The 144,179-nt window shown below is 43.6% G+C and overlaps 1 protein-coding gene across 1 annotated transcript; it reads left to right on the top strand.

Moving 5' to 3' along the window:
- The first annotated feature begins 5,107 nt into the window (after nucleotides 1-5,107).
- On the top strand, nucleotides 5,108-107,166 carry LOC137377761 (adapter SH3BGRL-like). Its single transcript, XM_068047775.1, has 4 exons — nucleotides 5,108-5,286; nucleotides 74,784-74,969; nucleotides 87,177-87,257; nucleotides 103,777-107,166. The coding sequence occupies exons 1-4, from the start codon at nucleotides 5,242-5,244 to the stop codon at nucleotides 103,807-103,809; spliced, it is 345 nt and encodes a 114-aa protein (XP_067903876.1). The 5' UTR covers nucleotides 5,108-5,241; the 3' UTR covers nucleotides 103,810-107,166.
- The last annotated feature ends 37,013 nt before the right edge of the window (nucleotides 107,167-144,179 follow it).

The following is a 144,179-nucleotide window of genomic DNA, read 5'->3' on the forward strand; positions in this document are numbered from 1 at the left end:
TCATTCTCTAAAACTCTAGAGAATACAGGCCCAGTTTCCCCAATCTCTCTTCATAGCACGGTCCCGCCATCCTGGGAACAAGTCTGGCGAAACTATGTTGCAGTCCCTTTATGGCAATAATATCCTTCCGAAGATAAGGGGATCAAAACTACACACAGTACTCCAGGTGCGGTCTAACCAAGGTTCTATACAATTGAAGCAAGACTTCACTACTCATAGTTTAACCTCACCCTCATGCACTTCACATGACTGCAAGCCTCACACCCACATCTTATAGCTTGCAAACGCTGACATGTTTAGCTATGACAGCCATGTCATCCAAAATCATTGCATCACACTCACTGACACACTTCCCACTCTCTTGTAGGACAAGGTGGTGCATAACCATAGGCAGCAGCACTTAATCAGCAGGCAATGGACACAGCTGCTTGTCCTTATACCGACGGAGGAGATGCTCGTTGCTGTTGCTGAGACCATGGCCAGCAGCAGGGCTGAAACCATCGAAGGTGATGATATGTTCATGCCTCATCCTTTTTCTCACATCCCACACTCTCTTCTGATTTACAAGCTGCAGATGGTGTAATCAATCACCTCTTACTTTCTCCCTCCCTCCCTCACCACAAGCCTACCCTTGTACCTTTTTTCTTTCCAATACCCAAGAACTACAACCTGGCCAGGCAGTAGTGAAAGAGAGAGGTGGAGACGCAGGAAAACAGAAGAAACATCATCACTCACTCTCACAGTTGCAGCCATCAACTCGGATACTGACACGCATTTACTTTTAGAGATGGGTTTAGAGGTGGAATCTGCACATGGCGGGACATTATTCATGAGTGGACTGCAGCCAGGGCTTGGGACAAGGGTAGTGCAGGTGTCAACTCCCCGGAGGGTGAAGATGCATCCAAATTCTGCTGCAGAGGACTCAGATGAGGACTTTGATGTGGCAGACAACAGAAGAATGCTGATGGGTATGCACATTGGTGCATTGACAGGCCTGCCAGAAAGCCTGCTGTCGATGTCACAAAGAAAGGAGGAATCCGGCACCAACTTGGCACAGGCTTCATGCAGAGCTTAGAGTCCATCCGTTCCAGCATGCAAGTGATGGCCAGCTCCATGAGAACACATGCACCCATCCATGATGGCAGTGCCTGATGGCTGATGTCTCAGCTTCCATCGCAGCACAAGCAAACATCACCCAACATTTGGGTGCTGCAGTGGAGGCTCAGACTGAAGTCATGCAAGTTCAGAATGGTGTCATTATAATTGTGGATACCATTGTTTAAAGAGGCATGCAGGATGTCACAGCAGTTCAGCAATCTGTCCTCCAACACATTTCGAGGACTGCCCTATGGAAGTGACTGTAGCACTGTGGACCATGAAGCTGCTGTCCTCTCTCAGGATGACAGCATTTGTCCTCCCAACACTGCCACTCCACTCCTTGCTGTTGCCTGTCAGTCAGCCCATGCCAAGCAGGTACATACAAAGCTGGGCTCTCAAGGCCCAGAGCTGCTCAAGATCATCCTGCAAGGGCATCTGCAGTCACTTCCAGTGAAAGTCAGTGGTCTTCCACCAGCCATGCTGCAGCCACTAGGGTAGCTGTGTGTATGAGCCAGGCAAAGATACACAGAGGACGGGCAAGAAGGAAACACACAAGGACGATGAGTTAACTTTTGTATGGAATATTGGATGGTTTGATTGATAAAGTTGGTTTGGAATGTTTGTTTCATGGTGGCTTTTACTTCAACATTGTGGCCAAGAGGCTGCCATGATGATCACTAACAATAGGGAAGGTGTGGGACTGTCAGTGAAATGGGAATTGTGGTTGTGTTCACTGGTACCACAGTCAGCTGGGTCAATCACAAACAGTCTGGTTAGAAAAGGGATGTGTTGGCTGCATCCGCCTCTTCCCCTGCTCCTGCTCTTCGTCTTCTTCCATCTGTTTGCCATACACCTGGTGGCAAGGGCTATGCCCTCAGGATGGAGAGGTTGTACAGGATGCAGCAGCCCACCACAAATCTTGATATGCGCTTCTGAGTACTGTCGGGCTCCTCCAGACCAGTCCAAGGCAGTGGAAGCATTGTTTAAGCACTCCAATGGTATGCGTGATCGTGGCAGTATGGCTTTGGTTATATGCAAGCTGTGTCAGTAGCACACTACAGTCATGAGCTATGTGGTTAGCAGATAGCCCTTGTTGCCCAGTAGCCACCCTCTGATTTGCTGTTGTGGCTCAAAATGCAGATGGTACAGTAGATTGGCAGAGAACAAGAACATCATGACTGTTTCCAGGATACTGGACATTGACCTGCATGATATCCTGCATATGGTCTCACACCAGCTGGATGTTAAGGGAGTGAAATCTCTTCCAGTTGTGGTCCATCTCAGCATTGACATATGGTGCCTGCAAAGTGACATGTATACAGTCAATGGCAAACTGCACCAGGAGGAAGACTGGAATCTCGCAAAGCCACGTGCTCACTCTGCCGAGCCTTAGTGACCTCCCTTTTGCAGTCAGTGGCCAGCGAACTGGGAGATGTTGCCTGCTTCTGTCTGGAAAGAGTCAGTTGTGTAAAAGTTTGTGGCCACTGTCACTTTCACAGCCACTGAAAATGCTCTTTTTGCTCTGTTCTGAGGCCACAATAGGTGGCAGATTTCAGTGAGGAACTCTTTAGTCAGGTGGAAACATCTGATGCACTTTTCCTTACTGAATTCGAGGAAGGAGAAGTGCTTCCTGAAGACCCTGGGTGGATATAGCCTCCTGCTGAGAGCCCTTCTCCTGTTCCCTCTTCCATCAGCCTTGTCCTGCTCTGTATCACCTCTGATCACTCTCCCTGTTATCCGAGAAGCCAAGGGGGAGGGAAACTACTGCACCTATGACTGAAGGGAGTGGACGAAGCAGAATTCTTGAAGTCAGGACCAAGGCCTTCAGCATTCCCTGTAGACTTCAGCAACTTTAAACAACAGTACAAACCTCCAAACATTTCTACAAATTCAGAAAGAGCCAGTAGAAATCATTCAGTAACTAACATGAAAGTAATTAACTGATATTTTTAGATAACACTGGTGGGGGTCTTTCCTGCATGTTTAGCTGTAGGTGTCAGATACAGGAGAAATGCCCCGAACAACAGATGCCCCTCTACATTGCTTTCATTGATCTCACCAAAGCCTTTGACCTCGTCAGCAGACGTGGTCTCTTCAGACTACTAGAAAAGATCGGATGTCCACCAAAGCTACAAAGTATCATCACCTCATTCCATGACAATATGAAAGGCACAATTCAGCATAGCGGCACCTCATCAGACCCCTTTCCTATCCTGAGTGGCGTGAAACAGGGCTGTGTTCTCGCACCCACACTGTTTGGGATTTTCTTCTCCCTGCTGCTCTCACATGCGTTCAAGTCTTCAGAAGAAGGAATTTTCCTCCACACAAGATTAGGTGGCAGGTTGTTCAACCTTGCCCATCTTAGAGCGAAGACCAAAGTACGGAAAGTCCTCATCAGGGAACTCCTCTTTGCTGATGATGCTGCATTAACATCTCACACTGAACAGTGTCTGCAGAGTCTCATCGACAGGTTTGCGGCTGCCTGCAACGAATTTGCCTAACCATCGGCCTCAAGAAAACGAACATCATAGGACAGGACGTCAGAAATGTTCCATCCATCAATATCGGCGACCACACTCTGGAAGTGGTTCAAGAGTTCACCTACCTAGGCTCAACTATCACCAGTAACCTGTCTCTAGATGCAGAAATCAACAAGCGCATGGGAAAGGCTTCCACTGCTATGTCCAGACTGGCCAAGAGAGTGTGGGAAAATGGCGCACTGACACGGAACACAAAAGTCCGAGTGTATCAAGCCTTTGTCCTCAGTACCTTGATCTACGGCAGCAAGGCCTGGACAACATATGTCAGCCAAGAGCAACGTCTCAATTCATTCCATCTTTGCTGCCTCCGGAGAATACTTGGCATCAGGTGGCAGGACCGTATTTCCAACACAGAAGTCCTCGAGGCGGCCAACATCCCCAGCTTGTACACACTACTGAGTCAGCGGCGCTTGAGATGGCTTGGCCATGTGAGCCGCATGGAAGATGGCAGGATCCCCAAAGACACATTGTACAGCGAGCTTGCCATTGGTATCAGACCCACTGGCCGTCCATGTCTCCGCTTTAAAGACGTCTGCAAACGCGACATGAAGTCCTGTGACATTGACCACAAGTTGTGGGAGTCAGTTGCCAGCGATCGCCAGAGCTGGCGGGCAGCCATAAAGGCGGGGCTAAAGTGTGGCCAGTCGAAGAGACTTAGCAGTTGGCAGGAAAAAAGACAGAAGCGCAAGGGGAGAGCCAACTGTGTAACAGCCCCGACAAACAAATTTTTCTGCAGCACCTGTGGAAGAGTCTGTCACTCTAAAATTGGCCTTTATAGCCACTCCAGGCGCTGCTCCACAAACCACTGACCCCCTCCAGGCATTTACCCATTGTCTCTCGAGATAAGGAGGCCAAAGAAGGAGAAGAGGTTAAGAGAGAGCATTAGTTGAAGCATGCTGATTGACCTCATGATCTGCTTACTATACATTGTCTGGCTCACACTACCTGTGCAAACACTAACACCCTCTCCAAGATGATGCTTGGCATGGCTTGCATCAGAAGTCTGCGTGCATTCCGCAGACACCGTTTTGGAATCTAAATGACACCAGAGCTCAGAAAGTATGGGTGCTACAAAACGTCTTGTGGCTTATATTTCTTCGTCCATGATTCTCAGATTCTATAATTCTAAGACTGATCCAAGATGCTCTAATTGTAAGACTATGATTTTAAGATCCTAGAATTATAAAACATTATGATTCTATAATGGCAGAAATAAGTTACTATAATTCTAAGCCTCTATGATTCTAAGGTTGTATAATTCTTGAGATTATGATTCTAAAATCCTTTTATGGCCAAGCGTCTATGATTCTGAAATCCTATGATTTTGAGGTTATGATTCTAATATTGTGTAGACAGTATAATTCAGATATTCTATAATTTTTACGACTATAATTCCATGATTTATCATTCTAAGAATCTATGATTCTATGATCTCGCGTTGCTGCTCGGGATTTGAGTATTTTATGTTTGAGAAATGTTGCTTGAAGCTTTGCTGTTTCCGCTCTGATCACCAGAGTTTTCTATTCTCTGTTCCTGCTCTCCTGCTGCCGGCTGCAACATTTCTGGCATTCCACCGCCACACGTAATCCATTCAGGTTCAACCATGGTGATTAAAGTTTTCATCGCATCCTCCTCTGGCTCGAAAGCGGTAAGAATATATAAATAATTTACAGACGATCCTTTATAAGGTGCAGGCAAGCAAAACGAAACACGTAAAAGAAAAACTTCGAAACGAATTTCATTCCCCCCCCCCCCCCCCCAATGGATTGATTGAAGTTTGCGTTAAGTATTTGCGAGTGAACTGATTTTTTTTTTCTTTTCAAGCACTGGTGCGGTAGTTTTAATTTTAAAAACATACATTTCGGAACTGGTGAGTGTTGTAACTTCCCCCCTTTAAACATTTTTTTGTGACTGAAGACGGTTACATGGCCAGCTCGTCTTTAAAGAGCATGGCTTCGATTGATTGCTGAACCGACGTTACATTTACAAGGCACAGAATTTAAAAAAAATGTAGTTCATTTTCATTTCATTCCAACCCCAGATTCCGCCAGTGTAACAGTTGCATCAGCTGTTCGAGACAATGGGGGATTTAAATAGCACTCATGGGGTGTGCGGTCTGCTGGTTTTTAGAGCAGGCTCGTATGCGCACGTTATGGATTCTGCAGGATTCCAAGTAAATGTCCAAAATCCACTACTTCTAGCCCTTTAAAAAGCAGGAAAACCCGAATCCAGGTCCAGTTGCCCGAGGCCCGGACATGCGGTTTTTAAACAGTGGCTTTACAATGAGCTGAGTTCACGAGATGCAACATTGGCAGTAAAAACAAGCTGGCCAAACCTACAGTGCCTGTGGAACAAGTGCGCTGATGGCTCCCATCATTTTGGGCATTCCTGCTTTGGGATACCTGTATAGGAATGGATCAAATAGAAAATCTAAGTTTTTCCAGAGTTATACAGTAATGGGCAGTGCTGTGTACTGTACTGTAATGCAAGTTAATTTAGTGGTATAAATATGTACTCATGCCCTGAGCAGCTCAAATAGCTTCCGTGCCCGAGTTTACCGAATCAATGTACTCGGCCAAAGCTTGTGTTGTTTTTCCACTATTTTGAGCTTCCAGTTCAGGCAGCTATAAATGCTTAACAGTAAATAAATTTCATCTCGATTCCCAGAAGCTTAAAACGATTAAAATCTCTGGTGAGATATTTTAGCTTGTAGAACTATGCAAAAACAAAGGCATAACTTTGAGGGATTAATTGTATGACTTTAATTTGGAATAGTTTATACAAAACGGAAGAACCAGTTGACAAAGCCTTGCCCTCAGAGAGCAGGACATGTGGATAGTATGTGTGCTGTGATAAAGTTACACACTGCCCCTGCAGCTTTTCAGACCTCTGGGTTTAGATTTTCATAGGTCAGACCTCAGCTCCAGATGGGACTCTCTTTGCACATTGGGATGGTGCAATTAAGATAATCTATTTATGAAGATTAAAAAAATGCCTCTATCGGGCCTTATATGTAATTGTTCAACATCTCATTTGACCAGCAAATATTCTAAAGTCAGCTTGTTCATGTATTTAATATTATCCTCATTTAAACCTCTCTGTTGCTGAAGATAAAGTAGCATTTTAATTTAAAATAAAAACAAGAAATGCTGGAAATACTTAGCAGGTCTGGCAGCATCTATGGAGAGAGAAGCCTCTCTCTCCACAAATTAGGCCAGACCTGCCGAGTATTTCCAGCATTTCTTGTTTTTATTTCAAATTTCCAGCATCTGCAGTATTTTGCTTTTATTTCAGCACTTTAGTTTTGTCACAGTGAAAGAAAGAACTTGCAATTATATACTGCCTTTCACAACCTCAAGAAGGGCTTTTTAGCCAATGAAGTACTTTTGAAGTCTAGTCACTGTTGTAGTGTAGGGAAACACAGCAGCCAATTTGATCACGGTCAGGTTCCACAAACAGCACGTACACAAGAAATAGGAGCAGAAGCAGACTATATGGCCCATCGAGCCTGCTCTGCCATTCAATATGATCATGGCTGATCTTGGGCTTCAATTCCACTTTCCCACCCACTCCCCATATCCCTTGATTCCGTGCGAGACCAAAGCTCTGTCTATCCCAGCCTTAAATGTATTCAATGATGGAGCATCCACAACCCTCTGGGGTAGAGAATTCCAAAGATTCACAACCCTCTGAGTGTGGTAATTTCTCCTCATCTCAGTCCTGAATGATTGACCCCTTATCCTGAGATTGTGTCCCCGTGTTCTCGATTCCCTGACCAGTGGGAACAATCTCGCAGCTTCTACCCCAGCAGAAGAATGAGCAGCTCTGTCTACATGAAAAACAAGCACATGGTTAATAAATAAAATAAAAAGATATAAAAATATAAAAAAGGGCCATCATGCTAAAAATGATTGAACTCAGTGTTCAGTCCGCAAGGCTGTAGCGTGTCTATTCGAAAGGTCAGGTGCTTTTCTGGCCTTGGCCTGCTCCAGTGTTCCAGTGAACATCAACACAAGCTCAAGGAGCAACACCTGATCTTTTGATTATTTTTTTAACCTTGTGCCTGTTTTTCATGTAGACAGAGCTGCTCATTATTCTGTTATTAACACTCTCTCTGGACTAATGGTTTGTTTTTCACCACAAGCATTAACACGTTCTTTGCCTTTGTCCCAGGACAGCTTTGTTATTTAATTTCCCTTGCCCTCTGCTCTATCACACACCTCCCCTTTTGTTCTCTTCCCCCCCACCCCACCCTCTTCACTTGCTTAAAAGCTAATTCTTTTTGAACCTTTGCCAGTTTTGATGAAAGGTCACAGACCTGAAACGTTAACTCTGCTTCTCTCTCACAGATGCTGCCTGACCTGCTGAGTATTTCCAGCACTTTCTGTTTTTGTTTCAGATGTCCAGCGTTTTCAGCTTTTATCTGCTTTGGTAATGTTGATTGAAGGATAAATAATGGTCAGGATATTGAGAGATCTCCCTTGCTCTTCTTCGAATAATGCTATAGAATCCTTTAACATCCAACTGAGAGGACAGACAGGTCTTCAGTTTAATGTCTCATTGAAAAGTTGGTATCTCCCAACAGTGTAGCACTCCCCCAGTACAGTATGTACTCAAGTCTCTGGAATGGGGCTTGAACCTGCAATTTCTGACTCAGAGGTGGAACCGCTATCAGTACTGATAAACAGCTGTACAAAGCAGCTTTCCTGGCCAGCAATGTTCCATTTACAATTAGCATAACATATAATGGTGTTGGGAAATAACATGAAGGATGAAAGAAGGACTTATTAAATTAGCTGGGACAGGAAGAAGATGTGTCTGAGCCGCTATTACAGTGTACTCCTGGAGGTGATTGTAATGGGAATAGCTGTGTCTCAAAGTTGATCATGGTAGTTGCTTGGTTCTCAAAGACTTGAAGCAAAACAGAATGAGATGCCACCAAAGCAGGTTGAACAAAATTGCAGTGCTGTCGTCAGCGTTTGGTTAATGTTCTAACCAGGTGAGAAGGAATCTAGGGGTTTAACTGTAACAGAGTTTAATTCTAAAAACACAGTCCCCTCAGTGAATCCTTGTTCACCACTTTCCAATAGTAAGGCAAATAAATCAATTCAGACAGGTTTTCTTAGATTTTAAACAAGAAAGGTAGAAGTTTATTAATCTTAAACTCTAATTCGGTTACTGACTACGACTATGTGACGCGACCTCGCTAGCAGACATATGCGATAAACACACAAGCAGAAAGTGACAGAAAAGTAAAAAAGAATAAAGGGGAAAAGTAGGAGGCAATAGATGAGTTTCCATTTTACTGTCCTTAGAGTTTGCTGTGAAGTCTTTGGTGGCCGGTCAGATTTGCAATTCGTTGGGGCCCAGTGCACGCTTCAACTTGTTTTGAGTTTGGAGTCTTTTCTCTCTTGAGGTTTATGTGTCTTCTGTGGGTCCACTAGCTTGGGAGAAAGCAAGAGAGAGAAAGAGGCTTCCTTGCTCCAGGTTCCAGTTCAAAACTCCTTCTGAATTCAAACTGTCCTGTGGCTAGTTCAAAAAAACCTGGACCACCCAGTTAGTCATGTGACCAGCTGGTATAACCAGTCCTGGCTCTGTGGATTGTATCATCTTAGCAGGGCCTGGAATGCGCTTCCTTACACCTTCAATGTCTGGTGATCAAAGTCCATTCTGGATTAAGTGGACCAGGGAATAATCCTTTGTCTCCACAAGCACTGTCTGTTAGTACGCAAATGTCCTTCCAGCCAAGTGTCTGGTGATTTTTATTACCAAGTCCTTTCTTCACTCCAGCAACAGTTTAAAATCAATGCTCATATGACAAAATTAATATGCTTCATTCTTGGCAGGTGGGGGTCTGCATGACATTAGTGTTAGCACTCTCACTTCTGAGTCAGGAAGTTGTGGGGTCAAACCCCACTCGAGATGTGAGCACATATAATTTAGATTGGCAGTTCAGTGAAAAATTAGGGAATGCTGCATTTCTGGAAGTACTGTCTTTCAGATTAGACATTAAACCCAGGCTCCATGATGTAAAAGATCCCATCTGTAATGGTGACTTCACCTTTAAGAAACCGTACCTTTAAGAGACCAGGCCACTGATGACATCATCAGACATATATAAGAAGAGACCATTTTGAGAGACACACTCAGCACATGGTTTATAGAGAGTATATGCACCCCAGCAAGGGAAAGACCTGGACCTAACATCATGCAATGTAGATAAGTAAGACAATATATTTGTGTTGAATTAAAATAGAAAGCCTGCGGCTATCTTTAATGAAGACTTAAGAACATAATGCTATAATTTCTGGTGACGAGAAAAAATGGGGAAAAAAAGAAAAGACGAGGTACAAAAGGATCCAAGGACAGAAAGCAAACACAGGCAAACATGTCAAGAGAAAACCAGGACTAGATGAGAGAGAAAACATGGACTAGAATAGAAAGAAAACCTGTACTGGAACAAAAAAAAATCCAGATTTAAGCAAAAGCAATCACCAAGTGTGTACAACAACAGCCAGTCTTTCCAGCCTTTACAGAGATGGACAGCAACCCAGGGCCACACTGGAGCAAATGATGAGCAATATTTGAACATATAATAGTGACACTCAATTTCAATATACCCTGAAGAAAGACAGCGTTACTCCTACACTGTGCTGGACCAAAAGTCGATATCTTCAATACACTGACAGACACAGGAACCGACGATGATTATGATGCCGCGAAGTATGCTATAACAAGATACTTTCAACCGAGGACAAATCCTCACAAAAACATTTTGCCTTCAGGCAAGCAAAACAAGACAATTATGAGACCCTTGACCATTACATGACGAGGCAGAATTGCAACTTCACAGACATGGACAAAGAAATCATCTCCCAGATTATTATGACCTGCCAATCAGCAGGATGAAGAAAGCAAGCTCTTAGAGAGGGCAAATCGTTAAACCTGCGAAGGCTCGTTGATATTGGCAGAATGTTGGAAGACAAGCCGAAGTCTCAGAAGAAAAAGAGGTGAACAGCATAAGATGGGGATCGCTGAGGCCAAGTTAGGATCATTAACAGAATCCGTGAATGCCACAAGAGGAAGGTTTCACCAGAGAAACACGCCAAGTACAAGAGCACAGAGGAAACCCAGAGAAAGATCAGAGGCATGTCAAGGAAGATTAAGACAGAGATTAAATCACCTCATGTTCGAACGTGCAGTCATTGCGGTGGTGCATGTCCTCACTACAAAACATGCCCTGCAAGAGGAAGGAAGTGTAAAGCCTGCGGAAAAAAGGGATATTTTGCAAGAGTATGCCGATTGAAGTCTGCACAAGAGGTCAATAGAGTTGAATGCTAGAAGGAAGATTATGTATTCGCAGCACAAGAGAAGATTTTTGTTTCTCACAACCACAGGTACCGACACCTGCCCATGTGTGATGTGTTTATAGGCAATTTGACAATCTCTGCAGTAATTGACTCAGGAGCTACAGTCAACATAATGGATGCCCCGACACTCCATGAGTTACTGAGAAAGCAGAAACTACAATTAAAATCTCCTCTTAGGGATCAGATACCCCTCGACCAGTCCTCGGTATCATCCAAGTTACTCTCAAATCCTCCCATGGGTCCACAGTCAAACTGAGTTCCATGTTGTAGACTGAAGGAAGGGAAATCTGTAAGTTTCGAAACTGCCAGTGAATTGAAGCTGATCACGATCAACATCGTTAGAGGACAGAACTCCCTGACAAAAGAAGACATCCTGAAGGAGTATCCACTGCCACAATTCATGCCTACACCAACCCTACACACGCTCAATGGAAAGCTGGAGGAATAGAGGCAAGAGTCAAAAACAGAGGATAAAGATGGATGAAGACGGACGGATGCACGCAAAAGATAGGGAGATAAAAGAAGGAGACAAAGTTCTGGTTCGGCAAGAGAAAACATTGAAGATTAGATCATCTTTTGACACAAGTGCTTATGGTAGTTCAGAGAAAAGGAAGCATAATCATAGCGGAGAGGAAACTACGCTGTGAATAGAAATGTAACCTTCAAAAGAGTCAACGCTAAAACAATTCTGGAAGAAAGGGCCAAAGACAACTTTAATGACCTCACATCTGTGACAATTCAAAAAACAGCTCGGTCAAATCAAGAACAGCTAAGATCGATACTGCAAGATCCACAGAGAAGATCATTGAGAGCTCATCAATTACCCGTTTGATTAAAGACTATGGCATGCATCGATGATGAAGGGAGCCAGACAGGAAAAAAAAGTCTGGTGTTGAGGGTGATGTGCATGAAATCTATCCCCTCCAAGTTTCAAATTTCAGTCCAACCGAGGTTTGTTCAATATAATTCTGCATGATTAAGTAGCTAGAAAGTATTTGATATTCTTTAAAGAAAAGGGGAAAACTTTAAATTTAAAAGAAGTGGGTAATGTAATGTAGTGTAACGATTACTTAAAAAACCATACCTTTAAGAGACCAGGCCATTGATGCAACTGATGACATCATCAGACGTATATAAGGAGTAGACACCATATTGAAAGACACATTCAGGGCTTACAGAGAGCACACACACCAGCGAGGAAAAAACCTGTACCTGAAATCATGCAATGTAGCTGAGTAAGACAATAAATAGTATTCGTATTGAATCCAAATATAAAGCCTGCATCTATCTTTAATGAAGACTTAAGAACACATCACAACACTCCATCATGGTACTAATTGAAGAAGGCATTGGTGTTCATTGTAGTGTTCAATGCTTTGATTGATCTGGCTTTGATTGCATTAGTCTGTTCACTGATCAGTGTTCACTGTGCTTGATTACTTAAGTCTAGTTTGAAACTGAAACTAAAAGAGAGGCTAGAAAGTTCTAGTAAACACAAGAGTGTTCTGAAAGACATTGTACTGAAATCTTGTAAGTGCTGAGATATTTTAAAGTACAGGAAATAAACCTGTTGTTGATTTAGGATTAGTATCATATCTGCATTGTTCTGAGATAGATCAGATGAATAAAATATCCAGCAAACCGGTGAAAACAAAACATTCCTCTAGGAGTCAAGCTCAATATTTATCCCTCAACTAACCCAATTAAGCAGATTTAATTTATGGCTCTGTGTGATACCTTACAGTGTGCAAATTGGCTGCTATGTTTGCTTGCATAACAGAAGTGACAACCTTTCATAGGAACATAGGAAATAGGAACAGGTGTAGGCCATCTGGCCCCTTGAGCCTGCTCCACCATTCAACCAGATCATGGCTGATCTTCTACGACAATGCCATTTTCCTGCACTATCCCCATATCCCTTTATATCTTTAATATTTAGAAATCTATCGATCTTTGTCTTGAACATACTAAATAACTGAGCTTCCACAGCCCTCTGCGGTAGAGAATTCCTAAGATTCACCACCCTCTGAGTGAAGAAATCCCTCCTCATCTAGTCCTAAATAGCCTAACTCTTATTCTGAGACTGTGTCCCCTGGTTCTAGAACCCAACCACCACCACCAACCGCCCCCCCCACCCCCCGCGCGCCCCCAGCCAGGGGAAACATCCTTCCTGCATCAACCCTGTCGAGCCCTGAATTTTGTATGCTTCAATGAGATCACCTCTCATTCTTCTAAACTCTAGAGAATACAGGCCCAAAATACTTCATTTGCTGTTCCCCATAACCCTTGACCCCCCTTGGGATGTGTTGAAGACATGAATGGCACCATATAAATCCATGTTCTTTCTCATTACATGCCAGTGATTTGTTACAGGAGCTGGAATGTTTGTGTGTGAATAGCTTAATAGGGCATTGTCTAAGGGAATGACATTATAAAGCATTATATCCAGATTATGCTTGCTGCTGAAAAAGGCAGTGGGAAGGAATAGGCCAACAAAGATGACAATTTATATAATGACTTGGATGAAGGAATTTGCTGATGATACAAAGGTAGGCAGGAAAGCAAGTCGTGAGGTGGACACAAGGAGTCTGAAAAGGCATATAGATAGGTTAAGTGAGCAGGAAAAAATTTGGTTGATGGAGTATAATGTGGGAAAATGTGAGGTTATCCATTTTGATAGGAAGAATAGAAAAGCTAAGTATTTAAATGGAGAGAGACTACAGAATGCTGCGACAGAGAGGGATCTGGGTGTCCTCATATATGAAACGCAGAAAGTTATCATGCAGCTACAGCAAGTAATTAGGAAGGCAAATGGAATGTTGACCTTTATTGCAAGGGAGATGAAGTATAAAAGTAGGGAAGTCTTACTACAACTGTACAGGACATGGGTAAGACCACACTTTGAATACTGCATACTGTTTGGTCCCCTTATTTAAGGAGAGATATATTTGCACTAGAGGTAGTACAGAGAAGGTTTACCAGGTTAATTCCTGAGATGAAGGGATTATCTTATGAGGAAAGGCTGAACAGGGTTGGGCTTATATTCATTGAAGTTTAGAAGAATGAGCGGTGATCTTATTAAAACAAATATGATTCTGAGGGGATGCTGGAAATCTGAAAAAGAAACAAGAAAAGCTGGAAATACTCAGCAGGTCTGGCAGCATCTGTGGAGAGAGAAGCAGAGCTAACGTTTCAGGTCAGTGACCCTTTCATCAAATCCCATTTAAGACAGATATGAGGAGGAATTTCCTCTCTCAAAGGGTTGTGAATCTTTGGAATTCTCTACTGCAGAGAACTGTGGAGGCTGGGTCATTGAATAGATTTAGGGCTGAGCTAGACAGATTCTTGAACTACAGGGGAGTCAAGGTTTATGGGGAACAGGCAGGAAAGTGGAGTTCATGCCAAAATCTGATTAACCATGATCATATTGAATGGCGGAGCAGGCTGGAGGCATCGGGTGGTTTACTCCAGCTACTATTTCTTATGTTTAAGATGTTGAGATATAAAGAAAGGATAAAGGATTTCAATGTGTTCTCATTACTTGGGAAAAAATGGAGGAATGAGTGGGGAAAGATGATAAGTGTATTAATTGGGTATTGCCATGCTTTCTGACAACTTGCTTAAAAATGCTTTCCCAGCAGATGAAAAACTTAGTGCAGGTTGTGGTGTTCTTGACAAATGCAATTTTTCTTTAGAGCAAACATGATTGTTAACGTGATGATATAATTGTGCCATTATGTGTCTGTTGTTTCCAAACATGGCACACATTGATGGACCTTTCATTCACCAAATTGACAAAGAACATTTCAAGGATGAATGGAGTTGACAGGGTGACTGTAGAGAGGTACTTTCTGAATATGAGGAGCAGAGAACTATGGATCATGATTATAAGTTAAGGGAACAATGAATTAATTGTAATTTAAGGAGTACCTTCACACTTAACATGTGGAACAGACTGTCATCAAGCACAGTGATTATTAAAACAGAACGGAATAGATTAGTGCACCATATCTGCATTCGCTTTTAAAATGCTTCAGAGGTGGGGAGTCAAATTAAAGCAGGAGCAAAGAAGGAGAATGAAAGGAGATGGTTGAAAATGTGGTTAAAGAGGTTGGCTTTAAGGAAGTTTTTGAAGGTGAGTGAGCTGAATCAAGAATGAGGGGTTTAGGATGAGAGTTCCAGAGTGTAGGGGCAAGGTGACTGTCCTATACAGTAATGTTACAATTCAACATCATGACCCCAGTGTCCCCACCCACCAGCAGCCATGTAATTGCCTGGGAAAGGCAAAAAAAAAGCTCAGACCCCAATTCAGGGAACAAAGGATTCTGGGAAATTTTGACCCCTGAAGTCGATTAAGATATGCATGAGATAACAATGACCACAAAATAAATGATGCAACATTCCACCTACCTATAGTACCATAATGGTGGAACAGGGGGAGGGAGGGAAAAACACAGAAGACAATAGAAATGTTGGAATATGAGTTTTGTTACGAGCTCACAGGACAACAGTCTTGCTTGTACTGTCTTTATTGACTGAGATTGTGATGGCTGCCTGCAGTGAGTGCCTCATGGTAGAGGTCACATGACTATGGCAAGCCAGGAGGCACATTTGTACAATATTGCATTTCTATCCCAAACATCCCCCTTTTCACACTAAACAAAAGCAAAAAGAATTTGCGTGCATTATCATTGACACTGTGAGTTGCCCAAGTTACCCAGTATGCACACAACTGTTCTCATACATTAGTAGTTTGTTATTCTCATCAGTCTCTGCACATGCATTACGCACATAGTCTTTAAATCGTGCCAGTCTCTTAAAGGTGGGCATTGTCGTTGGCTGTTCATCTGGGTGATTTTCCTTCTCCGGGGAGTGTCGTTTCTGTGTCACTTGTTGCCGCAGTAACTTGTTCCATTTCTGTTGTTGGGGTCCTGTGGACCTCTGGGACTGATGGTTTTCTGTGGACTGTGCAGATGGTGAGTTCACATCTTCCTGATCGGCCACCTGCAGTGACGGAACAGCTTCTGCAGTAGTACGTATGTGTCTGCGGTTTTAACGGTATATCTGGTCGTTCACTTCCACCACGTACGATCGAGGTGACAACTGCTTTATGCAGGTCCCAAGTTGCCACTTGGGCTGACTCTTGTTGAGAGCGTTGAAGGTTTATACCCTGACTGGCTCTCCAATGCTCAATTTAGGCAATGGTTTGGCAGTTTTGTCAAATTGAAATTTGGCTCTCTGCCGTTTCACGTTGATTTTGTCACTCACACCTGTTGCTACTCTGGCTTCAATAGCTTTTCTACTATTGGAAAAGTAGTTTGGGCGCAGCATGAAATTATTCCTTGTACCGGACTGCCTTCAGTAGTTGTGTTTCTCCACTCGAGGATTGCCTTGTGCCAAATCTGTGCCAGATTTGCTCGATTCCTTTATGATTCCTTTGCTGATTTTCACTGCTGCCTCAGCCTTTCCATTTGACTGGTGATAGTGTGGAGATGAAGTATGGTGCTGAATTTCCCAATCCTTTGTGAAGCGGCTGAATTCTTTACTCGTGAACTGAGCGCCATTGTCGCTCATCACAATGTCTGGGATGCCGTAACGATTGAAGTGTGCTTTCAGGCATTCTACAATCTCGCCGGTAGTTGTTGAGGTCAGCTGGTCTACCTCCCAGTAGTCTGAATAGTAGTCTACGGTGACAAGATAATCAGTTCCTGCGAGAGTGAAGAGATCTACTCCCAGCTTCATCCATGGACTGTCTGGGATGTCATGTGTCATCAGTAGCTCTTTAGCTTGCTTAGCTTGGTACTCGTTACATGCACTGCACTGGCTGATGCGGTCTTTGATTTCAGTGCTCATGTTTGGCCAGTAGAGCACTTCTCTTGCCTTCCTCCGACTCGATTCAATTCCTTGGTGGCTTGCATGGATGCACCTTAGCATCTCTCCTCTCAACTCCTCAGGATAATGACCCTACCTCCTTTGTACAAGATGCCATCTCGGGCTGTCAATTCATCTCCGTATGCCCAATATGCTCTTGTGACCACAGGAGTGCCCTTGATGCTTTCAGGCCATCCTTTCATCACTATTTCTTGCAACACTTGTAGAGGTGCATCTTGTTGGGCAAGGCACGTGTCTGTCAGATTCAATATCTGTGCTGGGTTGATGACTTCCAGAGCATGTCGAGCTGCAGCTTCACGTTGGATATGGAAGGTTTCACACTCTGTCGTAGCATCCTCTATTTTCTTCATAGGGAGTGCTGCTCTCAACAGCATGTTAGCGATGTACATCAGTTTTCCTTGCTTGTACGTCCAGCTGATATCTCTGTAACCGGAGAAACATTCTTTGCAGACGCTTTGGAGTAGACAGTAGTGGCTTGAGGAAAATGTTTTGAAGTGGCTTGTGGTGGGACTCGACTGTAACTTTGTCTCTTCCAAGTAGGTATTGATGAAAATGTTCACAAGCAAAGACCATGGCCAGGCACTGTTTCTCAATCTGAGCGTAGCATCGTTCCATTTGCGTTATCGCCCTGGTTGCAAATGCAACCAGTTGTTCTTGCTGCATTAGGGTTTCTCCAAGTCCTGTCTTACTGGCGTCACACTGCAGGATGACTTCATTATAGTATTTCAGCACTGGCATGATCCTTGCCAACGAATCTGCCACTGACCCAATCCAGGTGCAAACTGGGGTCAAGCAAGGCTGTGTCATCGTACCAAGGCTCTTTTCCATCTTCCTCGCCGCAATACTCCACCTCACCTCCTTGAAGTTCCCTGCTGGAGTAGATCTACTCTACAGGATGAGCGGCAAACTATTTAACATAAGTCGCCTCAGTCCAGAACCAAGGCCACTCCAACCTCTGTCATGGAGCTGCAGTATGCTGACGATGCTTGTGTATGTGCACACTCAGAGACAGAGCTTCAAACCCTCATCGATGCGTTCACGGCAGAATATAAAAGAATGGGCTTTAAGCTAAACATCTGGAAGACAAAGGTCCTCTACCAGCCTGCTCCCGCAACACAACACTGCCCCCTGACTATCAAGATCCACGGCGAACCACTGGACAATGTTGATCACTTGCCATACCGTGGGAGCCTCCGCTCAGCAAGGGCAGATATTGACGATGAAACGCAGCACCGCCTCCAGTGTGCCAGCCCAACCTTCAGTCATCTGAAGAAAAGAGTGTTTGATGACAAAGACCTCAAACCTGGCACCAAGCTCATGGTCTACAGGGCCGCAGTGTTACCTGCCCTCCTGTATGTGTTGGAAACATAGACACTGTGCAGCAGACATCTCAACGCCCTGGAGAGATATCTACAGCGGTGCCTCCGCAAGACCCTGCAAATTCAGTGGTAGGACAGGCACTCCAATATCAGTGTCCTCTCTCAGGCCAACACACCCAGTATCGAGACACTGTTCATGTCTAGTCAGGTATGCTGGGCGGGCCACATCGTCCACATGCCTGACACAAGACTCCCAAAACAAGCTTTCTTCTCTGAGCTCCCTCACGCCAAGAGGCTACCAGGATGGCAGAGGAAATGCTACAGGGATGTCCTTAAAGCCTCCCTGAAAAAATGTGACAGCTCCACCGATTCGTGGGAATCTCTTGCCCGTGACCGCCCAAAATGGAGAAGAAGCATCAGCGGAGGTGCCAGCCAGTTTGAACAATGTCAGCATGCTCATGCAGCGACCAAGTGCAAACAGCAAAAGGACCTAAGGACCCACAACCCTGGAGTAGTCCCGAGAGACTGCCTAAGAAGAAGAAGAAGAAGTAAGAAGAAGGTCGTCATTAGTTGCTTGATTTTAGTGAACGCTGCTTCTTGTTCTGTGCCCCAATACCACTGCACGTCCTTGGCAGTGAGTTGGCGTAATGGTTCACATTCCGATGACAAATTGGGCAAGAATTTTACTAAATAGTTGACGAATCCAACAAATTGTTGCACTGTTTTTACATCTCTTGGTCGCTGCATCGCTGCTACTGCTCTCACCTTTTCGGGATCCAGGCGAAGACCTTATGCTGTCAGTACATGACCTATGTACTTAATTTGGGCATCTTTAATTGCAATTTTTTCTTGTTCAGCTTCTGGTTCATCTGGTGAGCTCTGTCTAGCAGTCCCACAAGATTTTTTTTTATCATAGTCAGCAATGGCTTCTTCTATTGTGTTCCCAGATCATCCACTATAGCTTCCACTCCAGGAAGATCACTAACTATCTCATGCTGTCTGCGTTGATACTCCTCTGGAGACGTGGAAATGCAAAACGGCATGTGTAACCATCTGTATCTCCTGAAATGGAGTCCAGAATGGCGTTAGAAAGCTGCTGCTTTCATCCAGCTTCACTTGCCAGTAACCATCCTTCGCATCTAGTGTAGTGAAGATTTTTGCCTTTGCAAATTGTGGCAAAATTCCTTCGATGGTTGGCATGGGGTAGTGAGATCTCTTCAGAGCTTTATTAAGATCCTTTGGGTCGATGCATACTCTCAGCTTTCCAGGTTGTTTCACTGCTACCATGCTGCTAATCCATTCTGTAGGGGTTGTCACTTTCTTGATTACTCCCTTCTTTTCCAGCTCTTCTGTCTTGTCTTTCAGGCCTTGAGGGCAGCTGGAACTTTCCTCAGCAGATACTGAATTGGTCTTACCCTCTCATCTACTTCGAGATGATATTCTCCAGGAAGACATCCTAAACCTGTAAATATACCATTGTATTCCTCGACGGTCAATGGTTTGGTGTGCTGTGACATGTTGTAAATTTCTTTTTGCACGTTGAGGGTTACCAGTCCAAGCTTTAGACTTGCTTTGCCTGAGATGTTTTGCTTGCTGTCTATGATCTGGAACTCCAGATCTTGGTTCTTGTCATTGCATTGGGCTCTCAGAGTAAGTTGTCCTCTCGGAACTAGCATGGTGCCATCATATAGCCTCAGCGTTACTTTCAAGGGCTTCATTTTTGGATCACCATGTTGAGCTACTTTGCACAGGTCTGTGAAGGTCATGATGTTGCATGACACACCGGTGTCTATCTGACGCTTCACGTTGACTTGATAGTCTCCTTCTGCAGTCATCGTTCCAACAGTCACAAACCATTTATCACCTATTGACAAGACTAAACCAACCTGTTGGTATAGTGTATAGTGATTCGTCAGAATCTTCGGTTGATTTCTCCCCAGTGGCCATCTGTACCTGCTTGTTGTGCTTCCTTCTAGCCAAACACTTGTGTGCAAAATTATTCAGTTTCTTGCAGTGAGAACACTGCTCTCCCCATGCTAGACATGCCTTCTTTTTCTTTGTGTGATGCTGTCCGCAGTATTTGCATCCTGCCCTTTGTCCATGATCTTTCTGCCCTTTTGGCTGGGAATGTCGTTCAGCACAATGCAAGGCCTGGTCTGTTCTGCCATGAATATGCTCTAGCTGCTGATTTACAACCTCAGCACTTCCGCACATGTCTATCGCTTTCCTGAGTAAGTTTCTCTTAGTAGACATGTGCTCAGTGGAATCTCTTATGCTTCATACAAACCTGCCTTTAATTAGATCATCTTTGAGTTGTGAAAATTCACAGGATTCTACGAGCTGTGTTAATGCAGCCACATATTGACCAAAGGACTCTTTTTCACCTTGGGCACGAATATTGAACACATACTGTTCATAGGTTCCATTCACTTGGGGTTCAAAGTGTGCCTTCAGGGCTTTCAAAATTTCTACTGTCCATTTTTTTTTTGTTCTTCAGAGAAATTTATAGTGGTATACATTTTGTAACAGTCTCTCCCCAACAGTGATAACAGTGTAGCTATTCGTAGCTGCTCTGCTTTGTTAATTAAATCTGTCGCAATTTCATAATATTGTGAGTGGAAAAACTGCCAGTTCTGCTTCATATCACTTTTTATTTTGACCAGCACAGGGATAGGAAAATTTGCAGCAATTGTATCTTACACAGTGCTTTCATCTGTGGCCTGTTTCTTTGTTCCATTTCTGTGGCCTATGAGCAGCTTTTAGCAGCTCTGAACATTCCTGCATTCTTCTGTCAGTAGCTGTGCTTCTATGCAGCTCTTCAACACTCAATCTCAGCTGCACTGTAACTCCATGTTACGAGCTCACAGGACAACAGTCGTGCATGTACTATGACTTTATTGACTGAGACTGTGATGGCTGCCTGCAGTGAGTGCCTCATGGTAGAGGTCACATGACTATAGTATTGCATTTCTGTCCCAAACAAGCTTGACACTAAAGTAGAAGAGAGATGAAGGTGATTGTAGATCCTGAATTAAGGAATTAAAGGATGAGACACACAGTATGAGCTGAATATTGTTTTCTCATGCCTCCCTTTTTAAAAAAAAAGTAGTTGGATGTGTTGCTTTTTAACACCCACAGTCAGCATTGAATGGTTTCAGGTCACACAGATCAGATGTATAATATAGATAGTTGCAGTGACAACTATCTAGATATAGTTTCAAACTATCTCTAACAAGAGGAGCAAAAGTGCTTCCCCATGACTCTCCACCCCCTCCCAAAATAAAAACACTCAACTGTTGCTGGTCCTTGAACATCGCATCCTGCCTCCCTTCCTCACCAAGCCCCCCACCCCAACACTCCTTTCTTCCCATCCTGCTTCCCTCCAAACCTGTGTTGTCAGCCAGCTTGGTGTGAAAGCCAAATGATTTCCTGCTCTCTCTGAGCGGCGAGCTGGCCCTTTTGTCCCTTACAGCTTGCTGGCTCCATGTTGATGAGGGCCAATCAATAGGCTAGTTCGGACCTTTTCTGCTGTATTTGCGGAAGGTGTGATCACAAAAACTGACTGCCCGCTCCATTACTATAACCAATTGAAATGGCCACCAAAGATTTCAAACAGTGCCCTCTAGAAATTAGGGATTCATGGGATTTCCATATCTTTTGTACTTCTTAACTTACTACGATGCTTTTTTAGAAGTTAGAATGGGAGTAGGAGTCTTTGTTAATGTGAAAGAAAGAGTTGCATTTATATAGCACCTTTCACAACCTCAGGACATTCCAAAGCACTTCACAGACAATGACGTACTTTTGTAGTATAGACATTGTTCTAATAATACAAAACGCCATAGCCAATTTGCACACAGCAAGTTCCCACAAGCAGCAATGTGATAATGACCAGATAATCTGTTTTTTTATATTAGTTGAGCAATAAATATTGACCAGAGAACCAGGGGAGAGCTTCCTCGCTCCTCTTCAAAATATTGCCACGGGATCTTTTATGTTCACCTGTGAAGGCAGGCAGGTCACTGGTTTAATGTCTCATTCACCTTCAACAGTGCAGCACTGCCTCAGTAGTGCACTGGAGTGTCAGTGTTTACAGTGGGTTCCTCACTCAGGAAAGAATGAAAACTACTCGGCTAACTCAGATGCCCGATCTGTTTTCATAGAAAAACTAAAATTAGAATAAAACTGTATTTTTTTAAAAGTTGGAAGTATTCCGAATAGTAAATCCTTAACATTTAGTATGCTGCAGGACGTCAGTCATTTTCTTTAAACAGATTATAAAATAAATGTTTATGTGACTCCTCCATTCTGCACCGTGCCTCCTCTTTCATGAGGCAGGCCATGATATGGGTATGTTGGCATGAGCTAAACCAAAGGGTTGTCCTGGACCAAGCCTGCTTGTGCTCTTGGGCTGTTTGATTTGTTTATTTTGCAAGCAATTGTGAATGATCTAGTCCACCCCCGTCAACCTCAGAATGGAGTTTCTTGCAGTAAGATGGGAGTGCGGAGGTTACTTGTGGGACTGCCACCGTTTACTGTTCAGCTTCACTGATCCGCACACACATTTCAGGATGAATCTGAAGTTACTGAGCTATTTGCAGATCTGGCTTGAAACCTCCAACATGCTTGGAAAGGCAGTAACTTCCTAACTGCACTAACAAGTGGGAGGAGGGGACAGCAGCCTTGAGTTGAGAGAAAGCAGGGTTTTTATGGAAGAGGGGAGCGTAGCTGTTAATAATAAATGAGCTACTGTTCATAGGTGCCCTCGTCCCTTGTGATATATTTCATCACCATGGTTACCAGTTGACTGGAAACAATTGAACAACTTAAACTTTTGAAAAGATGTTAAAGAAAAGCAGTAAAGTAACTAGCTCCACAATGTGCAGAACATCTGTGGTGCAGAGGGGAAAATAGTTTTCATATTTTCAGACAACTTTAGGTTGCTTATTTTAATGTTACCAAGGTCTTATTGGGCTGTAAAAATAGCAGCTGAAGTTTGGCTTTTCTCATTTTGTGTTTAGGTTTAGTTGAAAGCCACTGAGCAATGTTGAAAGGCTGTGAAAGGAAAAGTTGGATGAATGTGTTTCTGAGGCTTTATATATACGTTGCATCTTATGGCCAAGCCTTATACATACAATGCATTCTGTAATGAAGCTTTGTAGATGGTGCAATTAAGTTTAAGATAAATAATGCATCTTATGACCAAGCTTTGAATATACCATGCACCCCATGTTGAAACTTTGTTTGCATATTCGATCTTTCATATGTGCAGTCCTTTTTGCTACAAAACTTTGTACATATCTACACGGCTTCCTCCAACAAAGCCTTCGGCTGCAAGACTGGAAAGATTGTGACACGGGATAAAGGTTCAAGTGTTAAAATGCATTGTGCCATTGTAGTAGTATTAGCTAGCAATGCTTTTTGATAACTGAAACTTGTGCATACAGACTAATCATTTTCAAGCAATTCCCTGGGGGCACAAGTTGACTCAACTTCTGCAGGACTCTTGTCCTGAAACCCTCTGGCAGCAGACAGTGCTGTCACTGCAGAAACGCTGTGCTATTGTTAAGATCACAGGTGCAGTGACAGAAGTCCAGATTTCACATTAGGACTTCACAGGCTTTTCAAAATGGTCTGAAGGCTCCAATTTGAAAACCACAGATGTGGACAGTGTTGTGAAAGTAGTTCCCTTGAATAGGCTAAAGGAATGTTCCAGGACAAGGATCTGGTCAATATTTATTCTTCAACCATCATCACGAAAACCCCCCCAGATTATTTGGTCATTATCACATTGCTGCCTGTGGGATGTTGCTGTGCAATAATTGGCTGTCACGTTTCCTACACTTACAACAGTGATAATACCTCAAAAGTACTTAATTGGCTGTAAAGTGCCTTACAGTATCCTGAGGTCATGAAAGGTTCCATATAAATGCAAGTCTTTCTTTATCTATTCACTCATGTTCTTTAGAAAAATTGCCTTGCAACTACAATTTGTTAAGTAATGATTTCTTGGCTGGCCATGCCTCTCGCACCTTTGACTGGCAATGCCGCAGCCACACCATATTTGAGACCCAGCTTCGAAACCCGTTTTTTTCCACTTAATCTGAACTCTGAGCACCTCTATTTCCTGCTGCTGTTTCATGTCCTTTTATTGCCATCATTAACCACCAGGAAAACGATGCCCTCCATTAGGAAGTCAGACACAGTACTGAGTTTTTCTTTAAAAGTTAATGTAGGAATTTATTTCTTTGATTTGGGGTTGCATTTGTCTAATAAATGCTGGAGCAACCATTATCTGGAAATGTCCTTTTAAATGGACTGTGTACTTTAAAATTGTTTTTATTGTAGAATCTGTGGATGCACTGTTATGGAGGCACTATGGCACACAAGTCCAGCTCTCAATGTGATCTATCTCCATACTGCACATTCAGGGCTGAATTTTATCAGCGGGATAATTTTATCAGCGGGAGGGTCTCGTGGGGTGGGGGTCGCAGAGGAGCGGGATAGGGGGCATCAAGCCCCACCCCCTTCCCAATGTTGGATCCCTCGTTCAGGCACTAAGTGCCTTTGAATGAGGGACACCCCTCCACCCCACAAGCCGGCAAGCAGCCCGCATGGTTTTTCCTGCCATGCTTCCTGTGCAGTGACAGGGCCGCCCGCCTCATGGGTAATTGCAGCAGCAAGATGAGGCTTTTAATTGTGCATTAATTGCATGAGGCTGGATGGCCATTCACAGGCCTTCTTGCCCCAGACTTAATTTTGGCAGAGGCGGGAAGGTGGCGGGGCTCCACCACCCCCAGCCACCATCCCACTTGTTTACATGCTCACCCCACTTCCAAACCTGCTGCGGGGGAGAGCATAACATTTCCCCCATTGTGTTCATATGTGTCCTCCACCACACGTCTGGAGATCCACATCATGAATGGTTGGCATGAGGATATCTGATCGATCTAACCCACAAATGTTGGTGTTCACTCATGCAGGTCATGGCACTTTGGAGGCAAGCTCAACTGCTAGGATAGGGAGCCTGCCGTTCAACTTCTGAGGAGGAAAAGGAGCAGTCAGAGGGTGCACCATCACATCATTTCCATGCACCCTCTACCAGCGCAGATGCTCTCACATGGGTGGGTATGCGCTCGGGCTTAGATTCAGTGTCACAAGCTGGTGAGAGCACCACATACATGCTCGAGCAGCTGAAGGCGGCTGTGACAGTCGTGACTACTGATAGTTGGAGGACTGTGGGTGGCCAGGCCCATGCTGAACCCAGGCTGATGACAAACCTCTGGCGTCAGTAGCACAGAACATGCTGGAGATGCAGAGAGAGAGGTCAGGGAACATCTGGCTATGCTGCCAAAGGCAATGTGTGGCCTTGAGCAGACGATGCCATGAGTGCTGCCATGCCTCAGAGATGTGAGCACATGGCTTCCTCCATTGAGAGGTTGGTAACCCTCATGGGTTGAGTTGGGATATCCTTCAATTCACCGCCAACAAAATCAAAAGAAAGGATGCACTAAAGTGCTTCACATCCAATGATTTTCTTTTTCTCGAGGAGTCATTATTATGTAGGAAAATGAGACAGCCAATCTGCACATGCTTAGGTCCCACAAGCCATAAATGGGATGAATAAATTAACGTGCTTTTTTAGTGATGTTGATTGAGGGAAGAATGGTAGACAGGAGAACACTACTTTTCTTTGAATACGCCATTACCTGAGCAGGACAATGGGGTTTTGATTTAGTACTTCATTTGAAAGATGGCAACTGTGCCAGTGCAGCAATCCCTCAAATCTGCTTTCCAGTGTCAGCCTGGATTGTGTGCTCAAGTATACAGTAGGGAGGCTTGACTATTCCAATGCTCTTCTGGTTTGCCTCCCATCTTCCACCCTCCATAAAGATGAGCTCATCCAAAACACTGCTGTCCATATCTTAACTCACCCCAAGTCCCGCTCACCCTGCTCTCCCTGACTTACATTGGCTGCAGGTCCATCAACATCTCAAAATTAAAATTCTCATCCTCGTGTTCAGATCACTCCATGGTCTCATGTCTCTGTATCTATGTAACCTCCTCCAGCCTGAAGAACTTCTGAATACTCTGTGCTCCTCCAATTCTGGCCTATTCTGTATCCCTGTCATCCTTTGCTCCACCATTGGCAGTAGTCCTTCAGCTGTCTAGGTCCTAAGCTCTGGAATTCCTTCCCTAAACCTCTCTGCCTTGCCAACTCTCCGTTTTTTAAGATACTCCTTTAAACCTGCCACTTTGACCAAGCTTTTGGTCACCTATCCTAACACCTTCTCCTTGAGCTTGGTGTCAGTTTTATATGTCTGATTACACTCTTGTGAAGTGCTATGTTAAAGGCGCTATATAAATGCAGGTTATTGCTGGAGAGTTCCCACTCAGGAGCAAGAATGTCATTGGCATACCCATCCTCTTTTTTGATTTCTGCCAGCACTTGCATGTCTCTGGCTCTGATTCCATCAGCCCCTATGTTTGTTCCATCACAGGGCGTCAGTCTTTTGCCCCTGGAACATTGCCCGCCTAATGTCCTTACCTCTCTTCCAGATCTGCTGAAATCTAAATGCAGGTCTGCAGATTGACTTCTCAAAACATTCTCCTCATTGACCTCACTGTCTTCAACCTTGAGAATTTTGTAAGGCATGTCCTCTCCCACACTCAAGAAGCTCGACACTATCCAGGACAAAGCAGTCCACTTGATTGGTTCCCCGAAACTTTCACTCCCTCCACCACTGGCACACAGTGGCTGCAGTGTGTACCATCTGCAAGATGCACTGCTGCAACGCTCCAAGACTCCTTCAACAGCACCTTCCAAACTCGTAAACTCTATCACCTAGAAAACGAAAGCAGAAGGCATATGGGAACACCAGCACCTGCAATTTCCCCTCTGGTCACAAAGCATCCTGACTTAGACATGTGTTAAGGTTCATTCATTGTCATTGGGTGAAAGTCCTGGAATTCCCTACCTAACAGCACTGTGAGAGTACCTTCACCACATGGAATGCAGTGGTTCAAGAATGGGGTGTAGCACCATCTTCTCAAGGGTAACTAGGGATGGGCAATAAATGCTGGTCTAGCCAGCAACACTCACGCACACTGTAAATGAATGAATAAAAATACCGGCACAAAATTTTTCTCAGCTATCTCTCCTGTTTTGCAAAGCCCCTCGTCACCTGTACTCCAGCAAATCAAGTTTAAGACCCTCATTTCAAATCTGCCCATATCCTTGTTCCACCCTGGGCAATCTTCTTCAGCTATATATCTCCCTTCCTGTGCTCCATCAACAGTGGATTACTTCTTGTTTCCTACTTGTCTCCCATTTGTACCATCTGTCATTCAGTCACTGAATCCTGCCTTTTGGAGTTCTCCCTCAAAACCATTTCACTGCATCTTCAATTGTAACGTTTTGTTTTTTATCCCACAAATTATTCCTTTCCTTGCTTGCTCTGCACCTTGTGAAGTGCTCTGAAACACTCTCTTGCTTAAGGTGTGCTATATAATCCAAATTGTAGTAATCCTTATGTTGGCACAAAAGTATTTAAGCTTATCCTCTAAGAGCTTCCTGTCTGTGTTTAAGCCTTTTGTTATGTCTGGATTCCTACCATTACACTGAACAACATTTATTCTTCTCTGTTGGTTAGCAATGATCATCTGCTTTTATCTGTGCACAAATGGATTTCACTCCCTACTATATATCTGGCTTTTATGAATCTCAATAATTTTCAGGTTCTGAGCTCACAGCAGCACTATCTGCCCCCCACCCCAAAAGGGTGTCAACAGACTCATATTTTCTTCGCGTTCTTTCCACTGATATGTTTAAATTCAGAATCCAGTCCCATGTGTATTATTTCTAAAAAAAGAAGGAACTTGCATTTATATAGCGCCTTTCACAACTTCAGAACATCCCAAAGTGTTTTACAACCAATTAAGTACATTTGAAGTGTAGTCACTGTTGTAATGGTGGCAGCCAGTTTGTGCAGAGTAAGGCCCCACAAATAGCAATGTGATAAATGACTAGATAGGTGGTTAGTTTTAGGTGTTGGTTGAGAAAGAAACATAGAAACATTGAAAGATTTACGACACAGAAGGAGGCTGTTTGGCCCATGTGTCTGCGCCAGCTGACAGAGGGCTGTCCAGCCTAAACCCACTTTCCAGCTCTTGGTAAGTATTCCTGTAGGTTACCTCATGTGAATATCCAAGTGTTCTTTAAATGCGATGAGGGTTTCTGCCTCCATCATCCTTTCAGGCAGTGAGTTCCAGACTCTCAGCACCCTCTGGGTGAAAAGATTTCTCCTCAACTTCCTTCTAATATTTCCACCAATTACCTTGAATCTATGTCCCGTGGTTATTAGAGTCATAGAGTTATACAGCACAGAAACAGGCCCTTTGGCCCATCGTGTCTGTGCCGGCCATCAAGCACCTATCTATTCTAATCCCATTTTCCAACACTTAGCCCATAGTCTTGTATGCTATGGCATTTTAAGTGCACATCGAAATACTTCTTAAAAGTTGTGAGGGTTCCTGCCTCTACCATCCCTTCAGGTGCTGTGTTCCATATTCCAAACACCTCTGGATGAAAACATTTTTCCTCAGATCCCCTCTAAACCTCCTGCCCCTTACCTTAAATCTATGCCCCCCGGTTATTGATCCCTCCATTAAGAGAAAAAGTTTCTTCCTATCTATCCTATCAATGCCCCTCATAATTTTGTACACTCAATCAGGTCCCTTTCAGCCTTCTCTGCTCTAAGGAAAACAACCCGAGCCTATCCAGTCTCTCTTCATAGCTGAAATGCTCCAGCCCAGGCAACATTCTAGTGAATCTCCTCTGCACCCTCTCCAATGCAATCACATCCTTCCTATAGTGCGGTGACCAGAACTGTACACAGTACTCCAGCTGTGGCCTAACTAGCGTTTTATACAGCTCCATCATAACCTCCCTGCTCTTATATTCTATGCCTCGGTTAATAAAGGCAAGTATCCCATCTGACTTCCTAACCACCTTATCTACCTGTGCTGCTGCCTTCAATGATCTATGGACAAGTACACCAACTCTGACCCTCTGCACTTCCTAGGGTCCTACCATCCATTCCCTTGCATTGTTAGTCCTCCCAAAATGCATCACCTCACACTTCTCAGAATTAAATTCCATTTGCCACTGCTCTCTCCATCTTACCAGCCCATCTATATCGTCCTGTATTATTGACCTCTCTGCTAAGAGAAATGGGTCATTCCAATCCTCTCTATTCAGACTCCTCATTAAATCTCCCCTCAACCTCCTCTGTTTCAGCCTATCCAATCTCACCCCATAGCTAAAATTCTCCATTCCTGGCAACATCCTTGTAAATCTCTTCTGTACTCTCTCTATTGTGACCACATTGTTCTTGTAATATGGTGATCAGAACTGGATACAGCGTTCTAGCTGTGGTCTAACTAGTGTTTTATACAGTTCTAGAATAACCTCCCTGCTCTTATCCTCTAAGACTCAGCCAATAAAGGAAAGCATCCTGTATGCTTTCTTGACCACCTTATTTACCTGTCCTGCTACCTTCAGGGATCTGCAGACATGAACTCCAAGGTCCCTCTGTTCCTCTGCAATTTTCAAAATCCTACCATTTATTGTGTATTCCCTTGCCTTGTCTGTCCTCCCCAAATGCTTTTCCTCACATTTCTCCAGATTGCATTCCATTTGCCACTTTTCTGCCCTCCTAACCAGTTCGTTGATATCGTCCTGCAATCTACAGCTTTCTTTCTCACTGTCAACTATAGAGACAATTTTCATATCATCTGAAAATGTCTTAATCATGCCGCCTACATTTCAGTCTAAATCATAGATATATACCATGAACAGCAAGGGACCCAGTACCTTGTGGAACCCCACTGAAAACAACCTTCCAGTCACAAAAGCACCCATCAAGCATAACCCTGCCACCGAGCCAGTTTTGGATCCAACTTGCCACTTTCCCTTGGATCCTATGACCTTTTAATTTCCTGACCAGTCTGCCACGTGGGCCCTTGTCAATAGCCTTGCTAAAATCCATGTAGACTATATCAAACATGCTACCCTCATTAACCCTCCTTTTTAGCACTACAAAAAATTCAATTAAGTTAGTCAGACATGACCTTCCCTAAACAAATCCATGATAAATGCTAGATTAATCCATTCCTCTCTAAATGAGGAATCCTGTCTCTCAAAGTTTTTCCCAATATTTTGCCCACCACCATGGTTAGGCTGACTGGCCTGAAATTACTTGGTCTATCCCTTCCTCCCCTTTCAAACAATGATTCAATGTTAGCAGGCCTCTAGTTCTCTGACACCACACCTGTAGCCAGAGAGGTTTGGAAAATGATGCTCAGAGCTTCTGTTATTTCTTCCCTTGTTTCTCTTAGCAGCCTAGAATACATTTCATCCAGACCTGAAGATTTATCCACTTTGAAGGATGCTAAATCTTTAATATTTCCTCCTTCACTATGTTTATCCCATCCAATATTTCTCATTCCTTCTCCTTAACGACAATGTCTACTTTATCCCTCTCTTTTGTGAAAACAGGTGCAAAGTATTCATTAAGAGCCATGCCCACGTCTTTCGCCTTCACACACAAGTTACCTTTTTGGTCTCGAATTGGCCCTCCTCTTTCTTTAGTTATCCTCTTCCTCTTTATGTATTTATAAAACATCTATAAATGTTGGCCAGGGCATTGGGAGAACTCCCCTGCATTTCTTCCATAGGATCTTTTACATCCATCTGAGAGAGCTCAGTGGGCCTCGTTTAACATATCCAAACTATGGCACCTCTGACAGTACAGCAATCGCCCAGAACAGCACAGGAGTGTCAGCCTGGATTATCTGCTCACGTCTCTGGATTAGAACTTGAACACCGACAACAATTTACATTTATATAGCACCTTTAATGTCGTAAAATGTTCCAAGGTATTTCACAAGAAAGACTATCAAACAAATTTGACACAGGCACATAAGAAAATATTAGGTAAGATGACCAAAACTTTGGTCAAAGAGGTAGGTTTTAAGGAGTGTCTTAGAGGAGGAGAGAGATGTAGAGAGGTGAAGATGTTTGTTGGGGTGGGAGTGGGGTGGGGTAGTTGAATTCTAGAGCTTAGGGCCTAGACTACTGATGGCTTGGCTGCCAATGGTGGAACAGAGAAAACTGGGTCTATGCAGGAGGCCAGAATTGGAGGAATGCAGTGTTCTTAGAGGTTTGGAGCTTTGGATGGCTGGAGAAGGTTACAGAGATAAGGAGGGGAGATGTTATGGAAGGATGAGAATTTTAAAATTGAGGTGGTGCTGGACTGAGAGTCAATGTCGATCAGTGAGCACAGGGGTGATTGGTGAAGAGGACCACAACCTTCTGACTCAGAAGGGAGAGTGCTACTCCTGAGCAAAGGCTGATACCTGGCACTTGGCTCTTGGTCAGTTGATTCTCATTTCATTACCCCTCCTTTCAAGGACGTAAGTTGCCTTTACAATTTGAGGCTGTTCTGTGAAATTTAGGTTTCATTATACAGAGCCATTTTGAATACAGTTCACTTTGTAATGGCCTGCACTACAGATGTGTAGAGCTGAGGAAGGCATAAATGTTGTGAGGACACGTCAAACTGTTTCTTGGCAGTTATACAAAAGCTTGCTTCTCTTTGGCCTGCTTTCCTCCTTATTAAGGGGTGGATAATTATTTTATGGATTTGGTTGGCCAGGACTTACAGCAACAAAATCTTGAACATTTCAAATATTTCACAAGAGCTTGAGTAATGCAGTGCAGTGGGTTTTGTTTTGAGCTCCCTCCCTTGGCAGTAAACAGGAAATACAGCTTTTCATTGTACTTTGCAGGTCCAATTGCTTTTACATGGGTAATTCCAAAAAGTGGCACAAGAACTTGGACTAAAATGTGACGTAATGTTAAAAAAAGTAGTGTGTAAGAACGAATTTGATATTTTATGTGGAGTGTGAGATAGCCATGAATATAATTATGGTCTCTTCTTTTAAATTCTTAAATATGCTGTCCTTATAGGAAACTGGGAGTTGCTAGAAAAAAAAAGTCCAAAGTCTGTCGAGTGCAGCTGCTTCCATCCTGATATTTACGTAATACAAACAGAAATGGAGTTGCTTATAAATCATAGCTATCAGTGTCTGTCAATTAGTTGACAACAGACTCAGACATGAGGTGAGGAAATCCCACCACTGGTGGAGAGCTTTGAGAAGCACAGGTCCAAGCTCACATATTCCTCCCAAGCAAGTTACATTTTTTTTACACATGTTTTTACCCCCATGACGGTCACTGGAGGTTGCTGGGAGTACAAGAGAGAAAAGGGCTCTGAATGTGGCAAGTAATAGACACTTACCAACTGGAAAAGTTACCTGCTTTCTGCTGCTGTGGGCAGACCCTGAAACAAATGGTTAGCTATATTGTGCTGTTTGAAATTAAAGCTCAATATCAGTGGAAAAACTAGAGGTGCAGGCAGTAATGTTGACTGTGTATACATCAAAAAGGGAAAACCCAGGGCCTTGTGTCTCGCAATGGCACTGTAAATAGTACCAGTTTCAAATGCTTGTTTTAATATATTTAAACAGTGAGGGAAAAGCAATTCCATTCCAAAGTGCGATGTGCTATGTATGGGAAAAAGGCAGACTTACATTTTATACCGCGCTTTCCACAACCTCAGGACATCCCAAAACACTTTGCAGGCAATGAAGTACTTTTTAATATGTAGTGTTACGACCAGGTGAGGAAGGGGTCTAGGGCTCCCCTCTCAGCGTTTCCAGGTTTGGTCGTAACAACGGTTTAACTTTTAAAATAGTGTTTTTAGTTTTCACACAGTGACTCCTTGCTCACTGTACTCGAATTGTAATTGCAAAGAAATCGATCAGATAGATTTTCTCAGATTTAAATAAGAAAGTTGTAAGTTTATTAAACTTAAAACTCTAATTCAGTTAAAACTGCTAAAAATGTGCAATGCGACCACGCGAGCATGCATACGCGATAAACACACACGTAAATAGAGACAGAGGAGAGGAAAGCATAAAAGGGGGGGAAGGTTTAAAGTGGTAGATGGAGTTTAGTTACTGGTTTTGGGTTGGATGTAAAGTCTTTGATTGAAACTAAAGGTGGTTAGCAACGCAGCCTCACAGCCCCAGCGACCCGGGTTCAGTTCTGGGTACTGCCTGTGTGGAATTTGTAAGTTCTCCCTGTGACCATGTGGGTTTCCACCAGGTGCTCTGGTTTCCTCCCACAGCCAAAGACTTGCTAATTGATAGGTAAATTGGCCATTGTAAATTGCCCCTAGTATAGGTAGCTGGTAAGAGAATTGTGGGGATGTGGTTGGGAACATGGGATTAATGGAGGATTAGTATAAATGGGTGGTTGTTGGTCGGCACAGACTCGGTGGGCCGAAGGGCCTGTTTCAGTGCTGTATCTCTCAATGACTCTAAGTCTTGCAGTTCTCGTTAGGGCCCAGTGCACACTTTCAAACTTTTTCCGCTGGTCTTCTGTCTTGAGGCTTAAGTTACTTCCATGGGTCCCTGGAACTTTGCGTGAGACAGACAGAGAGAGGGAGTGCTGTATTCTTGAAGTTCAATTGTAGTCTCTTCCAAAAACTGTTCTATGAGCACAATTCAATTAACTCCAGGTCGGCCAGCAGGTTAGTCATGTGACTAGCTCCTTGTTTGGAACAGCCTCTCCTACAAGGTTTGTGGATTTCTCCAAGCTTACCAGACATTCTCAGTGGGTGTCGGGGAGGGGAGGGGGTGGAATGCTGGCTCTTCCACAGTCAATGATTCTCAATATCTTTTGATAATCACTATTGACAAAACCCATCTGGCTAATTGGATCAGGGAGTACTCCTATTGTCTTTCCATGCCACTGCTTTTAGAATGCCAATGTGCAGTTTTCAGCGACTGTACTGCTCTTTTAAATCAAGTTTAAGGTCCAGTAAGCATTCAAATAATGTTCCATATGACGAAATTAATATATTTCCATCTGGCAGGTCTGGTTTCCTTCATACATCAACATCCGGCAGAATGAAATGTGACATTAGGGCAGCATTTCATGATAAAATAGAAAGAAGAGAAAGTACAGGAAAACACACAGACATTTCTCTTATTCATTCTCATTCATTCAGAAATCTTAAAAATTGTTGCGCTCTGACTTTCCTTCATAGCAGGTCTACTTTAAACTGCTCCTTTTCCTTCGGTGGGTCTGAAATAGTTATGTGTTGCCCAAGGGATTTAAAGTTTCTTCACGATCAGCCTGCAATGCATTCATGTGACTTTTGGGGAGGTTTGCAGTTTGCACATTTCCATGACTGCCTCGGGTGCCTTTGTTTCTGTTGAAGTCTGCAGGGTGAGGGTTAGATTTAAGGCTGCGTTTGTTGACAACGCAACCACTAGGTGGCTCAGTACTTGCATATGCGCAAATGCAGGCTCTTCAACTGGAACGTCAGTGTCTGCAATGTTCAGGCAGCTGTCAGGATTAAATATGGCGCTGCTGAATTTATCACAGGAAATGCTTATGCCTAGATCGTTCTAGCAAACTAACCTTACATTAAGTTGGATGGAAGCCCAGTAATATGCTGTTTAGTTATAGGATACCAACTGTAATCTTCAGATCCATTTAATATTCCAGTAATCCTATTAAGTACAAAAGGAATTTTATGATTGAATTTCCATTGGCACATGGTGACGTGTCACCCCGATCAAAAATCGGGCAGAGTATAAAATGTGCTGCCAATTCGTTATTGTGATTTGTTTATATGACTGACCAGGACTGATTTCACCCGAACGCAGCTACTAGCTTCCGGCCGCTTCCCCCACCACCACCACCAACCCCCCCCACCTGCCACTTTGCTGTTCGCTCCAGACCACACTGATTCGTCCCACTCCCCTGGCCCCGATTGTTCCCCGCTCGCGCCACCCTGTTCTCCGGTCGTTCACTACCCCCCGCCCCCCCCTCCTCCAGCCGCTAGCTCTAGGCCACGCCACTTCCCTCCTCTCAGCCACTCGCTGCCACGCTTGATCAGTCTCCACGCGCCGCTCTAAGAAGCAAGGCGGGCTGTAAGGAGTAACATAGGTCATGGCCTGATTTGCTACACATTCAGGGGAACTGCAGTGGTCCGGCTCCTGCCACTCCTGCAGTCTTTATTTCACTACTTGGGGAGGGGGGGGGGGGGGTTATCACCTTCACTCTCTCCAGATCATTACCTAGGAGCAGGTCAACCCCATCCACAGGCAAACGAGGGACAATCCCTATGGTCACCGGTCCCGAAACCAGGTCGCACTCCAAGTGCACCCGGTGTAAAGGTAGAGGTGTGCAGTGCCCTCCAGTAGCATTCACCACCATTCTGGTGTTCACTGCACTCTCTGGGGGAAAGGTCAGGCCTTTTCCCAGTAAAAGGGCTCTTGTGGTCCCTGTGAACCTGAGAATTACTATGGGCTTACTACCCCACTCGAGGGGTATGGGATTACTTTCCCTTGAGACAAAAAATCCTGATAACCTTCATGAATCCTATTAAATTTTCCTGCACCCACAGCAGTATGTTTTCTGGGCCTTATTACTGCTCCAGTTAAAGCCACAGCTTATCCAGCTGTGCTTTCCATCAGGGTCCTTTCTACTTCACTGAGCAGGTGTGCCCTGATTAACCCTATAGTTTCCAGCAGTTTTAGCTCTTAGATGACCTGCCTTATTACAATGGAAACACACAAGCCTCTGGGTCTCACTCCTGCTTACAGCACCTTCCTTTCTGGCTGAAAGAGGGCCCCCTGTGTCTCCTGTTTTTTCTGTCTCACTGGACTGCCTGGGCTCCTAACACCTTCCCACCCTTTGTCCTTTTCGGATTTGTGGGTGTGACTAGGAAAGGTTTTCCTTTGGATACCCGACTTGTCTATTAGAGAAAATTCATCAGCCAGAACTGAGGCTTGCCTCGCTCAATGTACTTTTTGTTCCTCCACATGGGTGTTTATGGAGAGAGGGAGAGAGTTTTTAAATTCCTCTAGCAAAATTACCTCTCTGAGGTTTTCACAGCTAGGCTGCACTTTACGAGCCCTCAGCCACTGGTCAAAAGCCAACTGCTTACTTCTCTCAAACTGCAAGTAAGTTTGATCAGCTTGTTTCCGGAGGGTTCAAAACTTCTGGTGGTAGGCTTCCAGTACTAGTTCATATGCCCCGAGGATAGCATTTTTTGTCAGTTCATAATTTGATGAACTCTCATCTGGCAACAGGGAATAAACCTCAAGGGCTTTTCTGGTTAGTTTACTTTGCAACAGAAGAGTCCAACTCTCAGCCGGCCGTTTTAACTGCCTTGCCAGTTTCTCAAAACATTCAAAAAATGCTTCCATGTCTCCCTCAGTGAATTTTGGAATCAATTGGGAAAATTTTAAAACGCCATGCACAGCTCTGCACCACTTGTATTTTCTGTGCTTTCACTGGTGTTACTCTGTTGCCGCCTAGTTAACTCAGGCCGCCTCAGCACTCTTTCCTCCCGTTCCTTTTAGAAATTTCTTTCTCTTTCTCGCTCCTCTCTCTTTCTTTCTCCGATCTCTCCCTTTCTTTCACTATTTCCCTGTCTTCTAATTCAAGTTTCCTCTGTTCCAATTGTATCTTTGTTAGCAATACCCTGTCGGAGTCTGTTTCTAACCCTATTTCTGATTCTTCAGATTCGAGGGAAAAATGGTTGTCTAAGAGTTCTGATTTCCTAGCCTTTGCACGGACAGTGATCTCACACTGCTCAGCCGTATTTCTCAACTCCTCCTTGGACTGTGCCTTTAACTTATCCCAAGTTACTTCACCCTGGCTTGGTGAGTTACTGGCTTCAGTCGCAGGCATGTTAGTATTCTAGCATACACAACCACAAGAAAACCTGTATTGAAATCTTTTCTCTTTTTGATTGGGATCAATTTGACTTCCCACCTCCAACTTCTCGTTTGTCTGTGGGTCCAATCCCAGACGAGCCCCCAAATTTCTGTTATGACCCAAGTGAGGAAGAGGTCTCAGGCTCCCCTATCAGCCTTTTCCTGGTTTGGCTGTAACAGAGGTTTAACTTTTAAAACAGTGTTTTTAGCTTCCCCACAGTGACTCCTTGCTCGCTGCTCTCTAATTGTAATTGCAAAGAAATCAACCAGCCAGGTTTTCTCAGATTTAAACAAGAAAGGTGTAAGTTTATTAACCTTAAAGCTCTAATTTGGTTAAAACTACTTAAAATACACAACACAACCATGCTAGCATGCATATGCGATAAACACACATGCAAATAGAGACAGAGGAGGAGAAAGCATAAAGGGGGGAAGGCTTAAAGTAATAGATGGAGTTTAGTTACTGATTTTGGGTTGGATGTAAAGTCTTTGATTGAAGTTAAGTCTTGCAGTTCTCGTTGGAGCCCAGTGTACACTTTCAAACTTGTTTCGCTGGTCTTCTGTCTTGAGGTTTAAGTTACTTCCGTGGGTCACTGGAGCTTTCCTTGCGAGAGAGAGAGAGAGAGAGAGAGAGACAGAGAGAGGGAGTGCTCTTTTCTTGATGTTCAATTGCAGTCTCTTCCAAAAGCATTTCTGTGAGCACAATTCAATTAACTCCAGGTTGGCTAGCAGGTTAGTCATGTGGCTGACTCCTTGTTTGGAACAGCCTCTCCTGCGAGGTTTGTGGATTCCTTCAAACTTACCAGACACTCTCAGTGGGGGTGGAGGTGGAATGCTGGCTCTTCCACAGTCAATGACTCTCAATATCTTTTGATAATCACTGTTGACAAAACCCATCTGGCTAATTGGATCAGGGAGTACTCCCATTGTCTCTCCATGCCACTGTCTTTTAGAACGTAAATGTATAGCCACGTTTTCAGGCACTGTTCTGTGGTCTTTTATGTTCAAGGTCCAGTAAGCATTCAAATAATGCTCCATATGACGAAATTAATATATTTCCATCTGGCAGGTGTGGTTTCCATCACAGTAGTCACTTTGGTAATTTATGTACAGCAAGCTTCCACAAACAGCGATGAGGTAATGACCAGATAATATATTTCAGTGATATTGGTTGAGGGATAAATGTTGGCCAGGAAAGAGTGCCATGGAATCTTTTACCTCCACCTGAGAGGGAAGATGGGGCCTCAGTTTAACATCTCATCCAAAAGACAGCATCTCTGACAGTGCAGCACTCCCTCAATACTGTACTGGAGTGTCAGTCTAGATTATGTGTCCAAGTCTGTGGAGTGGGCTTTGAACTCACAGCTCTCTAACTCAGAGATGAGAGTGCTACCACAGAGCCAAGACTGACATCAAAATGACCATACAGAGATGCCACTGAATCAATTGTAGGAAGTTTCAGTTTCATATGCACAGTCATTGTGCAGATTGGATTTCTTGCATTTGCAGGTCAAAAATCTGAAACTTCTGCATCTGCCATTAGTTCTTTAGAAATTACAAGTCAGCACATATTGGTAGTCACCGCGTAAGACATGGGAGGGAAACAGCTTTAAAGAAAGGAACCGAGGAAGGCTCAGCTTGCAGTGTGCAAGGACTAGTGTATAACAAATGCCTGAACCAGCTAAAATGCAGGTTTGGTACATTACAGATTGCAAGCAACATGGACCAGTGTACCACAAGTGTACCAACTAATTAAAGAAAATCTAACTTCCTATTGAATATATACGTTTAATGGTTTTCTTTTGTTTGCTTACTAGATTTAGCTGTTGGGGATAAGACTGCTTCAATCTCTCCAACTGCTCCACTCCTAGCTCTCCAAACATTTAATAAATTGCCATGGGCTGTTTTAGTTTCTGGCTTTGTAAGTCATTGTAATAGTAAATATTCCAAAGATCAATCGTTGGTAAAGATTGACCTTATCACTCAGTTTTGTTATTATTGTTATAAGGAAAACACTTGCACATAGGTTCCTCCCACGGTAGATCCAGTAATGTACCAGTAATGTACTGAGGCGGTGAGCGCGGCAACATGTTAGCACCTGGTTACTGTGACATCACGCTATGGGGTGTTTGGATTGTGGTTTTTGATGTACAAGGGCACAGCAGAATGGGGATGGGGTGGTGGCAGGGTCAGTGGTTGAGTGGGCCAGGGATCGAGGACAGTGAAGGGGGATCGAGCAGGAGGACAGGGAGTGGAGACGGGGTCAGGGATCGAGGACAGTGAAGGGGGATCGAGCAGGAGAACGGGGAGTGGGGACGAGGTCAGGGATCGAGGACAGTGAAGGGGGAATTGGGGTCGAGGACAGGGAGTGGAGACAGAGTCAAGGATCGAGAAGACGGGGTCAGGGATTGAGGACAGTGAAGCAGAACAGGGGTCAAGGACAGTAAGGAGGGGGTTGGGATGGAGAACAGGTGGAGGAGTCAGGATTGAAAGAAGTGAGGGGGTTCAGGGGTTGAGGACACGGAGTGAGAGGAGGTGGATTTAAAATTTAAAATTGCTCCAGCCTGGTCTTAAACCAGTTTCTCGTGGATGTAAACATACAATACAAAACTGTTCCTAATTCTGTAGTGCTATACAGACGGCTGCATTACACATTACAGAGCTAGAATCTGAAATTCAACCTATAACAGATCATTACGTACATGTTGTTAAGGATTCATCCATACATTAATTCCAAATTTTCCTTGCGACAGAAATGTTGAGATAATAAAGAATCTTTTTTACTTCACATTATAGAAAGCATCAAAACACCTTTGACACTTTATAGTAATTATGATTTGAAACCAAATTCAAATGAAATCCAATTGAATTGAGAGCTACATTTTATCATTACCTTTTTGCTCTATATGAAACAGATTGAATATTTGAACAGGAAGTGGCCTAAACTTGAAGGGGGTTTTCACAGTCTGTGTGACAGAAGTGAGACTTATTAAATAAAACTTTAACTCATCAACTGCATACAGGTGTACCAGTGATCAAAGAATGCTGATGTGCCAAATGCATTCTAATAGTTTACATATTCATTGCAGTTAACATTGTTCAGAAATATATTTGGGGAATGTAATCATCTTCGAATAAATACTGAGTTGGTTGTTCAACACCCTCTTTTTCTTTGGTCAGATGTGGCTCAGTGGTAGCTTTCTTGACTCTGAGTCAGAAAAGGTTCAAGTCACACTCAAAAGATTTGAGCACAACATCGAGGCTAACGTTCCAGTGCAGTACTAAGAGTGCTGCACTTTTGGAGATGCAATCTTTCAGATGAGGTTGAACCCAGACCCTATTTGATCTCTCAGGGGGACATAAAAGGTCCCATGGCATTATTTTGAAGAAGAGCAGGAGAGTTCTCCCTGGTGTCCTGACAAGTATTTGTCTCACAGCCAATATTGCTTAAAAAAAACCCAGATTATCTGGTCATTATCACATTGCTGATTGTGGGAGCTTGCTGTGTGCAAATTGGATGCTGCATTTCTTACATTACAACAGTGATTACATTTTAGCAGCACTTCATTCGCTGTAAAGCTTTGTGGAATAGCCCGAAGTCATAGAAGATGCTAGAGAAATGCAAGGTTTTTTTTGTCCTTTCTTGATAGCATAGATGTATTTATAGGAAAGGTAGATAAGAAAAGGAGGAAGAAAAGATTACAAGGTGATACTAATAGGATTAGATGAAATTGATAAAGTAAGATGGGAGGAAGCTTGTTTGGAGCATAAACAACAGCATGGACCATTTGGGTTGAATGCCCTGTTTCAGTACAGTAATTTCTATGTAATTCTAGGTAAAAATGTGGACACAGCTAATATTTTTGAAAGTGGAAACATGATGGAGCAAGCAAACCAGGGAGCTCATTATACCTGTCGGGCTGGGACAGGGAGGCAGCTACTGGCTTGTCAGATGTTGGCAGCTGCTCCTCCTCTTCACTGCAAATTAGAAGGAGGTTTTCCATGCCAAATATCATTAGGATATGGAATATTTTACTGCAAGTCATTATTGAGATCAAGTCAATCACATTTAAGAAGGAATTAGGTAAACAAAAACTCTTAGCAGTGTAGGCACAGGAGTAGGCCATTCAGCCAATCAAGACTATTCAGCCATTCTATTAGATCATGGCCGATCTGCACCTCAACTCCATTTTTCCACCTTTGCTCCACAATTGATACACATGCCTAACAAAAATCTATCAGACTCAGTCTTGAGAGCTCCAATTATTCCAGCATTCACAGTCTTCTGGGGGGGGGAAGAGATTCCAGATTCCCACTACCGTTAGTCTGAAAAAAAGCCTCTTGATTTCAAGTCTAAATGGCTGAGCTGTAATTTTAAGATTGTTCTTCATTTCCTCACAAGAGGAAATAGTTTCTCTGTATCTACCCTGCCAAATCTTTGAACATTTAAAATATATTGATTAGATCGCCCCTCAACCTTCTAAACTCAGGAGAATACAAGTGACATTTATACAATCTACCTTCATAATTTAACCATTTAAACTCCATATCATTTTTGTGAATCTTCGCTACACCCCTCCAAGGGCAATATATCCTTGTTGAGGTGTGGAGCCCAAAGCTGAACACAATACTCAAGATGAGGCCTGACCAAGACTCTACATAACTGGAGCATCACTTCCTTACCTTTGGATTTCAATACTATGTGGACAGGGGGATAAAGCAGGAAATATGATTGGAGTGCCAAGCTTGATCACTGGCACAGGCACGATGGCCTAATGGGCTCCTCTTGTAACACAACTTCCCTGATATTATGAAATCATACCATGTTAGGTATTGTTACGATCAGATGAGAAAGGGGTCTAGGGTTCCCTTTCAGCCTTCACCTGGCCTTACTGTAAGAGAGTTTTATTTTTAAACACACTGTTTTTAGCTCTCCCTTGGTGAATCCCTGTTCACCGCTTTCCAATTATAAGGCAAAGAGACCAGCACAAACAGGTTTTCTTCGGTTTAAAGAAGAAAAGTTGGAATTTATGAAACTTGAATTTAAACTCTAATTCGATTAATGCCTATGGATACACAATGCGCCCATGCTAACATGCATACGCAATCCACACATGCAAATAGAGGTCTTTGTTCCTGCTGAGGTAATTTTTTTCCCAGGAGAGTCCTGAACTCTCCTTCAGTGCTTTGCTGAGTCATGCAAAAGCTTTTGACTTGAGGGGGGTTGGTGGTTTTCTTACTTCTGACTGCAGGGGAGGATTCTTTGCTAATCGCCCCTTGTCCTCTGGGACACTCCTGCCCGCAGCTGTTTGTGCAGACTACTGCACTCCCCTCTGGCACTTCGATGAGGTGAGGCATCACCCTCACAATATCAATGTCCCCTAGAGGTCTGTCTTTGTCTCTGCAGGTTCCTGTAAATGCTGTTAGCAACTCTGTTAGGATACTTCTAGTGTCTGCATTTACATAGGAGGATGTGGGGTCTAACTTTCTTTTCATTCTTCGGGGTTGGCTGACTGGACAGTAGGTATTTCATCTGGAATTCCTCCCGGACTTACTTTAACCTGCCCTCTTGGTCACTCTTTACCCTTCCCTGTCTAACCTTTACCAGTCATGTGCCTGCCTGTCCCCTTTTGTTGGCGGCGGGGGTCCCTTACAGTTCACCAGCCCTCTGCTGGAGGGTCCTCCTAACACTGGTATAGGACTTAGGGGTGCAGGTTTCACTGTAGGTTGGTTTTTCCCCTCAACACGGCACATGTGGCAACTCCTGCCAGTCAAACTGCTGTCTGATGCGGGCTTTGGTCTTTCATATACCAGCATGTACAGCCACTGTAGTCTCATGGGCCCTTCTTAATATTTCTCTCCAGTACCTCTGCGGCACCACTAACTGGTGAACTACTGTCCACTCCTTGCTCTCAGGTCTGTGAGGAGAACTCCATTTCCTCATCAGTACCTCATTCTTTAAATAGTAGCAATCAAGGACTCCCTCTGCTTCACTTTCAGACTGTGCTAACTCTCCCAATACTGGGTCGGCTCGCTGAGCCTCAGCTAGGGAAAATCCATTTAATTCATTCCCTGGTTCTCCTAACTTTCCAAAGAAATTCTTGGCCAGGCAGACTTCATGGTCATCTGCCTGCAGTGGCAATGCAGTCTCCTCTGGGGGAGCTGGTTTGATCAAGGTCTGATCCACTACACATTCAGGGACACTGCCACTGCACTGTCTCTCTGACCATCTGAGGTCTTTCTTTCACTACTGGCGGGGGGTGGGGTGGGTGGGGGGGCGCTCCCACCTTCCCCACCAAATCATTGCCTAGGAGCAGGTCAACACCGTCCACAGGCAAACTAAGGACAATCCCTACGGTTACCGGTCCCGAAACTAGGTTGCACTCCAGATGCAGGTACAGTCATACACTGCCCTCCAATACCATTCACCACCATTCTAGTGTTCACTGCACTCTCTGGGGGAAAGGCCAGGCCTTTTCCCAGTAAAAAGGATCCCCCTGTTGTCCCTAAGAATCACTATGGGCTTGCTTGCCCCACTCAAGGGGTATGGGGTTACTTTCCCTTCAGATAGAAAACCCTGATAACCTTCAGGAATCCTATTAAATTTTCCTGCACTGGCCATAGTAAACTTCCTGGGTTGCACTCTTACTGCAGTTAAAGCCACAGCTTGTTCTGCTGTGCTTTCCATCAGGGTCACATCTTCACTGAGCGAATGTGACCTTATTAACCCGATTGGCTTTTCCATTGGTTTCCAGCACTCAGCTTTTAAATGCCCTGCTTTATTACAATGGAAGCACACAGGGTCTCACTCTTGCTCACAGCACCTTCCTTTTTGGCTGGAGTAAGGTCCCCTGTGTCTCCTGCTTTCCTTTCTCTCCCAGGACTGCCTAGGCAGATACCACCTTCCCACCCTTTGTCCTTTGCGGATTTGTGGTGGTGACTTAAGAAAGGTTCTCCCCTGGGAAACCGACTTATAAATTAAAGCAAACTCATCAGCCAGCACGGCCGCTTGCTGGGCTCCCTGAACCCGCTGCTCCTCTACATGGGTCTTTATGGAGAGTGGGAGAGTTTTTAAATTCCTCTAACAGAACTATTTCCCTGAGATTCTTAGAGCTGAGCTGTACTTTAAGAGCCCTCAGCCACTGGTCAAAAGCCAGCTGCTTACTTCTTTCAAACTCCAGATAAGTTTGATTAGCTTGCTTCTTGAGGGTTCTAAACTTTTTGTGATAGGCTTCGGGTACTAATTCATATGCCCTGAGGATAGCATTTTTGGTCAGTTCATAATTTGATGAACTCTCATCTGGCAACAGGGAATAAATCTCATGGGCTTTTCCAGTTAGCATGCTTTGTAGTAAAAGAGGCCAGGTTTCAGCTGGCCTTTTTAGCTGCCTTGCCAGTTTCTCAAAAGGCACAAAAAATGCCTCCACATCTTCCTCATTGAATTTTGGGATTAGATGTGCCAGTTTTAATAATTCTGTACCCAGCCCTGAATTATGCTCCTCCATATTGGCCATGCTTTCACTAGGGTTACTCTGTCACCCCCTAGTTAACTCAAGCCACTTCAACTCTGTTTCTTTGCATTCCTTCTGGAATATTCTTTCTCTCTCTCTCTTTTTCCTTCTCCTATCTTTCTCTTTCCCTCTCATGCCTTTCATTTTCTTCACGTTCCTTCTGGAAGGCTCTCTCTTTATCCGTCTCCTGTCTCTCTCTTTCTCTCTTTCCCTGTCTTCTAATTCAAGTTTCCTTTGTTCCAATTGTATCAATGCTAGCAGTACCCTGTCTGGGTCTGCTTCTAACACTGCTTCTGCTTCTTCAGATTCAAAGGAAAAATGGTTGGCCACTAGCCTTAAGATTTCAGACATCCTAGCCTTGCCACATACAGTGATCCCACACTGCTCAGCCATTTTTCCCAACTCCTCCACAGACAGTGCTTTTAACTTATCACAAGTTACTTCACCCTGGCTTGGAGAGCTATTGGCTTCAGTTGTAGACAGGTTAATATTCAATCACACACAACCACAAGAAAACCTGTATTAATCTCGCTTTTTTTTGATTGGGAACAATTTGCCTTCTGACTTCCAATTTCTCTTGTTCGTTTGTGGGTAAAATTCTGGATGCTAGCACCCAAATTTTTGTTATGACCAGGTGAGGAATGTGTCTAGGAGTCCCTATCAGCCTTCACCTGGTCTTACTGTAACGGGGTTTAATTTTAAACACACCATATTTTGAGATCCCCTTTGGTGAATCCTTGTTCACTTCTTTCCAATTATAAGGCAAAGAAATGAGCACAAATAGGCTTTCTTAGGTTTAAAGAAGAAAAGTGAAATTTATTAAAACTTAAACTTTAACTCTAATTTAGTTAACGTCTATGGATACATGACGTGCACACACTAACATGCATACGCAATATACAAATGCAGATAGGGACAGAAAAGAGCAGAAGAAAAATAAAGTGGAGAGGTTTGAGGTAATATCTGAAGCGTTTGTTATGGTTCTTCAAGCTCACTGTAGAGTACTTGCTTGTAGGTAATTCTTGCTTTTCATTGGGGCCCAGTATTCTTCTTAAACCTTGTTCACCATAGGAGCCTTTTCTCTATTGGGGTTCATGTGTCTTCAATAGATTCCGAAGCTGGTGAGAAATAGATGGGAGCAGACAGGAGGAGAGGAGGTCGGCTTTAGCCCAGGAGCACAGAGCTTTCTGTCTTCAAACACAGTTTCTCCAATTTAAAACTCTCAGTTCAACGATCTGCAATAGTCAGTGAGTCATGTGGCTAAACTGGTCTGACCACATCTGTTCTGGGTATTGGGAGCAGGGACTGGTCCTTTATTCCAATCAGTGTCTGCTACTATTCAAAAAATGTCCTTCTAGCCAGGCCTGGCAATTCCTTGTATCAGGCCTTCTCTTCATCCCAGCAACAATTTGAAGTTTAATGTCCATGTGGCGAAATTAATGTTCCTCATTCTTGGCATCTGGGCTTGCATGACAGTATGGATATTTGAAGTGGTAGGGTCTGTATTAGCATATTCCCAGGTAACAAGCACTCCTGCCTTCTGAAAGATAGTGCCAAGTACTCAAAGGCATCAATGCAGGAAGTTTTGTTTTGTTGTATAGGAATTTGTAAAAAAAAACAAATGCATTGGGAAGGCAACAGGAACAGAACAACTATTAGTGACTTTTTCCGTCACATGGCCCCCGTCACCATCAAATCAGACAAACTCCTACATACATCTGGAGCTCCTCACAGACCCCAGTTTGAAATTCTCTGCTCCAAGTCAAGATTGTACAGCTGGCCAAAGCTGTGCAAATTCTGGGGTACCCATCAAGTATCCAAATAGTGTCCTAGATACTGTAATATTTAGATTGGGCAACAGCCATTCTCCTCAGTCTTCAGAATCCAAGTTGAGAATCTTCAGCCAAGAATAAGATTAATAGTCAGTCTGAACTTGGAAGTACTGAAAATACCAGGATGACATTTGGACAGTTTTACTGGGAATTTTCTGTCAGCAAAAGAATGTTTTAAAATTAATTGAGGAAATGAGAAAATGGTGCTGACTGCTCTTTGTACATGACGAAGAATTTGGATTAGGGGTTTGATATGCAGACAGCAACTCAAAGACCAATTCCTTTCTCAGGACAGTCCACTGTCTCGTCAGTCAACACAGATTACCAGCGAGCTTCTTGCTGCATTATTCCCAATGTGAGCCATTAATTGCTGAACTCCAGAGCTCATCGCATTTAAAAGAAAAAAAAACTCACTCAGCAGAAGGCAATGCTTGATTTGTGCACAATTCTGTTTTTATTTTTTCAACACACAGATTATTGCAGCAAGGAGCAAGCTCCTTACCAAGGATTGAACTGTTTCTTTATTACTTCATTGATAAGTAGCACTACTGTTAAAAAAAAAGTCTTCTTAAAAAAGCCTAAATGCATTGGCACCAAAGTTTAAAGTTATCAGCCTGATGCTTACATTTAGCAAAAAAATGTAAACTGGGAAACATGCAAGAAAGAAGAAAATTGTGCATTTATATGGCACCTTTATGACCTCAGGCTGTCCCAAAGTGTTTTACAGCCGATGAAGTGCTTTTGAAGTATAGTCACTGTTGTCATGTAGGAAATATGGCAGTCAAATTGCGCACAGCAAGGTCCCACAAATTGCAATGTGATAATGACCAGATCATCTGTTTTAGCAATGTTGATTGACAGATAAATATTGTATGCATCATATACTTATTCACCCCCCCCCCCCCCCCCCCACCACCTTAAGAGCCAGTTGGGTGATGTATTGGGTTAGTCATTGATCTCTCAAGATCTGGGCACAAATCCAGCCCAGACTAGTGAGCTGCATTGTCCTTTTAGCCAGTAGGCATAGGTGAGCCTGAGTAGTTTAAAATCTGGTTCCTGATGGACATGAACTCACAATACTAAACTCTCAGGGTGGGGTTAAATAATTTGTTGAGAAGAGTAGAGGGAGCCACGAAAAACAATCAAAACACTTTCAGTGGAGGTCACTGAACAATGATCAAGAATGGGACGTACAATTGTGAACCTTCCCCTCTCTAGCCCAAAGGTGATAAGACCAAGTCTGTGACCTCCGACTGAGCTGGGGTTAGTTTTTATCTTGCATCAGATTCTTTGGTATTAATTCATCAGTAACACTACCATTGAAAGAAAAACAGAAAATGCTGGAATTATTCAGCAGGTCTGGCAGCATCTGTGGAGAGCAACAGAGTTAATGTTTCAGGCCAATAACCTTTCATCACCATTGAAAATTTCATCATATAAAGCCCTAAATGTGTAGGTGCCAAATATGAAAGTATTGGTCTGATGCATGCATGTTTATGGAAAAGACAATTCAATGGGGAAAATGTGAGGTATCAGAGGACAGGCTGCACCATGACCTCCAAGTCATCCACCCCCTGACTTGACCATTTATCATCATTCCTTGATTGTCGCTGGGTCAAAATCCTGGAACTCGCTACCTAACTGCACTGTGGGAGTTTCCTCACCACACGAACTGCAGCCATTCACCATCACCTTCTCAGAGGCAACTAAGGATGGGGAATTAATACAGGCCATGCTAGTGACGCCCATAGCCTGAAAAATAATTTTTATAAACTTTCCTGAAGAACACCGGGTTGAATTTGCTTCAGCAGCTGCCAGACAGGGTGTCCTCTGGAGAACAAAGTTTCTGAAATGATCCTTGCTGACGAGCTATTTGGTGTTCTTCAGTCCCCAGGCAGCGTCCTTTTGGAAATTAAAGCAGACCAATTGCTTTTACGGGAACAAAGAAGGCATTGTACCGATGCCAAAACCAAGAGAATTGATCAGTTACACTGATGTGATAGTCACAAAATGGCTGCCATGGTTTTACATTGCACAGAACACAGCAATAGGATAATTTCACTAATAGATTTACCATTAATAAGTCAGAGTGCAAACAGCCACAGTAAAAACCACTGCTGGTCTAATTCCTGCTGAAAACAAAAGGGGACAGGCAGGCACGCGGCTGGCAAAGATTAGACAGGGAAGGGGAAAGGGTGACCAAGAGAGCAGGTTAAAGGAAGTCTGGGAGGAATCCCGGATGAAAACCCCTACTGTCCAGCCAGCGAAACCTGAAGAATGTGAAAAGTTAGACCCTACATCCTCCTATGTAAATGCAGACACTAGAAGCACCCCACCAGAGTTGCTAACAGCATTTACAGGAACCTGCAAGGACAAAGGAAGACCTCTAGGGGGGCACAGAAACTGTGAGGGTGATGCCTCACCCAGTCAAAGTGTTACAGGGGATTGCAGTACAGTCTGCACCAATACCTGCAGGCAGCAGTGTCCCAGAGAGCAAAAGGGAAATTAACAAAGAATCCTCCCCACGCAGTCGGAGAAAAAGGGAACCACCCATCACCGGTCAAAAGCCTTTGCATGACTCAGCAAAGCACTGAAGGAGAGTTCAGGATAGACCCGCCCACTTCTAACTCTCCTGAAAAAAAGTGACCTCAACAGGAACAAAGACCCGAGGCAGTCATGGCAATGGGCAAACGGAAGAAAAACTTCCTCAAAGAACCACATGGTTCCTGGGATGCCAAAAAGGGGAAACTAAAGCAGCACTGGCACCAAGAAAAGACAGTTTTAGTAAGTTTTAGAATTCATGAATGAATGGAAATGAATGAGAGAAATACATGGTTTTCTGTATCATGTATATTTCTCAAACCTTTTAATGAAATGCACCTTTTTAATCAAATCGCATTTCATTCCCCTGGGTGTGGAGATGTCATGCAGGCCCCCACCTACCCAGAATGAGGCACATTAATTTCACCACATGGAGATTAAACTTCAAATTGTTGCTGGGAAGAAGAGAAGGCCTGATACAAGGAATTGCCAGGCCTGGCCGGAAGGACATTTTTTGCATAGTAGCAGACACTGCTTGGAACAAAGGACCAGTCCTGCTCCCAAAACACAGACCAGACATGGTCAGACCAGTTTAGCCTAATGACTCATGACTAATTGGCTGTTGCAGAGTTTTGAACTGAGAGTTTTAAATTGGAGAAACTGTGTTTGAAGACAGAAAGCTCTTGGCTTCAGGACTGAGGCAGACCTCCTCTCCTCCTGTCTGCTCCCATCTATTTCTCACCAGCTTCGGAATCCATTGAAGACACATGAACCCCAAGAGAGAAAAGTCTCCTACAGTGAACAAGGTTTAAGAGGAATACTGGGCCCCAACGAAAAGCAAGAATTACCTACAAGTAAGGACTCTACAGTGAGCTCGAAGAACCAGAACAAACTCTTCAGATATTACCTCAAACCTCTCCACTTTATTTATCTTTTGCTCTTTTCTGTTCCCTATCTGCATGTGTGTATCCCATATGCATGCTAGCATGGGCGCATCATGTATCCGTAGGCATTAACCGAATTAGAGTTTAAGTTTTAATAAATTTCACTTTTCTTCTTTAAACCTAAGAAAGCCTGTTTGTGCTCATTTCTTTGCCTTATAATTGGAAAGCGGTGAACAAGGAGTCACCAAGGGGGAGCTCAAAACATGGTGTGTTTAAAATTAAACCCTGTTATGGTAAGACCAGGTAAAGGCTGAGAAGGACCCTAGACATCTTTCTGACCTGATCGTAACAATACCTAAAATGGTCCGTCACTTGTATCGACCAAAAAGCGATAACCATTAACCTTTTGTAAATGGCAGTTTCAAAGTTGCCAGTTAGTGTCTTAAATGCTTTGTAGAGAGTGAACAGTTGTGTTTACTCACTAGTTCTCACCTTATTAAGGTGCACTGAATGTGTTTACAGGAGGTCACCTACGGACAAGGGTTTTGTAAGTCACTTTTTGTAAGGCACTTTATTAGAATTTGTATTTTCTAACTTGCACCATGCAAGATTACAATGTATAAATCTGGAGAATGAAATATTTTTGGTTTGCTGTAGAACAGTTTGTTTTCATTTGTAGTTAACTCAATGATATTTGTCAGTGTCAAGTTCTATAAAGGTTTCTTTCTTGCTATTTTTATTTTCCTCTTCCACCTTCCTCAGCTAGGTCATCAACCTGAAATGTTAACTCTGTTTCTCTTTCCACAGATCTGTCAGATCTGCTGAGTATTTCCAGCCTTTTCTGTTTTTGTTTCAAATTTCCAGCATACTCAGTATTTTGCTTTTCCTCAGCTAGTGTTGCTTCTCCCTAGGATTCTGCACATCATGTAGCATTTCCCCCATTTGAGAGACAGGAAACTGATGTGTTCCCAGTAGGTTTATGGAGCAAGTGGTTAAGGTCTGGAATGCACTGCCTGAGAGTGTGGTGCAGGCAGGTTCAATCGAGGCATTCAAAGGGAATGAGACTGTTTTCTGAAAAGGAAGAATGTGCAAGGTTACGGGGAGAAGGTGGTAGAATGGCACCAGGTGAATTGCTCATTCGGAGAGCTGTTGTAGAGTCGATGGGCTGAATGGCCTCCTTCTGTGCTGTAATAATTCTGTGATTCTGTGATAACTGGAATAATTTGCCCACCAGCTCTTTCTTATCATTTTCTTCCCCTTCCCACTTCCACTGATTGAATGTTCCACATTTATTCCCCTCCTCTCCTGGATGGGACATTTGAAGCAGAGTCTCTCCATGTAGGGGAGGAATCTTGAGGGCTTCGGAGGTAGCTTCAGCCAATCCATGTGCAGTGTATACACACTCCAGCATGTTCATGTTTCTCTTTGGAGCCTCACTGCAAACTGTCTTTCATCATTAGCCAAAATGATGTGTGTTGTGTCTCTTGAGCGTATTTTGGTCAAATCAGACACAAATACACATGCATATTTTAAAAAATTAATTTAATATTTATTTATGACTGATGTCAGGTAGCAGCAATATGGCTACAGCACAGTGCTACATTGTCCCAGGAGCTTCCTAGCTAAGTGTAAACTCTTTCCCTTCATACGTTTTCTGATCACTGCTATGTGACAGCTCTGTTGCAACTGTTCTTTGCTTTCTAACCTTTACATGACCTTTGTTACACTTCACAGAGCAGATGATCCTCCTATAGCTCATCTACAGTACTATCTGTTCAGATGTTCCAAATATTGATTAGTAGGTTAAAAATATGACATCCTAAAACTACATTATTGTATTTTTTGTATGAAAGGTTAACTTTTCACACATTTTACAGCATAACAGCACCAACATAACAGGTCTCTTTGGAGAATTAATCAGGCCTGCTGCATTACCCTGATTAACCCTTTCCAACCTACTCTCAAACATTCAACCAAAGCTGCTGTCCAACTCATGTTCCCTCATTCAGCTGGTACGTTGGACTGCCTGAGGCAACAACTTCTCCACTCCTGCCCTCCAAGCTGTTGGGAAGTGTGTGTTACAAATAGGTAGTAAGTAAATGAGAGTTTGGAAGAAAGCTACCATTTTATATATCCGACTGTTGGTTCCATTCCATAATGGTGAGGTTTGAGGGACTGATTTGTTATCCTTCAACAACAAACTTGATTATATTTATGCATAAATAAGGGGAGGCAGTGGCATTGTGGTAATGTCATTGGACTAGTAGTCCAGAGGCCCAGGCTAATGTTCTGGGGACATGGGTTTGAATCCCACCATGGTAGATGGTGAAATTTGAATTTAAGTAATAAATCTGAAATTAAAAGCTACTCTAATGGTGACCATGAAACCATTGTCGATTATTGTAAAAACCCATCTGGTTCACTAATGTCCTTTAGGGAAGGAAAGCTGTCATCCTTACCTGGACTACATGTGACTCCAAACCCACAGCAATGTGGTTGACTCTTAACTGCCCTTTGAAATGGCTGAGCAAGCCAATCAGTTGTATCAAACTGCTGCGAAGCGTAAGAAAAGGAATGAAACTGGACTGACCACCCGGCATTGACCTACGTACTGGAAATGATAATGGCAAGCCCAGCCTTGTCGACCCTACAAAGTCCTCCTTACTAACATCTGGGGGCTCATGCCAAAATTAGGAGAGCTGGCCCACAGAATAGTCAAGCAACAGCCTGACATAGTCATACTCACGGAATCATACCTTACAAACAATGTCCCAGACACCCCTATTACCATCCAAGAGGTGGCGGCAGTGGTCTACAGTTGGGAGGGAGTTGCGCTGGTAGTCGTCTTGACTCTGGACCCCATGAAGTCTCATGGCATCAGGTCAAACATAGGCAAGGAAACCTCCTGCTAATTACCACCTACTGCCGTCACCACCACCGCGCCCCCCCCATCCCCGCCCCCGTCCCCGTCCCCGGGCTGATGAATCCGTGCTTCTCCATGTTGAACACCAATTTGAAGAAGCGCTAAGGGTAGCAGGGCACAAAATGTAATCCGGGTGGGGGACTTCAATGTCTGTTACCAAGAGTGCCTTGGTAACACCACTACTGACCGAGTCCTAAAGCATACAGCTGCTAGACTGGGTCTGCGGCAGGTGGTGAGGGAACCAACAAGAGGGAAAAAACAACTTGACCTCGTGCTGACTAATCTACCTGTCGCAGATGCATCTTTCCGTGACAGTATTGTTAGGAATGACCACGGCACAGTCCTTGTGGAGATGAAGTCCCGCCTTCATATTAAGGGTACCTACCATCATGTTGTGTGGCACTATCACTATGCTAAATGGGATAGATTTAAAACAGATCTAGCAATGCAAAACTGAGCATCCATGAGGTGCTGTAGACAATCAGCAGCAGCAGAATGTATTCAATGACAATCTGCAACCTCATGTCCCAGCAGGTCCCCCACTCTACTTTTACCATCAAGTCAGGGGACCAACCCTGGTTCAATGAAGTGTGCAGGAGGGCAAGCCAGGAGCAGTACCAGGCATACCTAAAAATGAGGTGTTAGTATGGTGAAGCTACAACACTGGACTACTTACATGCCAAACTGCTTAAGCAGCATGCAATAGACAGGGCTAAGCAATCCCACAACCAATGCATCAAATCTAAGATCTGCAGTCCTGCCACATCCAGTCATGAATGGTGGTGGACAATTAAACAACTGACAGGAGGAGGAGACCTCACAAACATTCCCATCATCAACAATGGGGGAGCCCAGCACATCAGCATTTCCTTCCATCTTCAGCCAGAAGTGCCAAGTGGATGATCCATCTCGGCCTCCTTCTCAGGTCCCCAGCATCACAGAGGCCAGTCTTCAGCCAATCCAATTCACTCCATATGATATGAAGAAATGGCTGAAGGCACTGGACACTGAAAAGGCTATGGGGCCCTGAAAACATTCCAGCAATAGTACTGAAGACTTGTGCTCCAGAACTTTCCGCACCCCTAGCCAAGCTGTTGCAGTACAGCTACAACACTGGCATTTACCCGGCAATGTGGAAAGTTGCCTAAGTATGTCCTGTACACAAAAAGCAGGACAAATCCAACCCGGCCAATTACTGCCCTATCAGATCACTCTTGATCATCAGCAAAGTGATGGAAGGGGTCGTCAACAGTGCGATCAAGCAGCATTGCTCATCAATAACCTGCTCAGTGATGCTCAGTTTGGGTTCCACCAGGGCCACTCAGCTCCTCACCTCATTACAGCATTGAGCCAAACATGGACAAAAGAGCTGAACTCCAGAGGTGGGAGGTGAAAGTGACTGCCCTTGACATCAAGGCAGCATTTGACGGAGTATGGCATCAAGGAGCCCTAACAAAACTGGAGTCAATGGAAATCAGGAGGAAAACTCTCTGCTGGTTAGAATTTACCTAGCACAAAGGAAGATGGTTGCGGTTGTTGGAGGTCTATCATCTCAGTCCCAGGACATCATTGCAGGAGTTCCTCAGTGTAGTGTCCTAGGCCCAATCATCTTCAGATGCTTCACTAATGACCTTCCCTCCATCATAAGGTCAGAAGTGGGGATATTTGCTGATGATTTCACAATGTTCAGCACCATTTGTGACTCCTCCGATACTGAAGCAGCCCATGTCCAGATGCAGCAAGACCTGGACAACATCCAGGCTTGTGTTGATAAGTGACAAGTAACATTCGCACCACACAATTGTCAGGCAATGACTCAAACAAGAGAGATTCTAACCATCTCCCCTTGATGTTCAATGGCATTCCCATCGCTGAATCCCCCACTATCAACATCCGGGGGGGGGGGTGGTTACCATTGACCAGAAATTGAACTGGACCCACCACATAAATACTGTGGCTACAAGAGCAAGTCAGAGGCTGGGAATTCTGCGGCAAGTGACTCACCTCCTGACTCTCCAATGCCTGTCCAGCATCTACAAGATACAAGTCAGGAGTGTGATGGAATACTGTCTACTTGCCTGGTTGGGTGCAGCTCCAACAACACTCAGGAAGCTCGACACCATCCAGGACAAATCAGCCCACTTGATTGGCACCCCATCCGCCACCTTCAACATTCACTCCCTTCCTCACTGACGCACAGTGGCTGCAGTGTCTACCATATACAAGATGCACTGCTCACCAAGGCTCCTTCGACAGTACCTTCCAAACCCATGACCTCGACCACCCAGAAGGAGAAGGGCAGCAGATACATGGGAACACCATCACCTGCAAGTTCCCCTCCAAGCCACACACCACCCTGACTTGGAACTATATCGCCATTTCTTCAATGTCTTGGGTCAAAGTCCTGGAACTCCCTTCCTAACAGCATCGTTGGTGTACCTACACACCAAGGACTGCAGTGGTTCAAGAAGGCAGCTCACCACCACCTTCTCAAAGGTAATTAGGGATGGGCAATAAATGCTGTCCTAGCCAGTGATGCCCACATCCCATGAACAAATTAAAAAAATATATAACTTTTCAAAAGTACTTAACCCTGGCTGCTGAGTGAAGGTCACACATTACTGGTGATATTCATGGATATGGCTTGTCCTGGGTGGCTTCTGGGGCAGACGGTTATGTAGTGAGAGTGTTCGCTAACCTCTTAATGGTTGTACATTGGTCAGATCCCTGGCAGGGTTCTAGAGTGGTCAGTGCTTGTGGTGGTAACATCTCTGTCTGATCTCTGGTATTTTATGTGGAGGGTGGTAAGGGTCTTGTGGTGGTGTGACTAGTCCAGTCGTAAAAAGGGAGGCCTCATGACATTCATCCAATCCCCAATAGTCTGCTGGCAGTGAGGAGCAGATCACTTTATAGAGATGCCTATTTTTGATGTCTTTAATCAAATGGGGAGAAGAGAGGCTTTTTCATTGAAAGGATTTAATTTTTATGAAACACAATAACCTGCTTGTCACAATAATGTAGTTGTCTTATTCTTGGTAGTTTGATTAGGAGAGTAGAAATTGATTATATCTGTTCATGAATCTGTCTGATCCCCATCAGTTTACTTGTGAAGATGATAATTTGCATAATTCGGAATGGTAGTGAAATTTAGACAACAAAACCACCATTACCATTTTGAATGCTTTTAACAAATGCAAGTTCAAGTTTGTGAATATTCTAATTTCAGACATCCTGAAGCTAATCCAAGTTAACCAAGTTAACTCTGAATCCGAGATGAATAGATTAAGTGAATGTGCAAAACTGTGGCAAATGGATTTCAATGTAGGCAAATGTGGAGTTATCCACTTTGGACCTGAAAAGGAGAGAACAGGTACTTCCTGAATGGTGGAATGCTAGAAACAGTGAGGGTCTAAAGAGACTTGAGGTCCAGGTACATAGATCCTTAAAATGTTATGAATAGGTACAGAACAAAATCAAAAAGGATAATGAAATGCTGGCATTTATGTCTAGAGGATTAGAATGTAAGGGGCTAGAAGTTATGTTACAGCTTTACAAAGCCCTGGTTAGACAACACCTGGAGTATTGTGAGCAGTTCTGGACACCACACCTTAGGAAGGATATATTGACTTGGAGGGAGTGCAGAGTAGATTTACTAGAATGATACCTGGACTCCAAGGGTCAAATTACGAGGAGAGGTTTTACAAGTTAGGGTTGTATTCCCTGGAATTTTGAAGGCTCGGGGCGATTTGATTGAAGTTTTCAATATATTAAGGGGAACTGATCGGGTAGATAGAGAGAAAGTATTTCCGCTGGTTCAGGAGTCTAGGACTAGGGAGCATAGTCTAAAAATTAGAGCCAGATTTTTCAGGAGTGAAGTTAGGAAACACTTCTACACACAAAGATGTTAGAACTCTCTTCCACAAACAGCAATCAGTGCTAGATTAATTGTTAATTTTAAATCTGTGATTGATATATTTATGTTAACTAAAGGTATTAAAGGATAAGGTGCAAAAGTGGGTACATATACGGAGTTAGTTCACAGATCAGCCATGATCTCATTGAATGGCAGTACAGGCTCAAGGGACTGAACGGCTTTCTCTTGTTCCTATGTTTCTGTCTCCTTATTCTACTATGTATTTATAATGTTTATATGCAATGTGCCAGCCCTGGCTCAGTGGTAGCACTCTTGCCTTGCAGTCAAAAGGTTGTGGGGTTATGTCCCACTCCAAAGACTTGAGTGCCAAATATAGGCTGCTACTTCAGTGCAGTACTGAGGGAATGCTGTAGTAACAGAGGTGCTGCCTTTCAGGTAAGATGTTAAAGCAAGACTCTGCCCTCTCAGGTGGATGTAAAAGATCCCATGGCACTTTTCTTAGAAGTGCAGAGGAGTTCTCCCTGGTGTCCTGGACAATGTTTATCAGTTACATTGCTGTTTGTGGCATCTTGCTTTGAGCAATTTGCCTGCTGAATTTCTTACTATAACTACATTTCAAAAGTACTTCACTGGCTGTAAATGCAAGTCTTCCTTTCTTTTATTTTGTCCAATTACATGTTGGGTTATTCTGAAATTATATTCTCCTGAAGCTGAACCAGGTGCTGGGCAATGGGCCAATTCTCAATACTGTGATGGATTCATACAAAACCATGAAAAGCCACAGGCTGTCTCCCACAGCATAGCACTACTGTCATCGTCGAGAGAGCAACTGGACATAGAAACAATGAAATCTATCACATGAAAGATCCAACAGTGATCTGAGGAAAAAGTCTTTTACACAGCAGGTGGTTAGGATCTGGACTGCACTATCTGAGAGTGTGGTGGAGCCAGATTCAATTGTGGTTTTCAAAAGGGAATTGGATAATGGGACAAATTAAAATTGCAGAGCTATGGGGAAAGGGCGGGAAGTGGGACTAACTGAGTTGCTCTTGCAGAGAGACAGCACAGACACGATGGGCCGAATGGCAGCCTTCTGTGCTGTAACCATTCTATGAATTTATGATAAGACTCTTTAATAGACACTCAGAAGGGGTTTGGGAACTAACAGTGCACCTGAGGCTTTGTTCCTATTGTGCGTTTAGATGTTTAAAGTCCTATGGCCACACATCGGCAGGGATTTTACCCAGGCAACGGGGGGCAGTTCTCAACCTCCGGCAAAAATGCTGGTGAGCACCCTGCATCGTCCCTTCTGTGGGAGGCCTGTCAAATCAGGTGCCAACTAGGCACTTAAGTGGACAGTGGCAGGCCTTCTACGGGATCAAGATCCCTCGTGATAGAAGTCCCGCCCACTGAGAGCTGCTGGCCAATCAGAGGCTGGCAGCTCTTTAACTGAGCAGCATGATGATGCTGCCGGTGGAGCACCCACCCAAGGCCTAGGAGCAGCGCTGGACCCAGGCCACAGATAGGTCAGGGCGGGAGGGGTCTCCTAGTATGGGGGGGGGGGGTAGGGAGAGCGGGTGTAGCGGGATCGGCAGCAAGGGCAGGGGTGTGGCTCTCAGCAGAGCCCCCCTCCGCATCCTGATGCCGGGTTCATGCTTCAGGCACTAAGTCGCAATGCGACCACGCGAGCATGCATACGCGATAAACACACACGTAAATAGAGGCAGAGGAGGAGAAAACATAAAATGGGGGAAGGTCTAAAGTAGTAGATGGAGTTTAGTTACTGGTTTTGGGTTGTATATAAAGTCTTTGATTGAAACTAAGGGTGGTGCAATGGTTAGCACTGCAGCCTCACAGCTCCAGCGACCTGGGTTCAGTCCTGGGTACTGCCTGTGTGGAGTTTGCAAGTTCTCCCTGTGACCATGTGGGTTTCTGCTGGGTGTTCTGTTTCCTCCCACAGCCAAAGACTTGCTGATTGATAGGTAAATTGTCCATTGTAAATTGCCCCTAGTATAGGTAGCTGGTAGGAGAATTGTGGGGATGTGGTTGGGAATATAGGATTGATCTAGGATTAGTATAAATGGGTGGTTGTTGGTCGGCACAGACTTGCTGGGCCGAAAGGCCTGTTTCAGTGCTGTACCTCTCTATGACTCTAAGTGCCTTTAAACAAGGGACACCACCATCCCACCCCACAACACCACCCCGCCGGAGCTGGCAAACAACCCGCACAGTTTTACTTGCCGTGTTCCCTGTGCGGCAACAGGCCCCTCTGCCACTGGGTTAATTGTGGTGGTGGTGGGTTGAGACCCTTAACTGGGCACTTAAAGGGAGGCTGGAAGATGGCGGGGTCGTTCCCCCCCACGGCCACCATCCCACCCGATTACATGCTCTGCCCACCTCCAAACCCGTCGCAGGGGAGAGCATAAAACTCCCCCCATAAAGCATTTGAACTTTGTCGCTGGGCCAAAATCCTGGAACTTCCTACCTAACAGTGTGGGGAGCACCTTCACCACACGGACTGCAGTGATTCAAGACAGAGGCTCACTGCCACCATTCACAAGCCCAACTAGAGAAGGGCATTCATTGCCAACAAGACCCACATCCTGAGAATGACTAATAAAAAGGGATTGTGTACATCTCAATTTGTTCATACTAATTTTACAATGTAGGATTTGTCCACTAATAAGGATTGACACTAAGAACAATGTTACCTAAAAATCCAGGTCTACAAAGGACAAACAGGACAATCGAGTGAATAAGAAATATAAACACCAGTGGGACCATGTTACCAGGGCTTGGCACCCATGTGGCCCAAGTGTAATTGATAGACACCCCAAAAATAGAGCAGCAGGGCCTCGGAGGACTTAGCTTTGGGGTATCTCGTACACTTTAAAGTTATAACTTGAGATGGACCAGAGGAGCCAGCTCCAGCATGCTTTATGCCAAAGGTAGTGAATTGAAGACCTCTCGGCTCTGCTGATGGACACACTTTGAGGAGGTCCTACGAGTAGCAGTTACATGTGTTTGAACGCTAGTAACTTGGCTGCCTGCTTAGCTCTTGAGTTGTGCTTTAATGTGAAATCAGGCAGCCTCTGTTGCTACCAAATTTGGTCTCTGACTGCTTGGCAGTGGCTCAATTGAGAATCTGTGTGTTTTTACTTTCCCATAAATGGGAAGGTCATCACTGCTGTTTTGATCTGGATTAGATTAATATCCAAGCAACAGTTGCATTATACTCTGAGCATAATTTATTGATTAATGAAGTCGAGGTTGGTTGTAAGTCCCGAACAAAAATTCTCTGTTGCTACATAAACCATATTAGATTTTATTGTGCAGGCTTCACATAAAAACTCGAGGGGCTGTGTTTTATTAGCGTTGCACACGGTTCAATTAGATTAGTGGCATGGCTCGTGACATACTTACAGTTCAGTGCTGCATGAAGCATAAAGGTATTTTGATTCCTTTCCTGTTAGTGGTGTTTTTTTGTCATTATGTTATGGCATACTGAGACAGACTGGATGGGGATGGTGTTTGTACTGAGCTGGCAGGCACTGTTCTTGCAGTGGCACATTGGTCTTTATCTTGTGCTACTAATGTTATCAGCTCTTGTGAACATGGCACTGTTCCATTATTCTCAAAGGAAGTGACCCTTGAATTGCCTATTAGTACTGACGGCAACAGCAGAATGTATTTAACCTTTTATTTTCCTCCCTGCTCCCTTCTGTTTCACAAATGGTTTGATTCCACGAAGCAAACGAGTATTTCTCTTCCAGAAGGCTGTTGGTGCGTCAGGATAATTTGTTTGTTTTCTGTAGAAACAGAATACGAGCCAAATAAAGGGGACCTGAATGTGAACAGAGTGAAAGTTGCTGTTGCAATATTTCATATGTTCATAGCCCTTCAAGTAATTTTCCTCCATTTTAACTAAATATGTTCATTAACAGTGGAACATCATTATGACCTGATTTGAGTATTTAAAACGGATTTTATTGTTGCAAATTTTGTTCCAATGTTGGAGAGTTAATTATTTTACTCTCTTTCTTACACTACACCTAGATTAAGGTATTGGATGCTGGGATGCAGTAAAGCCTTGTCTATACTGCTTTAGTAATATACCCAACACCAGTTTAGAGCAGTCCTCCCTACTGCCTCACTGTGATATCACTCTGTTCTACTTCAACTATTTTGTGGCCCCTCTAAATTGTGGGAAGTGTTGTCATGGTCTTCAGTTCAATGTACATTATGCAATTGTTTGGTAGTTTCTGAGTATCCTTCCACCACCATTCCTTGAGGAAATGTCTATCGCCGTTGTTTGATGCATCTTCCTGACATGAGGCTTAGATTAGGCACTAAGTGCGTGTGACACTATGTGCTGCTACTTTGTGGCACAGCACACTACTGGAGCACTGTGCCACCTACTGTGCTGCTCTTTTCTACTGGCTTATTTATATTGAGCTGTTCTGGAAGATCTGCTTGATGTCTGTAGCTTTACACAAGGAGTAGCTGAGCCATACAAATCAGGAAAATCCCAGGTTAGATGCAGAGTTTTGACAATCTTAGCTAGGGTGCTGGTAGAATCACCACTGTTGCCATCAGCAACCTTGAATTAAGGAGGGGATATTCACCCAGGAATCCTGTGGCTGATCATTAGGCAGCAAATGTTATCAGAAAATGCAAGTGCATGCGGATACCTGCTGATACAGGATTGGGCTCCGTTGAGATGGCTCCGGGAGATCAATAGCCTGCCAACATAGAATTATGACATAGAATATGTAGAACAGAATCAGGCCATTTGGTCCAACAGGTCTGGTGTTTATGCTCCACTCGAGCCTCCCCCTATCCTTCCTCATCTAACTCTATCAACATAACCCTCTATTCCTTTCACTCTCATATGCTTATCTATCATCTCCTTCAATGCATCTATTCTATTCACCTCAGCTACTCCCTGCGGTAGCGAGTTCCATATTCTCATCACTCTCTGGATCAAGGTTTCTTTTGAATTCTCTATTGGATTTCTTGGTAACTATCTTATATTGATGGCCTCTGGTTTTGATCTTCTCCACAAGACACTCTGTCTACTTTATCAAAACCTTTCATAATTTTAAAGCCCTCTATTAGATCGCCCCTCAGAACAGAAAAGAGAACTACCCTGTTCATCCTTTCCTGTTAAGTATAACCTTTCAGTTCTGGTATCACTCCAGTAAATCTGATTTGTACCTTCTCCAGTGCCTCTATATTGTTGTTATAACATAGTGACCAGAGCTGTACACAGTACTCCAAGTGTGATCTAATAAAAGATTGATTCATGTTTAACAAAACTTCTTGACTTTCCAATTCTATCCCTCTAGAAATAAACCCCAGGGCCTGGTTACTTTCTTAAAGGCCTTGTCAACCTGTGTTGCTACTTTTAGTAGTTTGTGTATTTGCGCTCCCAGATTCATTTGCTCCTCTACCCCACTTAGATTCTTATTTTCCAAGTATTATGTGACCTCCTTATTTTTCTATCAAACTGTATTACTTTTCATTGCTGAAATTCATTTGCAAACTTTATGTCCGTTCTGCAAGTTTATTAATGCCTTTTTGTAATTGTTGCAGTCTCCTCAGTATTGACTAACCCTCCACCCCACCCCACCCCCAATTTAGTGACTTTCGCAAAATTAGAAATTGTACTTTTGATTCCAAAGTCTAAATCATTAATATAAATTGTCAACAACAGTGGTTCCAGCACCGATCCTTGTGGGACCCTACTTTCTAACTTCTGCTACTGTTAATAGCTACCCTTTACCCCTACTCTCTGTTTCCTATCTTGCAGCCAGCTAGCTATCCATTCTGCTACTTGCCTCCATGCTCCTATCATACTTATTTGTCTATTATGTGGCATCTTATCAGAGGCCTTTTGGAAATCTAGATAAATTACATTTACTGTATTTCCCTTGTCTACTCTCTCTATTAGCTCTTCAAAGAATTCAATGAGGTTAGCCAAGCAAGACTCTTTCCCTTTTGAAATCCATGCTGACTATTTTTATATTTTTGGTTTTTAAATGTTATCCTATTTTCTCCTTTAGTTGGGATTCCTACTACCAATATTAAGCTGACTGGTCTATAGTTCCGGAAACATGTTCTATCTCCCTTATCAAATATACTTTTTCCTAACGAATTATTAAATATGTGTAATAGTGCATCTGCTATCTCTAGATTCATTTAAAATGTGCTGATGCAATCCATCTGGACCAGAGATTTTATCCTCTTTGAGCTTGATTAGGTTATATTAATATTAAAATATTAATATTGTTATGACTGAGGTGGGAGGAGTGCACTATTCATTCTCGTCTCACTTCTCCACAGGTCACAACATATATTTACATTTTCCCACTTACCGATACAGTCAATCATATACTCTGTTTTTCCCAGAATAAAACAAAATAACTGGGTTTCTTGAATAAACAACAAAATTATCAGTTTATTATAAAACAAGTCTTAACCAGTAATGAAGTAAAGCATAAACACACAGATTGAAATATTACAGCTCCCTTTTTACCTGGGCCCCTCACACACACACACAGGTTAACTGGAAAAAATAAAAGGAATTCTTGTTTAGAGCTCTGTTACAGACAAAAAAACACTTGGGTTGAATACTTGCTCATTCTTGAAGAACGAGCAGATGAGATATGTTATATTTCACAACTCTCATATAGTCAGGCCTCCCAGTGCACATAGATGGGTCACTGGAATCTTTTAGAACAGTTCTTTTCAGGCGGAGTTGAGAATTAATTTAGCAGGCTTTTCTTCAAAGACAGAAGATGAAACGAGTTGACACAGTGGACTTCTCAGGGTCTTTTAGAGAGGTGCTGGAATGCTGAGCTGGGTTGTAGTCTTCCCACCTTTGGGAATTCTCTTCTCTCCTTGGAAGTTCTCTTATTCTGCAGGCTTTTTAAAGAGATGGAACAGGCTGGTCTGAGCGGGAGTTCTATCTTTCAGTGTTTTTTTTTAAAACTCCGACCCCTTTTAAACAGTTCATTCCCAACTCCAAACAATTCAAAAGTGAAGCCGTAAACAGAAAGTCCACCTTCTGACCTGTCATTTCTCTGCACACATCTTCCCCAGTTACCAGGGTTTCTGTCTGTTTTTAACTTGAGTCATGTAACAACCAGTAAATGTTATCAAACAAGTCCTTTCAGTGTCCTCTTGATGACCTTCATGGGGAAAAAAAACTGGTCCAATATTTCTTCAGTTTGACTATAAATCCTTAAAAAATATTTTTAACAAAAACAGAAGCACTTTCGTAACAATATTTCTCCTCTCTATTTTAAGTGTGGTTATATAATTTGTGATCTTACCTTCTAATGTCATGTCCACCTGATTTGTCTCCCTGGTGAATACTGAAACAAAGTAATTATTTAATATTCCTTGTCATTTTGCTATCACTACCTGTGATTTGTCTATGCCTTAGTGGCCCTATTCTCATCCCAACTTTCCTTTTTCTATTTATGTGCCTGTAAAATATTTTACTATTTTGTTCTATGTTCCTAGATAATTTAATTGTATAGTTCCTCTTTGTCTTCCCAAATGTTTCTTTGATTTTTGTCCTAATCTCTGTTGTTACGACCAGGTGAGAAGGGGTCTAGGGGTTCCCTCTCAGCCTTTTCCTGGTTTAACTGTAACAGGGTTTACTTTTAACAACACCATGTTTTTAGCTTTTCCTCAGTGAATCCTTATTCACTGCTCCAATTGTAAGGCAAAGAAATCAGACAGGTTTCCTTAGATTTAAACAAGAAAGATGGAAGCTTATTAATCAAAAACTCTAATCTGGTTAATGACTACGAATATGCGACGCGACCACGCTAGCATGCAAACGTGATAAACACACGCAGATAGAGACAGAAAAAGTAGAAAAGAGTAAAGGGGAAAAGTTTGAGGCAATATCGGGATTATTACAGTCCTTTAAGTTCAAGATGGAGTCTTTGATTGCCGGTAAGTCCTGCAATTCATTGGGGCCCAGTGCACGCTTCAGCTTGTGTCAATGTCATAGTCTTTTCTCTCTTGAGGTTTACGTATTTTCCGTGAGTCCGGTGGCTTGGAAGAAAGCGAGAGAGAGACAGCGAGGAGAGAGGCTTCCTTGTTTCAGCTTCAGTTACAAAAAGTCTCATCTCAGTTCAAACTGTCCTGTGTCTCATTCTAAAGCCTGGATCAGCCAGTCAGTCATGTGACCAGCTGGTTTAACCAGTCTTGCCTTTGTGGATTTCAAAGCTCTCGGTGGTGGTAGAGGGGTAGGCCACAGGGGGTGGGGGGGGAGGGTGGTGGGTTGTGGAGGGCTGTCTCTTTCCGACAAGATGTGGAACCATTGCCCAGACCGATCTCTGTTAATTGAATCGGTGAGCAATTCTTTCGTCTTTCCAAGCACTGTCTCTTAGTATGCAAATGTTCTTCCAGCCAAGTGTTTGGTGATTTTCAAACAAGTCATTTCTTCACTCCAGCAACAGTTTAAAATCAATGTTCTTATGGCAAAATTAATATGCCTCATTCTTGCAGGTGGGGGTCTGCATGACACTGTATTCTCCCTTATCATGCTTTCCCCTACTGTCCATGCACTGAGCATCTACCTCATTCCTCACCCTCAATTTTTCCATCATGTCTTTATTCATCCCTGGTGCCTCATTAGTGTTTAGTTTGTTATTTTTTTAGCATAATATATTATTCCTGGACTCTGTTGAATGCCATTTTAAATGTTTCCCATTGCTGTTCCATATCATTGTTTGCCAATATTGTTGTCCATTTTACTTTCCCAAGTTCTATCCTCAGCCCCTCAAAATTGACTTTTCTCCAATCTATTAGCTTCATCTTTATCATTCTTATGTCCTTCTTAATTATTATCTTAAAAGATATTACTTCATGGTCACTATTTCCCTACTTTTATTTCTCTTATCTGCTCTGGTTCATTCCACTTTATGTAGAAACAATGGACGGAATTTTACCGCTTAAGTTTTTAAAAAAAAAACAGGGCCCAATTCCGATGGTTTATGAGGTTCGCTTGCCTGTGTGATCTTCCAGGAGGGAGCTAATTAAGACGCTACCTCCAGGAGCCCTATCCAATTAAGGACAGCGGGTGGGCTGCACAAACAGGAAGGCCAATGGAAGTGCCTGAGGCTGTGGGCGGCCAGCAGCTCCACCAGGAGAAGGGGGCACTGCCAGTGGGGGGTCATGAGGGCACTTCAAGATGGAGGCGCCCTCTGAAGAATTTTGAATGTATAAAAATAAACTGTGGCCATGGCTGCCAGGCTATCACTGTGAAGGGGGAACCCCTCCACATGGTGGCCTGTGGCTGCAGCTATAACCCTTTGGCAGCTGGGGTTCCAGGGATGGAGAAGTAGGAATTAAAGGAGGGCTCACTGGCTACCGCTGGGAGGCCGCCCCCAGCCATCTGCTGAGCTTTGGCCTCAGTGGGGGAGCCCATCCACCATCAGGAAGATCCAGGCAGCGTGACCATTCTGCCTTCAATGGGCTCTTAATTGATGATAATTGGCTATCTGCCCCTGCCGGATGAGTAGCGCTTGCCATTCTGAACCCTCCTCTGGCAAGAGCACTTGGAGGCAGAATTACGTTGGGTATATGACCTGATGCACACCTTTTCAAAATTCCCCCCTTCCTGCCTCCAAAGCCGCCTCCATACGGCTGATGAGATTCCCACGGCCCAGTCTGTATTAATCTTTATCCTCCACATGAGCAGTAGTCCTAGTCCCATGTGCTTCCAGTGCCTCCATATCCCTTTATTTTTCTTTCTTTCGGCCAACTATTGAATCTATTCTTAAATGTTGACATGCTTCAATCATTAACTCAAACAGTACCTCAACTTTATATCCCTGTGTTCCAAAAAAATGTTTCTCCTGCTCTTTTTGTCCTGAATCTCTTACATTTAATCTTGTATCTGTGTCCCTTTTCCAGACCCCTCAATTACTGGAAAAGAGTGTTTCTTTCTAATCTGTCCCATTTCTTTGTAATTTTTATAATCTTTATCAAATCATCTCTTAATATCTCACTGATGAAAACTGGCCCAATTTTTGAAGTGTTTCTTGCTGTTGAAATTCCCTCATGAAAAGCAGGCACTTGAGAAAGATAATAGCAAGCAAGAAGTCAGCACAGAGACAGATGGAGAAAGTCAGTGTGGAGAGGAGAATAATGGAGGTGTTCACTGATATTGACCCCAGACTCTGGGTGCTGTTCATGTTCCACTGCCTCATTCATCTGACAGGACAACAGAGATTGTGTCATCAGCGAAAGTGGTCTCCTTATTGCAGTGCTTTCCGAGGATGGTAGAGAATCGGGGAAATGGGTCAATGCATTGAGTTAAAACAAAAAAAAGTGCTTTGCTTTCATTGTGACTGGGTGATTTACATCAAAATCTGCTTCTATTTCAAACCACTGCATGTTTGATGAAGTGAATTGGGAAAGACTATGAGGGTGAAATCAATGTTTGGTGAAAGCCGGAAATAGGCGAGAACAAATCATCATTCTGTTTTAAACCGAGCTCCAATTTCTTTCTCATGCACGGTGTAAAGTTTGCTACTGATCCACTCTCAACCATTTTGTGCTTTTGTTGAAGACCAGTTTCAACCCTTATTTGCTCTCTTTGGTGATTCGTAACTGGAGGTTGTAATTTTTTGAATAAGGCATAAAACGGCGCCTAAGAATCCAATATGGCAGGCAGTTTATGCTCGCTCAATTCATGTCGGAATTGTGCCACCCATCATATTAGATAGAATGCTCAGCAGGTGTCCAGGCCATATGCCTGAAACTGGGGTTAGGCCAATTGCATATGCAAGTCAGTGGCCTATTACCTGTTTCAGATCCCTTTGCCAAATTGGACCATGATTGGCTGCAGGCTGTGCTATGTTTACTGTGGTCAAGTTCTTCAGGTGCTCACCAGCCAAACCAATGGTGCTTGATGCTAGAGACTGGCACTCAAAAGTAACTTTAATGCTTCTCCCAATTCCACATTGAAATTACAGGCTGTTGTTCGCAGCACTTGTCCCCCCTCCCAATTGCCTCCTCCCTCTCCCACTCCCCCACCCCCCCAACAAGCCTTTCATAAGGATCTGGGACGACCTTGTTGCCTGCGCCGCAGATGGTGAATTGTCTCAGACTGAAAATGGCATCTGCAGCTCAGTGGTATTATCCAAATGAGGTCGGCGGAATATTTGCTATGGTCCTACCACCGGCCTCAGTAGGTACATGTAGTGCTCACTACACTGGGATTGTGCCCAGATTCAATCACAGTCTAGTTTCTATTTCCAGTTCATATTTCTGTTGCTGTACATTAATAAAAAGAAATGTTTCATGCACCAAGAGAACTGTTTTCCATTTGGGTAGCTGATACGGTCGTTAGGAAATTAGGACGAAGTGTCCTGCGGACTGTAAATATTTGCAAGGGAGTATCCCACACAGTGGAAAAACACTGATCTATTATATACTTTTCTTTGGCCAGGATGGAGGGTTGTCTACATCAGGCATCCATGTCCTCGGCTGTCTCAGAGATCCTTTCCATTCTGTTGATTGAACTGTTGGCATTAATCTGAAGGGTGAGAGGAAAGGCTTTCTGAACACAGGATTATCTGAATTTTCTGGAGTTTAATCTGGATTCAGTGTCTCTATTGATCGGAAAACTCATCCCTGTGCCTTGCTTTTGAGTTTTGAGCGATGCGTAGACGTACATTACTATGCTCTGCGGTCTTGTGCTTATTTGATTCCGGTTGAAAGGCTGTAGAAAGATGTTCCCTCATGGAAAAGTGTTTAATTTAAAAAATAAAATAAAATTGCAATTTGTGCCAAGAGTCAAGCCACAGGAATATAAAAGGGGGACAGCACTTCGCCCAGGCATTGAACAGCACACAATGTGAACCAAATGCTGAAATGATTTACGATTGCACTGCATTGCTTTCCTAAAAGACCAAAAAAGTTCCAAATTCATAAAAGAGTAACCCAACAGCAACATTTATTGAGGAAGATTTAATTGTACTGTTTAATTTTTTAAAACAAATCAAATTAATAACAAAATAGTCCCACTAAATATATCTAAAGCAGAGGCTTCTAAACTGGGGGACCGTTGAGCCAAGGGGGACCTTGGAGGTTCTGGGGGGGATATTGATGGAGGAACAGGAGAAGGGCTTTGCAGTTGTCATCAGATTCCTGTATAACTCTGTGGCATGTCCTTTCTGTTGTTTAATGATAAAGACACTTGCCTGCAATGATGGTGGGACAGTCTCTGGAAATGTCTGTCTCAGGTTCCCAGAAGCAGGTCAATACTTACAAGGGGCTATCTTGGAATGTCTAATATCTGGAATAGTTCATTGAGTTAGAGTAGTGGTGGCAAAAACCTCTGGAGTCATTTGAGACTGTTCGAGAATATGATTGGGCTTCTATGGTCGGATGAGCTTGAGGGTTAAAATGACATTCTTCATCAGTGTTTCTTTTTGTGAATTTTCTATTCATTTTTTAAAAATTAGGCTCAGCTTTTATATATATATTTCTAGCATGCCTTACATCAATTCTCATGCTTTTGGAGGGAAACTTATTGTGGTTTACAAAGGAAATTTCAATTGATAGTATGCCATTCCTTTTAATGGTTTTCTCTAACTAGGTTTGCAATCTGGTTTATTCTTTCTGATCCTGAATCTCACTCCTCAAACAGTTGTAACCTTTAGGTCTTGCACCCTGGCAACAGCCCCACAGTGCCTAATGCTATTCTGCATGCAAGCCAGTGCAAAGGCAAACTAATCTCAGGCCTTTGGTGGCACAATCCCTCCTTTAGGAATAGAGCAGTGGTGACATGGACCAGATTTAGTGTTTATGGGGAGATGATGGCGTAGTGGTAATATCACTGAACTAGTAATCCAGAGGTCCAGACTTATGCCCTGGGGACATGGGTTCAAATCCCACCATGGTAACTGGTAGAATTTAAATTCACTTAATTTTTTAAAAATCTGGAATTGAAAGCTAGTTTCAATTGTATCATGAAATTATCATCGATTGTCATAAAAACCCATCTGGTTCATTAATGTCCTTTTCGGGGAGGAAATCTGCTGTTCTTACTTGGCCTGGCCTACATGTGACTCCAGACCCGTAGCAATGTGGTTGACTCTTAACTGCCCTCTGAAATGGCCTAGCAAGCCACTCAATAGTCAAAGGCAATTAGAGTTGGGCAACAAATGCTGGCTTTGCCAGTGACGCCCACATCCCATGAAAGAATAGGAAAAAAAAGTGTTTATTCAGTGAGGAATCTCCTGGCCTCGACTCAATGCTTCCAGTGATAGGAACATAGGAACAGATGCAGGCCAATCAGCTGTTCGAGCCTGTTCCGCCATTCACTGAAATCACAGCTGGTCTGTATTCTAACTCCATTTGCCCACCTTGGTTCCATGTCCCTTTATATCTTTGGCTAGCAAAGAGTTATGTGTCTTCTATTTAAAATCATTAATTGAGCTAGCAACTGCTGCTTTGTGTGCAATTGAGTTCCACACTTCTACCATCCGCTGTGTGTAGAAGTGTTTCCTAATTTATCTCCTTGAATTGCCTGGCTCTGATTTTGAGGTTATGTCCCACTATCCCACCATAAAGCCTGGCTCGGGTATAAAATTAAAACCCGACTCAGGCCCGACCTGACAACAGCCAATCCAAACCCAAACCGGGCCCGAGTCCTTTAATTTCTTTTCATGCCCAACCCGAAAATATCAAACATATTATTGAAACAGAAAAAAATTGTAAATTAAGAAGAAAACAATACCACCAGCAAATGGGAATGGCAATTAGTAGTGCAATTTGGAAATCTACATCAGTAATACAGTGTCAGAGAGTTCCCAAACTCTGCTCGGGTGCCTAACGTAGACAAGATAACTCAACAAGTGTGAGGATGAGCCACCCACATTACTGTTGCATTAGCAGACAGTTCAGGAACCCAGACAAGGTGCTGTCAGAGAGCATAACCAACTTTTGTCTGTTTTAGATCCTCTGCTACTTACTTCTTCATGTACAATATTGAAGAACGAGGTACTTGGAGAATTTGTTGCATTCAGGTCCTTGTACAATTTGAGTAGACGTAGAGGGGAATTTCTAGCTTACAAGCTTATGGAAATGACGGGGGAAGACTAGCTGGCTCATCAAGACTGTCCCACACCAAGATAGCTGGACCATCATGGATAAACACTTCTTCCCTCTCCCTAACTCACATCTAAATCTACTAGGAGTGGTAAAAAAACATAAAACCCTGGGCCAATGTGGGGAAACAACTCAGCAAATTTCCTCTCCAATGCCCTGCTGCCCTAGCAGTCGAAAACCTGTCCAGGAGATTACATGGACCACGTGTTACCTATAAAGCAACTTACCTTCTATATGACGCACTCTTTCTCACAGTCAGCAACTGACCGAGCTCCCTCTTGAAGCCGCTGAGAAAGTTAGCACCTATCACACCAGCTGACAATGTATTCCAGAGGTTTTCCATTCGCTAGGAAAAGAACCACCTAACATCCTGTCTATTCCTACACGTATGTGGTTTGATATACTTTTTTTTAGTTAAGCTCATAGATGGTTTTCTCTCTGCAATGTTACTTGTCTGTTACTGGTGAAACAATCAGTTGGCAATGTAATGGGGAAAAGGCTTGCTTTTGAAAATCAATCAACATTACTTCTACAGCCATTATAGCTTGTTTGAAATTATCTACATTTGATGGGAAAATATTGCATTAATAATGCTACACTGTTTAATGTCTTCAAAATGGTTTTGACATGAACTGAAGTTTCAAGAGACAGCCAACTCTCTATTCACTCCCATGGAACAGAACACCAGACCTTTGGGATCAGAGAAAAACTTCATTCAAGGAACACAAGCTGTTAGGTTGACTAATATAGACTATAATGGCAGATTAATATGCCAGTTTTAATTAATTACTGTGGAAGATTTAGAATTTATACTTGGATGGCCAGTGGTGATTATTCAACCACCACCCCCCTCCCCCAATATATATGAAAAAACAGTGTGCACAATGCCAATTAATGTCTAGATGAGATACAATAAATATTGGTTCTATGCATTTTCATTTTTAATATTTGCATTTGAAACACTGAATTATCAAAACTAAGATAACTTGAGTATAATTTAGTCTCTCACCCACTCAGGAATGAGAATTAAGTAAATTGGATCCTGTGTTTTGGCTTATCTCATAATTCCTAGTGCATCTCATCCACAAGGTCCATTGATGTGATCAATGGCACTTGCTTTCAATCATAATGTGGCAGCTTTCCAGATGTACATCACACAACAGCTACAACATGACTTTCTACATAAACAATCCCATCATGGAATTTTGTGGCAGACTAATTTTTTTGCCCTCTTTCAATAACTGGGTAGATCTAATGAATTTTTTTTTTAAGAAGATCATCAACATGCTTACAACCAGGGTGGTCTGGGCAAGGCACGACAGCTATTTTCCCAAGTCTGTACTTGCAATGTTAAAACAAAAAAGTTCATAAATTATATTTTAAGCATGTGTTATGTATAAAATGAGATATTAGTATTCCTTTAAAGGCTAATTTTAACTCACATGACTGTTACTCAAATTATCCAGTAAATTTCATACCATTTTGGCAGCCACTATAACTGAAATATGAATGGACCTTACAATCTACTCCTGGGTTTCCTTTGGGCAGAGAAGGCAGCCTCTAATTTGTGTTATTGAATTTCATACTCTAAATAAGTACAATTGCCTTAGAAATGCAATTCACAAAAATTTCCAGACTTAAAACCAGCCTGGAAAAATAAAACATGTGTTCCCACATTTTGCATTTTTTTTTAAATCACAGCAGTGAAAAGTTTGGTTTAAAAATGTCACACTTAACTTTTAATACATAGTATGTATTTATATTGGGGTTTTCACATAAGCGGATGTGACAAGTGGCACAAAGACTGCCAAAGCTAAACAGTACAGTCCAGCCCAACCCGACCCGAGCCTGAATGCTGGACACAGAATGTAGACCCAGCCCGACCCGAACCCGACACACGTAGTCAGGTTTGGTCGGGTAGCCAGGCTTTATCCCACCAGTGGAAAAAGTTTCTCTCTATCTCCCCTATCAATTCTTTAAAAAGACTAAAAGCCTCAATCAGATCATTCCTTAACCTTCTATATTCCAGGGAATAAAAGCACTGTTAGTGTCACTAAATCACCTTACACCAACAGTGCTTGTGTCAATTTCCTCAGATTGCCATGTTGCACAATAGGTGCAAGGTTTATTTTCAGTCTAGCCCTTCATTCCATCCAATTGCTTATCAGTGTGGATCCTACGAGCAAGTCCATTCTCTCCTGGCGGGGAGGTTAGTTACCAGGGGACACAGATTTAAGGTGATTGGTAGAAGGATTAGAGGGGACATGAGGGGAAACTTTTTCACCCAGAGGGTGGTGGGTGGCTGAAATTTCGCTGTCAGGAATGGTGGTGGAGGCAGAGACCCTCAATTCTTTTAAAAGGTACCTGGACATGTACCTGAAGTGCTAAAAGACTATGGACCAGGTGCTGGAGGGTGGGTTAGTTTGGGCGGCTAGTTTTTTCGGCTGACGTAGACACAATGGGCTGAATGGCCTCCTGTGCTGTACTTTTTCTATGGTTCGATCTCAATACTAATTTGACAATCTTCAGTCCACTGTAATACAAGGTATTGATGCAAGATGCATTTAGTCACCATTCTGCTGGGTGTTTTTTGCAATGATAAAGTATTTTTGTTTTGTAAATCAAGTCACAGTACACAAGCAATTTTTTTAAATGGCTAGCAAACTTATTTTGATACAACGCTGCATATTTTGTTGGTTACACATTGCCACAATGGGGGAATTTTATGCTCTCCCCCAATATGACTTTGGAGGCGAGAAGAGCATATAATCAGTGGAAAGATAGTGGAGAGACCGCGACACCTTCCCACCTCCACTCAAATTAATTCCAAGGTCGGAAGGCCCGTGGATGGCCTTCCCACCTCACCACCAATTGAGGCCCTTAAGTAGGGAATTAACGCCCAATTAAAGACCTCATCCTGCTGCCACAAGTATTAGCCCAGCAGTGGGAGGGCCTGTCGCTGCATGGGGAGTATGCCAAGTTCACCCCGTGTGGGTTGCTTGCCAGCTCCAGGGTGGCAGGGGGGCTCCCTTGTTAAAATTCACTCAGTGCCTGATTGAGGGACCTGGCATCGGGAAGTGGAGGGGACCCGCTGAGATCCATCTCCCACCCTGGCTGCCGACTCCCCCAAAGCCCCCCTCCACATGATCCCCACCCTGTGAAACCCCCCTCGCCCTGACTCACCTGTGGTCTGGTCCAGCGCCTCTGATGAGTCCAGTACTGGCAGCAGCCACCGTCACCTCTGATTGGCCAACAGCTCTGAGTAGGCGGGGCTTTCGTTGCCGGGGTCCTTAATCCCGGGGATGGTCTGCCACTGTCCACTTAAGTGCCTAATTGGCACATAATGCGGCAGACCTTCCCCAGAGGAGGTGGCGCGGGGTTGTCGCCGAGGCTTCAGCCAATTGCAGAGACCCCCATCGCCCAGATATAATCCTGGCCATTGTATATGTTATTGATGTATCTTTGATTCAAACAACATCCTAGATGATGTGCTTAGGTGCATTGCTTAGAAAGAGGAATTGATGATTGTTTAAAAAGGGAACCAAGGAGTGGAGTTGGGAAGGTAGAAAAACATGCTGATAATATGTAATTTGATGGCAGATTATCAATATGGTCCTATAATTTGTATTTTGGGGAGAATATTAATATGATGGGTAGGTAAAAAGGGCAGTGTATTGGTATGATGATGGTGCCTTCATTAGTTTTAAGGCTTGCCTGTGAATGTAAAGCACGGTGCTCACTATTTTAGGTTCACAGCAATCTTGTTAATGTACTTGTTTGTCTAAGGTACAATAGCACCAATAATAACAGGCATAGAACTTACAATGCACTTAAGATGACCACCAAACGGTGAGTGCATTATACACTTAATTTACAATTTTAGAATGAGTAATGGGCCAGGCTGTACACAAGCTCCTCGAGCACTAAGGATTCCTTTCACATGTTCTTGATTCCTACATTGAGTAATCGGAATACTGGTTTAATTTCTAGATTAAGAAGCAGCAGCAGGAGGTATTGGACTACCTGCAGGCCAACAAAATTGAGTTTGAAAGATGTGATATTGCAGTCAATGACGAAAACAAAATGTTTATGAGGGAGAATGTTCCAGAGAACTGCCGACCTGTAACTGGAAACCCACTTCCACCTCAGATCTTCAATAATGACCATTATTGTGGGGTAAGGTGAACTCTAACAAACAAAATCTTTCTCTGTTAGTAACGTGAGCTTTTTCTTGAAAATTAAAGAATTTTACTTGACTGACTGAAAATATTTTTGAGAATTTTAATTGGACTAGAAATGATTGTTGGTGATATCAGTGGATGAATATCAGCAGCAAGTAACTCACCTCCTAACTCCCCAAAGCCTGTCCACCATCTACAAGGCATAAGTCAGGAGTGTGATGGAATACTCTCCACTTGCCTGGATTTGTGCAGCTCCAACAACACTCAAAAAACTCAACGCCATCCAGGACAAAGCAGCCTGCTTGATCTGCATCCCATCCCCACCTTAAACATTCAGTCCCTCCATCACTGGTGCACAGTAGCAGCTGTGTGTACCATCTACAAGATGCACTGCAGCAATTCGTCAAGCCTCCTTTGACAGCACCTTCCGAACCCACGACCTCTACCATCGAGAAGGACAAGGGCAGCAAACGTATGGGAATATTACCATCTAGAGGTTCCCTCAAAGCCACACACCATCCTGACTTGGAACTATATCGCTATCCCTTCTCTGTCACTGGGTCAAAAACCTGAAGCTGCTGTTCCCTCTGCCTGCTCTTTGAGCGGCAAAACCTTAACAACCTACATGTGTCTGCACCACATGAGTCTCAGCACTTCAAGAAGGTAGCTCACCACCACCTTCTCAAGGGCAATTAGGGAAGGGCAATAAATGCTGGACTTGTTGGTGATGCTCACATCCCATGAATGAAAAAAAAAGCTCAATTGTATCACCTCACCCTATGCTAGTGATCTCCTGCCTTCCTTCTATTCCATTTGCATCCTCCACTGCTCTAATACTGGCCTTCTGCCTGTCCCTCAGCTCAACCACTGGTGGCCACTTAATCAGCCACTTCACTCCTGCCATCTGGAGCTTCCACCTCAATCTCTCCAATTTACAACCTCCCTGTACACTTCCAAAACTCTTCGCAAAACTCTTCTCTTGGTCCAAGAACCCAACCCTCTTCTTTTGCACTCTCCTCCTGTACAATGTCCAATTGCCATTCTTCTCAAACTGAAGTGCTTTGACACATCTTCCTGTACATGAGGAGTACTGTAGATCTGCAGGTTGTTGTACACCATTCCCTCTGCCTGCTCTTTGAGCAGCAACGTTAACCCTTTAGCATCCATGATGACAGCAGAGAAATGTATGAACACACTTAGTTTTCAGCCACTAATAGTGCTAAGAATAATTTCTAGGCTATAATCTCCGTCTTCACCATCTACTATGATCTATAAAGTCACCTTATTGGTTAAAACGACTCCAATGATTCAAAACTTAAACACTTATTATGTTTATTTCTTTTAGCATTACCTTTAAACCAGAAACCACCTCTTTTGAGTTGAATGTTTTTCTGATTAATCATCATCACCAGCATTGCCAAGATAAAACCTATAGAACTGACATTGTTGATGATAGTTTGGTACTGGTGAGCAGAGGCTGGTGATTCTAACCCTGGCAGGTTCCGATGTTTATAATGCAAAGTTGTTTGTTCTATAAATGCATGATAGAGAATATTTTATTATGCTTTCCCCCTGCAACTGTACATCTGAAGTTGCCTCAGAGGCTGAATGAATCTGAATGAAATAGATGCTGAAATAAAACAGCTCTAATTAGTTACTAAGAGATGGGAGCATTGTATGATATAATAATATATATACTATATACTATTAATATATTAGATATGCATTAGTTAAAGGAGCTGAGCAGAGACAATGTGTATTAATTTATGGGATTTTCACTATTGCCTATAATGAGGACTGGTGTCTTTAAAATAAACCTTTGCCTAATTTCTGTTTAAACTGAAGCATTGATGATGACATTTGTAGGTTATAGACAATGTGTTTGAATTCATTAGGGCAGGCAATAATCATTTTATCAAAAGACAGTTCAGTTGAGTAACAGAGTTTAATATGGTTGGGAACTAATTCCTGATACATTATGATGATTTTTCTTTTCTGGAGACAAGAAGTTTTCAAACTTTGTGCAGGGCCACCTGTAACTGTCATTACACTCCCGGGGAATTCCCTGGAATTATTGATACACTCTGGGTATCCCCAGGGAACTATTGATCTACTCCCAGGGATACCACTTGAACTATTGACACACTCCTGGGATCCCCTGGAACTATTGATATTCTCCCAGGGGATTCCCTGGCACTATCGATACACTCCCGGGAACTCCTAGAACTATTGATACATTCCTGGGGAATGCCAAGAACTATTGATACACTCCCAGTATTTTATTCCAGAAAGCCAGGTAATGAAGGATAGAACTGGAGCCAAATTTTACACACTTTTATAAGATTTTTACTTAGAGATATACATAACAAACACACATCTCCGAACCCAACTGCCATGGTTTTAGTCTATTCCTATTTATTGGAGCAGAACTGAATCCGCAGTTAATACCCACCACCTGCATACAATTAAACACAATTAATATAGAATTACTAGATTTGTTTCTCCCTCTAAATAAAAATTAGAGTTTAAATGTACAATCAAAATTTCAAAACAAATCAAATCAAAGACCTCCATATTCTGTATAAAGCATTACATTGCAAGACGCTCCTCCCTCTAAGATCCCTAACAGTTTCTTCGTACAAGCACTTCTTTTTGTAAAACAATCAGACAGTTGATAACTTGCATCCAACCATTTACTTTTAGAGATCTTCTTTCTCTCTATCATTTGTTTCCAGCCAGCACAGTCAATCTGTAACCTTTTCTCATTCACACGTTTCGTAGGGGAAACCCCAAGAGTGTATCAATAGTTCGAGCGGTATCCCTGGGAGTATATCAGTAGCTCCCAGGGGATACCCAGAGTGCATCAATAGTTCCAGGGAATTCCCTGGGTGTGTAATGATAGTTACAGTTGGTCCCACACAAAGTTTGAAAACTTCTTGTTTCCAGAAAAGAAAAATCCACATAATATCAGGAATTACATTATCCCACAATGAACAACTATCTACATAATATTCAGTGGGTATACTATCTTCAGTATGTCCATTGAGCAGCATGTCACTTAAAATTTTTGACAAATAGAGTCCTATATCCACTGTCTCCACAAATGGCAGTGTTTCAACAGCCAGAGTACTTTTAATAAATGTTTTTATTTTCTTAGCTTCCCAAGCTAAAGGACAATATTTCCCATTTTCACCCATCAAAAATATTATGAAACCAGCTGCACTGGAATACCCATCAGGAAGATTAGCATGTGAAGCATCGCTAAACATGTCTACCTTCATGTTCTTTGGGTCACATAAGGATGGGAACTTAAGAACATATTTCTCCAGATTTATTTTTTCATGTTTTATTTGCCCTTAAAACATTCTTTACTCTAGGGTGTTTTCATCATAATACTTAACTCCAACACATCAATACGAGCATCTGGTCGAATTTGAGTGCACAACCAGTTCAACTGGCCAATCGAGCTTTGCCAGTTCTCTGTCTCTTCTTAGATATGACACCATCTTTCTGTGATTACCCAGTACTATTCGTCAGGATGGGAGTAGCACTCTCAAAATAGGACATACTATTCCAGACATACTTTACTTAATATCTAAACCAATATATTTAAAAACTCCACAAGCCTGATTCCCAATTTTAAATTTACACTAATCATATTAATAACACATTTCTCAAATTCTGCAGTATCACCCCTTAAGGAATCACGAACGTGCATCGGGTAGATGCACGAAAGTTTCCCTTTATGACATCAATAAAACATTGTGGGATCTGCTTTTAGTTGAACACAACCAATATTCAGCAAAACAGATCTCAAGAAATACCATACCCTAGAAGCATTGTTCAGGCCATAGACAAATTTACTTAGTTTCCATAGTTTTCTTTCTGTTGTCTCTTTGGGCAGTTTCAGAAACACTTCTCTCTGCAAAGTTTCACCCGACAGATACTTGGCTTTTATGCCAATTAGCCTACACTTCCGTGAATATGTAACTAAAAGAGCTAAAGGATTTCTAAGATTACTTTTCCAGCTGTGGAAGAATCCACTCTATCATTTGTATTACCAAGTCAGTCTTCAAAACCTCGCTAAAGCCTTATAAGTCCTATCTGTAAGGATATTTTGGATACAAATCCACCCATGTGACAAAGCTGGTTACCCCTTATCTGGTACCTCAGAATAAACTCCAAACCCTTTCCAACTATCTAATTCCCTTTGTTTTTCCCATCTTATTAGTTTATCCTCAAGTCTATTGGCAGCCACCAAAACTGTACAATCATGGGCCTTCTACTTCTAGTTCTGTTCCAAGACTGTTCTATGGCCTTTATTTCATTGTCTAATCTATTCAAGCTACGGTGTCTACCTCCACTTGTGTGTGTGCCGGACTACTACTGCAAGATCTCCCTCTTGCACCATCAGAGGCTCCTTCTCCTGGATGTGATCATTTTCTGATGCAAGACTCATTTCTACGATCAGTATGTGCACTGCGCCTTACTCTCTAATGTCACCCCCATTCTGCCAGTCCCTGGACCTCACTTCTTCGCCATGATCCAAAACATTCAAACAATATTTGAACTTGCCAATAGCTTTTCCTGCACTTCCCACAATTGTTGCATCCCTCCATTCACTAGACTTCTTTAGAAATGTTACCAGAATACCCACTCTGGGAAATTAGCCTTTGGATGCGATAGTTCTGTCATGCATGTCATGATCACTCACATTAACACTATTCAGCCCTTGATCTACCATATTCTTTTCCTCAGGAACTTCATCATAAAACACATGAGAATTTGAGGTACACGGTGCCTGGTTCAATTTTACCAGTCGCTCAGAGGCCAAGGTTTTGTAATTAATCCCAATTAATCATGAGGAATGAACCTTAACAGTTCGAGTTCCATGTTTGACTTACCATCACAACCTATTATCTTAAAGGACCTTTCCTTTCGCTATGACTCTCTCTTTTATGGTGTACTAAATCTCCTGGATGGAACTCTGTCTTGGAGTTCAGTGCTCTCTGAATTTTCTCCAAGACCTCAGCCTTGATGAAAGCCCATCTCCCTGCATGTAGAGCATTCAAATGTGCAGAAAAAATTGAACTACTTCTAGTACCTTTCTAGAGCAGGGGGACTATCATACAGAACAAATGGCAATTTGGAATTTCGCCCATTGAATAATTGATAGGGACTATATCCTCCTACTAGCTGGAGTGAATTCTTTGCATGAACTACCCATACCAGCACAGTTGTTAACTTGCATTCAGGTTAATCAGCTAAAATGTTATGCAGCATTTCATCGATCACCACATGATTCCTTTCACAAAGTCCATGGCCAGCAAGACATTCTGCTGCGGCATTCATGACAATGATGTTCATATTTTCACACATGTCTCTGAATTCGCCATTGGCAAATTCTCCTCCATTATCAATCAGAAACTTTGCTGGTGTCCTAAGTCCTAACCCTATCCTTCTCTCCATTATTTTATCTATAATAACCCTCTTGTCCTTGCTATGTATTATTGTAGAACGACTAAATGTGGTTGCCAGGTCTATAAAATGTAAAATGAAATTATTACTCTCTTTGTCCCATATCTTTAGATCCTTGGCAACTACCTCGTTAAAGTCACCTGCCAATGGAAAGCTTACAATAGGACGTGGCAGTGTCCTCTGATACTTTTTTACATATTTCACACTTTTCACTAATCTCTTTATTAGTTTTGTATATTCTTCATCAAGCCCACCTGCATCCTTTAGCAGGATGTTTAACCTTTCAAAGTAAGATGAGCAAATTGTCCATTTAACTTGGTGTTTTTTTTTTCTCTTGCTCTGGTTCTTATCACCTGAGGCTATTAATACTTGTATAACACTATAATCAGGCTTTGTTAAGAGGATACAATAATGTCCTGAATGGGTAAACTGCAGATCCACCAACTTTCCAAAAATAATTGCCTTATCATACTCCATGTCAAGTTTCATTTGTGTCTTTTTCATAAAAAGTTTACTCAACAGCATTTCAGTAGACATTACATCAGTACTTATACAGTGGCTTACTGCAGCTGTTTTACATGGAGTTACAACTCTCTTTAGTCACCAATGTGCTGTCATTATCAAAACTAAAAGAGGTTGTACTTTTATATTCCTTAATCATATGTTGATCCTCACTACTTAGGGAATCAAGATAACATTTTAACCAAACTGTCCCACATACTGTTGAAGTATAAGCACTATCTAGTACTGCACAGTTAAAGCAGTACACAACTAACACATTCACCACATGACTAACTCCTGGTGACCAGTATAATTTGTTTGGATTCATTATAATCTTCATCCTCTTGCTCAGAATTCTCTTTGTCCTGTGTCATTTTGAGGACCCTGCCTCTCTGCTTTGGGCAGTTCACTGCATAATGATACTTCAAGTCACACCTGAAGCACCATGTAACTGTTCCCTGGGCTTTCCTGAGATTCATTTGCCCATTATCCTTGTTCCAATTTTGACTTCTGCTGTAATAGCCAGATCTGATAAGGGTGCTTTCATTCTCATTCTGCCTGTTTTTAATCCTTCCATTGTATTGATGCCTGTGTCTGGTATCTGGACTATTTCAAAATCTGGCAATCATTGAGTCTTCTATTCTTTGTATCACCTTGGAATGTCTCATTTGTTGCATGAAGGAAGAAGGAAGTGACTGTTTCCGCAGAATTTTTTTTAATGCAGCAGACATCTGATCAAACAGAGCCTCCTTCTTGAAGAACTGAACATCAGTTAGAACCAGTTTCCTATCCATATGAGACGGCTTAGCATAATCCAGTAATTGAAATGCAGGTACCTATCCAGTGATCCCCAAATTGAATTTTGTTAATCTGTTATACAATCTCTTAAAGTCCATGATATATTCTAGCATGGAATGACCATCTGCTTTCTGAAATCTATCAAAGTCTGACCATGCCTCGTAAGCACTTAACAGATCATCTTTCTTGTAGATTTCATTCAAGAAGGTCCAAATCTTCATCACTATCCAACTGACCAGCATCCATCTCCCAAATAGTTACTTTTGATATACTTCGGGTAGGAAGTGACAATGCCAAGGCCATACCTTGTTCTCTCTTTGGTAGGGAGGTAACCCGTTTCTACTTATCCATATCAATCTTCCACTGGTCATATGGTTCAGACTTTGAGAACATCAGACGGTAATCATACCCTGACAATAGAAACTTGCTTTCTGCCATTTTCCACAATGGCCACTAGGGTTTTAGTTTTATGTCAGATTTTTTTTCTTTTGTTTCCAACCTTCACCTTTAGGCAACCATCCTCTGCGACTAGATAGCCAGGCAGTGAAGGATAGAACTGGAGCCAATCATTACAAACCTTTATAAGCTTTTTATTTACAGAGATTCACATTACAAACATGCACCTGCAAACCCAACAATCACAGTTTTACTCTGTTCCTAAATAGGAGTATAAGTGAATCCCCCGTTAATGCCCACCACAGCAATTAATATACAATTAACACCCGAGAGTCCCTGGAATCTATGATACACTCCCGGGGAACCTCTGGAACTATTGAGATGCTCCTGGGGATTACCTGGAACAATTAATGCACACCCGGAAATCCCCTGAAACTGTTGATACCCTGCTGGGGATTCCCCTGCAATTATTGATACACTCGCTAGGATACCCCTGGAAATATTGATACACTCGAGGGAATCCCCTGGAATAGTTGAAACACTCCCGGGTTTTCCTCTCAAACTGTTAATACACACCTGGGAATTCCCCTAGAAATGTTGGCACACTCCCGGGGATTCCCGTGAAACTATTGATACACTCCCAGGGATTCCTCGGAAATATTGGTACATAAAGTCGTAGAGTTATACAGCACAGTAACAGGCCCTTCGTCCCACTGTGTCCGTGCCGGCCATCAAGCCTATCTATTCTAATCCCATTTTCCAGCACTTGGCCCTAGCCTTGTATACAATGGCATTTCAAGTGCTCATCTGGATACTTCTTAAATGTTGGGAGGGTTCCTGCCTCCACCACCCCTTCAGGCAGTGTGTTCCAGATTCCAGCCACCGTCTGGGTGAAAATTCTTTTCTTCAAATCCCCTCTAAACCTTCTACCCTGACCTTAAATCTATGCCCCCTGGTTATTGTTACCTCTGCTAAGGGAAAAAAGTTTCTTCCCACCAACACTATCTATGCCCCTCATAATTTTTTGTATACCTCTATCAGGTCTCCCCTCAGCCTTCTCTGCTCTAAGGAAAACAACCCTAGCCTATCCAGTCTTGCTTCACAGCTGAAATGCTCCAGCCCAGGCAACATCCTGGTGAATCTCCTCTGCACCCTCTCCAGTGCAATCACATCCTTCCTTTAGTGCGATGACCAGAACTGTACACAGTACTCCAGCTGTGGTGTAACTAGTGTTTTATACAGCTCCATCATAACCTCCCTGCTCTTATATTCTATGCCTCAGCTAATAAAGGCAAGCATCCCATATGCCTTCCTAACTACCTTATTTACCGGTGCTGCTGCCTTCAGTGATCTATGGACAAGTACACTAAGGTCCCTCTGACCCTCTGTACTTCCTAGGGTCCTACCACTAATTGTATATTCCTTTGCCTTGATAGTCCTCCCAAAATGCATCACCTCACACTTCTCAGGATTAAATTCATTTGCCACTGCTCTGCCCATTTTACCAGCCCATCTATATCGTCCTTTAATCTAAGACTTGCCTCCTCACTATTTACGACACCGCCAATTTTCATGTCATCTGCGAACTTACTGATCATACCTCCTATATTCACGTCTGAATCATTAATGTACACTACAAACAGCAAGGGTCCCAGCACCGATCTCTGCGTTACATCACTGGTTACAGGCTTCCAATCGCAAAAACAACACTCGTCCATCACCATCTGCCTCCTGCCACTAAGCCAATTTTGCATCCAATTTGCCAAATTGATCCCATGGGCTCTTACCTTCTTAACCAATCTCCCATGCAGGACCTTATCAAAAGCCTTACTGAAGTCCACATAGACTACATCAACTGCTTTACCCTCATCTACACATCTAGTCACCTTGTCGAAAAATTCAATCAAGTTTGTCAAACATGATCTCCCCCTGACAAAGCCGTGCTGACTATCCTTGATTAATCCCTGCCTTTCCAAGTGGAGATTAATCCTGTCCTTCAGAATTTTTTCCAAAAGTTTAGACTCAGCGGCCTGTAATTACCTGGTTTATCCCTGCTACCCTTCTTGAATAGTGGTACCTCATTCACTGTCCTCCAATCCTCTGGCACCTCTCTTCTAGCCAGAGAGGATTTGAAAATTTGTGTCAGAGCCCCTGTTATCTCCTCCCTTGCCTCACATAACAGCCTGGAAAACATCTCATCTGGGCCTGGGGATTTATCCACTTTTAAGCCCACTAAATCCACTAATACCTCCTCCCTTTCAATGCGAATTTGTTCAAGTATATCACAATCCCCCTCCCTAATCTCTACACCTACATCGTCCTTCTCCATAGTGAACACAGATGAGAAGTAATCATTTAAAACCTCACCTACATCCTCCGGCTCCACACACACATTACCACTTTGGTCCCTATTGGCCCTACTCTTTCCCTGCTTATCCACTTGCCCTTAAAATACTTATAAAAATGCCTTGGGATTTTCCTTCATCTTGCCTACCAGTGTTTTTTCATGCCCCCTCTTCGCTGTCCTAATTATTTTTTTTATTACTCCCCTGCACTTTCTATACTCTTCTAGGGCATCTGCTGTTTTCAGCCCCCTGAATCTGCCATAATCCTTTTTTTCCCTTATCCAATCCTCTATATCCCTTGACATCCAGGGTTCGCTGGACTTGTTAAATTCCTAGGGATTCCCCTGGAACTATTGATACACTCCCGGAGATTCTCCTGGCTCAATTGATACACTCCCGGGGATTCCCTTGAAACTTTAGATACACTCCTGAGTTTTCCTCTCAAACTATTATTATAATCTTGGGGTTTCCCCTTGAACTGTTAATACACTCCTGGGGATTCCCCTGGATACGTTGATACACTCCCAGGGATTCTCCTGGAAACATCAATACATTCCCAGAGATTCCCCTGGAACTATTCATACACTCCCAGGAACCCTTTACCTATTGATACACTCCCAGGGATTCTCCTGGAAATATTGATACATTCCCAGGGGTTCCCCTAGAACTGTTGATACACTCCCAGGGATTTCCTAGAACTATTGGTGCTCTTCCTGGAATTATTAACCCATTCCTGGGGATCCCCTACAAATACTGATACAGTCTTGGGGTGTGGGCAATGCTTTTCACTGTGTCTGCACAGATGGGAATGGAGAATTTGGTTCAGTGCCCTCACACGATTGGAATGGGAAATGTGCTTCAATGTGTCCGCACTGACAATGAGTACAATAGTACTCCCTAAGGGTCGGTATTAGGACATTTGCTCTTTTTGATATGTATTAATGACTTGAATTTGGGGATACAGTGCCTAATTTCAAAGTTTTCAGGGGACACAAAACTCAGAAATATAGTAAACAGTGGGAAAGATGGTACTGGAAGGATATAGATAGGCTGGTGAAATGAGCGGGCATATGCCAGAGCAAATTTTACACAGAGAAGTTGGGAACGTTGTTAAAAAATCATACGGATCCTTGGCTCGATAAACCGAGACATAGTTGTACAAAAGAAAAGAAATTACGCTAAACCTTTATAAATCACTGGTAACCTCCATCTGGGGTATTGTGTCCAATTCTGGGCACCACATTTTAGGAAGGATGTCAAATCCTTGTACCAGGGATGAGGGTCTTCAGTTATGAGGAGAGACTGGAGAAGCCGGGATTGTTCTTCTTGGAATGGAGAAGGTTAGGGGGAGATTTACTAGAAATGTCCAAAATCATGAGCAGTTTTGATAGAGTATAAGAAGAAACTGGTTCCATTGGCACAAGGTGCCAGATTTTAAGAGATTCGAACTTGATACCAATTGGTCACAGTTACTGATACACATAAGATTAACATGTTACAGTGTCTAGGCAGTAATTTACAGTTCTAAACAGACCATATATCACCTGCGAGATTACTGGACAGTGTAGCATGCGTTGTCTTGTTCAGCGTCTTTAGTGAGAGGGTGTTAGGCAGCATTACCCTCTACCCTCACAAGCTAAGGTGTCTTGTCCTTGTCTTCTACTCCTGTGCTTGACTATCAATATCCCTCTTTTATGCTTCAAAGTGGTAACCATCTCACTCAATAAGACCAATCATTTTTGTCCAGACCAGCTCAAACGCTGGTTTTCCTGGTTACTCAGCAAGGGTAAACATCTTGATTTGATTTTTGTATAGCTATTTCCTAACATTTTGCAAAGACATCCTGTTTTCTCCTGCCCATCTCTGGACTGAACCAAGAACCACCATTGTTACATTTATTATCGATCTTTTACAAACAATAGCAATTGCTGATGTCTCGCACAAGCTTTAGTTATCAATCCTCGACATTGCCCTGAGACCCCATTCTATTTTGACAGCAAGGTCTGCTCAAATATGCAGCTTACATTTTAGAATTATTCAAACCACTGAATCAAAAATGATTTAGACACCTCTGATTACTGCATTATGAAAAACAAAATCCTATCTTTACTACATATCATCAGCAAATGAAATCAGTAAAACAATTATTAGTAAATGAATCCATGATAATCTCATTCAAATTTTAAGGAAAACACAATCCTGATCACATTACATGACATTGATTTCACACTGACCAATACCAGAAAACATCTATTCTCCAGCACGACTTTCTTAGCATGCAGTTTAGTTTACATTTGACACTTCCTTTTCCATTCATGTGACAATTCGCAAACCACTGTTCATATTTTTATTAAAAAATAATAGAGATAAGAAAGCTAATTCCATTCCCTCACAAACGGCTGGTAACCAAAGGACCCAAGTTTAAAGTAGTTGACTAAAATTTGTGCAGTGAGGTGTTACGATCTGGACTGCAAAGCCTGAAAGGGTGGAGGATGATTTAATAGTGACTTTCAAAAGGGAATTGGATAAATATTTGAAGTGGTAATATTTGAGCTCTCTGAGGAACGAGCAAGGGAATGGAACTAATTAGACAGCTCTTTCAGAAGTGCCAGCAGAGACATGATGAGCCAAATGGCCTTCATGTGTGTTGTATCTTTCTATGATTTTATCTTTTCTCTTTCTAGAACTTTGAAGCATTTTTCGATGCCAGAGAGAATAATGCCGTGTATGCATTTCTAGGACTGACAGCTCCACCTGGATCAAAGGTTAGATTCAAAATAAGCTGAGACTTTCTATTATTTCTATTTCCACAAATGCATAAACCAGATTTTTCTATGGATTTACATATGAACATACGAATTAGGAGCAGAAGTAGGCTATTCGGCCCTACTAACCTGCTCTGACATTCAATAAGATCATGGCTGATCTGTTTGTGATTTGAATTCCACACTCCCATTTACCCCCGATAACCCTTGCCTAACAAGAATCTATCTACCTCCGCCTTAAAAATATTCAATGATCCTGCCTCCACCACCCTCTGAGGCAGAGTGTTCCAAAGTCGCACAACCCGCTGAGAGAAAAAAATTCTCCTCGCCTATGTCCTAAAAGGGCGACCCCTAATTTTAAAACAGTGCCCCCTAGTTCTGGACTCACCCACAAGAGGAAACATCCTTTCCCCATCCACCTTGTCAAGACCGTTCAGGATCTTCTACACTTCAAGGACTTTGAAGGACTGTCTGTGGGTTCGAATTAAGCGACATAGAAACTAGAAACAGGTTAGAAACAGGAGAGGAGAGGGCACCCTGTTGGGAGTTTTCTATAGACCTCCGAATAGTTCCAGAGATGTAGAGGAAAGGATAGCGAAGATGATTCTCGACAGGAGCGAGAGTAACAGGGTAGTTGTTATGGGGGACTTTAACTTTCGAAATATTGACTGGAAATACTATAGTTCGAGTACTTTAGATGGGTCAGTTTTTGTCCAGTGTGTGCAGGAGGGTTTTCTGACACAGTATGTAGACAGGCCAACCAGGGGCGATACCACATTGGATTTGGTACTGGGTAATGAACCCGGCCAGGTGTTAGATTTAGATGTAGGTGAGCACTTTGGTGATAGTGATCACAATTCAGTTAGGTTTACCTTAGCGATGGGCAGGGACAGGTATATACCGCAGGGCAAGAATTATAGCTGGGGGAAAGGAAATTACGATGCGATTAGGCAAGATCTAGGATGCGTAGGATGGGGAAGGAAACTGCAGGGGATGGGCACAGTCGAAATGTGGAGCTTATTCAAGGAGCCGCTACTGCGTGTCCTTGATAAGTATGTACCTGTCAGGCAGGGAGGAAGTTGTCGCGCGAGGGAGCCGTGGTTTACTAAAGAAGTTGAAGCGCTTGTCAAGAGGAAGAAGAAGGCTTATGTTAGGATGAGACGTGAAGGCTCAGTTAGGGCGCTTGAGAGTTACAAGCTAGCCAGGAAGGATCTAAAGGGAGAGCTAAGGAGAGCAAGGAGAGGACACGAGAAGTCATTGGCGGATAGGATCAAGGAAAACCCTAAGGCTTTCTATAGGTATATCAGGAATAAAAGAATGACGAGAGTTAGATTAGGGCCAATCAAGGATAGTAGTGGGAAGTTGTGTGTGGAATCAGAGGAGATAGGGGAAGCGTTAAATGAATATTTTTCGTCAGTATTTACAGTAGAGAAAGAAAATGTTGTCGAGGAGAATACTGAGATTCAGACTACTAGGCTAGATGGGATTGAGGTTCACAAGGAGGAGGTGTTAGCAATTTTGGAAAGTGTGAAAATAGATAAGTCCCCTGGGCCAGATGGGATTTATCCTAGGATTCTCTGGGAAGCTAGGGAGGAGATTGCAGAGCCTTTGTCCTTGATCTTTATGTCGTCATTGTCGACAGGAATAGTGCCGGAAGACTGGAGGATAGCAAATGTTGTCCCCTTGTTCAAGAAGGGGAGTAGAGACAGCCCTGGTAATTATAGACCTGTGAGCCTTACTTCAGTTGTGGGTAAAATGTTGGAAAAGGTTATAAGAGATAGGATTTATAATCATCTTGAAAAGAATAAGTTCATTAGCGATAGTCAGCACGGTTTTGTGAAGGGTAGGTCGTGCCTCACAAACCTTATTGAGTTTTTCGAGAAGGTGACCAAACAGGTGGATGAGGGTAAAGCAGTGGATGTGGTGTATATGGATTTCAGTAAGGCGTTTGATAAGGTTCCCCACAGTAGGCTATTGCAGAAAATACGGAAGTATGGGGTTGAAGGTGATTTAGAGCTTTGGATCAGAAATTGGCTAGCTGAAAGAAGACAGAGGGTGGTGGTTGATGGCAAATGTTCATCCTGGAGTTTAGTTACTAGTGGTGTACCGCAAGGATCTGTTTTGGGGTCACTGCTGTTTGTCATTTTTATAAATGACCTGGATAAGGGTGTAGAAGGGTGGGTTAGTAAATTTGCGGATGACACGGAGGTCGGTGGAGTTGTGGATAGTGACGAAGGATGTTGTAGGGTACAGAGGGACATAGATAGGCTGCAGAGTTGGGCTGAGAGATGGCAAATGGAGTTTAATGCGGAAAAGTGTGAGGTGATTCACTTTGCAAGGAGTAACAGGAACGCAGAGTACTGGGCTAATGGGAAGATTCTTGGTAGTGTAGATGAGCAGAGAGATCTTGGTGTCCAGGTACATAAATCCCTGAAAGTTGCTACCCAGGTTAATAGGGCTGTTAAGAAGGCATATGGTGTGTTAGCTTTTATTAGTAGGGGGATCGAGTTTCGGAGCCACGAGGTCATGCTGCAGCTGTACAAAATTCTGGTGAGGCCGCACCTGGAGTATTGCGTGCAGTTCTGGTCACCGCATTATAGGAAGGATGTGGAAGCTTTGGAAAGGGTGCAGAGGAGATTTACTAGGATGTTGCCTGGTATGGAGGGAAGGTCTTACGAGGAAAGGCTGAGGGACTTGAGGTTGTTTTCATTGGAGAGAAGGAGGAGGAGAGGTGACTTAATAGAGACATATAAGATAATCAGAGGGTTAGATAGGGTGGATAGTGAGAGTCTTTTTCCACGGATGGTGATGGCAAACACGAGGGGACATAGCTTTAAGTTGAGGGGTGATAGATATAGGACAGATGTCAGAGGTAGTTTCTTTACACAGAGAGTAGTAGGGGCGTGGAACGCCCTGCCTGCAACAGTAGTGGACTCGCCAACTTTAAGGGCATTTAAGTGGTCATTGGATAGACATATGGATGAAAATGGAATAGTGTCGGTCAGATGGTTTCACAGGTCGGCGCAACATCGAGGGCCGAAGGGCCTGTACTGCGCTGTAATGTTCCAAGTTCTAAGTTCTAAGTACCGTCAGCAATGTTTTCATACAAACACTTTAATATTCCCTTATCAAATTTTTTAGCAGAAACATTAACCGAAAATAGCAGAGAGAGGAATTTGATATGAATGTATCTACTCACATACGTCAACATCACGAACAATACTTCTAGCCTCGAATTTTGAAATGCACCTCTTTATTATATATTTACTGTCACTTGCAATTATGTCTCTTCCAGCCATCAGACTTTCCTGGCCTGTACAGCTCACTGGCCATGATGCATGTGTATGCACTTAAGCTTGGGAGACCTCTGTTCCTCTAGAGTGTTGATCGATCTTTATTTAAAGATGGGCTTCACAAATCAAATGACTGTGACTGGGCTAAATTCTGGACATTGACATCACATCATGGGAAATCAGCACGTGATGTGCTTCTCCAAAATACCATTTTCTGTTATTTTACTTGTGGCGTTAACCTTTTTAAATGACAGAAACTTTCCAATGTAACACTGTGTAACACACCCATGTGCATACTCTTGTGCAACTACAAATCTTCACTCTTCCTCTTCCTAGCACTTCTATATAGTGTAGCCCTGTGGATTCAGCAGAAGTAGATACAGGCTGCTCAGATTCCTGCTCTGATGGCTGAGATACTCTTGGCTGATGTCCTCTGGGTTTTGGAGCCTGTGGGGGCTGTGGCAAAGACTGTTCCACCTGCATCTGTGCAGGGATAGACTTGGCCATTGGGAGAGCAGGCAGCATGTGGGGTATTGACTGAATGGGAGACAACAAGTGAGAAGTGCAAGTTCTTTGAGCTGAGTCCCTACTTCTATGTCCCCTTTCACCATTATCCCTCTCATGGCCCACCTGCACAACCCTGCTAGCAAAGAGTAGGAGAGCACTTTGCTGTAGATCAGAAGGGCAATGAAAGGCCAAGGCAAGGGTATCGTGAATCCTATTTAAGGTGGCATTCATAGGGCTGAATTTTGTACAGCTTGAGGGAGCAATAGTTAAAGGGAGAGGGCGGAGCGGATGCCATTGTCGGCCTGCAGTGCTGGGCACTCTGCACAGGTGAGCAATCTCTCGGGTGTGAGGTTCCAGTGGACAATCAGTGGGGGGTGCTGGACTATCTGCAGAGGTGGTCACTAAGTGGCATTAGTGCATAATCCAAAGGGATTAGCAAAGGGAAAGGTGCCAAGGTAAGTTCATCTCTGTAGGGACTCTGCAGGGCTATTGATCAGCTGGCAGGTGTCTCATATACCCTGTCTTTGTGGACCCCTGTGCTGAGCAGCAGTGGCTCAGAGAGAGGGATGGCCAGGATGTAGCAACGGCCACCCATCAAGCTCTAATAGGAGAGCGGCAGCAGCCAGCCACACCAACAAGGGCCTATCCACGCCAGAGAGTGTACCGGACTCATCTCAGCTACCTCCAAATGTCCGAATGGCAGTGTCAGCGAAGACTGCAACTCTCCAGGGAGGCCATCACTGACTTTTGCGTCATGCTGCAAGACAAGTTGTGACTCATAAGCTTTGGTGGACACCCTATGCCCATGGCCTTGAAGATCACTATAGCACTCAACTTCTATGCTTCTGGCTCTTTCCAGGGGTCCACTGGGGATGTGTGTGGAGTCTCCCAGGCAGCAGCTCATTGCTGCATCAAGGAGGTGACCTATGCTTTGTTCAAGATGGCCAACGACTATGTGCAGTACCGGACTGACCCTGGCAGTCAGGCGGAGAGGGCCATTGGCTTTGGAGCCATCACTGGCTTTCACCAGGTGCAAGGTGTGGTAGATTACACACATGTGGCCATTGAAACTTTCACAGAGCAGCCAGCCACCTTCATCAACAGGAAGGGCTTCCATTCAATCAATATTCAACTGGTCTGTGACCATCGAAAGCGTTTCCTGCAGGTGTCTGCCCGCTTTCCGGGAAGCAGCTGTGATGCCCACATTCTTCGACAGTCCCAGGTGCCACAGTTTTTCAGGCCTCCTGCTCGCCTTCAGGGATGGATTCTTGGGGACAAGGGCTACCCGTTGAAGGCATAGCTATTAACACCTGTGAGGAACCCTCGCACAACACCAGAGGAGAGGTACAACACTTGCCACGGCTCCACCCGAGCGACCATCGAGCCTTTCAATACGCCCAGCAAGGGTCTCGCGTATCATGGTGGTCTGCTGTGTTCTGCACAATTTTGCATTGCAGAGTGTGGGGGGAGGCCTTGCATCAAGAGGACATGATTGATTGCCAGTTCTTATCCATTGAGGAGGATGTGGAGGAGGCTAATGAGCAGGCGCCACTGGGTATTAATTCCCTTGCACCCGGAAAGGCTACTGACACGCACTGTTCTTACTTCTGGGTTTTCCGCTCGCTACTGCACCACGCCCCCCCATCCCCGCAACATCGCTACTGGCAGTTCAGCAATTTAAAATCCAGCCTCTGAAGTATGATTGCAGATACTAGTAAAACATCCAGAGCACTGTGAAATAACGAGACAATTTGACTTGATTCAGTTACTGTGACCTTGACAATACATTGCATGTTACATTGGATATTGTACCACATCGTGACATATTATATTTGTAATATTGCGTACCCATTTGTATTCGGTCCACCTGAACTTATGACGCAAGTTCATTTGTCCCCTGACGGTCCTCAGTTCTGAACATAGCTCTTCCAGTGAGAATTTCAGTCCTGTTACCAGGTCTCCTTGTACCCTGCAGTTCCCTGCTTGCAGAGGAATTGCAAGTCCGTAACAGAGAACCTTTATTAAAAACTAAGGGCCCGGATGCTAGACTCCGATACTTGCATGGAAGGACTGATACATTAAGTGTTAAATCTTTTCATTTTTTTCTGACAAACCATAGAACCATAAAAACATTAAGCTTTTGTAGTCCTCACATAACTTCAGAGCCAAGGTACATCCATTTTTACTTTTTTTTCTATATCACCTTCCTCTTTCTAAATTAGTCACCTAACTTATGGCTTTTCCATCTTACATTCATGTTGTGGACCTTGTAAGTAATAACTCCTTAGCAACTGATACTGTACTGTCTGCCTGTTATATAACTGTTCTAAAGCCTTTATAAGAATAGCATTGCAATAGCATGGACTCGAATCCACTCCCAACAAATCCGCAGTATGGGACTTGCCTCAAGGGAAACAGAGACACCACAGCTTCTGAATTGCTGTGCTGAATGTGTGTGGTGATTCACATGGTCGAGCACAACAGCAATGCCTACCATACGATTTGAATGGCTCGGGAAGTTATTGCCGTGCCTGTTTTGTTCCTTGTTACTCACCCTGAATGCCGTTCCAATTTATAACCTCAAGGAATTGATATAGATTTTGCACTGCATATTTCTGAACTGTATCCTTCCCTGTCCTCTTCAAAATTTCCTGAAAATCCACTTAAATTCCTATCTATTTACCAGCGTGAATCAAATCAGCTGGAGGTATAGAATGTCATCACTGCACAAAGGCAGTCATTAAGCAAAATCTGGCCTTATTTCTTCTGCTTTGAGTTAGCAAAACTTTTCAGAGGACTTTTAGCTGTACAGTATCATCTTAACTGATGCTAACTCCTGTTCAGTGATTCTGGATAGGATATCAACCATGTATTTGCTTATTTAAGCCAAATTTGCATTGATAGTAACAGCTACATAGCAGGATTGCTGTTATACTGAGTAATGGGAACAGGTTCCCCAGTGGTCAGACAATTTTTCTTTTATTCGTTCATGGGATGTGGGCATCACTGGCTAGGCCAGTATTTATTGCTCATCCCTCATTGCCCTTGAGAAGGTGGTGGTGAGCTGCCTTTGACCTGCTGCAGTCCTTGGGGTGTAGGTGCACCAACAGTGCTGTTAGGAAGGGAGCTCCAGGATTTTGACCCAGGGACTCTGAAAGAAAGGCAATATGGTTCCAACTCAGGATGGTGTGTGGCTTGCAGGGGAACTTGCAGGTGGTGGTGTTCCCATGCATCTGTTGCCCTTGTCCATCTAGGTGGTAGAGGTCGGGGGTTTGGAAGGTGCTATCTAAGGAGTATTGGTGCGTTGCTGCAGTGCAGCTTGCAGATGGTACACACTGCTGTCACTGTGCGTCGGAGGTGGAGGGAGTGAACGTTTGTGGATGGGGTGCCAATCAAGCGAGCTGCTTTGTCCTGGATGTTATCATGCTTCTTGAGTGTTGGAGCCTGGACCCATCCAGGCAAGTGGAGAGTATTCCTGACTTGTCGATGGTGGACAGGCTTTGGGGAGACAGGAGGTGAGTTACTTGCCACAGGATTGCTAGCCTCTGACCTGCTGTTGTAGCCATGGTATTTTTATGGCTACTCTAGTTGAGTTTCTGGTCAATGGTAGCCCCTAGGATGTTGATTGTGGGGGATTCAGTGATCGTAATGCCATTGAATATCAAGGGGAGATGGTTAGATTCTCTCTTGTTGGAGATAGTCATTGCCTGGCACTTGTGTTACTTGTCACTTATCAGCCCCAGCCTGGATTGTCCAGGTCTTGTTGCATTTCTACACAGATTGCTTCAAATCTGAGGAGTCGCGAATGGTGCTGAACATTGTGCAATCATTAGCGAACATCCCCACTTCTGACCTTTTGATTGAAGGAAGGTCATTGATGAAGCAGCTGAAGATGGTTGGGCCTAGGACACTACCCTGAGGAACTCCTGCAGTGATGTCCTGGACTCAGATGATTACCTCCAACAACCACAGCCATCTTCCTTTGCGCTAGGTACAACTCCAACCAGTGGAGAGTTTTCCCCCTGATTGCCATTAACTTCAGTTTTGCTAGGGCTCCTTGATGCCATACTCGGTCAAATGCTGCCTTGACATCAAGGGCAGTCACTCTCACCTCACATCTTGAGTTCAGCTCTTTTGTCCATGGTTGAACCAAGGCTGTAATGAGGTCAGGGCTGAGTGGTCCTGGCGGAACCCAGACTGAGCGCCAGTGAGAAGGTTATTGCTGAGCAATTGCTGCCTGATAGCACTGTCGACGACACCTTCCATCACTTTACTGATGATCAAGAGTAGACTGATGGGGCAGTAATTGACCGGATTGGACTTGTCCTGCTTTTTGTGTACAGGATATACTTGGGCAATTTTCCACATTGCTGGGTAGTTACCACTGTTGTACAAATGGTCACATGGAACTGATTCCTATTTGTTATTTGGGAGTATTGGTGAGGCAAAAACTGCAGTCAAAAATTATCAAAATTTTGACCGCTGTATGAAATGCCTGGAGAAATTGTACTAAATTTATAGTGGAAAGGATCCTTTAGGCTATCCAGCTTGTGCTAAAAATGTCTGCTATATTACAGCAAAGTCATCTGGCATGTTTCAAGAAATCTGCTTGCCTTCAGTAAGGGGAGAGACAAGTTCATTTTTATGTAATGGTAAATGTCAGTGCGTTACTGATAATTATTACAACACTGCCCTTGTTCAGTCACCAAAGCCATTTCCAGTTGCATCTCGAAAGTTCTCTTTTCATTTGTTCATGGGATGTGGGCATGGAAAGGCCGGTATTTATTGCCATGGAAAAGGTGGTTGTGAGCCATCTTCTTAAATTGCTTCAGTATGTCAGTACTCCTACTGTTAGAGAAGAAGTTCCAGGATTTTAACCAGCGACAGTGCAGGAAGAGTGATATATTTCCAATAATAATATTTCCAAGATGTTCAACATTTAGCCAATGTTAGCAGGATATGCAAAATATGCCACACCATTTCTGATAGAATTACAGAATGAGTCAGGGCTCAGTAGTAGCACTGTCACCTCTGCCCTAGCTTGGACTGCCGTATTCACTCTAGCATTGGCTTGCATCAGTTACTGGATCCTAGTAGGAAGAATCGTAACCCCTAGTGACAGGTCCAAGAACCACTGGTGAAGCAGGCTGGGTAATTGCTCATCAACTGATTTAGCAATAAACCCCATTTCCAAATCGTTAACAAATGGCTCCATCTTATTGGGATCTCCAGTCCAAAGTGTAAGTGGGAATCACTTCTGTACACACTGAAAAAAAAAGTAAAACTTGGATTTATGTACCGCCTTTACAGCCAATTTTACTTTTGAAGTGTCTTCACTGTTGGAATGTATGAAATGTGGCAGTCAATTTGCACACAGCAAACTCCCACAAACAGCAATGTGATAATGACCAGAAAATCTGTTTTAGCGAAGTTGGTTGAAGGTAAATATTAGCCAGGACACCAGGAAGAACTTCCCTACGCTTCTTCAAATAGTGTCACGGAATCTTTTATGTTCACTTGAGAATACAGATGGGGTATTGGTTTAATGTCTCATCTGAAAGATGACACCTCTGACAGTGGAGCACTCACTCAGTATTGCACTGATGTATCAGCTTCGGTTATGTGCTCAAATCTCAGGAGTGATGCTTCAACATACCACTGAAGCAAAGGCTAATACTACAATTTTTCCGTTAAGAACATAAGCAATAGGAGCAGAAGTAGGCCAGTCGGCCCTTCAAGCATGTTCTGCCATTTGATAAGATCACAGCTGATCTTCTACATCAGCTACACCTTCCTGCATTATCACTACTTCCTTTAGTATCTAAAAAAACTACTGATCTCTGACTTGAATATACTCAATGATCGAGCATCCACAGGCCTTTGGGGTAGAGAGTTCCAAAGGTTCACAACCCTTTGAGCAAAGACATTTTTCTCATCTCAGTCCTAAATGACCAGCCCCTTATTCTATGACAATATGGACTATGAGTCCTAGTTTCTTACTCCCCAGTCACGGAAAACATCCTCCCAGCATCTACCCTATCAAGCCCTTTAAGAATTTTATATGTTTCGATGAGATCATCTCTCATTCTTCTAAACTTTTGGGAATATAGGCCTAGTGTACTCAATCTCTCCTCATAGGAGCATCCCCTCATCCCAGTTATCATCTAGTGAACCTTTATTGCATTCGCTCTAGGGCAGGTAAGACTTCCTTACTCTTGCACTCCAATCCTTTTGTAATAAAGGTGAGCATACCATTTGCTTTCCTAAATGCTTGCTGTACCTTCATGTTAACTTTCTGTGATTCAAGTACAAGAACACCCAGGTCAACATTTCCTAGTCATTTACCTTTTAAAAATATTCTGCTTTCCCATTTTTATTGCTAAAGTGGATAACTTCACATGTCTCCATATTATATTCCATATGCCACAATTTTGCTCACTCACTTAACATGTCTGAATCTTTTTGCTGCTCTTTGCATTCTCCCCACGGCTTACTTTCCCATCGAACTTTATATTGTCAGCAAATTTGGATATATTACACTCAGTCCCCTCATCGAAGTCATTGATGTAGATTTTTAATAGCTGAGGCCCAAACACTGTTCCTTGCAGTAACCTACTGCTTACAGGCTGACAACCTGAAAATGATCCATTTTTTCCTACTCTCTTGTTCTCTAATAGAACATCAGTTCTGGTACGAAGGCAGTTTATGGCAAATAGCTATAAATATTAAATGTTTCATTGGCTCACCTGCTCAAAGAAAGAAGAGATGATTTTCATATTTATTCATGAGTTTATTCTTTGCATCTTTGAAAAGTTTCAGCAGTCAGTTTGGTTTAAGTTCTCTATCGATTTTGAAACCACCTGAAATTATCTCCGAATTTGTTCCAAAAACAAAGCTCAGTCAAGTTTAATATAGCAAAGTCTTCTTTGGCCTCCTTGTCTCGAGAGACAATGGGTAAGCACCTGGAGGTGGTCAGTGGTTTGTGAAGCAGCGCTATAAAGCATTGGCTACAAAGGCCAATTCTAGAGTGACAGACTCTTCCACAGGTGCTGCAGATAAAATTGGTTGTCGGGGCTGTTACACAGTTGGCTCTCTCCTTGCGCTTCTGTCTTTTTTTCTGCCAACTGCTAAATCTCTTCGACTCACCACGCTTTAGCCCCGCCTTTATGGTTGCCCGCCAGCTCTGGCGATCACTGGCAACTGACTCCCACGACTTGTGATCAATGTCACAGGACTTCATGTCGCGTTTGCAGACGTCTTTAAAGCGGAGACAAGGACAGCCGGTGGGTCTGATACCAGTGGCTAGCTCGCTGTACAATGTGCCCTTGGGGATCCTGCCATCTTCCATGCGGCTCACATGGCCAAGCCATCTCAGGTGCCGCTGGCTTAGTAGGGTGTATATGCTGGGGATATTGGCTGCCTCGAGGACTTCTGTGTTGGAGATACGGTCCTGCCACCTGATGCCAAGGATTCTCCAGAGGCAGCGAAGATGGAATGAATTGAGACGTGACCCTTGGCTGACGTACATTGTCCAGGCCTCGCTGCCGTAGAGCAAGGTACTGAGGACACAGGCTTGATACACTGGGACTTTTGTGTTCTGTGTCAGTGCGCCATTTTCCCACACTCTCTTGGCCAGTCTGGACATAGCAGAGGAAGCCTTCCCCATGCGCTTGTTTAATTCTGCGTCGAGAGACAGGTTACTGGTGATAGTTGAGCCTAGGTAGGTGAACTCTTGAACCACTTCCAGAGTGTGGTCACCGATATTTATCGATGGGGCATTTCTGACATCCTGTCCCATGATGTTCGTTTTCTTGAGGCTGATGGTTAGGCCAAATTCGGTGCAGGCAGCTGCAATCCTGTCGATGAGACTCTGCAGACACTCTTCAGTGTGAGATGTTAATGCAGCATCGTCAGCAAAGAGGAGTTTCCTGATGAGGACTTTCCGAACTTTGGTCTTCGCTCTTAGACGGGCAAGGTTGAACAACCTGCCACCTGATCTTGTGTGGAGGAAAATTCCTTCTTCTGAAGACTTGAACGCATGTGAGAGAAGCAGGGAGAAGAAAATCCCAAACAGTGTAGGTGCAAGAACACAGCCCTGTTTCACGCCACTCAGGATAGGAAAGGGGTCTGATGAGGCGCCGCTATGCTGAATTGTGCCTTTCATATTGTCATGGAATGAGGTGATGATACTCAGTAGCTTTGGTGGCATCCAATCTTTTCTAGTAGTCTGAAGAGACTACATCTGCTGACGAGGTCAAAGGCTTTGGTGAGATCAATGAAAGCAGCGTAGAGGGGCATCTGTTGTTCATGATATTTCTCCTGTAGCTGGCGAAGGGAGAACAGCACGTCAATGGTGGATCTCTCTGCTTGAAAGCCACACTGTGCCTCAGGGTAGACATGCTCAGCCAGCTTCTGGAGCCTGCTTAAAGTGACTCGAGCGAAGACTTTCCCCACTATGCTGAGCAGTGAGATTCCACGGTAGTTGCAGTCACCACGGTCACCCTTGTTCTTATAGAGGGTGATGATATTGGCATCGCGCATGTCCTGTGGTACTGCTCCCTCATCCCAGCACAGGCAAAGCAGTTCATTCGGTGCTGAACGTATAGCAGGCTTGGCATTCTTGATGATTTCAGGGGTAATGCCGTCCTTCCCAGGGGCTTTTCCGCTGGCAAGAGAATCAATGGCATCACTGAGTTCCAATTTTGTTGGCTGTACGTCCAGCTCATCCATGACTGGCAGAGACTGGCCTGCATTGAGGGTGGTCTCAGTGACAACATTCTCCCTGGAGTACAGTTCTAGGTAGTGCTCCACCCAGCAGTCCATTTGCTTACGTTGGTCAGTAATTGTGTCCCCTGATTTAGATTTGAGGGGGGCGATCTTCTTGATGGTTGGCCCAAAAGCTCTCTTAATGCCATCATACATTCCTCTGATATTTCTGGTGTCAGAGGCCAGCTGAATATGACTGCATAGGTGTTGCCAGTAGTCATTTGCGCAGCGCCTGGCTGTTCTTTGTGCAGCGCTTCTGGCTGCTTTAAGAGCTACGGATGTTAACACGCTGGGGGCTTTCTTGTAGTTCAGTAGTTATCACAGAATACTGTATTTCACTGGGGAATGGTTTCTAGTGTTTAACATGCTAACCAGTATAATTTATTACAAATACAATATAAATCTCTGAAATGTTTTCATCTCTATTATTGTAAATTGTGACAGCAATGAACACAAAGTATGTTTGCAAATACTGCAGAAAGAGAAAGAATGTTATTTTATGCTTTTTTTCTGTTGTTCTCAGAAGGATTAATGTATGTTGCAGACGGAATCTGATTAAATCTAAAATGTGAAAGACTATAAATGTTGCATGTGGTGCAGAAATGCAGCTACAGTACCAAAAGGATTAAACATTTAAAATCAATAGTGCAAACCATAAGGCACTGAAGCATTGTGCTGCAGAATGACCGGACAGGTCTTCTCTCCCATGGTTCCCAATGACTGCATCCAACCTTCATGTCATCTAATAATAGCACCACATAGAGGTCAGCTGGAAATCTCTATGGGCAGTGTGTTTGCCGAAGTCTCACTAAAACAACGAGAAAGAGTTCTTGCATTTATATAGCACCTGTCATGACTTCAGGACATCCCAAAGTGCTTCACAGCCAAATAAGTAATTTGGAAGTGTAGTCACTGTTGTAATGAAGGGCAAGTGCTCTCTCATACTAGTGTGAATGAAAGTTCATAGATACTCTTACACCCACAATATGAGGCAACTGGTGCTCAATGTCAAGAGAATAAAGGCAGAATAATGAATACCTTTATTAGAGTGAAACAATTCACATGCAGCTATTTGTGTTTCTGTGGTGGGTACTGCTGACAGTGCAGTGTTAAGAAACAAATCTCTTTTCCAACTGTCACTTGAAAATGCTTGCAACTAAAAGATTTAATATATAAGTTCTAACATGGTTCTTGAAAATCAATGAAAAATTATGTGGCAAAAGACACTTCCCACTTTGTGAAACAATAGAGTTGATTTTAACCACTGATGGAGAATGACACAATATTTCTTTTACGGGATGGGTACACTCTAACTATTATGAAAGGGCAAAAGAATTAACTTCAACTTTTTCAAGACAGACTAAGAGCACTGCATGATTCACAGGTAGTATGATAAAACTATATTTTGCAATGGTTATCAAGGCAGTTAGTATCTCCTATATTGAGTACATATATATGTGTGCGTGTGTGTGTGTGCACATGCATCATTGCTTTACATCAAATTTCAATAGAAATCATCTGAATATTGAAGTAAGAGGAAGGAGGCCAACCATTTCTTGCAGGGTTTTTCCTTTCCGACTTTGATAACTTGGGTTCCCAGTTGTAGGAGCTGAGAAGTCCCCAAAGAATTGCCATAGAGTCATAACGGCACTGAAGGAGGCCATGCAGCCCATCAAGTCCATACCAGCTCTCTGTAGAGCAATTGAATCAGTCCCATTCCCTGGTTCTATCCCCATAGCCCTGTAAATTTATTTCCCTCAAGTGCCCATCCAATTTCCTTTTGAAATCATTCATCGTCTCTGCTTCCAACACTCTTGAAGATAGCAAGTTCCAGGTCATTACCACTCTGTGTAAGAAAGTTCTTCCTTACATCCCCTCTGTATCTGCTGCCCAAAACCATGAATCTGTGTCCCCCAGTCCTTGTACCATCAGCTAATATGAACAGCTTTTCTTTGTCTACCCTATCCAAACCTGTCATAATCTTATACACCTCTATCAAATTGCCCCTCAATCTCATTTGCTCCAAGGAAAACAACCCCAGCTTTTCCAATCTAACCTTGTAGCTAAAATTCCTCATCCTTGGATCCATTCTGGTTAATCTCCACTTCACCCTCTCAATGACCCTCACATCCTTTCTAAGGTGTGGTGACCAGAACTGGATGCAATACTCTACTTGTGGCCTGACCAGAGCATTATAAAGATCCCTAGGATGAACTTAATAAAACCATCTCTCCACCGAGTAGCCATAAAGGGATGGAACAGGTTAAATGCAGCTGCATCTTGGTAGTTAAACACCACAAATATAGCTCAGCCCCCAGTGACCTGTGACCAACTCTGAAGGTTGAAATGCTATCAAAATGATTTCTATAACATTACAGAATACTGGAAGTCTAAGTGGTTTCTGAACCTCTCTAAACCCCAGACTAACCCAGCTTGTTACTTTCCCAACTGTGCTCTAATTTTCTACTCTATGACTCTTGGGTATGGAGTGGTTTACTAGGAGCTGTGGGGGCCCACTGCTGTTTTTAAATAGCCGCCATGGCTATCTGCAGAAAGAAGTGGTGATTCCTGGCTAGTTGGCTCGGTGAGGGAGTGCTGCAGGAGTGAATGCACCATGGGACAGGAAGGCCCAGTGATACATGTATACTTTCACATCCATTCTGATGGGGGAAAATGACACAACCACTATGTAGCTCAATAAGGTTAGTAATCAGTAATATGTAGTATGTGGGACAGGAAGGATTAGACTCTAGTTACGATGAAAGGTCACTGACCTGAAATGTTAACTCTGCTTCTCTCTCCACAGATGATGCCAGACCTGCTGAGCATTCCTAGCACTTTTTGTTTTTATTTTAGTCTGTAGTCCATTGGCCATATGTGGCTCAGGACCCTGTCAATCCACCTTACAAAGCCTAGGCACCATATTTCTATTTGTGCTTAAATTTCATACACACTGGTTTGTCCTGAAATTTCACAGGTTTGGAAAGGACTGTTGAATTATTGGTCGATGAATCCCAAAACTGAACACCAGGATCTGTTGCTATTAATTTATTAATATGGGACTAATGTAGGATTAGTATAAATGGGTGATTGATGGTCGGCACAGACTCGGTGGACCAAAGGGCCTGTTTCCATGCTGTATCTCTATATGACTCTATGACTCTAATTTATAATAGAGGCATAGAATACAAAAGAAAATAAGTTATAATAAATGTTCATAAATCATTGGTTAGGCCTAAGCTGGAGTATTGTACCCAGTTTTGGGCACTACACTACAGGAATGATGTCACAGCCTTGGAGATGGTGCAGAGGAGATTTACTAGAATGGTACCAGAGATGAGGGACTTGAGTTGAGTCGAAAAGAGAAATTGGGATTGTTCTCCTTGGAGCAAAGAAGGTTAAGAGAAGATTTAACAGAGCTATTCAAAATTATGAAAGGTTTTAATAGATAGGGAGAAGTTGTTTCATGACATTAGGGTCGATAACTAGAGAACACAAATTTAAGATAATTGACAGAAGCACCGGGGAGATGAGGAGAATTTGTTTATGAAGCTTGTTGTTATGATTTGGAATGTACTGCCTGAAAAGGGTGGTGGATGCAGATACAATGGAATCTTTCAAAAGAGAATTGGATATATACCTAAAAAGGAAAACTTTGCAGGCCTATGGGGAAAGAGCAGGGGAGTGGGATTAATTGGATAGCTCTTTCAAAGAGCAGGACAGACACGAAAGGCCAAGTGGTCTCCTCCTAGACTGTAAGGTTCTGTGATGTGATTCGATGATATCAGCAACTTGGAAAATATGCAAATCAATGGAAGCATTAATTAAACTTTCTATGCAATCTGGCTGGTTCCAGGGAATGTGCTTAAGAAGACCAAAGGATTGAACATTCTTGTTGTGGAATGTTCTTATTTTGAGTTGAATGACATTAATGAATTTTCTTGCCTTTTCAGGAAGCCGAAGCCCTTGCAAAGCAAGAATCCTAAACTCCAATTTCATCGCACACCAATATCATCAGCAAAAGGGACTATTCCAGTGTGAGCAAAGCATGTTTTGGGACTGAGTAGGATTTAACAGGGAGGACCAGATGGGATTTATGAAAGCCTCTCTCAATTAGTTAAAACACCCAGTAGATTTTATTAATAACTAGAAACTGGGTTACAATGGACCACCAGGTTTGTATTAAACACGTTATCGAATATAATTACATTTTTAATAGTTTATTTTAGCTTATTTTTCTACTTGGTCATCTGATCTGATTTATGCATATACCCAAAATGTTACCAAAAAGCAAGTTATTGCAAAAAATTTCTTAACCTAATTTTGTTTTTGCTATTTCCAAGTTTTATACTTTTGATTCCGACAATCCCATAAAACAAATTCTTAATGCTGAAGTTTTAATATTGAGGTAATTTCAGTGCTAATCCCACTGCTCTGCTCTCCCTCCATAGTTCTGATTCATCTGCTTCAAATATTTACCTAGTATATAGGAAGCTAGTTTTATTCCATTATCTTGTGCTGGTCTCCTTGGAGACCAATTGCTAAACCAAAGGACAAAAAAAGGAAATTGTTCCATTTTACCTTGTGCATTAAGTGGAGATTATAATCACATTTCAGATTTTTAACAACGATCTAACAGGATTGGCTGGAGGAAGACTTTGGGAACCTCACTCACATTAAAGATAGATTAAGCACAGTTGAGTTGAATCCCGTTGTTCTGACTATCCAGTACTGCATTGCATGCTGTAGTGGCTTATTCTACTCCAGTGTGAATGTCTGTTTTATTTTTGCAGGGCAACATTGTGTCTGGTTCTGATTTTATGTGCAACTTGCAGTTGAAAGCTGACAGGAAGCAGGATGCATCTAATTTTCTACTATGTCCCCAGGCTGAATTTTACTAGCTCGCCGCCGAGATAGCGGCCCACACGCACGGCTTGTACTCCGCAGAGCTGCCGCGATATACGTGGCGGTTCATTTATATGACCGGGGCGGACCACCCCCCACCCACCCGATGACATGGGAGGGAGCGGGCGCTCTGTCCCCAGCAACGGCATCCAGCGCCACTGCACAGGCGCCATTTTTAAAGGGCTTCAAGCCCTTCCATTGAATTTGAATTTTTAAAGTGAGAGGCATTATAAATTTAACGTAAAAACTTTTATTAAAGTTTCAAGCCCCCTCCCACCCCAATGACTAAACAATTTATTATTTGTCCTCTTCCCCCCCCGCCCCCCGCAAACAAAACTAACCTTGCGATCCCGACTTTCCCCCCACCAAAGTTTATGAACTTTACCCATTCCCACCACCTCCTAGACCAATCAAAAAGGCTTTATCCCACTCTACCCCCACCCCCCCCCCCCCCCCCACAACCATCCTGAAAATTTACCTCCTCTCCCCTCCCCACCAGCGTCCCAGCTCGGATCTCCAGACGGAAACCTGAAAGCGCGGGAGTCCTGGTAACCGACTGGAATATTGCAGCGGGACGGCCAACGGGAGTAGGTTGGCCACTAATTTATTAATTTACATTCATTTAAAATTTAAATTCTGCTCCCATCACCGAGTGGCGAGTGGGGGGCCGCCACAAGGCTTCGCCACTGCCGGTAATATGAAGCGGGGCCTTCCCGGCGTTAAGGCCCATGGCAGGCCTCTCCAGGAGGCATTTTCCAGGTCCCGCCCCACCACGACCCCCGCGTCGGGGGGCCAGTAAAATTCAGCCTCCCATTCTTTTGCATTCAAAATGCATCAGGTAAATCTGAGTTGCATTTCGACACAACCGCAAATGAATCTGGCCTTTTGTCCTCTTTTAGGAAATAATGTGGCAGTTGCTTCAATCTATTTAATGGGAAGTTTAAGAAGAAAAATCCCTCCCCAAAGTATCTAATGTACAAGGCAAGGTTGCTCCTGCGGCTCCTGCCATTTTCCCAGCAGTTGATAGCGAACAACATTCACACTTGCACCTTGATGATATTGGAAATTAATTTAGAATGCTTTTTTGTTGCTTTCAATAAAGTCTTAAAAGATTCGCTGAAAAGGGTGCAACAGCATTTCACCATTACTCACACTCCCAGCGTATTTGCAGGTTATTTTTTGCAGTATCCTGCTTTTCTCGAATTCTTAATTGTCTTCAGCCACATCTTAAGGTCAGACAGCTTTGTGCATTAAACCGGCTTTACAGATAACATGGAAGAAATTCCATATCCTTCGTACTAATACAGTTCCCACTGCTTATAGAAGGCACCTTCATGCCAACATCATTTGCTGTGTAAAATGTACGTGACATATAGCGACCCAGAATGCCAGAAAAACTTCAGATTTGCTGTACTCTGCCAACTGAGTGGGAGGTGATCTTAATCAGGGGATCTTAGTTTTCACAACCATGCTTAGCAACAGATACATGTTCTACCAGTTTTTCTTCAAAGATTTCAGTAAATTCTCTACCTGACCCTGGAAATAATTCCCTTTAAAGGATAATGGTAATAGTTGTTGCTCCTGTAAGAATGATGCTAAATATAACCATCCTGTCTGCAGAGCAATAGAACAAAATTCCTGGAATTCACTGGTTGTTGCTATCCAAAATAAACATAGTATTACATGGAATACATAGTGTTTACAACACAGGAACCAGGCCATTCAGCCCAACAGGTCTATTCCAGTGTTTGTGCTCCACACGAGCCTCCTCTCACCTTACTTCAAATCATCCTGTCAGCATATCCTTCTTTTCCTTTCTCCTCCATGTAGTTAGCTTCCCCTTAAATTCAAATATGCTATTCACTTCAACTGCTCCTTGTAGCAGTAAGTTGCACATTCTAACCACTCATTGAGTAAAGAGTTGACAGAGCACTCAAGACACTGTAACCGCCATCTTTGAAATTAATATTAATGCAAATAGCTAAAGGCTGTCGCTCTTTTGGCTGATATAAGTGACTGCTAGTTTTAAACATGAACATTTTAAATGGTGGGGACTGTATTAGTGGGAAGAGAATGACCTGAGATTACAAGATCATGGTGTGTGAATTGCGCACAGTTTCTGCACTTGTGAAGCTTGACCTGGTGGAGGACATTCATGGAGTCCTCTGCCAGCATGGTGAAGTGGCTGCGGATTTCTGATGTATGCTGGTCACAGGGTGTCATCTTACTACAATATGCCAGCTCCTGCCAAATCTTTGGAAAGTGCCATGTGTTGTCACAGTATTTTCCATTGATCTGTGGGACACATAGTAGCTTATGTGTTTAAAGAAACCTTAGAAAATAGAAAACCATGCCTCAGATTTTTGCAATTGCTGTTAAGATCATGTATACTTAATAAAATAAAATAAAAATGAAAATAAATATTACATTTGACAGAATGGTGATTCTATGAGTGTTCATGAATGTTTTTGTTGCAGTCCTTTAACCATAGCTTTGTTTGAGTTTTGCCTCTTCCCTCCCTCCCAACCCAAAGGTGCTGGTTCATGCTGGGGCTCAGAGCTGCAGAAGTCCTCCAACTTGCTGTGACCCCAGACACTGCACATCATCCTGTCCTCATACATTGTCCATGCACACACAATCTCCTGGCATAGCAATCACAAGTGAGGACACTTGAACTTTTACACTACTCGTTACATGTCTCACAGCAGTTTATGCAGTAGGTGGATAGTGAGTGGATTCTGTGCAGAACAGAGAGAGATGAAAAGGAGGCTTTTGAAGGGAAGGAGGTGACAAAGCAGTGGTACTAAGGTTGAGAGTTCCAGAGGGCAATGGATGCAGGATAGAAGGGTGTAGAGGAAGAGAAATAGACCATTGTTGATAGTGTTTGTGCTGGGAAATGGGGCAGAATTAGATCATGGAGGAAGGGAGGGATGAGGTCATAGAGCAGGGGTGTCCAACCTTTTCGTGTGGCAAGGGGGCCACATTGCAATTTTTTGTCTTACATAGGGGCCGGTGAGAAAATTTCAGAAAGATGAAGGCATTAAAAATGTATCTTACAATTAATCAAAACAATGTGCATTTTTGTGAAGAAGCTTTAAGTGAGAAGACTAATTTATCGACTTACTTTCTTGTCACTATGTTGAACACTGATTTACTGAGATAACCGGGCATTTTTCTGCTTGCACAAGTGGTCAATGTTTTTCCACACACTTGTAGCGATGCTGTATTCTGGATAGATGTCCATCTGTCAGGAGTGCTCTTGATCGCGCTCTCTCCCTCCTATCTCTCTCTCTCACCCTTCTCCCCCCCCCACCCCGTCTTCCCCTCTCTCTCTGTCCCCCTTTCTCTCTCTCACTGATCCCTTCTCCCTTTCTGTCTCCACCACCACCCCCCCCCCCCCCACCCCACCCCACCGCTCTCTCTGTCCATTGCAGAGAGCGGGAATATTCCGCAGCGCAGCTTTGTGGTGGGTCAGTTTTTTTTTAAACCGCAATGTCAGTTTCACAGTTGACAGGTGCTGGGAGCGGGAACAGCGGGTTTCTGAACTTTGGACAAATATGGGGTTTTCGGTGGGCTTTTAAAATAAATGTCAAAACCTGCTGCAAAACCCCGTATCTGCCCAAAGTTTGGAAACCGCTGTTCCTGCTCCCGACACCTGTCAGCTGTAAAACTGACATTGCAATTTTTTTTTTAAGCCAGCCTGGAAGAAGAAGCCAATGGGAAATTTCTCATCTCTGAAATTACCAGTCACCGAGCTCAAAATTTTTTACCACAGCCACTGTTGTCTGTGTACGGACATGTTGCCGATCCCAGGCGAGGTTGAGGAACAGCCGGGTACAGTTTACATCCGCAGGCTGGATGGGAACCTTTGGCAGGCCCGATCCTGGCCCCCGGGCCATATGTTGGACAACCCTGTCATAGAGGTTTAATGTGTCCACAAGAATCTTAAATTTAGTTCACTAGGACTTGGAGAGCCAGTGGTGTTGAGGGCATGGATGATGGAGAGGCATTCTGGATGACATAGTTTATAAAGGGTGGGAGCAGGCAGCCCAGTGAGGAGAGTGATGGACAAGTCCAGCTGTAAGTTGATAAAGGATTGGTTTATCCAGGGACAAAGTAAGGGCAGAAGTGGGGTGATGCTTTAGATGTGAAAGCAAGTGCCCTTGATAATGGACCAGTTATGGGTGAGGAATATGAACCGGGGCCAAGGCATACGCCAATGTTCTGAACCCCTTGTCTTAGCTTGAGGTGGCAGTTGAGTACACAGAAATTAATTAGTGGAGGTGAGAGACATTTTGCAGGGGTGGGGGATGGGTGAGGGTTGGTGGGTGCAAGGTGAGGGGCAGGCATTAGTGGCGAAGAGAGTCGGTTTAGTTTTGCTGAGACTTCTGTGCAATGCCTAAGGAGTTAAAAAGATTATCTGGTCATTATCACTAGGAAAGGTAGAAGGGGAACCTCTGGACAACCTGTTGATGATTTGGACGGCCGTATTATAAGACATTGCAGTTTGTGAGACCTGGCTGTGCACGAATGGGCTGCTGCGTTTCCTACAATAGAATTTTGTCGTAAGGCCTGAGGTCCCGACTTGGGACCAGAAGTGGGTGCTGGCTAATGTTTCATATTGGATTGCCGTCGATTGAGGCAGCACGAAGTCACGCTGCAAGCAGCACTGCTGCCATATTTAAAGGTAACCAGGAATAAGTTAAATGGTAGCAGCCCCGGAGAGAGCAGAGGATGCTGGAAGGATAATCCAGGATAGCCCCATGGTGTACTGATGCCTGCAGGTGCTCCTCCAGGCTGTTCGGGTTACGAGGGAAGTCCTGTTCCCCTGGGATGGGAAGAGGACACTGGCCTCCAAGATGAAGCAAGCCTAGCTGGAGATTGCGGAGGAGGTCAGCAGCCGTGGGGTCGTTCCCCACATGTGGCTACAGTGCCATAAGAGGGTCAATGACCTCATGCGTTCTGGCCAGGTGAGTGCAGCACACAAGGTTAACCTTAAAGCCTTAAATGTGACAAAGGATGAATGTAATTGGTAGAAAGAACATGCCTCCCCAATCACTGGCAATGCCCAGGCAACAGCATTGGCAGTCTGAAGCATGTCAGCCTCTCTGTGGAGGGCCCTGATCAATCAGAGTTGACACCTGCGCTGCCAGTACTGAGTGACCACATGCAGGAGGCATCCCAGTGGAGCCACGATGGATAATCAGGCTGCCACCAGCATAGGCGTGTGTGTGTGTCCTTGATGGGTGACTGACAATGGGCACTGATGCGCTTCCAGGGAAAGAGAGCTCACGATGAGGGAGAAAGCTAAGACCTGCAGTTGCTTCCCATATTTCATTATCCAGATGCCAGTGGAAGAAGTAGCATTGGAGCTTGGAGGCCTGGAGGTGGGCAGGTCCATTGCTGACTGTGAGACAGGAATGGAGACTCGAAAGAGTGAGTGACTTAATGGACGGGCACAAGAGACCTTCTGATGAGCACAAAGCATAGTGTCATGTGTCATAGTGCTGATGTGTCATAATGCTGATGTGTCATCGTGCTCATATGTCATAGTGCTCATGTGTCCACCACTGGTTAAACAAAGCTCCAGTGTAGGAGTAGTCTGAAGGACATGATGGAACGAACAGTACCCTTGAATCATTCCACTCTCTCGTAGGTCAACACCAGCTGCAGTGACTGGGGGACAGTTGTCCATCTCTGAGGAGGAAGGGGGAGACCTCAGAGGATGCACCGTCGCATCATTCCTCCTCATTTTCCACCAGTGCAAGTATTTTCATGTTGGAGGGTAGTTGTGCATGATTAATAAGAGTCACAATCTGGTGAGCACAGCACGGACGTGCCCATGCAGTTGATGAAGGCTGTGACAGTCAGAGGACTGTGGGAGGCCAGGGTGATGCTGAGCTTCAGGCCGATAACATGCCTCTGGAGTCATCAACAAGGCAGCAGATGCTGGACCTGCAGCATGAGGTGCATGAGCATCTGGCGGAGCTTCCAGAGGCTGTGTACACTCATGCGTGAATCATGGAGGAGTCCATCCAGGCCATGAGTGCAGCCATGTCTCAGGCTTCCTGCATTGAGAGATTGAAGAGCCATATCCAGCATAGCACCCTGTGGATACCGAAGATGCACACTGACCTGCATGCCATCGTCACCTACATGAGCTCTATGGAGCAATGGCGGGGCGAGAGGTCAGGGGTGGCGAGACGCCTGGAGTGACTGCCAGATACTAAAACTCCTCAGGTGTGCAGGGAGGGCCTTGTGTGCCCTGAAAGGATAGAGAAACGACTGCCTGCAGAATCGGAGGGCTCCTCTCAGGTCACTCATGGCCTGGGCAGCGGTTCCTCATCCCCTCTGTCAGTGACACCATCACCTCACAAAGCTGCAATGACAGAGGCTACTCCTGCACATGCAAGAGGCCCTCAATATGCCAGGGTGTACCAGGCCTCAGGCAACCAGAGGACAACTGCCAAGGTCATCCAAAGCCATGGAGCAAAGAGGTCAGCAGCTTTCGGAAGCTCAGCTGACAGTGCAGGGGAAGCACAATGTATGGGCATATGTAAGCACTTTAAAAAGACCACCTAGCTGCACTTGTGGTTCACGAGGTTATTCTTTGCCAATGCATGTGCGCATACTATGTTAGTGTTTGAAATGAAATGTGGAATGGCGCAACACAAGAAATCTTTTAATTTTTGCTGGGCATTTAAGGGTGCCCTGGCTTCCACAAAAGGTCTGATAGGAAAGACCACATAGAGTGTGGTCAATGCAATTCCCATGCTGCTGTCCGCCGTATTTCCAGGTAAATGGTCAGGTCAATTAAAGGAAACGGGCAACAGGACTGCAGAAGACTGAAGCTTTATTGGATTGAAGGGCTCTGTTAGTAAGATTCATGTAAAACGTGCCTGTATTAGTGCTTCACAAGCCTCCCTTGCACATTTTTCATGGCGCTTATCCTGCAGACCTTGGGGTTCTTCATCCTGTTGCACTTGGTCAGCATCCCCCTCCATATCCTCATCCTCAGAGGAGGCATCTCACTCGAGGATGTCTCAACTCTGTAGCACCAAGTTGTGTGGAGCACCGCAGACCACCACAATTCGCAAGACCCTTGCTGGGGCATACAGAAGGGCCCCACCAGATTTTTCCAGGTATCTGAACCACATCTTTAGAGGGCCTATGGTATGCTGAATGGTTGCTTGAGTTGTGCCGTGGCAACAGTTGTATCTCTGCTCTTCATCTATGCTTGAGTTCCGTAAAGGTATTAATAGCCATGTCTTCAATGGGTAGCCCTTGTCAAGCAATATCCAGCCTTGAAGGTGCGCAAGAGGCCTGTAAAGATCTGGTACCTGAGATTATTATGTAACCATGCACAGACCTGAAGGATCCATTTGTGGTGCTTGCAGACCAATTAAGTGAATGGAAGCCCTTGCTGTTGAAGGCCACTGCTTGGTCTGTGGGAGCCTTGATGGCCACATATGAAACCCTGCCCCTGGAGGAACCCAGTGATGGCCCAAACCCTATAGCTCTCTCAGCCTGACTGTCCAGATCAATGCAAAAGCATACGTTGGACCTCTTTAAGATGGCACTGGTGACCATCTTGATGCAGCAATGAGCCACAGATTGGAAGATCCCACCGATATCTCTGGAAGATCCCTAGAATGATCCCGGAGAGTAGAAATTCAGTGCCACAGTGACCTTTAGTGCCACAGGCATTGGGTGCCCACCACTTCTCATATGGCTCAGTTTAACCTCCATTATGACACACAGCTCTGTGATGGCCTCCCTGGAAAGTCACAGTCTTTGGCAACACTGCTACTCTGTCATTTGTGAAAAGTTGAGCCTCTGACAGTAGACCATCTCTGGTGGGTAACCTCTTCTGCATGGCTTTTGAAGGAGATGCACAAGCTAGTATGGAGCATATATTATTGTTATGAAATAAATATTAATGTTTAAATACTACAATCTAAGAACCTGTTTGGTAGGATCAATAACGTGGCAAGCATACAGAACCCAAACGCATAATATGGTGGCTGCGGTGGGATCGTAAACCCTGAAGAAAATATTTGAAGCAACAATCATCCTTCAGCCAGAAGAGAAAATTTAAAATAACTGGCTGATTAAAAAAAAACTACAGATCTTAATAGGGGGAAAAGAAGCTCCAAAGGGCTGCCTGCAAAGCAATCGATCCGGTGAATCCTGGTGCCGACAGTCAAGGATTCCTGGCAAAAAAAAAGCCTTTGAAGAGCTTAAAAATTAATTTCCGAAAGACAGGAGTGAGAAACAAAAAAAAGGGAAAACCCAATCCCTCATTCGGGTTGAACGCAAGGGTAAAGACCGGGGAACCCCCGATAAGCGAACGATCTGCAGAAAAGCATAGGAAACATCTGAGTACAGCAGGGAGACTCCATTAATGCAGCCAAGCTTGAAAAAAATACCTGCGGCTCAAAAAAAAGGAAAAACCTTTGAACTGTCTATCAAACAGCTGTGCCAATTCCATTCGGCAGCAAAGTAAACAAATAAAGTGAAGTGCTTAAGCAAAAGGAAAACCCCTAGAATAGTCTATTAAAAAACAGCAGGGGACACTTGAAAGCACCTGCTACACTCCATTAAAATAAGCTGCCTGAAGAAGAGTTACATTATAACAGAACCGTTATAATGTAGTTTCATAATACTTCAAATATAATCCAACTAACACAGAAACAATGCCCATTCATTGTTCCACTATTCTGACCAGCACAGTGGTACAGTGGTTAGCACTGCAGCCTCATAGCTCCAGGGACCTGGGTTCAATTCTGGGTACTGCCTGTGTGGAGTTTGCAAGTTCTCCCTGTGACTGTGTGGGTTTCTGCTGGGTGCTCTGGTTTCCTCCCACTGCCAAAGACTTCCAGGTGATATGTAAATTGACCACTGGAAATTGCCCCCAGTGTAGGTAGGTGGTAGGGAATATGGAATCACTGTACGGTTAGTATAAATGGGTGGTTGTTGGTCGGCACAGACTTGAAGGGCCTGTTTCAGTGCTGTATCTCTAAACAAATAATAAATAAAAACAGTATGACTGTTTGATGCCTTTTTTATTGATTTGAAATATTTCAGACAAAAAGCAGGAACTGAAGGGCCCAGTATGGCCTGTGGGTTGGTTATGTGCCACATGCCATATTGGCTAGGGTAGTCATACAGAGTGTGCACCTGGAATGGCTGTTAGGCCCATTGACTATGCAAATCAGATAGGCCGAATACTAATTTCAGGCCCCTTTTCAATTTTGGATCACAAGTAACTGCATGCTATGGTTAATTTTCTCAGGCAAATAGCAGCCAAACTGGCAGTCTTTAAAGGGACATCTTTAAAAGATAAGTAAAAGAGCTCCACCTGAATGTGGCACTGGAAGGAGCAAGAGTGCTCCACATAAAAACTGCCTGCCACTGCTCGCTCCCATTCCTCCCCTCCCCCAGACTCACGGTAGGTTCAGTGCCGGCCTCCCCACCAGCCGATTTTTGTCTTTGAGTGCAAATGGCACACTGCCTCCTACAGTGTACCCAGCATCCTGATGAAACCAATTTTGTGTGGTCTTCTTGCTAACTAGTTTTGACATAGTGCTTGCTGATGAGTTTGCACTCAAATTAAGTTGTGAACCAATCTGGAGGCCTATGTGTTTTAGCTTTGGAATACCAGTTTTTTTTTTGGTCAATTGCAATTTTCATTTGCACAACTTGTTTGCATAATTGAAACCCTAAGGGGAAAAAAAATCAGCCACCCCTTGGCTGAACCCATTTTCACCCAAAGTTAATAGCATATGCTTCATGTAAAGTTTGTATTATTCAAGACATTAGAAATGGCAGGTTTAAACAGAGGCAATGCACCAGTTAATTTTTTTTTTGGTCTCCTGGCTATAGAGATAGAAGATTAACTCTGGAATATTTGGGCTATGCTCATTTTAAACACTGGCGCTGTTCCCAACTGACACTGACTAACCTGAGTCACAGGCTTCACCTGAAGGCAACACAGAAGGGATAAAATGTTATTCCGTTCCATTGGAACATTTCAAAAAAATCAATCCATGTTATGATTTTCAAACAAACTTGTTTGTTTAGGCGAATACCGGAAAACTTAAGTCCAGAAAACACAACTTTAATGGTTTGCCTGGAGACTTGCCTTAGATTCTTGGCACAATGTGTGCTTTCTGAAATGACCCTATTTAATCCATCAAGCCACATTCATCATGATGTCAGATAGGAGAAAAGAAAGCAGAATTTATTTTTAATTTTTACATATTTCCACTGAGGACTCTGCCACTCATTGCCGAACGGGACATATCCACAGTCCGTTTGGTCGTCTGCTTCTGTTAAACTGCACTTTAGGAACCAGAGCTGCCTTAAACATAGCTGAGAACCAATCCCTCAGGTATTATATAATGGGCTGGATTTTAAGGAGCCCTCGACGTCGGGATCCGTGGCGGGGCCTGAAGATGGCACCAGATGAGGCCTGCCATAGACCTCGACGCCAGCAGGGCCCATGGTGGACCCCCCACCACTCGGCAATAGGAGCACTATCACGATATGCAAATAAACTCAATTACTAGATTAGCATGTACTTACCATTAATCTTGATGTCCCGCTCCAATTTTCAGCCCGACGGCCGACACTCCCGCGCCTTCGGATCCCCATCTGAGGAAATAAAGCGCAACACTGGTGGGGATGGGGAAGGAGGTAATTTTCTCAGTGCGAGAAGGAGGGAGAACTGGGTCAAATTATCGCCATAAGTGTAGGGGATGGTGGGAAGGGTTGAAGTTTAAAGTTTGTGCAGTTTGGGGTTGGGGGGGTGGGGGTGGGGGCGGAGTTCAGATGGTAAAGGTAAGTGTTTTGGGGGGGTGGGGAAATAGGACAAATAATTAATTTAATTGTTATTGGGGGTGGGAGAGAGGGGAAAAGAGATCTATTTATTTGTTTTCTTTTAATCTTTCTTTAAATATTTAATTATGCTGGTAGAGCTAACAGTCCTTTAAAAATGGCTTTAGTGTCTGTGCACAGGCAGCTGACTGCATTGCCAGGGATGGACAGCCCACCCCCTCCACATGATTGGGGGGGGGGGCCCGCTCCGGCTATTTAGAAGAGCCGCCGCGCTTCATATTGCGGAGGCTCTTTGGTGCGCAGCCCAAATATAAAATTCAGCCCAATGAATGGGCCAGAGCTTGCTGTCAAAATAATGGTGAGGTTAATGGCGCTCACTGTTATTTATGCGCTAATTGTACAGCAACTTCAGGTGAGGAGCAGATGTGCTGTCAAACTCAAATATCCAACAGTTGCAGTTGGAGTTGTGCCAGTCTGTGAAAACAGCATCTCACTCCCTCACCACTGGCAAGCATTGAATGGCATGAAGTTGCTCTATTTGTGTGAGAGATATGAACTGAACTTGCCACAGAATGTTGAAACTTGTCCATTTCATAAAAACATAAGAACATTAGAAATAGGAGCAGGAATAGGCCATACAATCTATAACAATAACATCAGGGCTGAATTTCTACATGAACTCTACTTTCCCACCCTATCCCCAAATCCCTTGATTCCCTTCGAGTCCAAAACGTTATTGATCGTAATCTTAAATATACTCATTGACTGAGCAGCCACAACCCTCTGGGGCAGAGAAATATTCGCAACCCTCTGAGTGGAGGGATTTCTCCCCATCTCAGTCCTAAACTGCTAACCCGTTTTGGTGAGCCTGTGACCCCTAGTTTGTGATTTTCCAGCCAGGGAATACATCCTCTCAGCATCTACCCCATCAAGCCTTCGAAGAATCTTAAATTTCAATGAGATCACTTCTCATTCTTTTAAAGTACAGAGAACATGAGCCCATTCTACATGATCTCTCCTCATAGAGCAGCCTTCTCACCCCAACAATCATTCTACTGAATGTTTGTTGCATCCCTATTTAAAGGCAAGTATATTCTTCCTTAGGTAAGGAGACCAAAACTGTACACAGTACTCCAGGTGTATTCTCATCAAGGACATATATATTTGCACCAAGACTTCCATACTCTTATACTCCAATCCCTTTGTAATAAAGACCAATCATGTGGAGGGGGTGGGCTGTCCATCCCTGGCAATGCAGTCAGCTGCCTGTCCAGGGCGAACACATGTGCAGGAAGGGTCTCCAGCTGCAGCTACTCGAAATCTATGTTTCGGATATGGAGCAGCGGCTGGGGACACTGTGGAGCATCCGCGAGGCTGAGATCATCATGGATAGCAGGTACAGGGAAATGGTCACACCGCAGGTAAGGACTGCTCAAAAAGGGAACGGTTGACCACCAGGCAGAGTAGAAGAACTAGGCAGGCAATGCAGGAGTCCCCTGGGCCCACCTACCTGTCTAACGATTTTCCACTTTGGATACTGTTGGGGGAGATAGCTTCTCAGGAGAATGCAGCAGGAGCCAAGTCTGTGGCACCACGGGTGGGTCAGCTGCACAGGAGGGGGGAAAAGGAGTGGGAAGGCTATGGTGATAGGAAACTCCATCGTAAGGGGTACAGATAGGCATTTCTGTGGTCGCAAACATGATTCCAGGATAGTATGTTGCCTCCCTGGTGCTAGGGTCAAGGATGTCACGGAGCGGCTGCCAGGACATTCTAAAGGGGGGGGGGGGGGGGGAACAGTCAGAGATCGTGGTTCACATTGGTACCAACAACGTAGGTAGAATGAGGGATGAATTCCTGCAGCAAGAATTTAGGGAGACAGGTAGCAGATTAAAAAGCAGGACCTTAAAGGTTGTAATCTCTGGATTACTCCCAGTGACACGTACTAGTAAGTATAGGAATAGGAGGATAGAGCAGATGAATGCGTGGCTGAAGAGATGGTGCAGGAGGGAGGGCTTTAGTTTCCTGGATCACTGGGTCCGTTACTAGCGAAGGTGGGACCTGTACAAGTCAGACGGGTTGCACCTGAACTGGAATGGGACCAACATCCTTTCAGGGAGGTTTGCTAGTGCTGTTGGGGGTGGGGGGTTTAAACTAATTTGGCAGAGGGGTGGGATACAGAGTGGAGGTACAGTAGGGGGTGATGCACAGTCAAATATAGAGCAGAAACTGAGTCAGCCTGGAAGGCAGAGCAAATATAGACCTATTAAGGCACAAGCGAATCATGCAAGGCTGGATTGCATCTATTTTAATGCAAGGAGTCTTACCAGTAAGGCAGGTGAATTGAGGGCATTGATTACCACGTGGGAATATGATATTATTGCTATTATAGAGACATGGTTGAGGGAAGGGCAGGACTGGCAGCTCAATATTCCAGGATATAGAATCCTCAGGCATGATGGGGGAGGGGGGTGGGGGGCAGGGGTGTAAGAGAGGAGGTGGCTTTGCTCAATTGATCAAGAAGTCAATTACTGCAGGAAGGAGGGATGATATCTTAGAAGGTTCCTCAAATGAGGCCATATGGTAGCATTTAAAAACAAAAAGGGGGCAATCACTTTGCTAGGAGTGTACTACAGGTCTCCAGACAGTCAGGGAGAGATAGAGGAGCAGATATGTAGACAGATCTCAGGGAGGTGTAAAATTAATAGGGTAATAATAGTAGGGGATTTCAACTTCCCCAATATTAACTGGGATAGTCATAGTGAAAAAGGCTTAAAGGGGGTGGAATTCTTAAAGTGCATCCAGGAGAGCTTTTTGAGCCAGCACGTAGAAAGGCCTACAAGAGAAGGGGTGGTATTGGACCTAATCTTAGGGAATGAAGCCGAACAAGTGGTAGAAGTGTCAGTGGGGGAGCATTTTGGGGATAGTGACCATAACTCTAAGATTTAAGTTAGTTATGGAAAAGGACAAAGATGGATCGGAAATAAAGGTACTGAATTGGGGCAAGGCAGATTTCAATATGATAAAACAGGATCTGGCCAAAGTGGACTGGGAGCAGCTACTTGTAGGAAAGTCTACATCAGACCAGTGGGAGTAAAAGGAAATAGTGAGAGTTCAGGGCCAACATGTTCCCATAAAGGTGAAGGGTAGGACCAATAAGTCCAGGGAACCCTGGATGTCAAGGAATATAGAGGATTGGATAAGGCAAAAAAGGAGGCTTATGGCATATTCAGAGGGCTGAAAACAGCAGAGGCCCTAGAGCAGTATAGAAAGTGTAGGGGGGGAGGTACTTAAAAAAGGAATTAGGAGAGAATAGAGGGGAGATGAAAAAACACTGGCGGGCAAGATACAGGAAAATCCCAAGGCATTTTATAAGTATATTCAGGGCAAGAAGATAACCAGGGAAAGAGTAGGGCCCATTAAGGACAAAAGTGGCAATCTGTGTGTGGAGCTGGAGGTGAGGTTTTAAATGATTACTTTTCATCTGTGTTCACTTTGGAGAAGGACGATGTAGGTGTAGAGATCAGTGAGGGGAATTGTGATATAGTTGAACAAATTAGCTTTGAAAGGGAGGAGGTATTAGCGGTTTTAGCGGGCTGAAAAGTGGATAAATCCCTAGGCCCAGATGAGATGTATCCCAGGCTGTTATGTGAGGCAAGGGAGGAGATAGCAGAGGCTCTGACACAAATTTTCAAATTCTCTCTGGCCACAGGAGAGGTGCCAGAGGACTGGAGGGCAGCAATTGTGGTACCATTATTCAGGAAGGATAGCAGGGATAAACCAGGTAATTACAGGCTGGTGAGTCTAACATCAGTGGTAGGGAAACTATTGGAAAAAAATTTGAGGGACAGGATTAATCTCCACTTGGAAAGACAGGGATTAATCAAGGATAGTCAGCATGGCTTTGTCAGGGGGAGATCATGTCTAACAAATTTGATAAAGTTTTTCGAGGCGGTGACTAGATGTGTCGATGAGGATAAAGCAGTTGATGTAGTGAACATGGACTTCAGTATATTTCGATATTCAGAAGGCATTCAATAAGGTGTCAGACAAATGTTTGTTGCACAAGATTAAAACTCATGGGTTTGGGGATAATATGTTAGCATGGGTTAAGGCTTGGTTAATGGACAGAAAATAAAGAGTAGGAATGAACAGGTCATTTTGGGAGAGCAGGGTGTAACTAGTGAAGAGTCTTAAGGATTAGTGCTTGGGGCTCTGCTATTTATAATCAATATCAATGACTGATGCGGGAATTGTGGGTAAAATATCTAAGTTTGCTGATGATACAAAGCTAGTTGGGGGAAGGAAGCTGTGCAGTGTAAAGAGGCTGCAAATGAATTTAGATCTGTTAAGTGATTGGGCAAGAATGTGATAGATTAAGTATAATGTGGGGAAGTATGAAATTATCCACTTTGGTAGGAAGAATGGAAAAACAGAATAATTTTTGAAAGGTGTAAGAAGAGTAAATACTGGTATTCAAAGGAATGTAGGTACCCTTGTACAAAAATCACAAAGTTAATATGCAGATAGGGTAAGCAATTAAGAAGGTAAATGCTATAGAGTCAAGATGGCTGTGTTGCCTGCCCGGTGCCAGGGTTCGGGGCATCTGGGCTGGAAAGCAACTTGCAGTGGCAAGGGGAGAATCCAGTTGTCATGGTCCACGTAGGCACGTAGTCTTAGGTAGAACTAGAAAAGCAGTTCTGCTGAGGGAGTATGAGCAGCTATGGTCTAAATTAAAAAGCAGAACCTCAAAAGGTAATAATCTCTGGATTATTACCTGAGCCATGTACAAATTGACATGGGCAAATAAGATTAGAGAAATGAATGCGTGGCTCAAAGACTGGTGTGGTAAAAGTGGGTTTCGGTTCATGGGGCACTGGCACCAGTACTGGGAAAGTGGAGGCTGTACTGTTGGGACAGTCTATACCTGAATCGTGCTTGGACCTGTGTTCTAGCAAGCCACATAACTAGGGACGTAGAGGGGTTTTAAACTAAATAGTGGGGGCAAGGGATCAAATTTGGGAACATGTGGTAAATCAAAAGAGTAGAGACAAGGCAAGAGCGAAAGGTATTAATATGGGAAATGACAAACAGACTGTGACAGGAAGGGACAGAGAGTACAGATCTAAGAGTAAATCAGCAGATAAGACTAGAGGTTACAAAAATAATAAAAGGACAAGACTAAAAGCTCCGTATCTGACCCCCTTGCAATAAAGGCCAAAATTCCATTTGCCTTTCTAATTACTTGCTGCACCAGCATGCTAACCTTTTGTGTTCCATGTACAAGAACACACAGATCCCTCTGTACTGCAGTATTTTTTGGTCTTTCTCCATCTAAATAATAATCTGCCTTTTTATTCTTCCTACCAAAGTGGATTACCTCACACTTTCCCACACTGAACACCATCTGCCAAGTTTTTGCTCATTCACTTAACCTATCTATATCCCTTTGCAGATTTTTTGCAAGGGGGTTAGTGTTTAAAAATAGGGAAGTCTTGTTACAACTGTACAGGGTGTTGGTGAGGCCACACCTGGAGTACTGCGTACAGTTTTGGTCCCCGTATTTAAAGAAGGATATACTAGCATTGGAGGCAGTTCAGAAAAGGTTCACTAGGCTGATTCCTGGGATGAAGGGGCTGTCTTATCAAGAACGGCTAACCAGGTTAGGCCTTTATTCATTGGAGTTTAGAAGAATGAGAGGTGATCTTAGAGAAACATATAAGATTTTACGGGGGCTTGACAGGGTAGATGTTGAGAAGATGTTTCCACTAGTGGGGAATCTCGAACTAGGGGACTCCTCTACACAACATGCCTTCCCATCTATTTTTGTATTGTCAGCAAATTTGGATACACTACACTCCGTCCCTTCCTCTAAGTCATTAATATAGATAGTAAATAGTTGAGGCCCGAGGACCGATCCTTGTGGCACCCCACTAGTTACCAACCTGAAAAAGACCCATTGATCCCGAGTTTGTGCCTTCGGTGTGTTAGCCAATCCTCAATCCATGCCAATACCCTGAGCTCTTATTTTGTGCAATAACCTTATATGTGGCATCTTATCAAACGCCTGCTGAAAATCCAAATATACAACATCTACTGGTTCAGCTTTATCCACACTGCTTGTTAGGGGGATACAGGAAAGAGGGGTTTAAGAAGATGGTTTGCAGTAGAGAAAAGAAACCAGGTTATCTTTGCATTCCAAGTTGCATAGTGAGCAATTTGAGCAAATGAGAGCAGGACCTGATGGTGCTTTATGTGGTCCAGCCAGATCTGGCGATGGATGGCTAAACAATTGCCTGCCACATCCTTTCTAGTCTGCGTCCCTTGGACTTAAGAGAGCAGAGATGAAGCCCACACCGGGGGAATGGCAAGGGTGAGAGAGAGTTATGGTTTTATTGGGAACTAAGCCATCAAGGGTGGAGGTGAGGGTGTGGCTGAGCAAATCAGTAGCTGCAGAAATGTTGTGGTGAATGGAGGACCAAAGGCTAGACAGATGGGATTTTGAAAGTTCTGTTGTAAGTGAACTGGGGGTGGTTTCTTCCAGGAGTAGATACAGAAGGAAGTAGGGTTGGTGTGTGGAAGTGGGATGTGGGTGGACAGTGAGCAGAGATGGCCTTATCTGTCTGGAACTGATGTCCTAGAGTATTTGCTAGAGTGGTTGGGGAAGGTTTAAAATAAAATGGCAGGGGGATGGGAACCTTTGCAAGGAGTCAGAAGAGGGGGATCAAAGACAGGAACAAAAGACAGTAAGGGGAATAAGAAAAGTGATAGGCAGAGAAATCAAGGGCCAGAATCAAACAGGGCCACAGTGAAAAATAGTGGGAAGGGGACAAGTAATGTTAAAAAGACAAGCCTCAAGTCTTTGTGCCTAAATGGGCAGAGCATTCGCAATAAAGTGGATGAATTAATTGTGCAAATAGATGTAAACGGGTATGGTACAGTCGGGATTAGGGAGACATGGCTGCAGGGTGACCAGGGTTGGGAAATGAACATCCAGGGGTATTCAGTATTTAGGAAGGACAGACAAAAAGTAGAAGGCGGTGGAGTTGCAGTACTGGTTAAAGAGGAAATTAACCCAATAGTGAGGAAGTACATTAGCTCTAACGATGTGGAATCTGTATGGGCACAGCTGAGAAACATGCAGGGGCAAAAAATGTTAGTGGGGGTTGTATATAGACCCCCAAATTGTAGTGGTGATGTTGGGAATGGCATTAAACAGGAAATTAGAGATGCATGCGATAAAGGAACATCTGTAATTATAGATTAACTTAATCTGCATATAGATTGGGCAAATCAAATTAGTCACAATACCGTAGAGGACGAATTCATGGAGCGTATACAGGATGGTTTTCTGGACTAATACGTTAAGGAACCAACTAGAGAGCAGGCCATCCTAGGCTGGGTATTGTGTAATGAGAGGGGAATAATTGACAATCTTGTTCTGCGAGACCTCTTGGGGATGAGCGACCATAATATGATAGAATTCTTCATCAAGATGGAGAGTGACATTGTTGATTCTGAGACTAGGGACCTGAATCTTAATAAAGGAAACTACAAAGGTATGAGGCGTGAGTTGGCAATGATGGATTGGGAAACGTTACTTAAAAGGGATGATGGTGGATAGGCAATGGTAAACATTCAAAGAGCGCATGGATGAACTGCAACAATTGTTTATTCCTGTCTGGCGCAAAAGTAAAACGGGAAAGGTAGCCAAACCATGGCTTACAAGGGAAATTAGAGACAGCATTAGATCCAAGGAAGAGGCATACAAATTTGCCAGAAAAAGCAACAGTCCTGAAGATTGGGAGCAGTTTAGAATTCAGCAAAGGAGGACCAAGGGATTGATTAAGAAGGGGAAAATAGAGTACGAGAGCAAGCTTGCAGGGAACATAAAAACTGACTGTAAAAGTTTCTATAGGTATGTGAAGAGAAAAAGATTGGTGAACACAAATGTAGGTCCCTTACAGTCAGAAACGGGAATTTATTATGGGGAACAAAGAAATGGCTGACCAACTAAATGCATTCTTTGGTTCTGTCTTCACAAAGGAGGACACAAATATCATATCAGAAATGTTGGGGAACACAGGGTTTAGTGAGAGGGAATAACTGAAGGATATCAGTATTAATAGAGAAATGGTGTTGGGGAAATTGATGGGATTGAAGGCTGATAAATCCCCAGGGCCTGATAATCTAAATCCCAGAAGTGGCCCTAGAAATAGTGGATGCATTGCTGGTCATCTTCCAAGATTATATAGACTCTGGAACAGTTCCTACAGATTGGAAGGTAGCTAATGTAACCCCACTATTTTGAAAGTGAGGTAGACCGAAAGCAGGGAATTATAGACCAGTCCGCGTGTCGTCGGTAGTGGGGGAAATTCTAGAGTCCATTATCAAAGATTTTACAGCAGAGCACTTGGAGAACAGTGGTAGAATTGGACAGAGTCAGCATGGATTTACAAAAGGGAAATATGCTTGACAAATCTACTAGAATTCTTTGAGGATGTAACTAGTAGAGTTGATAAGGGGGAGCCAGTGGATGTGGTTTATTTGGACTTTCAGAAGGCTTTCAACAAAGTCCCACAGAAGAGATTAGCGTGTAAAATGAAAGCGCATGGGATTGGGGGATAGTATATTGTGATAGATAGAAAATTAGTTGGCAGACAGGAAACAAAGAGTAGGGATAAATGGGTCTTTTTCCGAATGGCAGGCAGTGACTAGTGGGGTCCCGCATGGATCGTGCTAGGACCCGAGCTATTCACAATATATATTAATGATTTAGATGAGGGAACTAAATGTAATATCTCCAAATTTGCAGATGACACAAAACTGGGTGGGAGGGTGAGATGTGAGGAGGATGCAGAGAGACTTCAGGGTGATTTGGGCAAGTTGAGTGAGTGGGCAAATGCATGGCAGATGCAGTATAATGTGGATAAATCCACTTTGGTAGCAGAAACAGGAAGGCAGATTATCTGAACGGCTATAAACCGAGAGAGGGGAATATGCAACGAGACCTGGGTGTACTCATACACCAGTTGCGGAAGGTAAAAATGCAGGTGCAACAGGCAGTAAAAAAGGCAAATGGTATGTTGGCCTACATAGCGAGAGGATTCGAGTACAGGAGCAGGGATGTCTTGCTGCAATTATACAGGACCTTGGTGAGGCCACACCTGGAATATTGTGTGCAGTTTTGGTCTCCTTATCTGAGGAAGGATGTTCTTGCTATAGAGGAAGTGCAGCGAAGGTTTACCAGACAGATTCCGGGATGGCGGGACTGACGTATGAGGAGAGATTGAGTCGATCAGGATTATATTCGCTGGAGTTCAGAAGAGTGAGGGGGAGTCTCATAGAAACCTATATCTAACAGGACTTGACAGGGTAGATGCAGGAATGATGTTCCCGATGGTGGTGGAGTCCAGAACCAGGGGTCATAGTCTACGGATACGGAGTAAGCCTTTCAGGACTGAGATGAGGAGAAATTTCTTCACCCAGGGACTGGTGAGCCTGTGGAAGGACAGATTTAGGGAGGATAAGAGGGCAGTGAACTCAGAGGAGAGAGAACATGCTCAGTTGAGATGGAGGTTGAAATCACTGAAGATGAGAAGTCATTCGTTGGAGAGGCTGAGGGAGGAAAGCAGTGAAGATATCTTGGCGAGTAAACTTTTAGTAGAGTAGTAGAGAATGATGATTTTGAAAGAGGTGAGGGGGGTGGAGCAAGGTGAGATGCTCAAAGGAAGAGAAAGTGCCAGAGGAGAAGTGGGGAGGGGGAGAGACCAAGGTGTGATTGGATGATAAGTGACACGCCGCAACTTGACAGGGCAAGTGGTGGAATATATAGCCAGGCTGAGAGGCATCATTTAGTGAAAGGTGTCATCACCCCTCAGCCAGGTTTCCGTTAAGGTCATGATGTTGATGCAATCATCCCCAATAAGTTCATGGATGGCAAGGGCCTTATTCACAATTAAACTAATATTCTAGAGGGAGGTGCATAGAGGGGTATGAGGGCTGATCTGCTGGCAGAGTCCATATGTTGAGCAGTGGGAGGGTGAGTAGGACAGGAAGGAGATTGCCAAGATTAGCCTCCAGAGGGTGCACTGGGCAGGAAGGTCAATGACAGATTGGTATAGGGCAATTGGTGTTGCTGCTCATAATGAGCCAGCATCGAGGGCTTCGAGGAGCCCTTCAGGGTTGCCAAGAGAGGCACAAAGGGAAGCTTTTGGGTTATCTCAGAAGGAGTCAAGCCTGGGGTGGTGGCGAAAGAGCAGGAAGGTCGAGGAGTACTGAAGGGTTGGGGTAGGGAATTGGGAGGGCGGAACAACTTTGAGAGGAAAAGTGAAAGGAGGCATTACAATAGAATAGAGGGATCTTGGTGGGGTAAAGAGAAAAGAAGTAAAAAGTGAAAAAGTGGAAATAGAGCAAGGGATTTGGGTCCAGAGTGACAGCCAAATTGCGCCACGATTATGTTACAGAAGGAATAAGGAAAATATTACAGTTCTGAAGAGAGACAGGATGCCCTGGAGGGGTCAAAGACAGAATCTATTTTGTTAGAGTTAAGAAACAACAGTGGTGCCATTGCACTATTGGATGTATTCTACAGGCAACTAACTAGTGGGAAAGATAGAGAGGAGAAAATGTACAAGGAAATTACAGAGAGGTGCAGGAACTATAGAGTAGTGATAATGGTGGATTTCAATTATCCTAATATAGACTGCGATATTAATAGTATAAAGGGCAGAAAGGGCGAAGAGTTTCTAAAGCGTGTTCAGGAAAATTTTCTTGATTAGTACATTTCTGACCCAACAAGGAAGGAGGCATTGCTGGACCTGGTTCTGGGGAATGTCGTGAGTCAAGTGGATCAAGAGTCAGTAGGGCAATATTTGGGAAACAGTGATCATAGTATCATAACATTTAGATTAGCGATGGAAAAGCCCAAGGAGCAATACAGAGTAAAAATATTTAATTTGAGCAGGGCCACTTTCAGTGGGGTGAGAATGTATCTGTCCCAAATAAATTGGAATCAAAGATTAGCAGCCAAAACTATAATGAAACATTTTTGTTAAAGAAGAGATTGTTCAGGTAGTGTTGAGGTACATTCCCACGAGGGAAAAAGGCAGGGCAACCAAAGCCAGAGCTCCCTGGATGAAAGAAAGAAAGAGAGAGTAAGATGAAGCATGACAGATGTCAGGTTGATAATACAAGTGAGAACCAAGCTGAATATAAAACTTTCAGAGGACAAGTGAAAAAGGAAAAAAAGAGGGGAAAAGAGAGAGTATGAGAAGAGACTGGCAGCTAATATAAAAGGAATCCAAGAATCTTCTATAGGCATATAAATAGTAACAGTGTAGTAAGAGGGAGTTAGGGCTATTATGGGATCAAAAAGGAGACCAACGCATGGAGGCTGAGCTGCTAAATCAGTACTTTGTATCTGTCTTTACCAAGGAAGTAGATGCTGCCAAAGTCATAGTGAAAGCGGAGGTAGCTGAGATACAAGATGGTCTAAAAATTGATAAAGAGGAGGTACTAGGAAGGCTGGCTGTACTTAAAGTTAATTAAGCACTAAGACCAGATGAGATGCATCTGAGGATGCTGAGGGAAAAAAGGGTGGAAATAACGGAGATCCTAGCCATAATCTTCCAATCCTCCTTAGATATGGGGGTGAGTCCAGAAGACTGGAGAATTGCAAATGTTACACTCTTTTTCAAAAAAGGCTAAACTCAGCACTACAGGCCAGTCAGTTTAACCTCAGTGGTGGGAAAGCTTTTAGCAATGATAATCCGGGACAAAATTAACAGTCACTTGGACAAGCGTGGTGTCATGCAGGCCCTCACCTGCCAAGAATGAGGCACATTAATTTGCCACATGGATATTAAACTTAAAATTGTTGCAGGGAGGTAAAAAGGGCCTATCACAAGGAATTGCCAGGCCCCTCGTTGGAAAGACATTTTTTGCACAATAGCAGACAGTGTTGGAACAAAGGAACCAGTCCCTGCTCCCAATACACAGAAGATGTAGTCAGACCAGTTTAGTCACATGACTAACTGGCTGTTGCAGGTTCTTTTGAACTCGCCACAGAGAATTTGAACTCAAAGCTGTTTTCTCCTGGACTGAAAAGACCACTTGTGGCTGGCTCGCCGCAGCCTCTCCTGTCTGCTCCCATCTCTTTCTCATCAGCTTCAGAATCAATTGAAGACACATGAACCCCAATAGAGAAAAGTCTCCTACAGTGAACAAGGTTTAAGAAGAATACTAGGCCCCAACGAAAAGCAAGAATTACCTACAAGCAGTAACTACCGACAAAAGGACTCTATAGTGAGCTCGAAGTGCAGTAACAAGAAACTCTACAGATATTGCCTCAAGCCTCTCCACTTTATCTTTTCTTCTGCTCTTTTCTGTCTCTATTTGTATGTGCACATCGCGTATGCATGCTGGCATGGGGCTCAGCGTGTATCTGTAACTAGAGTACTTAGTTTAAGTTTAATAACTGTCATTTTTCTTCTTTAAGCCGAAGAAAGCCTTTTTGTGCTCATTTCTTTGCCTTATAATTGAAAAACAGTGAACAAGGATTCACCAAGGGGGAGCTCAAAACACGGTGTGTTTAAAAATAAACCATATTACAGGGAGACCAGGTGAAGGCTGAAAAGGAACCCTAGACACTTTTCTCACCTAGTCGTAACAGTGGATTAATTAAGGAGAGCCAGCACGGATTTGTGAAAGGCATATTGCTACCAGGACCACTGCTTAGACTTGGGTGTACAGGGCACAATTTCAAAATTTGCAGTTGTCACAAAACTTGGAAGTATAGTGAACTGTGGGGAGGATAGTGATAGACTTCAAGAGGATACAGACAGGCTGGTGAAATAGGCAGACATGTGGCAGATGAATTTTAAATGCAGAAAAGTTTGTACATTCTCATAGGAAGAACGAGGAGAGGCAATATAACATAAAGGGTACAACTCTGTGCAGGAACAGAGACCTGGGGCTATATGTGCACAAATCATTGAAGGTGGCAGGGCAGGTTGAGAAAGTGGTTAAAAAGGCATACAGGGATCCTGAGCGTTATAAATACAGGCATAGAGTACAAGGGCAAGAATTTTATGATGAATCTTTTTAAAAGATCCTCCAGAAACACCTCCAGGTGTCTCATTGGGGTTGAGGGGGTGGCCTTTCCTGCCTTCAGCTCCCTCTTTAGACCATGCAGCCTCTGGCTTCGATGATCCCCAGGCTGCTGCAGAGGGCCACCTCCATGAAGCTGGCAGCTTCCCACATGGCAAAGGGCAGGGGCCACCCCGCTGTTGGCAAAATGTGAGTGGCCCCATAAAATGGCCTGTAATTGGGCCCTTGATTTTGTAAGTTGGCTGCTTGCCTCCGTGGAGTGAGCAGCTGATCGCTTTGCAGCTGGGAAACTTCCAACCCAATGCATCTCCCCACTTTTACTTCCACTCCCTCCACCCAGGACCGGTAAAATTCAGCCCAAAGTGATTGACAAAAGAACGGAAAGCAACATTAGGAACAACGTTTTTACACAGCTAATGGTTAGGATCTGGAATGCACTACCTGACAGTGTGGTGGAGATACATTTAATCATGGCTTTCAAAAGGGAACTGCATAAGCACCTTGTTGGAGAAAATCCAGATTGTGCCCAATTGTTGAACAAATTCTCCGGACTCAGACGTTGAGAACAAACACTTTATTGCATGATATCATGGGGGAGCACACCTTACCTAAAGACGGTTCAGTGCTACTCCCCCGAGCTACAAATCGCCGTGGACTTATATAGTATAAAAGAAGCAGAGCTAGCAGTTTCACAATTAAGCATAAACCACAGGACAACCACAAGACCGCCTGCAGCTCTGTGCCCTTTGCAAAGTCCGAGGTCAGTTCGAGCATAACAAGCTATTGTTCCCTATTTAACGTACACACTCCAGGTACTATATTTGGCCGTTACTTCTGGCTAGGTTGCACAAACATGATAAAAGCGGAAGAGTCAGTAACGAACAGTCTGCGTTCACTTCCCCAAAATCCATCATGAGCTCTGTCCCTTCCTAAGCCAGATGATTGTGGTCAGTTGCTCTGTCTACATTTCCTGACCATTGGTTAGGCTAGCTACAAGATGCGTCCTGTTTTTCTATTTCTACAAAGTTAAGTAATAATTAGCAAAGCTCAGAAAATTCTCCAACACACCTGAAGGGAAAGAAATTGCAGGACTACAGGGAAAAAGCCAGAAATAAAAACAAGAAATGCTGGAACCTCTCAGCAGGTCCGGCAGCATCTGTGGAAAGAGAAGCAGAGTTAACGTTTCGGGTCAGTGACCCTTCTTCGCAACTAGGTAGTTCGGTAGTTCCGAAAAAGGGTCACTGACCAGAAACGTTAACTCTGCGTCTCTTTCCACAGATGCTGCCAGACCTGCTGAGTGGTTCCAGCATTTCTTGTTTTTATTTCAGATTTCCAGCATCTGCAGTATTTTGCTTTTATTTTAGGGAAAAAGTCAGCACAGACTTGACAGGCCAAATGGTCTCCTTCTGTGCTGGAACCATTCTATGATTCTATGTTGTTGGTTCCTATGTGGAGCAGAATAACTGGATCGTCCCTCTCCTGCTCCAAGTTCTCCTCCAGCCATGAGGAGATCTCCTTACCCCGGCACACAGCAGTCACCACAGCCTTCGAGGCTTCCAACCAGAGCTGCACAGAACGCTATTTATTCCCCTGACTGTACTATCCCTGACCAGCACATCCTTTACACTCGTCCAACTTGAATGGCATTTTGTACCATGGTACCATGGTCTGTTTGCCCATCCTCCCCGCAGTCGTTGTTCTCATCCATACCAGTAGCAAGTACTTCATTTATATTGGACGATGGCAAAGGCTGAGGCTCCTCCAGCACTACATTTAGGTCCCCTTACCTCCACGAGTCACAGTCACATCCACCTGTCCCTGACCATGAACCAAATCGAAACCAGTTGCTAACTTATGGCATGTGACTGCCTCCTGGATCAAAATATCCAGGTAACTCTCTTCCTCCTTGTTGCATTGCAATGTCTGCACCTCGGACTCCAACTTGGCAACTCTGAGCTGAAGTTCCTCAAGTAACTCTTCCAGTTACAAAATGGGCAAATATTGGCAGCAACATTTCCTATTCAACTGAGTGTTTTTTATAGACACTTCCAGACAAGAGCAGCCATAGCATCAGAGACAGAAAAAAGACTATCAGGTCAAGCCAGCCACATCCCTTGCTGCATCAACTTCACAGCTTCGCATCATAGTCTTCAGTCCCTTTTCCTCCCAGAATTACAGCAATTGTCTTCGATCAGGGGCAGGTTTTCCAGCTTTGTGCTGCTAGTGTGGCACTCGCCTATGGTTGCACACATTGGAAGTTTAGATGCGTGTGATTTTCCTATCGATCATTTAAATCATCTGAAAATATTACACAATGTGCAGCTGAATTTTGTGTATTTATTACACATGTGTCTCTCTTGGATAAACAGGAGAATGATTATGTTGAAGTATAAGGAAGAAGCACTGACCTATTTCTACAAGTATGCATTCCTTGTTAATTAATTCTCCTTGCTGCTATTCCCAATCTCTGGGTCATTGAACGCTTTATTGGAGCATCCGATTTAACCTTTGCATCATTTACTGTCTTGCATTAAAATCAAGCATGTAGCAGATTATTTTGGAAATATGATTTCTGAGAGCACAGAACTAAAAGTTGTAAGTGGGGAGCTTAGTATCAGCAATAATGCAGTCACACACCAATGTTCTAAAGTGTAAAATATAAGTTTCTTTTCTAGTCATCCATACAGTAACTATGACTTTGGCCGATAGTGTAAAACAGGCACCATGATTTATACCAGCTTTATCCGCATTGAACTCCATGTTAGTTGGTTCTTGGTAGCTTGATTTAATGGGACAAAAAAAACCCAGTCCCTCCAGTAATCTTTGGCTCACACATAACATTAAGTAGATGGCAGATGGTAAAAAGAAAAATACTGCAGATGCTGGAAACCTGAAATGAAAAGTATAAATACTCAGCAGGTCAGCAGCATCAGGTGGGGGTGGGTTTGGCACATCACGGGGGGAGGGTGCAGTCAGTCACAGTGTGGGAGGGTCAGTCACATCACGGCGTGAAGGGGGGTAGTTGCTCACATCACGGGGCGGGAGTTGGTCACATCACAGGAGTGGTGGGGTTGGTTGCATCACTGCGGGTTAGGTCAGTCACATTGTGAAGAGGTCGGTCACATCATGGCGGGGTGGATTTGCTCAGACCGTGGGCGGACAGTCAAATTGCACGGGGGTTGGTCGGATCGCAGGGGTCGGTCAGGTCCTGGGGGTTCAGTTACATTTTGGCGGGCTAGGTCAGTTTGTGGGGGTGGGGGAGGGGTTTGTAGGTCAGACAGATCGAGGGGTTTAGAGGTTTATTTGCTGGGTTGGGTAAAACATTCCTGCTCCTCCTGACCCACAAGCAGTGCTGTAAAGGCATTTAGCTGTTCCATTCGACACTTCACATCTCCCTTCAGCTTCTGGCTTTCCCAAAGCAAACCCAACCTACAAGTATTAAAAATAAAAACAATGTTAAAACAAATGCACACAGCCTCTTTAAAATATTTTAAGGACTGACCCACCATCTGACAATCGATTGCTCACTTGTCCCCACCACCCCCATCTCCTGACCTGCCTCCGTTAAAAAATCAGAAGTCTGGGGGGATTTCAAATTACCCTCATAGCTTGAGGAAACCTCATTAACCTGAACCTCCAAACTCATGTTTCTCTCTCTCTCAGATGCTGCCTGACCTGCTGAATGATACCAGCATTTTCTGTTTTCATATCAAGTAGATGGTGTCATGCTTTAAGGCCAGAATCAACTGTAAAAATAGGTTGTTGCCAGGTCTGATTTCAGGAATCATGAATGACTGAGCATTCATGTAACTGTCAGCTTCCAACATTGAGGGACCTGGATCATCAACATTCTTCCAGCTGACTGAACCGTACTGAATCGATTTTTAAAAATAAAATATTTACAACCCTCTGCTTCCAAATTATTTTGGCCTTCTATTTAGAATGCCAGTTGTTTCAGACAGATTAATAGCATAAACCTTTTCTGATTCAACATTTACCCAGAAAGTGCAAATCCTTTCAAGACCTAAGTAAATGTTGATGGGAAATTCATATTAGATTATTCAGTTGCAACTTTATTTTCTATTTGGTTAAAAGTCTGATTTCATGGTGCGTGTATGTTGCAAATCACAAAATGGTTGTTCTCAGACTACTCATTGTGTGCCCTGACAGCACCAGTTTGATACAAACAGGTCTGATGAGGCCCTCTGCAGGATATGCTTTGACTTTCCTTTTTCATCACTTCACACAGCTGGAGAGAAAGCACCGTGATGGTCCAGTCTTCCCACCGTTAGCTCCCATTAAATTGATCGGCACCCCAAGCACTGGCTTATACAGTCACTCCCTCCACCCCAACATGGCTGTTGTGTGTATCATCTACAGGATGCACTACAAACAAAATCGCCAAGGTTTCTTTGACAGGTTCTCCCAAACCCATGCCTTCTACTAGAAGGACAAGGGTAGCAGATGCATGGTAGCACCACCATTTGTAAGTTCTCCTCCAAGCCACACACCATCCTGACCTGGAACTATATTGCTGCCCCTTCACTGTCGCTGGTTCAAAATTCTGAACCCCCTTCCTTGATGGGAGTGTGGGCAGACATACACTACACAGACTGCAATGATTCACAATGAAGGCTGTAGTTCAGTGCATAGCACTCTTAATTCTGAGTGAGAAGGTTGTGGATTTAAGTCCTATTCCAGAGACTTGAGCACAAAATCTAAGCTGACATTGTTGTGCAGTACTGAAGGAGTACTGCACTGCCGGAAGTGCTGTCTTTCAGATGAAATGTTAAACAGGCCTCTCAGGTAGACCTGTTTTTAATAAGAGCAGGGGAGTCTGGCCAATATTTATCCCTCAACTAAAACAGGTTATCTGATCATTATTATATTGCTGAGTGAGGGTCCTTGCCGTGTGCAAATTGCCTGCCTAATTTTCAACATTACAACAGTACATCAGTAATTGTAAAGTGCTTTGGAACGTCTGAGGTTCTGAAAAATAATAGGGATGACTGGAGGCAGGTACAACAACTACTTCTTCACCACTGTTAAGCCTGTGTGTCTCTGATCATTGTTGGGCTATTGATTTCTGAAGACAAGCTGACCAATCAATCTGAGACTGAATGGGGAGTTGAAGAATGAAGGATTCCTTATTACAAAATAACAGACTTACAGGAGAGCTCTGAAATGCACGTACTTTCTGTTAACTAACTACTCCAACTGCTGTATCACATGCTGGCTTGCATCACTACCTGTGATGACACATGTAATGAGTTCTTTATATTGTCTGATGCAACATAAATGAAATTCATGGAGTCCAGTTGATTGAAATCTCAAACAGGTTTATTACAGCTGAACTATTATACAGTACAGAGCTAACTATTTACAGAACCTTACTCGAGATGTTACAATTGCAGAGTGACTCAGGCTTCACGTCCAATGACTGTATCCTGGTACTTAGCTCATTAGCATACTAAGAGCTTAAAGGGACATCACTCTTAAAGGCAATTGTACAACATCCCCTTTCGTTCCAAACATGTCTCTTATTCTAAAAGTAAAAATACATAAACTTAGATAACATCAAAATTGGATAGAGATTGTGAAATTTACAAATGCAGAGGCTTAAAAGTCCATATATTGTTTTGGTGGTTTGACAACTCATCCAGATCTAGTTATGGTATAACCTTCTGGGGAAGTGTATTTCACCCTTGGCTGTTTTGGGTTTGCAGGCATGTTGTCATTGAGTTGGTTGTTGTCCTGTTGTTCCGTCACACTGTCATCGTTGGAGTGTGTTCTTTTGAGTCTGCTGTGAGCAATTGGATTGTTGCACACTTCTCTTAGTTGGATTCGGTTCCTCCTCAACACCGCTCCGCTTGATGTTGTAATCTCGTAGCACCTAGGCTCACTGCATACTTTGGATACCTCTGCAGGAAATCATGTTTTCATTGTGGGGCATATGATCCTAACCTTTTGTCCAATGTGTAGCTGAGGTAGTTCCGCCCTTGTGTATTGGTCATGCACCATCTACATTCTCACTTGTTTTTTGAGAAGAGTCTCCTGCACCTCAGAGAATTTGGGCAGATGATGGCTTGGCAGAATCATTTGCACTTGTCTGACAAACATGATCTCTGCTGGTGATGGTAAACCCATATCCATAGGTGTAGCTCTGAGGTGTAACATGGCAACACGAAAATCTTGTTTCATTGTCCTACTTCTGTATAAGTGATTTAACTGTGCGAACCATTTGCTCGGCAAGACCATTTGATCTAGGGTAATGTGGTGAGGACATCACATGGTCTATGCCCAATTTGGCACACATATCCCTGAAAGGTCTGTCTATATACTGTGGCCCACTGTCAGAAATGAATTCTTCAGGTGCACTGAATAGACTGAATATGGCACTCAATGTGTCTATGACAACCGTGCTTGGAGTGCCTTTTACCTGTCTGAAAATTGGAAATTTGGAAATAATCAGTGACTAAGATAAAGTCTTCTCCATTCACAGAAAATAGGTCAGTGGTGATTTTAGACCAAGGGACTGACGGAATCTTGTGAGGGTGAAGAGGTTCTTTGCATTGTTGTGGCTGTTGGTTCTGGCATGCCTTGCATATTCTCACTAACCTTTCGATGTCACCATTGATCCTTGGCCAATAAAAAGTGTCTCATGCCAGTCATCATGTTCGCTCTATACCCATATAGCCTTGGTGAAATTGTGACAAGATGTCCTGTCGGCAAGCTTTGGGCCCAATCATTGTTTGCCTTTTAAGGTGACGCCTCTCGAGATACAGAGTTCATTTCCATAAGGCCAAAAGCATCTGAGGGTTTCTGGCACTTCTTTCACTGTGTCAGGCCACCCTTCACTGGCTGTTTCTGATTGTAGTTGGTCACATTTGTGCTGATCAAAATGCAATAAATCGATTTTGAACACATCTTCCACCTCGATGTCCATGCTGTCTACTTGCAAATCCACTGGAGCTTCTTCATTCTCACTTGAATTTGGCAATCTGCTCAAAATGGGTGACCATTTTAGTACCCGGTTTGCAGCAGACATCGAAGTTGTACCCCTGTACTTTCACTAGGAGCTACTGTATTCAAGGTGGTGTGCTTGTCAATGGTTTGCGCCAGATCATCTCCAGTGGTTTGAACATAAGAACATAAGGAATGGGAGCAGGAGTAGGCCATTCGGCCCCTCAAGCACTGCCATTCAATAAGATCATGGCTGATCTGCTCCAGACCCGAACTCCTCTTTCAGGCTAGTTCCTCATACCCTCAACTCCCCGATATTTCAAAAATATATCTACCTCGTCTTTAAATACTTTCAGTGATCTAGTCTCCACAACTCTCTGGGGTAGAGAATTCTAGATAATCACTACCCTCTGAGAGAAGAAATTCCTTCACCTCTCAGTTTTAAATGAGTATCCCCTTATTCTGTAACTGTGTTCCCTAGTTCGAGATTCCCCCACTAGTGGAAACATCTTCTCAACTTCTACCCTGTCAAGCCCCCTCAGAATCTTAAACAAAAACAAGAAATGCTGGATTCACTCAGCAGGTCTGGCAGCATCTGTGGAAAGAGAAGCAGAGTTAACGTTTCGGGTCAGTGACCCTTCTTCGGCTCCGAAGAAGGGTCACTGACCCGAAACGTTAACTCTGCTTCTCTTTCCACAGATGCTGCCAGACCTGCTGAGTGAATCCAGCATTTCTTGTTTTTGTTTCAGATTTCCAGCATCCGCAGTATTTTGCTTTTATTATCCCCTCAGAATCTTGTATGTTTCAATAAGATCACCCCTCATTCTTCTAAATTCTAATGAATAAAGGCCTAACCTGCTTAGCCGTTCTTGATAAGTCAACCCCTTCATCCCAGGAATCAGCCGAGTGAATCTCTTTTGAACCACCTTCAATGCCAGCCCAAAACTGTACACAGTACTCCAGGTGAGGCCTCACCAACACCCTGTACAGTTGTAACAAGACTTCCCTATTTTTAAACTCCAACCCCTGGCAATAAAGGCCAAAATTCCATTTGCCTTCTTAATTACCAACTGCACCTGCATGCTAACTTTTTGTGTTTCATGCACATGGAGTCTCTCTATATTTAAATAATAGTCTGCTTTTGATTCTTCCTACCAAAGTGCATGATCCCACACTTTCCTACAGTAAACTCCATCTGCCAAGTTTTTTTCCCACTCACTCAATCTATTTATATCCCCTTGCAGATTCCTTATGTCCTCATCACAACATGCCCTCCCACCTGTTTTTGTATCATCACAAATTGGGATATATTACACTTTGCCCCCTCCTCCAAGTCATTAATATAGATAGTAAATAATTGAGGCCCTCGGACTGATCCTTGTGGCACTCCACTTTCCAATCTGAGAAAGACTCATTAATCCCGACTCTCTGTCTTCTGTGTGTTAACCAATCCTCAATCCATGCTAATACGTAACGTGAGCTCCTATCTTCTGCAATAATCTTTTATGTGGCACCTTATCGAATGCCTTCTGGAAATCTAAATACACTACATCTACCGGCTCCCCTTCATCAACTCTGCTTGTTATATCGTCAAAGAACGCTAGCAAATTTGTCAAACATGATTTCCCTTTCACAAAACCATGTTGACTCTGATTGTGTTAAGCTTTTCTAAATGTCCTGCTATTTCTTCCTTAATAATGGACTCTAGCATTTTCCCGATGACTGATGTTAGGCTGACTGGTGTATAGTTCCCTGCTTTTTGTCTCCCTCCTTTCTTGAACTGGGGCATCACATTAGCGGTTTTCCAAACCACTGGTACCCTACCGGAATCCAGTGAGTTCTGGAATATTTCGACCAATGCCTCTGCAGCCACTTCCTTTAAAACCCTTGGATGTAGGCCATCAGGTCCTGGTGACTTGCCTGCCTTTAGTCCCATTAGTTTGTCAAATACTTTGTCCCTCATAATAGAGACTGTTACAAGATCTTTCCTCCCATTAGCCCCTTGCTCCTTGATGTGAGACCTGTTATACCTGTTCTACCATCAGGACTTTGCTGCTCTGTGGACATGTTTATTAAAATCAGTCTGGTTTAAATGTTGCAATAAAACATGAGATATCTGTGGGATGTCTATAGTGTCCTCCATCATGAAGACCGATGCAAAATATTGGTTTAAATTATCTGCCATTTCCTTGTTCCCCGTTATCAATTCTCCAGTCGCATCCTCCAAGGGTCCCACGCTCACTTTAGCTACTCTCTTTCTTTTTATACACCCGTAGAAGCTCTTGCTGTTTGTTTTTACATTTCTTGCCAATTTACTTTCATAATCAATTTTCTCCCTTTTTATTAGCTTTTTAGTCATCCACTGCTGGTTCCTAACAAAATCCCAATCCTCTGGCTTACCACTAGTTTTCGCCACTTCGTATGCCTTAGTTTTTGATTGGATACTCTCCTTGACCGCCTTTGTTAATCATGGGTGGTTCATCCTTCTCATCGAGTCCTTCTTTTTGACCGGGATACATTTTTGCTGAGTGTTATGAAATATCTGCTTAAATGTCTGCCACTGCTCATTCACTGACCTTCCCCTTAGTCTATCTTCCCAGCCTACTTTAGACAACTCTTCATACGTCTGTAATTGCCCTTGTTTAAGTTGAGGACACTGGTTTGAGACCTGAGTTGCTCGCTATCAAACTGAATTTGAATATGATGGCTACTCCCTAGAGGATCCTTAACTATGAGATCGCTTATTAAACCTATCTCATTACACATTACTTGATCTAAAATAGCCTGTTCCCGGGTAGGTTCTGCAACGTATTGCTCTAAGTAACAATCCCTGATGCACTCTACAAATTTGGCTTACATGTTACCTCTGCCAATTTGATTTGTTCAGTCAATATGCAGATTAAAATCACCCATGATTTTGTGGTCGGTTTCTACCATGAACTGCTTACTGAGCAGGTAGGTGTGGAATCTTGTGATCCCATGCACCAGAGCAAGTGTTTCACGCTCTATGTTTGAGTAATTGGACTGTGCTGAGGATAAACATTTGGACCTGAATGCAATTGGTTTGCCATCCTGCAGCATGTACAGTCCTAATCCTTTCTGTGAGGCATCGACTTCCAGGAATGTCTTCTTTGTTGGATCATAGTACTTCAGGGTACAGGTTTCTGCTGATAATGCTTGTTTGAAAGACTCAAACATATGCTGATGGTCCTCCTGCCGTATAGTGGTAAGTCTTTCTTTAAGAGCTCTTTCAGTGATGATGCTTTGTCAGAGAAATTTGGAATGTATGATGCCAAGAAGTTGAAAAATCCAAGACATCTCTGGATGTCTTCCATGTCTTGTGGGATATTCCTTACATCTTTGATTTTGCCTGGTTCAGGATGGATTCCGCAACTGGAATAGATGGAGCCAAAGAAATTTATCTGACTTACATTCACCTGACACTTCTTGCTGTTAAAAATAAACCTTTCACGATGAGCTACTGCCATCAGTGAATGAAGACTTCGATCATGCTTTTCTTTAGTTTTGCCCATTACCGCAACATCATCGGCAATGCATATACATCCAGGCACGTTTTCTATAATTCCAATCATATGTTGCTGAAACAGATCTTGACTGACAGATAAGCTGAAGGGTAGTCTCTGGAAGCAATATCTTCCAAATGGTGTTCTGAAGGTGGCGACTTCCTGAGATTCCTTCGCTAGGTGTACTGACCAATATAGATAATAGATGAAAATAGATGTAAATAGATAAGTCCCCTGGGCCAGATTGGATTTATCCTAGGATTCTCTGGGAAGCTAGGGAGGAGATTGCAGAGCCTTTGTCCTTGATTTTTATGTCGTCATTGTCGACAGGAATAGTGCCGGAAGACTGGAGGATAGCAAATGTTGTCCCCTTGTTCAAGAAGGGGAGTAGAGACAGCCCTGGTAATTATAGACCTGTGAGCCTTACTTCGGTTGTGGGTAAAATGTTGGAAAAGGTTATACGAGATAGGATTTATAATCATCTTGAAAAGAATAAGTTCATTAGAGATAGTCAGCACGGTTTTGTGAAGGGTAGGTCGTGCCTCACAAACCTTATTGAGTTTTTTGACAAGGTGACCAAACATGTGGATGAGGGTAAAGCCGTGGATGTGGTCTATATGGATTTCAGTAAGGCGTTTGATAAAGTTCCCCACGGTAGGCTATTGCAGAAAATACAGAAGTGTGGGATTGAAGGTGAATTAGTGCTTTGGATCAGAAATTGGCTAGCTGAAAGAAGACAGAGGGTGGTGGTTGATGGTAAATGTTCATCCTGGAGTATAGTTTCTAGTGGTGTACCGCAAGGATCTGTTTTGGGGCCACTGCTGTTTGTCATTTTTATAAATGACCTGGATGAGGGTGTAGAAGGGTGGGTTAGTAAATTTGCGGATGACACGAAGGTCGGTGGAGTTGTGGATAGTGCCGAAGGATGTTGTAGGGTACAGAGGGACATAGATAGGCTGCAGAGCTGGGCTGAGTGATGGCAAATGGAGTTTAATGCGGAAAAGCGTGAGGTGATTCACTTCGGAAGGAGTAACAGGATTGCAGAATACTGGGCTAATGGGAAGATTCTTGGTAGTGTAGATGAGCAGAGAGATCTTGGTGTCCAGGTACATAAATCCCTGAAAGTTGCCACCCAGGTTAATAGAGCTGTTAAGAAGGCATATGGTGTGTTAGCTTTTATTAGTAGGGGGATCGAGTTTATGAGCCACGAGGTCATGCTGCAGCTGTACAGAACTCTGGTGCGGCCGCACCTGGAGTATTGCGTGCAGTTCTGGTCACCGCATTATAGGAAGGATGTGGAAGCTTTGGAAAAGGTGCAGAGGAGATTTACTAGGATGTTGCCTGGTATGGAGGGAAGGTCTTACGAGGAAAGGCTGAGGGACTTGAGGTTGTTTTCGTTAGAGAGAAGGAGGAGAAGAGGTGACTTAATAGAGACATATAAGATAATCAGAGGGTTGGACAGGGTGGATAGTGAGAGCCTTTTTCCTCGGATGGTGATGGCAAACACGAGGGGACATAGCTTTAAGTTGAGGGGTGATAGATATAGGACAGATGTCAGAGGTAGTTTCTTTACTCAGAGAGTAGTAGGGGCGTGGAACGCCCTGCCTGCAACAGTAGTAGACTCGCCAACTTTAAGGGCATTTAAGTGGTCATTGGATAGACATATGGATGAAAATGGAATAGTGTAAGTCAGATGGTTTCACAGGTCGGCGCAACATCGAGGGCTGAAGGGCCTGTACTGCGCTGTAATGTTCTATGTTCTATATCTATGTTCAGCATCCAACTTGGAGAAGAATTTGGCTCCTGTGAACTTGGGATTCAATTCCTCTAATGTTGGAATCTTGTCATAGTCATAGAGAGATAGAGCACTGAAACGGGCCCATTGGCCCAGTGAGTTTGTGCCGACCATCAACCACACATTTATACTAATCCTACATTATTCCCATATTCCCTGCCACATCCCCTCCTACATTAATCCCATATTCCCTACCACATCCCTACCATTCTCCTACCACCTACCTACACTAGGGGCAATTTACAATGGCCAATTTACCTATCAACCTGCAAGTCTTTGGCGGTGGGAGGAAACCGGAGCACCCGACGGAAACCCACGAGGTCACAGGGAGAACTTGCAAACTCTGCACAGGCAGTACCCAGAACCGAACCCGGGTCACTGGAGCTGTGAGGCTGCGGTGCTAACCACTGCGCCACTGTGCCGCCCCACTAACCACTGCGCCACTGTGCCGCCCCTTGTGGGGGCATCTCTTTATGGAAGGTTTAGACGCCTCAGATCTAGACATACTCTGATTGCTCTATCCTTCTTCAGGATGCATGTAATTCAGCTGCACAAGTCTGTATGATGAAGCACGCGACGGATGATAACATTGCATTCCATGTCATCTAGCTCGCACTTAAGTTTTTCTTGTATGTGCACGCTGCACTTTCTGGGAGGTTCAACTGATGGAATTGCATTCTCTCTGAGGTGCAGTATGGCATTGCCCTTGAAATCTCCGATGGCGATGAACCTGTCCGGGTACATTTCTTGTCGGTCGTGGACTGACTCAATGCGGGTATTCTTGGTCTCTTCTGCTGCAGTGGGTGCCTTGGTGGTCTCGTGGATAGTCATGATGTTGAGGTCCTTACACACTGGTAGCCCTGCTGCTGTTGGTCCGCCCATGTCTACCAGGTAAGATATTTCTGGTTTCCATGCCGACTTGCCATATCTGCATTGCATTGTTAGTGTGCCAGTATAAGGGATGGATGACCCATTATGTGCAGATAACTTTGCATTTGCCAGTTATATCATTGACTTCCAATGACTCTGGTACATATCCTTCAGGATTCGATTGGTAGGATATTTGCACCAGCTCCAGTGTCAATCTTAATCTTGACTGTATGTTTGCCAGTTTTCTTTGGGGACATGATGTTAATAGTGGTGAAAGCTTCAGTTGTTTGACTTCATCATCATGATGTGTCAGGTTCACAATGTGAAATGGCTGTTCATCATCTGACTGAGAATCGCTCCGCTCTGGGTCTTGTCTCAGGTCTGTTTTGCTGTGGACTTTATGTGTCGGCTTACGTTTACTTCAGTCTCTGGCACTTTCCTTGCTGCTGTTGCTCTGTTGCTGCGCCTGTCTTCTGTCTGCTTGTGTCCTATTGTGACTTCTGGCTGCGACTTTGGAGCCAGATTTCTTGCATAGGCTGGCCCAGTGTCCTTTTGTACCACACGCCTTGTACAGGTCTTGAAATGCAGGACAATTTCACAGTAAGTGGGATCAACCGCACTTAACACACAGCTTCCTTGTTCTTTTCGACCTGGTTATCATGCCAATACTGTTGGCTGCACCTAGTGCTTGCAGGTGCTGTTGTCCAGCTACAATGGCTTCGTACCTCCTGCCATCTTCTTGCACTGCATCGATGCTGTGACCTTTCTTTTTCCTCAAGAAGCCTTTCTGGCACGCTTCAATGGGTGTTGGTACAATCATCAGCTCCATTATTCAGTCCGACAGCTCAGTTTCTGAGAAGTTGCATTCATTGCCATTACTACGGCATCTACTACAAACTGGTCCTGTGATTCCTGTGGCTGTTGCCAGTAGGACATCAATTCCAGGCGGTGAATTCTAAAATTCACTCTTAATTGGATTTGATCTTCCAGCACTTTCCATATCTTTGCAGGAATCTTCTGGTCGTTGTCAGGTAAGTCTGAGGTATTGATTCTGTGTAACCCTCATTTCCAACTTCTATTAGTATTTTTACAGCCTCTGGTTCTACAATTACTTGATCTGCAAAGCATAACTGTATTTTTTGTTTGAAAAGTTGGAACTCGGATGGGATATCCATGGCCTTCCAGTTCATGCTGGGAAATTTGGTATCCATCTACCTGCTGTTCTTTTGCTTAAAACTTGCTTTAAGGCTTGTTCTATGACTCAGCATTGTTTCCCCTTTAAGAAATTCTCTGTTGTTTATACTAGCTGCTTAGATTGAGAGGAGCAGGTGTTTTATAGTGTTCTGTGTTTATTTTGCTTGCAGCACTTAAGCTGCTCTGTTTACACAGTTGTTCACTCGGCAGTTCACTGGCTTTTTTTTTACTAGGGCTTTTTTATAACACTTAAGCTGGTCTGTTTACACAGTTGTTCACTCGGAAGTTCAATAGCTGTTTTTAGAGTTTGTTTATGTTCTCCAGGCTCGAGTTGTTTAATGGTATTTTTATAGCTATGGCTTCTGAATGGAAGCTGTTATTCACACTTGAGTAGTTTAATGTTTTTTTAAACTTTGGCTGTGTGGATGAAACTCTGCAGTGATTGGGTTTTTCCCATGTTTCTTGCTATCGGATGCTTCCCCTGATGACACTGACCTTGATCAGCCTGGGAGAGGAGTCGTGTCTTCCCCGTTTTTTTCTCGCAGCTTTGCAAAAAAAAACTTCAGCATTTTAAGGACTTCAAAGCTTATTGCTTTAAACCAGTATCCCTCGACCATTGGCACAATGACTCACCTGATTGCAGGAATTTATTTGCAGCCTGTTGTTCTAAGCTCTGTCTTCTACAGCTGGAGGTAATTTCCTTTTTCTGTCCACTGTTAGGGCTAGTATTACTGTGGAACTTTTTCTCTTTTGGCTGTAGAACGGGTCATTTTCAAACCTGTTTGGCCAGTAGTCTTTAACATAGACTTTGTCTTCTCACCACAGCTGTCACCATGTAATGAGTTCTTTATGTTGTCTGATGCAAAATAGATGAAATGCGTGGAGTCCAGTTGTTTGAAGATGTCAAACAGGTTTATTACAGCTACACTATTATACAGTACAGCACTAACTATTTACAGAACCTTACTCTGAGTGTTACAGTTGCAGAGTGTCTCAGGCTTTGAGTCACATGACTGTGTCCTTGTACTTAGCTTATTAGCATACTAAGATCTTAAAGGGGCATCACCCTTAAAGACAATCGTACAACAACGCACATTAGACTATTTACATTTTCAACAGTTAAAGCAATATCAAACATCCCCCTTTCCTTAAATGGAAG

This window comes from Heterodontus francisci, chromosome 15 (assembly GCF_036365525.1).
Source record: "Heterodontus francisci isolate sHetFra1 chromosome 15, sHetFra1.hap1, whole genome shotgun sequence".
Classification (NCBI taxonomy): Eukaryota; Metazoa; Chordata; class Chondrichthyes; order Heterodontiformes; family Heterodontidae; genus Heterodontus; species Heterodontus francisci.

Excerpts from the sequence above, each read along its gene's own strand:
- LOC137377761 (XM_068047775.1), top strand. The coding sequence starts at position 5,242 with ATGGTGATTAAAGTTTTCATCGCATCCTCCTCTGGCTCGAAAGCG. Across the intron at positions 5,287-74,783 it reads CCTCCTCTGGCTCGAAAGCG|ATTAAGAAGCAGCAGCAGGA; the intron begins GTAAGAATATAT and ends TTTAATTTCTAG. Across the intron at positions 74,970-87,176 it reads ATAATGACCATTATTGTGGG|AACTTTGAAGCATTTTTCGA; the intron begins GTAAGGTGAACT and ends TTCTCTTTCTAG.